The sequence below is a fragment of the Notechis scutatus genome, chromosome 7 (assembly GCF_049901735.1).
Source record: "Notechis scutatus isolate UNSWTSFEM ecotype Mainland chromosome 7, rNotScu1.2, whole genome shotgun sequence".
Classification (NCBI taxonomy): Eukaryota; Metazoa; Chordata; class Lepidosauria; order Squamata; family Elapidae; genus Notechis; species Notechis scutatus.
In genome coordinates, this window is record NC_142015.1 from 19,529,368 (window position 1) to 19,656,496 (window position 127,129).

Below are 127,129 nucleotides of genomic sequence, written 5' to 3' on the forward strand. Positions count from 1 at the left end.
ACAAGTGCAGGGTTTCAAAATTCAAACCACAATCCAAGATTCGGAAGAGAGCCAAGTCCGTAGTCCACAAGCAAAATCCAAGGTTCAGAGCTGAAAAACACAATCAAAGGTTCACGCGGCAGCATCCACAGGAGCCAGGAAGGTACACGCCAAAGCAAACAGATGTTCCCAACAAACGGTCTGGCTAAATCACGTTTCCCCAGGTGTTCCTTGTGAAAAGGGCCAGGGCTGCTTCCTTGCAAACAATCTCGCCGACCTATCTTCGCTGTTTTCCTATCTCCGCTCGGTTTTCCGTGCCCACAAATCGACCTACGGAGGCAGGTGTTCCTTCAGAGATCTGTAGTTTGTCATCACTGTGGCCCTCGGCAGCTCATCCTGTCCTGCAGGCAGTTCCTCATCCAGTCAGCTGCCCCTCCCAATGCCAGACAGGGCACGGACTGCATCACCCTGCAAGGGTCCCATCGGGAGACAAATTCACTTAGGATTAGAGTTAGGTCTCTGTGAATTTGGAGACATCGCCAATGGATTCAGAGTGCATAGATATGCTCAGGAGCAGTGGTTCTTAACCGTTTTGAAAGAATCGCTCCCTTGAGCCATTGAGGACGTTATCATCGCCGCCCCCATCCCCCAACATAACCTCTCAATCACAACACAGGGAAATAATTCTTCAATTTATGCAAACACGTTTTTTGTTTTCTTTAAAACTGTCATCAGGACATACCGATGCAAATAATTTATTTCCAGTCTTTTTCCCATATCTCAACTGTGTGAAAAATTCTGATGCCACCCATCACTTTACTCCCAAACTTCGTGATACAAGTGTTTCATTATTATCTTATTTATTCAAGACGCTTAAATGCAATGACCACTGAAAACAAAATGCAATTGCAAGAAAATGAAATGTCCGGAAAAAACCCAGTAACATTTAATGATTTAATTACAAGCGAAGTTTAAGACGCAAAAAGAAATATAAAAAGGGCATAAGAACAAACCGCAATGCAGGAATTTCAAGACAAAAACTAAATTAAGATTCGAGGAAAATATATATTCATTGCACATTGTAAAAAGGGTTAAAAAGACACAAAGAAAATTTTTGCAGAACATTTTAAAACAGTTCAATCCACTAATAGTGAGTGATCTGATGTTTTTGTACGACAGATATACAGCTGTTCAGTGTACGAAAAGTCTCATGCCTCCAAAATTTCTCGCTCCATTGCCCCTATATCACCCCACTTCAGTTCCTTCGCCCCCATGTCGCCCCTTTTCGTTCCATTGCCTCCATGAAAAATGAAATTGCTCCCCTGGGGGGGCGATATCGCCCAGGTTAAGAACCACTGCTCAGGAGGATGCTGACTTTTCAAGCCTGCCTTATAGCAATAGCAGTAGCACTTATATACCGCTTTAGTGCTTTACAGCCTCTCTAAGCGGTTTTACAGAGTCGGCAAATTGCCCCCAACAATCTGAGTCCTCATTTTACCCACCTCGGAAGGATGGAAGGCTGAGTCAACCTTGAGCCTGTTGGGATTCGAACTGCCAAATTGCAGGCAGCCGATAAGTCAGCAGAAGTGGCCTGCAGTACTGCGCTCTAACCACTGCGCCATCGAGGCTCATCGATGTTTCCTGGTAAACATTGGTTTACTAGTAAAATACATGGGGAAATCCCATTGGGGACAAACCCAATTTGAGTTGGGTTATGCCTCCATGAATTCAGAGAGCAAAATGGAGACATTGCAGGAGATTTGGAGTGCACAAGTATGTTTAGGAGGGCTCTCCATAGACAGCTTTATGTACATTTCCTGGTAAATGTCTTGTGAAAATCACATTGGTGGGTAAATCCACTAAGGATTAGGTCTCTGAATGTGCAGGGGATGTCTCAGTGGTGCAGTAATTTAACTACTGGATCCAAAACAATTCCACATCAATTCCCTCTTGATCAGAGTCATGTTCTACTTTAATAAAACCAGGCCAATCTCCTGGAACTGGGCATGGCTAGTCTAGGGAAGGACCAGGGGAGACAGGATAGCAGTCTTCCAATATTTGAGGGGCTGCCACAGAGAGGAGGAGGGGAGGTCAAGCTATTTTCCAAAGCACCTGAAGGCCAGACAAGGAATAATGAATGGAAACTGAACAAGGAGAGATTCAACCTGGAAATAAGGAGAAATTTTCTGACGGTAAGAGCAATCAACCCATGGAACAGAAGTCGCCTTCGGAAGTTGTGGGAGCTTCATCCCTGGAGGCTTTCAAGAAGAGTCTGGACTGCCATCTATCAGAAATGGTGGGTTTCCTGCTTTGGGGGGGGTAGACTAGAAGACCTCCAAGGTCCCTTCCAACTCTGTTATTCTATTGTATTCTGATTATTTTGTTCTGTTCTATTATCCCTATTTTGTCCTATTGTATTCCTATTCAATTCCATTCTATTATTCTATTCTATCCTCATTCTTCCCTTTCCTGTCCTGTCCTGATTTCTCTATTCTGTTCTGTTCTACTATTATATTCTGTTCTGTTCTATTATTCCTATTCTATCCTATTGCATGCCTATTCCATTCCTGTTCTGTTCTATTCTAGTCACAACTTCCACAACCAGCAAGTCTTGGATAAGCATTGATGATCTCAGATACGCATCGTGCAAAGCCAGCCAGTTTAATCAGCTCGCGGGAGAGAGGGCATGAGTTGCTGGGGCCCAGAAAGCGGATTAATTCTGGACCTCCGTCAAGCGTCCAGGTTGCACCGCCCGAGACTCGTTTTCCGCCCCAAAAGCTCCGTGAAGCAGAGCCGGAGAAAGCTTTAAAGCCCGCGCCTGCGCAGGAGAGACCTGCGCACGCGGAGAGTGTTTCGGGAATTCGGCACGTCGCGCATGCGCGGGTTGTGGTGCGGCCCCTCGCGAGGAGGAGGAGGAAGAGGGGAAGCAAGAGGCGTTTCCGCAGCAGCAGGGAGGCGTCTCCGACTGGAAGGCCTCTGGGACTCGAGCGCGCATGCGCACTCCGCAGCAAGGGGGAGGACGTCTGCGACTGGAAAGCCTCCGGGACTCGAGCGCGCATGCGCCCTCCGTCCCCGTTCCGCTCGTGGACGCCGCCGCCGCCGCCTTTCCCGCGGCGACCTGGAAGCGGAATGCGGGAGGCGGGGCCAGACGGAGGAAGGCCGCGCAGTCGCCGTCGGGCTGCTGAGGTAACCCGGGTCTCAGGAGGAGAGGTGGGATTTGGGGAGGGGTAGATCCGGGTGGGGTGAACTGTGTGGAAGGGGGGGGGCGAAGGTCCCGTCCTCGCCCCCCCCTCTGCTTTTCCCACGTGCAAAAACGATCCCCCTGACTGTCAGCTGAGATTTCTATTCATGATATCATCATCATCTTTATTATTATTACCATTGCTCGGATTGTCCTCTGAGAAGAGGCTGAGTTTCCCTCAGCAATGGGTGAAAAATAATGTACTTAAGTCCCAAAGGTGCTTTTTCAAGAAGCAAATGATGAGGAAACATAATGTAGTTAAGCCATTTTGGGGCGGGGGGTGAGGTGGAGGGTTCCTGCAAGAAGACCCTCTCCTCGCCTTGAGTTTGGCTGGGTTGATCCCGTGGTTGCAACAATAAAAAATAAAGGAGAATTAAAAGAAGATTATAAGAGGAAGAACAACAGCAGGAAGAAGAAGGAGCAGATAGGAAGAAGATGAAGAAAAAGAGAAAAAGTAGAGGAAGAGAAAAAAGCAGGTGAGAAGGAGGAAGAGGAGAAGAAAAGAAAAAGAGAAGAGGAAAACGAGAAAGAGGAAGAAGCATACAGAAGAAGTCAACAAAAACTAGAGAAAAGTAAAAGGTGAGAAGAAGGAAGAGGAGAAGAAAAGAAAAAGGAAAATGAGAAAGAGGAAGAAGATAGGAAGAAGAGGAAGAGAATGATAACAGAAAAACTAGGTGAGAAGGAGGAAGAGGAGTAGAAAAGAAAAAAATGAGAAAGAAGAAAGATTGGAAGAATAGGAAAATGATAACAGACAAGCTAGAGAAAGAGGAAAAAGGTGAGAAGGAGGAAGAGGAGGAAGAAAAGAAAAAGGAAAATGAGAAAAATAGATAGGAAGAAGAGGAAGAAAATGCTAACAGAAAAACTAGAGAAAGGAAAAAGGTGAGAAGGAGGAAGAGAAGGAAGAAGAGAAGAAAAGAAAAAAAGCAGATAAGAAGAAGAGGAAGAAGGTAAGAGGAGAGACCAGAGAAAGAGGAAGATCAGAAGGAGGAGGAGAGAAGAATAAAAATAAAAAAAATGATACAGTCAAAGAATAATCTTTCTTTGAGACTTTAGTGGGGTTTTTCTCATGCAAGATGGCTTATAAAATTGTTCTCGCTGAATTGAGGGAACACTTTTTTTTACAGTATGAATGAAATTACAGAGAGCTTATTTTTAAGCGGCTGATAACTGCTTTTCATAATCAAATGAGTTCTTGTTCTGACAAATGAGTATTTCTGCAAAAATTACATAATTATGTTCATTAGAAATAGAATTGCATGGACACAATTCAGTCAGTGAAGGAAAAAGCTTTAGAGGAGAACATTGCTAATGAATGCTAATTTTATTTTTCCAGCATCAATGTATTTCAGATGGCAGCTATGAGCCTTTTTCTTCCCTATTTAACTAATGTTCGTGGGTTCTAGTGTACACCAAACAAAAACTCCAAGGTAAGAAATCTGTTTTTAACCATTATATGTACGTTTCTGTTTCAAAATAAGCACTGCGGTTATGATATTAAATATATTACATATGCATAAAATTAACCTGTGAGGATATATTCCAATTTAAATAATTATGTTCATATTCTTAATCTTGGATCCGTGGGGTGCTTGGCATTTTGCTGTTTTCTCTCTCGTTTTTCTCCCCTACCAATGGAGGAAAGCAAACACACTGAAACCCCTCAAAGGCATGCTCGCTGTTTGTTTTTTATTCTTATTTAACACATTATTATCTTGTTTATTTGGAAAATCTTATCTCGCAAAACTCAAATGGTCATCTCATCTAAAAAAGAGATAGAGAGATCTGCAAACATTGGGGAGTATCAAGAAAAAGCAAAGAGAGAAGATCAATTCTTTAAGTCCAGAAAGAAATATAGTTTAGGTTAATTTGATTGTCCTTTTCTTGGCTATTAATTTGAGATTCCTGTTTTTTTGGCAGACAAGTGAAGTAAGAATTGTCCCAGTTTTTAAGATATTCTGTCCCAGGGTAAGCGTGAAAAGTAGCTGAACTTTTTTTAGTCTGGAAGGGAAGATACAAGACCATTGTTTTTTCTCTGGCCATATAAAGAACCAGCAGAGCTTTTTCTGTGACGTGAACTTCCTCCTGGGGCTTGGAATAAAGAGTCATAAAGGAAAAGGAATTAATGCTGGAAAAAACTTTGCAAAAGGAGATGGATAATGAATTCAACATATACAATGCACTGCAGCAAGGAATATGCAGCATATCTTTATTCCTGTTTTAGTAAGGTTGAATTGCAAAAATAACTTTCGAATTATAAGGTTTTTTTTGTTCAAGCGGTTCACTGGTGTATGAACGATGGACTCTCTGGATCATATGCTTACTGACCCATTGGAACTGGGGCCCACTGGAGAAGGAAATGGCACCCAAATTATGGAGGATTGCATGCTGGGATCCATACGTATTAGCCTTCCTGAAGATCTTTTGGAAGATGTGAGTAGACATCCAAGTAACAAAACAAAAATATGAACCAAACAGTTATTGTTATCGTCAGAAATATTAAATTAGAGAAGGTAATCATGATATATTCTGTAATTTAGTCAGGAAATAAAACATTTTTTGTATCAATAACTGGAGCAGGATCATTTATTGAATGAGTATCACTTCCTTCCTCTTGTCTCATTCTTCTTAGAATCATTTGCAAATTCAGGGAAATGGAGCAGATATTAGAATAATTGCTTGAGTAAAAAAAAGAGACCAAGTGTCTATTTCCTTTACTATTTGGGTGACACTCTTGGTACCTCTAAAAAATTCAGGTAGGGTACAAATGGAAAGTCATTACCTGTGCATAACATCCAAAATGTAAATACACTGCTGTTGAATTGATCATTCAGAAAAGTAATGTGATGCCTTTTTCTTTTATTATTTTTACAAAATGAATAATTGTGCTTCCAAAGGTTCTTTAGGACAGGGGTCCCCAACCACCGGGCCGCGGACCGGTCCCGGTCCGTGGAGCACTCTGTACCGGGCCGCAAAGAAAAAAAAATTAAAAAAAAATGGCGGCTTTCTTCGCCTTCGGTGAATGCTGCTGGGATCAGGGATCAAGGACACAAATGAAAGAAGGGGAGGGAGGAAGCAACCAAAGCCTGTCCTGCTCTCCGGCTCAGCGGCTTCCGTTTCCTCCCGCCTCGTTCCTCTCTCAGTCGCTCTCTCGCTCCTCCACCAGCCCAGGAAGAAACTGCTTCAAAGAAGCCGGGGTAGCTTTTCCTGTCGCCGCAGCTCCTCCGAGCGCCGTTCACCACCCGCCTGCCGCCGCGTTCAATCCAGTGCTCCGTTCTGCCTGCCTGCCTGCCTGCGTTTCTGGTTGATTCGGAGCAGCTTCGGCTGAGAATAATAACTATTCGCCTCTTTTTATCAGCCGAAGCTGCTCCCAAACAACCAGAAACGCAGGCAGGCAGGCAGGCAGAATGGAGCACTGGATTGAATCCGCGCGGCGGGCGGGTGGGGTGAACGGGCGCTCGGAGGAGCTGCGGCGACAGGAAAAGCCACCCCACCCCGGCTTCTTTGAAGCAGTTTCTTCCTGGGCTGGATGTTAGAGGTCCATCATAGCTCTGAATGATCCCTAAACAAGGACTACAGGAGGGAAAACACACTGACTTTCCTAGGGAAAACACACTGACTAAATGCTCCTCATTCAATTCCTGTTTTCACTAAACAGAGATAAGAGAAACATCTGCATGAAATTTTGTAGCTACACAGCTGGGCAAGACCTAGAACTAGAGAGACTGCAGTCAGGTGTCTTTAATGCTAGTTGTAGGGTAAACATAAAGTTTTGGGAATGGAAAATAGAATCTCTCCCCCCGGTCCTTGAAAAAGTGTTTCTGCTTGAAACTGGTCCCTGGCACAAAAAGGTTGGGGACCACTGCTTTAGGAAAGAACCTTTTAGAAGGGAAGTTGTTTGAATTTGGATTTTGCATACAGTACTATCTGTCTGTCTGCCAAAATTAGAGGCTCAACCTAATGACCAAATCTCCTATCTTACCTTACCTCCTCCTCTTTTGTGTGTCCTGCCACAGATAATGTTGTACATTAAGAACTGATTCTGTTTTCTCCATTGTGGGGTTTGTACCGTGGAACAAACTGTAACTGAAGCAGGCCTCTCCTAACTACTGTTTAGGAATGAGTTCAAAACAGATTTTCCCATGTATTTTACCAGTACTTCTACCACTCCTATTTTAGTTTATATTTGTCATGTTTTAATGAATATTTTATTGTATCTTTGCAAGCTCTCCATAGCTTCTAAGGGTATAAGTAGCATATTTTTTTTTAAATGAGAAAAAAAATCTTCTCTGATCTTTTATTCCATCTGTTCTATTTTCTGCAGCCTGAGATCTTTTTTGAAGTTGTCAGTCTTTCAACCTGGCAGGACGTGCTGGTGGATTCACAGCGAGAACATTTAAAAAAGTTTTTGCCCCGCTTCCCGGAAAACAATCCTGATTTTCAGAATAATCTTATCCTGTCCCTATTTAACGGAGAGAACTTCCGATTTGGAAACCCACTTCATATTGCCCAAAAACTCTTTCGGGGTCAGTGACACTTTAACATATGTTTTTAGAATTCAGCTTTGTGCTTACCTTTAACGGCTTCTCTTGTTTTATACTGCATGTTAAAATTACACTTGCTTATGAACCATTCTTATATGGGACAGCTATACAAATATAGAAGATAAATAAATCTAGCTTCATGTTTGTGGAGTTTCTCAGTCACCCAGATCATGGCTGTTCCAAAGGTGCTCTGAGCTGAAGAAGCTTCTTGGATAAGAAGTGAAACCTCTTCAAAGAAAAACAAGAAAGTCCAGTTGCTTCTTGAAAAAGCACTTTTGGAATAAATCATTACAGATGCAAAATGATGAGTTATTAACTAAGATAGATGAATAACCTTGAATAACCTTTATGAACTGCTGCATAAGGTTGAACATATTGCTTAGTGTTTCAAGGGTTTCCAGGTACTCTATGTCCAGATGATATATGCTGTTCATTATTACACATTTGTGTTTCATCTTTATTCCAAGAGTTCAAGATGGCTTTCCTGAGAACTGTCAATTTTTTTATTTCCATCAGACACACTCTGGGACACACACAAAACCAGTGGGTGTTTTAGTCACATTGTCAGTAGAGCTATTTTGACTTTTTTTTTTTTAATCGTACACTGCAAATACCTTATTTGTCAAGGTTAGCTGAAAAAGTTAGGGACTTAAACTTGGAGCTACGTAGTCCCATATGTTGACTCTTACATTGACAGTGGGCAGTCATGTATATCTCTAAAGTCATTGCAGACATGTAATAATAAAACGTCCAAATTTCAGCAGCAGAATGTTTGACACGTTCCTTGGACATTGGGTAGATTTTTATGATGTGAATAGGAGCATTCCTATCTTTTTCCTCAAAATGACATCTTCCAAATAGACCAGTCCCTTCCAGTAGCATCAGTGCTGATGAATCGGGCTTTTCTACAGGATGGGAGGTCTGATTTGGAGAAACATTAAGTCCCTTTTGTCCTCGCTTTCCACATGCAGAAATTTTGAAGTGTGTTTGGGATCCTTAAAAATTGCCAGTTTTCTTTGTAATAAAACCTTTTCTTCACTGGTTGGTAGGATTAAACAAAATAAAGGAACAACATGAATATTCTTCTTATAGATGGACATTTCAATCCTGAAGTGGTGAAATACAGACAGCTTTGCTTCAAGTCCCAGTATAAGCGCTACCTCAGTTCCCAGCAGCAGTATTTTTATCGATTGCTGAAACAGATTCTTGCTTCCCGGAATGTAAGTATTGGAAGGCACAATTGTGGGGTATAGCGTTGATCAGGGGTATCAAACTCAAGGCCTAGGAGCCAGATCTGGCCTGCACAATACTTAGATCTGGCCCACAGGGCCAGGACCAGCCCACAGTGCCTCTCCCAGTGAAAATGGAGCTCAGGAAGGCTGCTTGCATTTTCGTCTTCGCTGGCAGAGGGTTGCAGGAGGCCATTGGAGCCAAAGATGGAGCTCGCAAGGGCCGCAGACGGAGCTCGAAAGCCCGTTTTCGCTGGCAGAGCGCTTGGGTCACCATAGGTGAACCCAATACCAGTGACATTGAACTGGCCACACCCACCCCGGCCCCCCAAGGTTAAACAGAACCCTGACGTGGCCCTCAATGAAATCCAAGTTTGACACCCCTGGTGTAGATCATAAACTCTGTGTCTGCAGTTAGGCTTGATCCCCCGTTGCCTCATAGAACTGTAGATCTCAAGAACAGTAAAACTAGATCCACAGACTTAATAAGGATGTGGCATCTGAAGTTGCCTTTTCCATGGTGTCTGTTTCAGCATCTGTTGGAACTCGCTAGGAAGGGGGGATCAGATCTGGCTGTGAAAAGGAAATACTCAGCAGCTGCTTATGCTGCTGAAGAACGAGATAGACGGACACATCAGCGATACCTTAAAATCCTCAGGGAAGTTAAAGAAGAATGTGGAGACACCACCCTCTCCTCTGATGAAGAAGGTACCACTAGTATGGATTTGATGGACTAATAATTGAAATCTTCAGGTAGAGAATAAGACAATATTTCTCAACTCGGGCAGCTTTAAGATGGGGGGACTTCAACTCCCAGAATTCCTCAGCTAGCAAGACTAGAGTTGAGTGGTCAACAGCGTTTGATATATTCAGGGCTAAGATAGTTAATTGTTAGGTGTATTTGCTGAAATTGTCTACATGCAGTGTTTTTCACATGTTTAAGGCAGGAAGTGTTTTTTGATCAGGGTTCTTCACATGTTGCTACTCTTCAGTAATGTCCCCTTAAATTTCCTGTTCAGCTTACAAAATAAGCCCAAATCTATTTTCTCTCAACATGTTTTTCGGCCAAAGTTACTTTTATGGAACATTATTTATTTTGAAGACTGTTACTCTTTCTGTTGTTGTAATCAACTTACTAAAATAATATTGTTTCCTTAGAATTAGAGTGAGAAACAGATTTAACATAACATTCCTTGTTTCCTTGTGGGTTTTTTTAGAGCGTTTATACGGTTTTAACTTTTCTGATTAAAGAAGTGAAAGTAGATAGCTGATAGTGTCTGCTGGTTAAAAAAAACAGTTGTGCGTCCAGCATCCCTCTAGAAATCTGACTGTTTTGTATTTCAGATTTGAGTTCCTGGATTCCAACCTCTCCAGCCCACTGTCCAAGTCCTGCTGTTCCTCTCAGAGTGATTCCCACTTTATCCACCCAAGACATGAAAACAGCAGGTGTTGTATTCTTAAACCATCTTGAAAAATTTCTCCACCGTAAAAGTGGGCAAGATAAACCACTTTTATTGGAAAAACGAGCTTTTCTAGTTTTTCTTTCTTTTCTTTTTTTTTTTTAAAAAAGCTGTTTTGCCAAAGCAACCTTTCTTACTCTGTGAAGGACAGCGGACAATTTTAATAGAAATACATAGACAATAATTATGAGCCGTGGCTTTTGAAGAAGAATATTTGAAGAAAATAAATGTATAAAAAATAGTGTAAATAATTGTATGTTTAATAGGAAGGGATGGGATAGATACATTATATGATTCATTGTGGTATAAGTTTATGTAAATATATTCATATTTTAATAATGGGTTTGTTTTCCACCAGATAAATTGGATTTCGGTGAGAATAGCTTGAAGATGATGCTGAAGAAACACCATGAAAAGCGCAAGCGGCAACCAGTAAGTTAAAAGGCAATAATATTTAGTTATTAGCACTATTTAAAGTAGCAAAGAAGGACACTAATAGGCTTTTGACTTCCTTTCTCTTGTGCTAATATGTACTCAAACATCTTAACCGGTTGAATGACACATTTATATATAGAGGGTTCCAGCCTAAATTTGGTTTGAGGACTAAGACTCGGAAGGGCTGTGCTTTTTTCTGTAGACCTGTGATCCTAGGTCTTTGTATGGCCCTTACCTGAGTTGGACATTTGTCTCATCCCATCCAAGGCTGCCAAGGTGCTTCTTCTTGCTGGTTTCTTTTTGCAGTAAACCTGATTTATTGTTTGCTCTCCTCTTCTGCATAGAATCACCCTGATCTGATGACAGGGGACCTGACCCTGAATGACATCATGACACGTGTGAATGCGGGCAGGAAGGGATCTTTGGCAGGTGAGTGAATCAGATGCAGCAAAATTGTGCCTTATCAAGTGATTCAAATGAAGCTTTTTTTGCATAGCTCCAAAAAGATCCATGAGAATTAAAGGCTATAAATCTTCAAGCAAAAAAGCAGAATGCCCAATACATTTGTAACCATGTAGATGTGTACAACCACAGCTGTTGTGTTCAATTAGAGCTGCGTCTTTTTGCATGTTCATTTTGGGATAAGTGCCACTGAACTTAGAATCTGCTTCCTGATAAGTGAAGTCATACAATTAAAGGGATTTTTAATTCTTGATGCATAGTATAATACTTAGGTTTCTAAATTATACATTGTTTTTAAAAACTGTTTTGTAACTTAAGTACATGGTTTTTTCCTCTCTTGTTTTTTAAAAAAGCCTTGTTTGACCTTGCAGTCCTCAAAAAGAAGGTGAAGGAAAAGGAGGAGAAAAAGAAAAAGAAGCTAAAAGTGATTAAATCCGAGGCTGAAGATTTCTCTGAAACTCTTGGCAACTCTGAACTCCCTCCTGTTTCTCAAAACCCCTCCCCCATTCCTCCCCTGTGGGATCCCCCATCCCTTCCATCTGTTAAAGAAGAGTAAGTCTCTTCCAAAGGGAATGGCAATTGTATATGTAACTCCCCAAAATGTAAAATAAGTCAATAGTTGTAATGAAGCCAGTTTTAGCCACATAGAGTTTAATCAATATGGAAAATATTTTGTTCCTGCTAGCAAAGTTTCAAACTTAGTATGCCATACATCAATTCATCTGTTTTAGGTTGCAACCTTGTCAGATAAATATAAATATGACTTACGGATACAGGTTAGGTCAGCTTTCAACACACATTGCAACATTATCTCCAATAACAGGAGAAAATTATTTGTAAATATATGTGTACATTGACTTCAGATGGGGAAGCATAACACCTTTCTTTTGTTTTAAAGCTACAAATTGTGACTGAAAAAGCATCTAAGCATGCTGGGAGAAGTTTGGGATAAGTAAGGGAACGATATTCAGATAATTGGGTCAGTCACAAATTTATTAATAACTTCTTAGTTTTAGTACAGTAGAACCTCTGGTCGTGAACACTTCCATTCATAACCAAATCAGGTGACAACCAAACTTTCTTACCTCTGGTTGCAAACAAATACTCGGGTGGTGACCAAACATAGCCAGAGCAATTTCTCTTTCTGCACCACGCCATTTTTTTTTGACGCACATGCGCTTCCAGTCATGACCAAATCAGGTGACTGCCGAATTCATGGAACGGATTACGGTTGTCACCTGAGGTTCTACTGTAGTTCTCCCAGATTACATTATTGAGATACCATACCTTATATTTGGGTATCTGGAATAACGTGTGTGAAAATGCTTTGAACACAAACTGATATATCTAAGTGTGATTGCTATGGTACTTGATTAATTAAGTTAAAATAAACTTACCTTCTTTCCAAGGCCTCTTGAAGACATCAAGCCTTGTCTTGGAGTGAATGAAATCTCCTCCAGCTTCTTTTCTCTGCTTCTCGAGATCCTGTTGTTGGAAGGTCCTGCTTTTCTCTCAGTGGTAAGAGTTTGTTTTCACATCTCCTCTAGATGCCCATCTAGATTTGGAATGATTCAGGCTGGAATTCTATAAGGTCAGCCTTCCAAATTCAGTGGACTCATTTTGTGTCGGTCCCCTTTCCTCTTTTCCTCGCCCATGAACTGTTTTCAGCATTGGGGTTTCCACTTACCTAGAATCAGGCATTATCAGAAATTGAATGAATGAATAATAAATATTGTCAGGGTTCTGGCAGTTACCTCATTTAAATCATGAGTCTTGAGCCAAACTTCCAAAACTTCAAAAGGATTTATTGGGAGTTAACATGTCTGGCACTGCTTGGGTGTAGCGGACTCTGAGACACATCATTCATTGTCACCCTTGACCCCGGTTTTCCCCCCACCCCCTGGGTGTATCATAATTCATATTCTCCAATGAGACACATTCATAGCCAAGAGTCGCCAATCATGCTCTCCAGTTAGAATTGTACGCGGCAAAAACTTCAGTCACCTAGTTACTATCTTTGAAAAACTATTTATGGAATGCACTTTTGATTTCCAAGCTGCCGCACTGCTCTTTCAAACCCCTCCCCCCCCCCTTTCTGTTGGCAACTCAAATGACCAAGAAATATTTTCTGGGTTGACAAATATTCCTATGTGGAGGTAAGGTTCTTTATTGGTTTGGCAGTTGAGATAGCCATGTATGACTCTGAGCTTCACACTGAATGTCAGGCCATCCACAGTGTTTGTAAGCAGTATAAGTTCTACCTGTCATCTTGTTTCCTTCAGCTGGAAGATAAAGTCATGGACTGGCAGTCTTCTCCTGCTAGCACATTAAACAGCTGGTTCTCCTTTGCCCCCAACTGGTCAGAACTGGTTTTGCCTGCCTTGCAGTATCTCACTGGAGTCAGCAGAGGTGAGAGACGCTGTTTTTGGTTACATCCAAAACAAGTGATTCCATTTACCCTGGAATTCAGCAATTACTTGGTGCTCACTAAAAATTTAAGCTAGCTAAACAAGTGTTTTAAGCTAAACAAGTGATGCTTGTATAATTTGGTTGGAATTTGCTTACATCTAATCTGCCCTTGTTATTTGATTTTTTTTATACAAGCCACTTAATGTCAGGGTAGCAGTTGTCAGAATGAATACCTTGTTGATATCATACTTTTCTTTCTCTCAGATTCATTCAGTTAAAACAATCTTTTGATCTTGAAGAAATCTGCTCAGAAACTTTATTCCACATTATAAAAAATAGAGATCAATATTTTTTAATCTGGGGGTTTCATGTTGTCAAATCTGTGTGGCTTTAGATACTGTAGTAAAGGAAATCTTTCACAAATAAAAAAAAAATTCTTATGCCTGGAAGAGTTGTGTTACATGGTTCCAGTTTTGTGTCGTACTACCATTTTCATGCCAGGCTTCAAATATTTTTCTTGTGGATTGCTTTGCAATGGAAAATACAGATTTCCCAAATGTAGTGATGCATCCAGCTACAGTTCCTACTAGGAAAGAAATCCATAGATTCAATTACAATGTTTTTGGATGGGGCATGCATGACAGTTTATAGAAGAACACTAATGAGCAATGATCGAACTTCACATTTTCCATAGGTTGACCTTTAATCCAGTGCTATAATCTAAATGATTTAAAAATACATTATAGTCATGCCTAAATCTAATAAAAAGTTTTTTTTTACAGATGCTTCTTCCAGTTTTTCTCCTTTTGTTGAATTCAAGGAAAAGACTCAGCAGTGGAAACTAATAGGTAAAGTTGCTAAGCCGCCTTCTGCACTCTTCTTCTTAAATCTTGTCATCCAGGTAGACTTGTATTCATTTACTTTCTTATCTTTCCTCATTTCTTTTGTGGCGGAAATAAATACGAATATTATTTCCACACTTTTCCATTCTTTATAGCAGAAGAATCGAGCAGTGTGGGGGTGGGCTATCCCAGCATCTACAGTGTTGCTGTTGTAGCATATTAGTGGTAGATGATAATCTGTGTGGCTTGTTTTCTTCTCTAGGCTCTTCCCAAGATCATGAGAAGGAGCTAGCAGCTCTCTTTCAACTTTGGTTGGAGACCAAAGACCAAGTTTTCTTCAAGGTGCGACCAATATTTATTTCAACTGGCACAAGTCTAGCTAGTTTATCCATTGTGTTTTATAGTCTTTCTTTCTCTTTGTCAGGACAATGAAGACAGTTCAGATGCTACCACACCAGTTCCCCGAGTGTGAGTATTTATGTATTTCAGAAGTCTTTTTAAAAAGTCAAACTAGACCTAAACCCATAAAATCAATCTTAATAGTCAGTACTAAATACAGTCCAAGAATATTCATGCTTGTACAGTTACTAATGAGTAAATTCTTAGATACATTTTTTGTGCAAAAGTAAAAATAAATTTTAAACAATTCAAAGAACTAGAACAATATTATTAGTGATAATCTTTTCTGTTTGTTGATGAATGATTTTCTAAAATTATGTTAATTTACAACCCAGCATACATGGAGCACAGATGTCTAGTAAACTAAGAATAATTTAGAATGATATCCTTTGCATTTATTAATTAGTCAAGTGTCTAAATAAATGTTTCCCTCTTATCAGAGTGCTTAAAAATGATAGGCTCTCCTGTATTCATAATGCTCAAAATTGGTTTCTGGCTTTCCTACAATTGGCTCACAAATATTTCCAATTATTTTTTCTCTTGACTTTCATCACCCTTTTTGATTCATATTAGTTTTAACAAGGTAGCCAGCACAGCTGCCAAAAAATAATAATCTTATCCTTTCTCATCATTATTAATTGCTGTCACTTGTTCTGAGTTTCTCTGTATAGTTAGTCCTCAACTTATGACTAGTCATTTAAGTGATCATTTGAAGTTAGGATCTAGTTATGACCCAGATGTAAACTTCCAGTGCCTACCCCTGCTCAAGAATCACGTAATTGCATTTTGGGCACTAAGCAACCGTCCCACATTTATGGCTGATTGAGGTGTCTTGCAGTCACGTGACTGTGATTTACATTTTGCGTGTGTGTTACTTCCAGTTTTCTGTTTAAAAAACTCCCAATGCAGACAATGGAGTTGCTTAATGGTCACAGTGTTCACTTAATAATAACCATAGTGGATTCACTTAACGACTGCCACAAACAGGGTTATGAAATTGGGCGTGGTCACGTGGTGGCCCTCTTAACAACCCGCACAACTTACAACTGTAATTCTGGGCTCGGTTAACAGTCGCAAGTTGAAGGCTACCTATTGTCATTCCGATCATTGAATCTCACACTGTTGTCTGTTTCAGAAGGACAGACTATATAGTCCGGCCTAGCACCGGAGAAGAGAAACGGGTTTTTCAGGAACAGGTAAGGATGGCAAGGATTCATCCTTAGGCACGTATAGAAAAAGCTGCAGTTGGCAGGTACCGCTGCAATGGTTCTTAAGTGCTTTCACCCCTTTTCCCAGCCTCCAGTAACATCATTACCCCTATAATAAAACTGGTCTCTGTTGCTATCAAGCATCTTGATAGCAATAGTCCAAAACAGGTCTTTGAGTCACAGACAAGCCATTATAAATTGCTCCGTTATCTCCAGAATATGCCCCAATGACCCCCAGTTTTAAGAACTGCTGCGCCGTTGCTCTGCCTCCATTCCATTTTCCTCTGATTAATGGGTTCAACATTTTGAATGCTTATTGCACATACAGCCTGTGGAAATGCTAAATGCACATATTTAAATCCTGCTGATCACTGTCAGCCAAGTCTTGGGATTTTCGGTGAAAACAAGTGGGATATTTTCATGTCAGCCCTTCAGATAAAATAGATTTTGTCAAGCCAACATTAAACCTGGAAGTGCTTCAGACCCATCCAACAGGGTAGCTTTTGTGGCAGAGAAAGGTTTCTACCTGTATATGCCTGCATTTATATTATTTAAATATGATCAATTATCATATTTACTATTACATAGATAGACAGACAGACAGACAGATATATTTTACACAAAGACCACATTTACAACATTTTGTTGAAGACTGGTGTTTACTTCTAGATAAGATAAAGATATAGAGATAAAGAGAAATAGAGATAAGAGATATAGAAATATAGATACACAGTTAATAGTAAATATAATTGATCATATTTAATATAAGTGTAGGCATATGCAGGTAGAAGCCTTTCTCTGCTACAAAAGTGTGTGTGTGTGTGCATATGTTTTTACCCACATTGCCCTGCTGTCATCTGTGAATCTCTTACTTGGGTGTCCTTTATCCTTTTATGTCTGCAGGAACGTTATCGATACAGCCAACCTCACAAAGCTTTTACCTTCTGTATGCATGGCTTTGAGTCAGTGGTGGGCCCAGTGAAAGGAGTCTTTGATAAGGAAACCTCTCTAAACAAACCCCGGGAACATTCTCTGTTGCGATCAGATAGACCTGCATATGTCACCATATTATCTCTTGGTAAGTTGTGTGTGTGTGTGAGAGAGAGAGAGGAGAAAGTGTTTTCATATGGACCCATTGAATTTTGCAATGGGAGGAAATGAGCGATAACGTAGCAGGGTAGAATTGAATTCGTTTCTAGTTCTAAACTACGTTGTTAAGCCATCTTGAAAATCATCTGTTGAAAGGTAGAACAAAATGATCCTCAATACATTATGTTTCTGAGTTAATTTTTGAAACCAGCAAATCACCATAGAGAGAAGATAGCGAGATGAAAATAGCCAATGCAGAGCAGCCTCATAGCTTTAAGAAAGTTCCAGAGGAAAGCCAGATATTTAATGCTGCTTCATAGAGAGTCAGACTACAGGTAGTCCTTGACTTGTAACGGGATGCTTAGCGATTGTTCACAGATATGGACCTCCTCAGGGATACTTAGTTCTGAAATGTTGATCGCCCCCCTCCATGATCAAATGAACACATTTGGGTTCTTGACAACCAGTTCCCATTTTTGGCCATTTGCAGCAACCTATAATCACAAGTCCACATTTGCAACATTTTTGCTGAAAACTGGTATTTACTTCTAATTATCGGCAAAAGTTGTCCCATAAAAATCAAATGGTTTGCTTAACGGATGCAAAAGTCATAAAATCAGGTCAGTCACACAAGTGAACCCTTCATCACAACCTATGACTATAAAGGACAGGTTCAATTACAGTCATAAATTGTAAATACGCACACCTGTGTTGTATAACTTAGCATTATCTGCTCTACCTGACAGTAGCTCTTTTGTCCCTTAAACAAAGGTCTTTTCCAACATAGCTTTTGGGGACTGAAGGTTTCAGGCATCAAACCTTGCTCTGTGTTGTAGAAAGCATAATCCAGAAATGATCGATCGATTGATTGCTTATTATACTCTATGACTATTATTAAGTGTTGTACCTTATGATTATTGACTCTTGACGAATGTATCTTTTCTTTTATGTACACTAAGAGCATTTGCGCCAAGACAAATTCCTTGTGTGTCCAATCACAATTGGCCAATAAAGAATAAAGAATTCTATCCAGGATTCACTAGCTCCTGAATAACTTAGCAAAAGAAGGACATAAAGAGATTCATCCTTTTGTGTCGTATTAGCATATAGCCTTAGAAGACTTGAAAGTGGGAAATCCCTTCTTAGCCCCCAAATAGGAAGATTTCGATCTTTTTACAGGAAACAGGTCATATATTTGCATTTGAAGGAATGGAGAAGCATGTAGAGAAGGAAGCTATAAGTTGAAATCATAATTGATCATAATAGTGTACAGGATTATTCTTGGAATCTGGATTGTCTGCATAACAAGAGGGCTGCCTGCAAAATTTCTTTAGGGGAAAGGAGAAAAGCTAAGTCCCAAGTGGGGCTGAAGTGGGGAAGCCTTCCAATAAATGGGACAAGAATAGCTCAAGAGTTACTACTTCAGTACTGGATTCTATCAGGACCCTGATTGAGCTTGGTCTTTTTTTGGGTGTCTCAGTTCGGGATGCTGCAGCCCGTCTTCCAAACGGAGAGGGAACTCGTGCTGAGATTTGCGAGCTTCTGAAGGACTCCCAGTTTCTTGCTCCTGATGTCACCAGTGCTCAGGTAAGCTGGAAGTGTTCGAGCCACCTTACTGGTGCCTCAGAATCCCCACAGATACGTGTGTTTCTTCCAACTGAAAATAGCAATGCACTACCACCATTTTTAAAGGCTGTAGTTTAGTAGAATGTGAGTAGAGCTGCAGATTACGGTAGCTAATGGAGTCGTAAAATATGCTTTTATAAATTTTTCATTATTGCACTGCAGACATGCAGATACGTTACGCTACTGCAACTGGGTTTTCTTAGAACTGAAGCATTAGTTTAAAAATGTAAATGTTAACAAGGGACTGTAGATTAACAAGGATATTCTGTAGATCTGAATATCCAGATCTACAGAAAATGTGTCTTTTTCAATCCATCTTGCCTCTTAGTTTCGAATGGTTTGGGTATCCAGTTCCTACTTGTGGGACATATTTCTCATCCCTCAAAAACATTCTTTTCTGCACTTCCATAAGTCATTGATAGCTGGTTTCTACATGAAGTCTTTTGCACCCCTTAATTTCATGGTGATTCCTTTTCTTAGGTTAACACTGTGGTGAGTGGTGCTTTAGATCGTTTACACTATGAGAAAGACCCCTGTGTAAAATACGACATTGGTCGCAAACTATGGATATATTTACACCGAGACAGGAGTGAAGAGGAGTTTGGTAGGTATTGGCTGGAGGGACCTAACAGCGTTTAGTTCATTGTAATGTTGTCAGTTTGTTGCAAACATGAAGTCAGCCCTGCGTCCATCTTCTTTCATAACACACTCATCGCATTATAGAAATAAAAGGGGGAGAAAGCTGGCTGCTGCTCTTTGCCATAAAGTCTTTGGTTCCTCAAATGGACTATTTGTATGTCAGTATATAGTCAATTCATGTACCCCATATACAAACTATATATAGACCAGCAGTTGCCAACCGGTGGGCCGTGAGAAAATTTTGGTGGGCCACAGAAAAATCTCATCCCCAGAGCACCCCCCCCCCCAAAGCAATTAATCCAGGCTGTACAGAAACACAAGGCTGCATCAACCCACATGGTCTGCAGGAACCCTCTCTGTCCACTCATTCCTTACCCGGCAAACTTGCCTGCTAAATTGCTATTTTTCCTTTTTCCAACCATCATCTGTTCTTCTGTGCCGGGAGATTTAAATTAGCTAGGAAGCAGGAAATGGTTGGATTTCTTACTTTCTAGCTAGTCTTTGGATCTTCGGCTCTGCTTTTAAGCACAAAAGAACCTCCCTTAGGACTGAAGGTTCTATTATTCAGTGCAGACTCACGGCAAGCAAATTTAATGCGACAGACTGAGCTAGCCGATAGCAGATAGATAGATCACTGAATGATTCTGTGAGCAACTCAATCTGCCTGCCTGCTTTGCCTGCTTTTGGGTAAAAGTTGCTCTTTTTTATTAAAAAAAATCAGTATTTATATAAATATTTATAATATTTACATGCAAGCCATGCCCAGCCAGTCACATGACCACCAAGCCATACCCACAAATTAGGCCATGCCCACAGAACTGGTTGGTGGTCCCTAGGATTTAAAATTATGAGTTTGGCGGTCCCTGAGGTCCAAAAGGTTGGCGACCCTGATATAAACCATTTATATATAGGGTACCCCATATATAAGCAGTGTATAAAAACCGGATTCCTTCCTTCCTTCCTTCCTTCCTTCCTTCCTTCCTTCCTTCCTTCCTTCCTTCCTTCCTTCCTTCCTTCCTTCCTTCCTTCCTTCCTTCCTTCCTTCCTTCCTTCCTTCTTTTTCTTCCTTCCATGTTTTACTCTGTTTATTGTAAATTTGGCCATTACTGAGAGGATACTCACAATTTTCCTCTTGTTCTCTTTGAATAGCCATTGCTTGCTCATATTCATAATTTAAAGCGAAAGACGTAGAAGCTGCCTATAGGAAGACGATTTCAAAGGATATCAAGAAAGTGCCTTTAGAACAGGGGTGTCAAACTCACGCCGTCAAGGCGGCGTCACATGACATCTCGGGACTTCTTTCCCTCCTCCGCTAAACCGGGTGTGGCCAGCGCGTGACGCTTCTGGCCTGTGGGCCGGGAATTTGACAGCCCTGCTTTAGAACATGAGCAATTTTCATGTATGACTCAACTGTTCAAGGCTGGCAAACTATGTCACTCAGCAGAGTGTGAATTTTTGGAAACGTGTGTATTTTTTTTAAGGCAAGGGCTGCCTAGGTGTGCATGTCTTTCTCACAGCATCTGATTCCTTTCCTTCCAGAGCGGATTCATCAGGCCCAGGCAGCTGCAGCGAAGGCCAAGAAGGCTCTTCAGCAGAAACCGAAGCCTCCTGCAAAGACCGTAAGTTGCCTGGTGTAGTCTTTGGGGGCCAAAATTTTCGGAAGAAGTATTTACCGCGCTACCCTGAAGGCTTGGGTAGAGATTGAGCTTTCTTTGGCCATATCCTGTTCTAATTAAGGCTACAAACAAGTACAGTGGAACCTCGGGTGGCGAACGCTCCTGTTTGCGACCAAATCGGGCGGTGAATAAAAAAAATCCACCCGATTTTTTAACCTCGGGTCACGATTCAAAAATCGGGTGGAGAACAAAATCATCGTGGAAAGATTCCCTTTTGGCACCATTTTCTTTTTTTTTACTGCGCAAATGCACAGTCGGTTGTTCTTCCAAACACGACCTAATCAGGTCGCAATCGGACTCCAGGAATGGATCATGGTCACGACACGAGGCTCCGCTGTAGTTTGTATTCTCAAATGTGTCGGACCAACTCTTAATTTTGGGAAGACAAGTCTGCAGGGAGAGAAGATAATTCCAGTGAGTCTGTGTTGCTTCACAGACTTGATTTGATGCGTAGATAAAGTCATAGAAAAACATCCCCTTCGTCGTTAGTCCCTGGTCCAAGCAGTTACATTTAAATAAAAATAAAAGCAAGACTTTCTGAGTTACTCCTGAGCTACTTAGGACAAAGGGTGGGCATTAAAAACGGGAGCCACAGATTGTCCATTCAGATGTATGGATCAGTGGGGACATAAACGGGATTATTGTATCTTACTTCTCTCATGAACAATGCGGTTGGTTGCAGTCGAATATTTATGTGTAAAACAACCAGTACAAAATCTCCTGTATATGATAAACAATAGGCTAAGGATAGAAAGTTGTGATTCCTTTCAGGAATTGCTGCCTTTTCCACTGCATAGAGGAGTCGCTGCTTGTTTTTTGTTCTTCCTCTCAAACCCTGTGCAAAGGAAGCTCATAAAGACTTGAGTCTGCTCAGTGATTCATCTAGTGAAGCTCTGCCTATAACAGGGGTCTCCAACTTTGGCCATTTTAAGCCTGGCGGACTTCAACTCCCAGAATTCCCCAGACAGCTTCTGGGAGTTGAAGTCCACTATGCTTAAACTGACCAAGGTTGGAGACCCCTGGCCTATAATATATCAGTGGCAGCTTTCTTGGTTTTCTCAATTCCATCTGAAATTTTCTGGGGCTTGCACGGCTAGCATTTTAAATGCAAAGCGTTTGCTGTATCCCTGAAACGCAGATTTGGTTGTTTTTGTTTTTTTTTAGAAAGTCTGGGTTTTATTTCACTCTGTGACCTTGTGCAGATTGTCAGAGATAAATGCAGTGTGTGTGTGTGTTTCAAAGAAGTAAGCTCCTTTCTTGACACTGTAGAAATCCAGCACCAAGGAGAGTTCGGCGAAAGGGGTGACCACCGGCATCTCCGAGCCCAGCCAGCTGAGCATTAGCGATTCCAGCATGCCGCCAACCCCGGTAACTCCAGTGACGCCTGCCGTGCTCCCTTTGCCAGCGATGCCTATTTCACCCCCTCCTGTCTCTGTGGTTAGCAAGAGTTTGTCTTGCGTTGCAACAGAGCCAGCAAAATCCAGCCAGAGGTAACTCCCTCGTACATCTTGATAAAACGTTGGAGCGGGTTGGAAATATCTCCAGGCAAAATAAGGATAAGGCAGGGGTAGGAATTAAGAGGGGGTGCTAGACGGTTTAAATCTGCAAAGAGGAGGGGAAATATAAACCGCAACGGTGCCAGATTTCTTGGTTACAATCTTCTACAAGTGATTCCTCCAGAGCATAGCAGGTGACATAAGAATAGGGACTGTTTGGGAAAACATGGTTGAGTCAAGTGGTCTGGTTTGATGGAAGAATGCAGAAATATTGGCAGGCTCTCTAAGCGATTTGGGGAAATGTCTTTGAAGTAGTGTTTCAAATGATAAACAGTTTTTGGAACTATTGTTTTTTGTTTTGTTTTGTTTTTAAGAAAAGAAGGACCTGTGTTATATCGCTGTATTTTGAGCACTTGATCCAGTTGAAATCCTGTGGTCAAGAAGAAAGGTCATGAGAATATTTTTTTTTTTTTGTTTCATTGTTGCATAGCATCCTTTTGGTATCTTCTCCCACCATGCCCCAGCTTGGGACGTTGCTCTCCACCCCACAAAGCACTCAGGCTCAGCCTGGATCTCAGCTGTCAACCCCACGGACAGCTGGCCACCCCACTTCCTCAGGCCTTCCTCAAGTCCGAGTAGTTGCAGCTCAGACTAGCCTGCCTTCTCTGTCTCAGCCGGCCCAGGTGGTAGCGCAACAGCAGCCATCCCTGGCCTCCATCCCTCAGATCCGGGTTCCTTCCACTTCCACTGTGCAGAGCAAAGTATTCTCTCAGGTGAGTAACAAGTGTGAATGAGCAACAGGAGTTATTAATCTTCCTTCCAGGTGACCTCTCCATCACTACTGAACGTAGATCCACCTCTGTAATTTTACATTGAACAGCAGTTGAACAACAGTATAATTCAAGGCATCGGAACTAAAGTATCTAAATAAATTACTACTCCTTTACTAGTGCCTGCAGAAAAGGGGAGTAGGCGTAGATGCTTCCTGTGTAAAAACTTAAGTCCCTAAATGACATCATAGAGCTGTGATGGCGAACCTATGGCACGCGTGCCACAAGTAGCACGCCAGCAGCAGGCAAACTTAACCTCACTGCGCATGCCCACGCCTCACAGCTGACTTTTTTTTTTTTTTTCGGTTGGTTTGAGGCTTTTTTCGGCCTCCCAGAGGCTTGGAAAAAGCCTCTGCAAGGCTTCTCAAGCCGAATTATAGGCCCGTTTCGTCACTTCCTGTAATACCGCAGAGGCTTTTTTCCAAGCCTCCGGGAGGCCGAAACAGGCCTCAAACCAACCGGGGGGAAAAATCAGCTGTGAGGCGCAGTGCAGGTAAGGGGGTGGGGATTGCGCGCATGCACAGGGGGCATGGGGAACGGGAGCACGCATTGCATTCTGGGTGCTGGCATGCGAGTACGGGAGTGCTGGCTCGCTCGCAGTTTTTGGCACAAGAGCCCCAAAAGGTTAGCCACCTCTGCCATAGAGACTTCCATTTTCACGAAATCTTTGGTGGATCTTCTTGCTGAGAAAAGCAAAATATACTTTCGCTTGGGACTAGCAAGTCCTCTGGAGACAGGAGAGTTCTTAACTTCTGCTGGAAGAAATCCCATCTCATTTTAGCCTTTTTAAACCTATGTTTTTTTCATGGATAGGCTTCTCTTTCCATTTCCAGAGAAATGGGATTCATCCTTCAATCTTGTGGTTTTTGAATGTCTAGACCGGTGATTATCAACCCTGGCAATTTTAAGATGTGTACACTTTAATTCTTAGAATTCCCCCAGCCAGCCAGTAAGACTGACTGGCTGGGGAATTCTGGAAATTGAAGTCCACACATCTGAAAGTTGCTAAGGTTCAGAAACGCTGGTCCGGATCATACATGGGGGAAGATGGGAGATAGATCTTCAGCCTCTGAACAATTTTAATGTTGTCACCAGCAAATAGATTCCCCAAAGTACAAGAACAACTATGAGGAACAACTTCCTTTACAGAATGTGAGCAGTTTGTGTTGTCTGTGCTTCATCATCTGCAGTGCTAAAAGAAAAAAAAAGAAAAAAGAAAATTGAGTATGTGTGGGTCTGTCTGAATTCAATTACATTAGCTGAATTGGGAAAAAATATTAAGGAAGTGAGTCACGGACTCCAGTCATCATTTACATGTGCTATTGGTTTCCTCAAGTAAGTCACGAAACAGAAGAATTGTTCCAAGTGCATATTGGACTAGAAAGGAGTCCTGACAAGAACGTCCATATTTTTGTATTCGGGGTAATAAGAGTGATGGCTACCTTGAAATTTTTGGTCACAAGTGGAGCCATCTAGAGCAGGAAGGAATGGCATCTAGATGGCTATGCAATTGTTATGATAACGGCTTCTTCTCCCCCTCAGGCTGTCATGACTGTGCCAGTGAAAGCTCAGACCAGCTCAGTCCAAGTACAGAGGGCAACTGTTGCTGTAACTGGAGCAGCCAGCGTCACCGGGACAGGGATTCCGGCAACGCCTGCGCCCACCCCCAAGCCAGCAAATAGTTCTCCAAACAGTGCAGTGCCCAACCCTCCCACTACTCCCACGTTGACCTCCTCTGCTTCTTTATCATCTTCCTCCTCATCCACCACTGTCCTCCAGAACGTTGCTGGCCAAAATATCATTAAACAGGTGAGGATCTGCACCCTGCTAAGCTATTTTACTGCTAACTACGTGCCCCTAGGAAAGTCACCAGCCACGCCTGGTTTATTAAGCTCTTGAATTTATTCAAATAAAAACACATAACTCCACACCCTCCTCGCAGACATAGCTTGAAAAGGATGGTAGAATGGAAGAGGAAATTCAGGCTTCTGGCAGCCGTGTTATAAACTAGGAAATAGATCTCAGGAGGCTACTCAGCCTTGAGGGATGGGCCTGTTTGCCCATTAATTTGCCTGGTTTTTAAAGACCTCTGAGCAAAGGTTTTGATCCCTGGAAGTTTGGCCTTCCAGCCCTGTTTAGTTGGCATGGCTACACCCAATATAACCAGTGTTGCAGGCATGGCTACAGACAATACGACCAGTGTTTCTTGAAAGAGAAGTTGAAATCAGTGCCCGTTTTGCTTTGCAGGTGGCTATTACTGGACAGTTAAGCATGAAGAACCAGGCCGGGAGCAGCCTCCCGCTTACCACATCCAACTTCCGTATTCAAGGCAAGGATGTTTTGCGTCTGCCTCCGTCTTCCATCACCACCGATGCCAAGGGGCAGACAGTTCTCCGCATCACTCCAGACATGATGGCCACCTTGGCCAAATCTCAAGTCACTACCGTCAAACTGACCCAAGACCTCTTCGGCACAGCCACCGGCACCGGGAGCAACCCTGCAGGGAAGGGCATCTGCGCCACTTTGCGGGTGACCTCAAGCTCCATCCAGTCCTCGGACTCCCCCGCCAAGACCAGCACGCCCAACACCTCTGCTTCGCCCGTTGCCGCTGGACCAACCGTGGTCAAAGTGACACCGGACCTGAAGACAGTGGAGTCTGCCGGTTCCGCCTTCCGACTGATGCCTGCTCTGGGCATGTCCGTGGCAGACCACAAGGGCAAATCCATGACCACAATCACGTCCTCCGAAGCCAAGCCGGCAGCCACCATAAGGATTGTGCAGGGCATGGGGGTGATGCCTCCCAAACCTGGCCAGACAATTACAGTGGCCACCCATGCCAAGCATATGCCCTCTACTTCTTCAGTCAGCATACCTCGGACTGGCCATACCTCAGCTGTTTCTCTGCCCACCATGACGGCTTCTGTCTCCAAGGCAGTCGCTGTGGTCTCAGGGGCGGCAGGAACACCCATATCTATAGGGCCAGGAACCTCCACTGTGCGACAGGTGCCTGTGAGCACCACAGTGGTTTCCACCTCCCAGCCAGTAAGTAACTCCCTCAGATGGGAAAGTATCCACTTCGTTAACTATTCTGGTTTCTTCCATCATTAGGAATTGTTTACAAGTGTTGCATGGAAAGGTCATATGTATTGGCGATGGTTTCGGGGTTTTGCAGAAAATTTGGGGAAGGGGGCATTCAGGGGGAGAGGGTATCACTTTCCTTTGGATATCTATCTGAAAGGTGCTTTTTTCAAGAGGCAAAATTGGACTTTCTGGTTTTGAAGACGTTTTGCTTCTCACCCAAGAAGCTTCTGAATAAGTTTCTTGGATGAGAAGTGAAATGTCTTCAAGAGAAAAAAACCCAGAAAATCCAGTTTGCCTCTTGAAAAAAAAAAAAAAAAGCACTTTGGGGACAACCGTGATCTCGAAGACTGAGAATCTCAGATAACAGATAATCAGAGTTGCAAGGGACCTTGTAGGTCATCTAGTCCAACCCCCTGCCCAAGCGGGAGACCCAACACCATTTCTGACAAACGGCAGTCCAATTTCTTCTTGAAAGTCACAAGTGATGACGCTCCCACAACTTCAGAGGGCAAGCTATTCCATTGGTTGATTGTTCTCACTGTCAAAAAGTTTCTCCTTATTTCCAGCTTAAATCTCCTTGTTCAATTTCCACCCATTATTCCTTGTCTGGCCTTTAGGTGCTTTGGAAAATAGATTGACCCCCTCCTCTCTGTGGCAGCCCCTCAAATATTGGAAGACCGCTATCATGTCTCTTTACTAGACTAGCCAAGCCCAGTTCCTGTAACCGTTCATATGTTTTAGTCTCCAGCCCCTTAATCATCCTGGTTGCTCTTCCCTGTATTTTTTCTAGAGTCTCAACATTTTTTTTTTATTGTGTGGTGACCAAAACTGGATGCAGTACTCTAGGTGTGGTCTTACTAAGGCTTTATAGAGTGGCATTAGTACCTCCCTTGATCTTGATTGTATCCCTTTGTTGATGCAATTTAGGATTGCATTAGCTTTTTTTTTGGCTGCTGCTGCACACTGCTGGCTCATATTTAGCTGGTTGTCCACTAAGACTCCAAGATCCCCCTCACAGTTACTGCTATTGAGCCTTGTTTCACCCAGTCTATATGTGTACTTTTAGTTTTTTTTGGTCTCCATAGACATGTGGATAATCTATAGGGCAGGAGAAACGGTATGAATAATTTCTGCATCTTATTTATTTCCCAGAGGAAACTGCCTACCCGAATCACCGTGCCCCTCTCGGTCATCAGCCAGCCTGTGAAAGGCAAGAATGTTGTGACTGCTCCCATCATCAAAGGCAACCTTGGGGCCAAGTAAGTAATGCAGAAGGGATTGGGAATCTCTCAGTAACGAATTTCCTAGGGCTGTAATTAGGTCACTGGAAATCCAACAAAAAAGAGGATTGAAAGTTCCGAAAGGTCCTGCTAATTCTTTTAGCCGCTGAAAACATTATAGAGTGAAACCTCTGTCTGTAAAATGGGTTAGGTAGTGTCTTAAAAAAAAGAAATCCCTGAATGATTGTGAATGTTGCACAGCATCTTACTTTATTTGGCTATCCCCATTTTTCCCCCACTCTAAATTGGTCAACTTCTCACCTGCTGCTGTAACTATTGAAAGGTAATCCTTACATAAAACATAAAAAGTTTTCAGAGTGAAAAATCAATTACTGTATTTGGTTTTCCCCCCCATAAGTTCCTTAAAGCACAAAGTGAATTTCCTTTTCACTCCTTCAGCCATATGGCTACTGTGTTTCCCCATAAAACAGTTCCCTTTGTAGGGAAATGTGCAGAATTATTCTTTTTTTTTTTTTTTCCTAGCGTTTTCCCCATAGATGTAAGGTCCACTTTTTTTTAGATCAACTAAATGTTGTTCCATTGGTTGTGACAGGAATTGACTCACCGGCTGTCGCCTGAGCTGTGGGCTAAGAACGATTGGCCCAATGTCACCCAGCCGGCTTTCATGCCAAAGTTTCCTGGTTTTTAGCCTGGAGGCTTAACCCCCTACCAAATCAGCCCTGGTAGTAAAATGTGCAGAATTCGGCTCAGATCCTGGAAACACATACTTTAAGGCACTACTAGAGGGAAAGTGATGTTTCTTCCTAAAGCAGGTGAACACCAACTCTCTCCCTGCTAGAGGTGGTGCTAGTTTGGTAAAACAACAGCTTTCGCTAGGTAAAACTCTGGGAGACCTCCCTGTGAAATTGAACCCTTCTTGATGTTCTTGTAAAGTATTGGGAACCTGGAGGCTACAATAACCAATATGAAAAGCCCAGCCTTGTGCAAGGAGTCTATCGCCTTCTGCCTCCAATCTCCCCCTGACTTCTAGATGGTTTTCTTTCCATAGCATTAGCGGGTTGGGGCGGAATATCATCCTGACCACCATGCCAGCCGGAACAAAACTGATTGCTGGGAACAAACCAGTGAGCTTCCTGACTGCCCAACAGTTGCAACAGCTGCAGCAACAAGGACAGGCTGCCCAGGTAAGGAACCCCAATCACTCTCTTTGTGGCTTGGGTTTGAAATATCACCATCGCCTTGGACGGTTGCAATTAATTTTTGGGTGTGATTTATTTATTCATGCACTTAGAGAGTGCTTTGGTCAGAGGTTGAGGATTTGAGGGACATGGGCGAGGCAAGCTTTCAGTAAGAAATTTGGTTTAACAACAGACTTTCCCCCTAGTACCATGAGCCATGGGTGGTGCAGTGGTTAGAATGCAGTACTGCAGGCTACTTCTGCTGCTGGCAGTTCGAATCTTACCAGGCTCAAGGTTGACTCAGCCTTCCATCCATCTGAGGTCGGTAAAATGAGGACCCAAATTGTTGGGGGCAAGAGGCTGACTCTGTAAACTGCTTAGAGAAGGCTGTAAAGCACTTTAAAGCAGTATATAAGTCTTAAGTGCTACTGCTATTTTCCTTCCTCCTTCCCTCCCTCCCTTCTTTCCTCCTCTCCCTTCCCTTCACAGTGGTTAGAATGCAGTATTGCAGGCTAACTCTGCCCACCACCAGGAGTTCGATCCTGACCAGCTCAAGGTTGACTTAGCCTTCCATCCTTCCAAGGTCGGTAAAATGAGGACCCAGATTATTGGAGGCAATTATGTTGACTATGTGAACCACTTAGAGAGGGCTGTAAAGCACTGTGAAGAGATGTATAAGTCTAAGTGCTTATTGCTAGTATTGATATTTTCTGCAGTGTGGGGGGAGATTTTTAATCTCATTGTCCTGTTCTGTACAGGTGCGGATTCAGACCGTTCCAGCCTCCCATCTCCAGGCAGGAACAGTCTCTGGCTCTACAAAAGCGGTATCCACTGTAGTTGTCACGGCAGCCCCATCTCCAAAACAGACCCAGGATCAGCCGTGAAAGTGTCAGCAGGATTATATATTTTTTTCATCTCTAGATCTCTTGCGCCATTTTCACCTGAGTAGCTCAGGTGGGACTTCGTGATGTGCAGGTTGGTTCCTGATGCAGCTCGAAGCGTCTCTGGTGGTCTCTGGGGTCCTGAATAGGCAGAGCCCCCGATACAAGCCCAGCTAGCGTAGCATGCTAGTGAAATCCACACTGAATTTTTTAATGAGTCGTCGTCTCTCTGAATTATCAGCTCGTGTTGGTGGGAATGTCTGTTTCTAAAATGGATTCTAAACGAGACAAGAAGAAGAATGGGAGCGTTGGCAGTAGTGGACACTGGATTGGGCTTTCTGCCATCTGGATTGTTACTGTTTGTTCCCAATGTTTTTGTCTGTTCTGTGTACGTATATGACTGGGGTTTTTTTGGGGGGGGGAGATCTGAGACCCACTTCGGGTTGATGGTCTTTCTGCGTGCGGATGTTTCTTCCGCCTGCACCAGGTTGCACAAGAAAATCTCATACACAGGTGAGCTAGTTGTGAATAAAGCCGAGAGTTAAATTCTTTTGTTCCCTCTACCCCATTTTGACAAAATGTTGGTGGCCTTAATGGGACAGGAAAATTGGTTCTCAAAATCACAGGTGAAGCCAACTCGCCCAGAGCTTGGTGAACACTTACCTTAGGAGTCTCCAAACTTGGCAACTTTTAAGACTTGTAGACTTCAACGCCCAGAATTCTCCAGCCAGCAGAGCAAGAAGGGTCTCTTATGTCTTGAGTTAGAGTTGGCTGGAGAATTCTGGGCGTTGAAGTCCACAAGTCTTAAAAGTTGCCAAGTTTGGAGACCTCTGACCTTACCTGCTCACTTCAGTGGAGATTAGCCTAACTGTGGATTTTTATTACTTTTTGAATAAAGGTTACCAAACTTTATGAACGAACGTCTGCTATCAGCTCAGCTATATTACCTGAACTGTTTTGTTTTATTGTAAGGGATCATTTTTTAAAAGTGATATTAAGCACTGAAATGAATATCTATTTGGTTTGTATTTTTGCTAAGAGAAAAATGCCAAGTCTATGAACCGCGATAGTTATTGCATACCATGTTCACAGTTTTGCATGGTCTTCTTTTTTTTTTTTTAAAGTCAAGAGAGTTACTAGCTATCATAAAGTCATCTGACATTAAAATCAGATGTTAATCAAGTGTATTGTACTTTATTGCCATAAAATGGGAATCCAAATATAGCTCCTAATTTGGGGTGCAAGAATCAGAAAAGTTGGAAAAACGTAACAAACAATACACTGGGGGTTTGAAAACGGCACTTTGTTTGATTAACTAGTAATGAGATTTGTAGAATGTGGCATTTTCTGTATGTTTATTCAAACAGTATAGTAAAATGCACATAATTCAGAAGAAATATTTTGGATCTTATAGGAGCCCAGAGCAGTTCTGGTAAGCCTGCTTGTCTTCAATCATGTGTCTGCCAGACCCAGGAGGGGGAAAAAAAGATGCCATTGTTTTCATGAATCAATCATTAACATAATTTGCTTGAGGCAGCTCTTAAAAGCATCCTTGCCCTGAAGTCTGAAGAGGTGTGAATGCATTGTTAAAGGGGCAGCTGACAGGTGCTGCATTCATACAAAGAGCCAAAGCACTTCTTTAAAAGAATTTTCAGAAAGATCCCACATAAAGAATGCGCAGGCTTTGAAGTAAAGGGATGAACGGACATTTATTTGCCTTTAATGGACCACCTCATTCCACCGCCTACACTCTATGTAGGTATCTTAAGGTCCCCAAAAGGTAAGCTAATTTGCAGCAGTTGGGATTTCGCTTGGTTGAGATGCAGAAGAGGTATAGGATCTCCTGGTTGAGCACAGGGCTGGACTAGAAGACCTCCAAGGTCCCTTCCAGCAATATTCTAATTCAAATTCTGCCCCGATAGCCATGAAGGTCAACTTCTCGTTACCGTTTCTTCTTTTCAAGCTTTTCTAGGTCAGTCTGGTCGACTGGCTTGCTCTTCTACTCACCAACCAGCATTTCCTTCTTGGCTGGATATTTTTTCTCACTGGATTTTAAACCCTCCAGGTAGCAACATGTTCTTGCGTAATGAATACTTGGGATGATGTAAAGATAGTGTAGGACATCCTGATGGACTCACTAGACAGCTTGCAGTAAATACACCATTCAGTGATTCTGTAAAATTGCTAGGAAACACAATGCTGTGACTAAGTTTTCCATTAATTATGCCACTTGACGCTGAAGTTATTCTTTATACGTTTAATACATCGTGCTTTTCATTCAGGTACTTCACACTATTTCCCCCATAGTCTAGATCAGGGGTGTCCAACCTTGGCAACTTTAAGACTTGTGGACTTCAACTCCCAGAATTCCTCAGCCAGCAAAGCTGGCTGAGGAATTCTGGGATCCACAAGTCTTAAAGTCCACCTGTTGGACACCCCTAATCTAAATGACTTTTTAAACTAAATCCATAGTGAATTTCAGCAATGTGAATTAATATTTTAATTTCATTTTCCTAAGAAACACCTTTCTCTTTCAACTCTCATCTCATCATCTATCTTTATATTTATCTATATCATCTCTATCTTCCATCATCTATCTATCCATCTCTCTCTCTCTCTCTCTCTCTCTCTCTCTCTCTCTCTCTCTCTCTCTCTCTCTCTCTCTCCCTCTCCCTCCCTCCCTCCCTCCCTCCCTCCCTCAGATTGTTTTCTGGGCATCTTTGTGATTTGGCAGAAATTTGTCAGCGTTGCCTGTCTGAATATTTTAAATTACTGGCTATTTTTACTTCATTGCTCTGGCCTTTTAACCTTAGAGGCTGTGCTCAAAGAGGGCAACAGCAGAAATGCTAGGATTGCAACTACTCAAATTCTGGAAAAAAAACAAAAACCAAACCAAGCCTCCCCAGGGTTGAATGGATAGCTTCAAATCTGGAAGCCAATCGTTCCAGAAAGAGCACCGGTTTTCCTGCCCATCCAAACTGTCTTGTCTGAATCAAAGTTCAAGGTTGCAACTGTTTGCTCTACTAGGACCGCTCAGTGCTTAAAGCCACCTATGTTTTCTCCAGCCATGTATTTTCCTGTCAGTTCCCTCTGGAAGCACATTGCATTAGCCTACTCCAATAATAACAGAGATCTCCCTCCCCGGTTTACTACATAAACTACACTTGGCTAGATTCCCACAATATGTCAAGGCAAACAGTAGACCGTATTACCAGTCAGGGTTAGAATTGACCAACGCACAACCCAACCCCATGGTAGCCTGTGCTTTAGATCAGGGGGGTCTCCAAACTTGGCAACTTTGAGACTTGTGGACTTCAACTCCCCGAATTCCTCAGCTAGTCTTGCTGGCTGGGCAATTCTGGGAGTTGAAGTCCACAAGCCTTTAAAGTTGCCAAGTTTGGAGACTCCTGCAAACCACAGCCACCCCAAATAAATCAGCACCCATACCAGACGTGTGTGGTTCCTTCTCCATTCCAACGATGGTTTGTCCACCATCCCATTAGCTTTATTTCTAAAACGACCTTTTCCAAATACCTGCATTCACTTTGTGACTCTGAATCCCACCCTTTGTGGTTTATTCAAACCGTCTCCAAATCACGTGAGACCAGCAGAGGGAAACCCCTCCGGGGAAGTTAAATCAGATTTGTATCGTGGTTAAGGCGCTGGTGTTGCGTTCTAGTCCTGCCTTAGGCCTGAAAAGCCAGCTGAGTGACCTGACAGGGTTGTTGCTGGGAAAAATAGGAGGAGGAAGGAGCATCGGGTCTATTCACGCCCTCGAGTTATTTATAGAAAAAAGGAAGGAAAGATTTGAACAGATCTTTTAAAAAATAGGTTACTTCTTGGGTTGCCCATGGAAGAACGGAAGAGTCAAGGAAGACCCAGGCAACATGGGACAGAGGACCAGGCTAAGGAGTCAGGGGTCTCTTATCAGCTGAACCCACCAAGGAAAGCTCCAGATCCCACAGGGTTCTTCCGCCTGTAAGTGTCCAGTCTGGAGTAGCTCTCCTTGGCAGCCCAGCAAGTCCCTCCTGCCAGGTGCACCTCCTCCCGTACCACCTCTTCCTCCATCCCTTAGAGCAGGGATCCCCAACCTTTTCGGCGCGCGGCCCGGTTCCGGCGCCAGCTGGGCGCCGCGACCGGTTCGGCGTCAGCTGGCGCCGCCATCTTTTTTGACGAAAAATCACTTCCGGTGGCGTCACCGAAGTGATTTGCAAATCAAATGGCGGCGCCAGCGCTCGGTGAGCTTTTTCGGGTAGAAATGGCTTTCTACCCGGAAAAGCTCACGAAGCGCTACGTCGCCATCTTTTTGACGAAAAATTGCTTTTTTACCAAAAAGATGGCGGCGCCCAGCAACCAGCGGCCCGGTAAGGCTTGTTCCGCGGCCGGTACCGGTCCGCGGACCGGCGGTTGGGGACCCCTGCCTTAGAGCTCTCGCCAGAGCTGGTATATTCAGCAGGTTCTGACCAGTTCGGTAGCGGACATTTTGAGTAGTTTGGCGAACCGGCAAATGCCACCTCTGACTGGCCCCGCCAACCCCATCATCTCTTCTCTGCCTCTCGAGTCCCAGCTAATTGGCTGGGTCTTTGGTTGCCCTGCACAGGAGAACAGAGCTGGAAAGCAGGTTAGTGGGGGTGGGGAGGAAATGGGGATTTTGCAGTATCCCATCACTCACCTTCAGCTTCCCCCACCTGGGCAAGGGGAAAGGGCCTCCTTTCAGTGCTACTCATGCGAAGAAGCAACCTAGAACTAAGGAGAAACTTTCTAACAATGGGAACAATTAACCAGTGGAACAGCTTCCCACCAGAAATCGTGGGTGCTCCAATCACTGGAGGTTTTTAAGAAGAGCCTGGACAGTCAGTTGTCTGAAATGGTATAGGGTCTCCTGCTTGAGCAGCAGGCTGGACTAGAAGACCTCCAAGGCCCCTTCCGTTCTATTCTGACTGGTTGAAGGTCTCCTGCTTGATCAGGGGGCTGGACTAGAAGACCTCCAAGGCCCCTTCCATTCTATTCTGACTGGTTGAAGGTGGTCTGCTTGAACAGGGGGCTGGACTAGAAGACCTCCAAGGTCCCTTCCATTCTATTCTGACTGGTTGAAGGTCTCCTGCTTGACCAGGGGGCTGGACTAGAAGACCTCCAAGGTTCCCTTCCAGCTTTATTCCGACGGCTGTTACTCCCCGCCCCCTTCACCTGCCAGCAGGAGAAGCGGGCGGGGCCCCGCGCCGCCAGGTAACTCCCGCGCTGCTCCACCGGCAGCAGCAGCTCCGCCCCGCCGCGGGTCACCTGTGCGCGCAAAGGGCGCTCCAGGAAGGCGAAGGGGAGGCAGAGCGAGGCAGCGCGCCCGCGCGCGACCCAGTTCAAGCAGGGCGGAGAGAAAGAAGGGAGAAGGAAAAGAAAAGAAAAGGAGGACAAAAGAAGAGAAGAAGACAAGGAAACCTTCCTCCTTTGGGGAGCCCCGGATGTGTGTGTGAATCAGCCCCCGGCTGGGTTTTCCCTCTTGGCTTTGTAGAGAGCAAACACAAGTTGCGTCTGGAAGCGAGGCAAAAGTTGGAGAGAACTTTGCGCCCGGCGTCGCCAGTTGGATTTTTTTCCTTTTTGATTTTTTTGATTCCTTTCCTTTCTTTTCCTTTTTTGGGGATTCTTGGCTCTCCCGCCCCGCATCATCTGCTCGTCCCCTATCCACCCACCCACCCACCCACCGACCTCTGCCTCCTCCCTTCCTCCGAAAAGCGATTCATCGATACCTGAAGGAAAGATGAATATTTATCGCCCACCTTCGGGGGCCAAAACAAAAGTCTCGGGCCTGAAATACAGCAGCAAGACCGAGGTGAGCGCTGATTTCTTTCTTTTTTGGGGGGGACGGGGCTAAGGGGGGGGTCTTTGCCCCCCCAAAATCGGTGTTGTGTTTTTTTAAAAAAATATGTTTTAATTGTTTTAACGATCCCCTTGATAGATAGATAGAATTCTTTATTGGCCAAGTGTGGTTGGACACACAAGGAATTTGTCTTTGGTGCAAATGCTCTCAGCGGACATAAAAGAAAAGATAAGAGTTTGGAAACGCGGAATGGATCCCACCTCCCTCTTTGTTGGGCTGGAAGGGCTGCGAAGGGTGGGGGGATTCTCCCGAGATGGGTCATCTGAGCATGTGGGAGAGATCTGGGGGGCGGGGGTCTTCTCAGGCAGGCTTGGCCCTGGTCCGGCTTTGTTGATGGGGCGTTTGGAGAGGGGCTTCTCCTTCCCGAGAGATTTAAGGCTTTGGGTGGAAGAGAAAAGAAGGGGAGAGGGGAAAAAAAAAAAAAAGGAAACGGGATCCGGGAAGCTGAGCTGCTCAGGTAGTTCAGCTGAAAGGTGTGCAAAGGTGAAATATGGCCTAAGAGGAGGAGGAGGAGAAAGGTGGGAGGAAATGGAAAAGACATTGGAAAAAATGAAATTAGACCTCCGGAAACAGAAATAACAAGAAAAATTATGGCATGTGCGGGAATCTGAGAGGTTAACTTTAGAAATAAAAGGCAAAGGAATATTTACAAAACGTGGAATAAATTTTATAAATGGTTGTATAATACTAGTAGTTACGATTAGATGAATTAGCGGTTAACGTTTTAACAAGGAGATTGTACATGATGAAGTAAAATGTATTTATGTGTAAATGAGGATAAGTTGGAGGTGTTGTGTTATATTTGCATAATTAAAATTAAAAATAATTTTTTTAAAAAATGGAAAAGGCGGGAGGATCAAGATCCCTAGTGGGATGGTGGTGCTAGGCCAGCCGAGGAAGAGGAGGAATGAAAAAAAAACAGCTAGCACAGGTAGTCCTCTACTTGCAACAGTTTGTTGAGCGACTGTTCGAAGGGACCACAGGACTGGGGGTAGGAGGAAGGGAAGTGACTTTACAAGGACCGGGGTTTTTTTTCCCACACGTTCGACCGTTGTGGTTTCCGCGTGGTCACATGATCAGGCTTGGCTCTCCTGACTCATGTTTATGGCGGCTACAACGTGTGACCAGCAAAATCAACGAGGAAGCCAAATTCCCTTCATAGCTGCCTTACTAACTGGAAAAAAGCTGCAGCGGTTCGCTTAACGACAACGGTGGCAAGAAAGAGCGTAAAATTGGGACAACATTCACTTCACAACTGTATCTGTTAGCAACAGAAATCTGGGGCTCAATTACGATCATAAGTCGAGAACCACCTGACATGTTAAGAGATAAAAACAAAGATAAAATAGACCAAGTTAAAAAAAACTAGAAATATACAAGAGTCTTTTGCCTTATCCTTAAATGGATTTAGTTGGCCATATATTATTTTTTAAACTTGTGTGTTACTTATCCCTTTATAAATTTTATTTGTGTGTGCATGTCAGAAGTGGTCTTCAGCAGGTTCTGACCGATTCTGGAGAACCGGTAGTGGAAATTTTGAGTAGTTCGGAGAACTGGCAAATACCACCTCTGACTGGAGAATTATAGTATCCTTCCCCTGCCACTCCCACCAAGCCGCGTCTACAAAACCAGTAGTAAAAAAAAATTGAATCCCATCACTGCTGTGTGTGTAGGATACATTTATATACATATACACACGGGACCTCCGGTGGCGTTTCCGTTGAAGACGGATCTGACCGCGATCGTGCGCGGCTTTGATCTGCGCTTGCCCTGCTGGAGGGGTCCCTGAGGGACTGAACCATCTGACCCACCTTGTAGGGGTGGGGGGAAGAGGGGGAGACCGCCATCTGGGTTGAGGGGAGCCGCATCTCCCCTCCCTAGCTTGGTATCTACTCCCCTAGAAGACAGGGAGAAGCGGCAGTTTAATGGCTGCCCTGAAGACGGGAAGCTACCAGGACTTAAGTTTTGTGTGCTGGAGAGTGGAAATGGTGAGCGGTATGTAACTGGATAAAAGACTTTGAATACTTTTTTTTAAAAAATCCCCCAAAAACAGAAAGAAAGTGTCCTCATTTGAAAGAATGGTAGCGGCGAACGGGGAATAAGAGGAAAATATAAGGTAAAGGAAATACCAGAAATAAAAGAATTATATGAAATCAGAGATCAAATTTGGATTAATATATAGAACTGGATATTAATTAGGCAATGGATAAAACACTAGACTTATTTGGAATGGATGAAATTTAATATTAATACTACGGAAAAGAGAATTAAAAATAAAAGAACTTTGAAAAGAAAGTGATATAGAGTACCACCTAATGGTTAAAGATTTTCCTCTTTTATGTTTTATGGAAAATAACTAGTCGTATAAATATTTGAAAGAGAGAAGAAATGGAATACAAGATTGTTAATACAACAAAAACCCCGGAAGTTGTTTTTTTTTTTTAAAGAGGGAACTACAGTAAAATATAAAGGAATACAATATTTTGGGACTCTTGGAGGTTGAGAGAAAGTGAGAGGAGACTTTTGGCAAGGGCTATAATAGAAAAATTTGATCTTTAATAAAAAAATGAATGAAAGAAAGAAATAATTTAAGTCGGAGCTGCAAATTGTGAGAGGTATGTTAAAAGAAAGAATGAAATTGCTGGACACCATGATTAGTAAAGTAATGGCATTGTAGCTTGCAGAAGGACAAAGAAAGCCCAGAGACGACAAATTGAAAGAGGGAAACAACAGCCCAGATGAACATGGAGAACAAGGACTACTGCCAAAGGATATAAAAGGATTTAAAACAGAGACATTGATAATAGAGACAACAAATAAAAGAGACAAGGTTCCCAAGACTAAGAAGAATTATATAAGAAGAAACCCCCAAAAAGAGAACTGGAACGGGTGGGGGAAAACATGGCTGACAGGCAGATGGGAATACAAATAATACCAGAAGGAAAAAAGAAGAAAGACCAGGGAAACTTAGAAAAGGGAAAGCTGGCTAAAATTAAAGGAAATAATGAAGCCAAAAAATTTAGAGATAAGGGTTAGGGATTTTATAAGGGGGATACCACATGGGGAATGTATATTGTTATTTAGTCTAAAACTTGCTGGGAAGTATTTTAGGATTGTATAACTATATATATAACTATATATATATAACTATATGTATATGTGTATATATGAATTGTATACAAATTATGCTGTTATGAACTCTTTTAATGGAGGATTAAAAACGGGAATGGAAATGAATTAAAAATATGATTATTAATGATTATAAGTAAAGTGAAGATAAAATGAGATATATTAAGAAGTTATTTTAGTGATTTACGGGGGGTTACTTTAAAATATATAGAGATTTTTTTGTTTGTGAGTGCAATAGAGATAGATAAAAGACCTAATAGTATGAATAGAAGAGATGACTCCACCAGACTATCAATCATCTGGAAGCCTGCACTCACAAACAAAAAAATCTCTATACCACAATCCAAACAAACACCTGGACACAAACAGAACCCCCCCAATACTTCCAACCGAAACACGCCCCAGCCAGCTACCCAAATAAAACCTAGCTTCCTAATAAACAATTGTCAGCCATTCACAAGAAACCCAGCTGCATTGAAAAACCCCAATACACAAAACACAATGTTGCCAGCTAATCAAGAACACAGCAACTCAGACCAATAAACACAGACCTAGACTCCCAGCCAATCAGGATGAAGAAAAAAACAATTCAAATAAAGCACGAAGCCAACACCAAATTTAAAACAGAAATGGCTGCCAAAGCCTGACACACACGATTAAGAAAAAACCCAGTACACAAGCCTGATGATGGCAGATGAGATTCTGCCGAAACGTTGTTATAATTTTAAAAAGCACAACTATTAAGATGTGGGAAAATACCCGAAGAAACCTAAATACCATACATATAAATACCCGCGAAAACATACATACATACATACATACATACATACATACATACATACAAAACATATATGTATATATATAAAACTATATATATGTTTTCTTAAGTTTTCGTGGGTACTTACATGTATGGCATTCAGCTTTGTTCGGGTATTTTCCCACGTCATAGTAGTGGTGCTTTTAAAATTATAACAACGTTTCGGCAGAATCTCATCTGCCATCATCAGGCTTTTGTTTAAGAAAAAACCCAGTACACAAGCCTGAGGATGGCAGATGAGATTCTGCTGAAACGTTGCTACAACTTTAAAAGCACCACTATTATGACGTGGGAAATACCCGAACAAAGCTGAATGCCATATCTATCTATCTATCTATCTATCTATCTATCTATCTATCTATCTATCTATCTATCTTTGGTTATTCGGGTTTTCTCCCGCGTAAGGTTGGAAGTATCTAGGCAACGTTTTGATGAAGTCTCATTCATCATCTTCAGGCTTGTGTCTTCTGCTCTGTGCTTCTCAGAGTAATGTGAGCTTGTAGCTGCTTCTTCCTTTTAACTGCTAGTGGGGGTGTGACTTGATTGGGTGGGGGTTTGGCTGTGTTCTGATTGGTTGGGGGGTTGGTCGTGTTCTGATTGGCTGGAGGTGTGTTCTGTTCAGGTGGGGGCTTGGTTGTGCTCAGCTTAGTCTTAGTTGCTGGGGGATTTGAGCTGGTGAGCTGTGATCCTGCTGTTTGGCTTCACGTTCGTGGTCGTGCCGCATCTTCATGGTGGGTGTCAGTTCGCTTCATGTATGGCTCGGAGGGGTTTGAAGCAGGTAGTGATGCAGCTGCAGTGCGGCTTCTGGTCCGTGGTCATGTCTCATCTTCTGTGTGGGTGTGAGTCTGCTTTCTACGTGGAAGTGTGGTGGTAGTATCTTGTGTGGCCCTCATGGGTGTGGGTCTGGTGTCATTCTTCATGTTAGGTACTCGTCTGTTCGTGAGGGTGGGTTTCCAAATGGCTGGTAGGCGGGAGGTGTCATCTCGTTTATTCATGCTGTATGGGCATTTTTCTATCTGATTATTCTGTTGTTGAAGTGTTCGGTTTTGGCGATAGTTCTGGTATTTTTAAAGTCAATCTCATGTCCTGTGGCTTTGAGGTGTTGGACCAGGGAAGAGGTCGGTTCTTCTTTTTTGATTGTATATATCTTTTTTGACTGTGTATATAACACACACACACACACACACACAATTTATAAAGGGAAAAATAACATGCACACAAAGATAAAAATAATAATATATGGCCAACTAAATCCATTTAAGGATAAAGCAAAAGACTCTTGACTAACAAATCCAATACTCATTAAGTCTACTTTGAGACCTGGCACATCATTGGACAGATTGACAGCAGATTCTTTGAAAAGAAAGGGAGGAAAATTGAATTGACTGCAATATATGAATGATAGGTTTCTGGAGGCACAGTGGGGGCCTGCATTTGCTGAAGCAGAACTCAGGGGTGGGAATCGCGCTACCAGTGCGTTTCCTGTCTAGAACGAAATGAAAGTATTCACATGGTGACCTAAAATACTCTGAAATTGTGAAAGGATGATGGTGATGATGACAGGTTGGTGGTTAAAGTCTTGGGTACAACTGCAGCAGAAGGCAAAAAAAGTCATCCGTAAACTGAAAATAATGTTGAGCTCTGAAATTTGTTTTGGAAATTACAGTTATATTGCAGTATGGGCAGTGTGAAGGATGCTTACTCCTGGGATATTTCCAGAGTTGTTTCCTTTCAGGGTGGGATCGGTTTGACCTTGAAGAGTTGGAGATTGGCTACAGATCATTTGAACTTCCTGTTAGGGGATGCAGAACCTTTTCCTCCCCACAGTGTAAATGCAATATTTCTAGTAGGTCACCTTCTTATTCCTGTTTTAATCCATCAATGGAGAAAGATTTTAAGACTGTTGTACCTGTTTTAAAACCGAGATAATCCTATGTACTAGGATGGGTAAACCTCAGCTTTGAGTTTCCTCTTCTTTGAGATTTGCCAAAATGTAAATCGATGTGTCTTCTGCTGGGAATGATGTAAGACATTTTCCTTTAAAAAAAGCATGGTTTTTATTGGCCAAGGGTAGGGTAAATTAACTAAGTTATGGATTGCCTTGACTCTTCAGGATGGGGCAGACTAAGTGTCCATGTATATAAAGTTAATGATATTGCAAAGGATTGGGATGCAATTTGGATCTTTCTTCAGCATCTTTGGTGATGTTGCTGTCTGTTCTTCTCTGATCTATTGACTGAATATTATTGGAGTTGAGGTCCTATCTATGTGGCAGGAAGGTTGTCATAAATAGTTTTAAGGATCTGTTTTAATTGGATCAGATTAGTTCTTGAATGAGAAATCATGAGAAGATCTCAAGATTCTGGGTTGGACTGGGAAGTTAAATGTTCTTATATCTTGGTTTCTCTTAGTCATATGATCAACATTCAGTAATCTATCCTAGCAGGAAGATAAGATGAAACTAAATGCTTAGGAAATAAAGCAAGATTTATATTCAAACACGAGGAGTTACCTAACGATTTTTGATTGAAGGCCAAAAATTAGATGTCTTGCAGCATCTTTTCAGACACTGTATTAAGAGGCTTTCGTGATCTACACCTCACTTCATCTGGTGCACAGAGCAGTTCCATGGATAGGGTAAGGGTAGAAGTAATACAGATGCATTTTACATGTGAGACTGATTATTAATACCTTATCAACCGTTGATATGAAAATGAATGGTAAAACATTAAGTGTTTGAGGGGAGCTCTTACTTAGAGCTGGTTGGCATAGGGGAAAAACAATCTGTGTGTTTAGTAACAAGATTTAGCCTAGATTTAATCTTATAGTAGTGAGCCCTTCTCACCAATGCATTCAAACAAAGCAGGTGTCAACTAAAAAGATACTCCTTTGGTCTTTTTAGCTGCCAGAAAAAGGGAGTGGGGAAAAACAGTGCATTCCTTAAGTGCCTAGATAATCACCCTGACAGCCTAAAGTGGTCCGAGAGCAAGGATATTACTGGAGAGCATGATTGATGACTCTTGGGGATGGATGTGTCCCATTGGAGAATACACATCCAGGGCATGGGGGGAAGACCAGGGTCAAGGGGGAAATGAATGATGTATTTTAGTATCGGCTGTATCCAGCCAACACCAACATGGCCACTTCCAATAAATCAATTTTCTTTTCTCTGAGATGCGGCTAGAGACTTATGATTTGAATGGGGGGCGGATTTGTTGGAATCCTGACAGCAGGGGTGTCAAATTCAAGGCCCGAGGGCCGGATGTGGCCTGAGGGGTGCTTACATCTGGCCCGTGGGGCTGCCCTAGAAACAGTGAAGGACTGTCCCGCGGGGCATCTACCAGTGACGCACGCTGCCCCCCAAGCTCCATTTTCTCTGGCAGAGGGCTACCGCAGCCAAAAACTGAGCTCAAGAGCCTGTTTTCGCTAGTAGAGCACTTCAGCCACCACAGGCACCACCAACACAGGTGACGTCATGCTGACCACCCCCACCATGGCCACCCCACCCCACCCCGAGGTCAAACACAACCCTGATGTGGCCCTCAATGAAATCGAGTTTGACACCCCTGAAATAAAAGAGTTGCCTCGTGCTTCCATGGTCAAAACTAGGTTGGCATTGGATGGACATGGAAAGCTTACCTTCTTTTTCCCTATCCTGAAAAAAAAAAAGACCTCCTAAAATTCTTAGTCATTAGCAACTTCTCTGGGCTCTGAAGCTTAACAGGATCTAGTTAGGTTCATGTCTGAATGGGAGGTTACCTTGAAATCCCCAGGCTGTAGGCTGAACGGAGAAGATGAAAGAACATCCTAGAAGAAGCAACAATAACCAGCCATTTCCTTGTTACAAGAAAAACAACATGGATGCACGGTGAAGATACCAGGAGCGAGTTCAGTGTGAAGTAGAGTTGATCTGAGAAGTGCGCTGAATGTAGATCCCAAGATGTGGATTTTCTCTCTCTCTCTCTCTCTGATGTTATTTCTGAAGTTGCTCAAAAAAAAAATGAACCGATTGCCTTTTGTTAAAGAAGGTTCCTTGTTTCATTGTAAGCAGACTTTCCAGTTGGAGTAGTAGAGTGGAAGTTGAACGTTTGCTCCTTGGTGGGCGAGGCTAGCAAAGACTTCCTTTAGAAGAAAAGGGTAGGTTTTCCTTAATTAACATGAATCTAGTTTCAAAATTTTAATACTTCATTAAACAGTGGTTGAGAGATGTAGCATGCAAAACAAATCTCTCCATTGGTGGACTTCAATACCAGGGCTTAAAGAAAGGAAGAGCTGGGTGTAGTTGGGAATGTTCTAGCTCTGTGATGGCGAACCTATGGCACGTGTACCACAGGTGGCATGCAGAGCCATTTGTGCCGGCACGCGAGCTGCAGGCAAACTTACCTCACTGTGCATGCGCGTGCCTCGCAGCTGATTTTCGGCTGGTTTGAAGCCTTTTTCGGCCTCCCAGAGGCTTGAAGAAGGCTTCTGCAGGCTTTGCAGGCCGAAAATTAGCCCCATTTCATCACTTCCTGTTTTTCCGTCAATACCGGAAGTGACGAAACGGGGCTAGTTTTCGACCTGCAAAGCCTACAGAAGCCTTCCTCAAGTCTCTGGGAGGCTGAAAAAGGCCTCAAACCGGCCGAAAATCAGCTGTGAGGCGCAGTGCAGGTAATGGCGGTGGGGGGTGGATTGCGTGTACATCCATAGGGGGTGTGGGGGAGCATGCATTGCCTTCTGGGTGCTGGCATGTGAGTGTGCAAGCACAAACGCGCTCACAATTTTTTGGCACAAGAGCCCCAAAAGGTTAGCCACCACTGTTCTAGCTGTTCATGTTGACCCACATTTTCTTCATACCTTCTTAATTTCATCCGTTGGGAAGAACTTGTTTCTGGGGAACAATGAAGTTTGCTTGGCAGCATAGATAAGTGGTTTATCATTGTCTTCTCCTAAATCTAAGAGACAGGGTAGTGAGTCTTCCTGATGTTCTTTCAGGCAAGAACTAACTGGTTGAACCATGTTTCGTTTCCAAACCCAGTAAAGTTGGTCAGGTATTATCACCTGCTGAGATACACAAAGTCATCTCGGAACTCTTCGATTAGATTGTGGTCCCTATCTGATCTTGTGGGTTCTTCATTCTCCATGTGGACTGAAAATCCTGTGGAAAGTTATCCAAACTCCTCTAGTTTCTGCCCACTTCTCTACATGGCTGCCACGAAATAATGGCAGGTTAAGAAATGCCATGAAATAATAATAGCTGATTTAAAAAAGGTTACTTTGATTCTACAAGTAACAGGAAAAGCAATCACTTTCCCCCCCTAAAATGTTATTTTTGCATAAAAGGTCCATAGCCTCTATACCATTATACATAGTCCCTGTATATAGTCTGTATATAATATACAGTCGTTATACGTAGTCCTTTTTCGTGTAATAACAAGCTCCCATGGACATTTGTTCAAAAGCTGTCTTCCTTCCTTCCTTCCTCCCTCCCTTCCTTTCCCCTCCCCCTCCCTTCGGTCCTTCCTCCCTTTCTTCTCCCTCCCTCCCTTCCTTTTGCTCTTTCTTTCCTCTTTACCAATACAAGAAAGACCTTTCCCTCTAATAATTATGGAATGGCTACCAACAACTTTTGTTTGCTATCCAAATAAACATCAAGAGAATCCTGTTCCTAAAGAAAGCTTGCACTAGTAAATTTAACCGAAGTGATTTGCACCTATGCATGTTTTGCCAGTAGTTCGTCCCATGTTGTATTTGACTGAGACCTAAGAACCCTGTGTAGAACTGGTCTTCTCTCTCTTCTTAAAAGGATATAAAATCTTTCTCTTTAAACAATACTTTCCTTTGTTTCTCTTTCATTCCGACCGCTTTCATCATTTGTTTAGTCTATCTTGGCAAATGCAGAGAGGGAATTAGCTTGTATTTCTGTGCAGCCTGATTTATAGGATGCATGTTTACATGGATGTTTGAGATGTTGCTAAAGCTAGAAAACCATTAATCAATTTACTCTGGTTAGAATGTTCTTAAATGCACTATTTGGGTGGGGGAAAAAGTTTTCAATTCACTTAACTGAATCTGAGAGGGGGCTTGATTTGTGCTGAAAAACAAAACCAACTAAGAACACTTCTTGCTATGATGAGCAAGACGTCTTCCAAAATTTCTCTTATTTTATGAAAGATCAAAGATGATTAATTCATAGCAGTGTCTAACTAATTTCTAACTTGGAAAGGGATGCCAAGCATTTGATATTATTTTTTTTGTTGCAAATTTTCATTCAGAATTCTTAATACAAAACTTTCTGACCGAAACTGTCAAACTAGCCATGGAAATATGAAAATATACCACAATAAAATATCAGTAAATATGAATCGGGTTAGAAAACATCTGCTGGTACTTTGTCAGTGAAGCTCTGCCACTTGCAATTGGCAAAAGTATTTTTCAATTATATCTTCTTAAGATCATGTCTCTGATAGGATTTTGCCTATTTTGCCTCCTAAGCAAAATCATCCCTGGCTGCAATCCAGTGTTCCCTTACCGGATAGATGATTCCCCCTTTTTCTTTTAAAGAAAAAAGGGATCTTACTGATAAAAAGATTCCAACTTAAAAGTAAGGAAGATTCGTGCAGTAAAGAACACCTTACAACATCAAAATGCTAATCAGGAAGAGAGGACAGGAAACACTGACGGAGCTAAAACCAACATAGTATTTACTGAAAATATTGTGAGTCCTTGCACTGGGGTTTTCTCTATGTTGTATCTTCCTATTTTATGGTTTCAAAATTTGTTACTATCGGTTTGGTGTGTGTGGCTTGGTGGGCATGGTTTGGCTTGGTGGATGTACCAGGGGAAGGATACTGCAAAATCCCATTCCCTCCCCACCCCACTAACCTGCTTTCCAGCTCCGTTCTCCTGTGCAGGGCAACCAAAGAAGACCCAGCCGATCAGCTGGGACTCGGGAGGCAGGGAATAGATGGGAGCAGGGCCAGTCAGAAGTGGCATTTGCCGGTTCTCCGAACTACTCAAAATTTATGCTACTGGTTCTCCAGAACTGGTCATAACCTGCTGAATACAATCTCTGAAGAGGAGACCTATATACTGCTGAACAGCAGTTCTGTGCAGCCCCAAACAGCATGGCCAGGAGTGAGAAATCATGAGAGGGAGTTCAAATTCAAATTCTACATCAATCTCCTAGAAATCAGGGCCAGTCTCTCTCTGTCAACCTCTGCAACATTAACTTGCATGGACTTCCACTCCAGAATTCCGGCTGTCTGGGGAATTCTGGGTAAATTCTGGGAGTGGAAGCCGATGCAAATTGAAGTTACTGAAGCTGAGAAACACTGAGTTAGACTGCAAGAGCCCTCTTAGACCATAAGGACAAGAGTGGAACAAAGGTTTGAATCCATGTCTCCCAGATCCAAAATTATAATCCGTCATTGTGTTGGGCTACCTACAGTCATTTTTAAATCTTGCCTCCAGGTAGGAGCAGCATAGCTTATCAAATTGGGAGAGCTGCAGATAGGGGAAACCTGACCTAATTTTTGTTTTTATCTGCCCTATCCAGACAGCTAGAGAGAATGTAGCTCAAATTGAATTGCTCTCTATCAAATGCACACCCAGAATGTAAACAAACAGCTGATAGAACTGACGTGTTTCCCAGCTCTCACCAACGGTGATTTTTTTATGAGCTTGTATGTTTAACTTTAGGTTGTATTGTGATCGCATAGAAAAATTGGGCTTTGCAGGTGGATTTCCAAAAGGAGAGAACCTGTTAGTATTGGTGAAGGATATGAAATTGTTACTCAGACACTGGATGATGCAAAAGCAATTCACTCTTAGCTTAAACCTTCTTTGCAATGTTGTGTGTTTGAATTTTGGAACTATCTAGGGATGAAAAGTCTTTGCAAGTAAATTCTGTCGGTTGCACTCTGGAATAAATAGAATCATTTTAAATGAAGCGATGAGCTTTGAAATAAAGAGGGGTTTCTGGTTTGTAAAATGACATATTAGCAAATCCTTTTTATCTTTCTTGAATCAGGCATTGGAAAAAGAACGTAATGTTTCACTTGAATGTTTCCTGTCCTTTCCCACATTTTTAAAATTCTCCTGGCTTTAGTGTAGTATTCCTAGACTTTCTTTTAAAAGAACTTGCAGTTATATTTCCTTATTTGCTTGGTAATAAAATGCCACTAAAATCTGTGGGATTTCTCTGTGAAGTAAATTGCATTAAGATTAAACAAGAGGATCTGGTGAGGGCTTTGTGTATTTGGTTCCAATGCAGATCTGGAAATTAGGACTTCCTGGCTCCTTTTGCTGGACCAGGATCCTCTGTAAATAAATGAGACATAAGATTTTTGAAGAGCACATTGAACAAAGCGAATGTAACATAGATACACTCATCAGGAAGCAATAAAGAATTTTGATTCATTATTGAAGGACTCTCGGGGATAAATTTAGGACTGTGGCTATCAACTAGTTCTATTATACTTGGCTACTGTAGATGTTTTATATCTGCTGACAATCGCCCAAGTCAATAATACAGTCGTCTGTGTCATATAGTCATTCTGCTGTTCCTTACATACTAAGGAACAGCAGAATAAAAGAGTTGGAAGGGACCTTGGAGGTCTTCTAGTCCAACCCCCCCTGCTCAATCAGGAGACCCTAAACCATTCCAGACTGTCCAGTCTCTTAAAAGCCTCCAGTGATGGAGCACCCACAACTGGGAACAAGTTGTTCCACTGATTATTTGTTCTAACTCTCAGGAAATTTCTCCTTAGTTCTAGGTTGCTTCTCTCCTTGATAAGTTTCCATTCATTCCTTCTTGTCTTGCCTTCTGGTGCTTTGGAAAATATATTGATCCCCCCTATCTTCTTTGTGGCAGCCCCTCAAATATTGGAACACCGCTATCATGTCAGCCCTAGTCCTTTTCGCTAGACTAGACATACCCAGTTCCTGCAACTGTTCTTCATATGTTTCAGCTTCTAGCTCCGTAATCATCTTTGTTGCCCTTCTGCATTCTTTCCAAAACCTCTACATCTCTTTTATAATATAATGACCAAAACTGGATGCAGTATTCTAAGTGTGGTCTTACTATACCTTTAGAGAGCGGTACGTGATCTTGATTCTATCCCTCTGTTAATGCAAACTAAGATTGTAATAGGTTTACAAAAGAATGGAAAGTAATCGGCGGAATTAATACCTGTCTTACCAAATTAGGTAGGAAAACAGTCCTAAAATAACTAAAATGAGGATTTGAGGCACTCTTGTACCTTCTCAGCTAAACCTCGACCATACCAGATAAGCTACCGTTGGTTTATCTACAGTTACAGCCAAAATTTAACAAGGGGATTCATGACAGAAATAAGATTTCCTGGTTTGGATCTCTCTCTCTCATATTTTATCTGTCACTTGACCAGCTCTGGTAAAGATTAATCAGAATCATCATCCAACAGTCTTTTTTTTTTTATGGCAGGTAATTACTTTTCATGATTTGCAGGAAGGGAAAGGCTGAAAGCAAATGACAAAGTCTGCGATGTGACCTTGTGAGATTTGAATTGTGGGTTAGACACATGGGCGCTGGTGTCTTTTTCTGTGGGTGCTTCCCCTATTTTTGACACTGTTAATTTTGGAAAACGTACACCGTGATCAGTTGGTTGGTCTTCAGAGGCCTTCCTGCTACAGGCTTATAACCGCTTCTCTTTTTCCTCTTCCTGCATGGTTAGACACTGATCTTAATTTAGGTTCTCTCCTTTTCTGTAAGTTACTCTGGGAATTTCTATTGAGGGAGGCGTTTAACGTTTCTGCAGTGAGTACATGCCATTGGGATGAGCTCATAGCAATACTCATGGTTGGATGCCCACAGTGGTTGATGACGTACATCAAGCATCACTTCTTCATGATGAATGGACTTCATGATGAATGAAACTGGTTTTCTCCTAAGGTTTGGTTTCCCTTTTGTCTTGGTTGATAGAAATGCAATAGAATCATAGAGTTGGAAGGGACCTTGGAGGTCTTCTAGTCCAACCACCTGCCTAGGCAGGAAACCCTACACCACTTCAGGCAAATGACTGTCCAACATCTTTTTAAAAACTTCCAGTGTTGGAGCATTTACAACTTCTGGAGGCAAGTTGTTCCACTGATTAATTGTTCTCACTGTCAGGAAATTTCTCCTTAGTTCTAGGTTGCTTCTCTCCTTGATTAGTTTCCACCCATTGCTTCTTATCCTGCCCTCAGGTGCATCTTCTGGCTAATTTTCTTCTGTGGTGATAGTTGGAGTAAGTCAAACTAGGAGACTTGATCTTATGCTGACCACCTTCTCACCTGTCATTCAACCTGAAATCTCCTGCATGCCTTTGTTTCTTCCTCCTTCCTCTCCTCTCTAACTGTAGAACACCTGCATCATTGAACAAGAAGTCTCAAGATTGTGTTTTGCAGCATATTATTGTGTTCTACAGCTAGCAGTAGGTTCATTCATTTATTTTATTTATTTATTTTAGGAAATTTATATTGCCGCCCATTTGCATATATGGCGACTCAAGGCAGCTTACAGGAATATAAAAACCATATATATAACAATAAAACTAATAAAGAGTATAATCACATAATAAAATAATAAAATAATATAATAATCCCCCACCCCAGCCACAACACATCACACGAGCCATTGAATGGGCTCCATCCCACTCTGGATTCCCCAGGCCCACTGGCAGAACCAGGTCTTCAGCGCCTTCCGGAAGAGTGTTAGAGTGGCAGCCATTTTAATCTCTGGGGGGATGGTGTTCCAGAGAGAGGGAGCCACCATAGAGAAGGCCCTTCTTCTGGGTCCTTGGGGATGGGACCCACAACATTCCTTGCCTTCCTGCTCTGGTGGGTCGGATAGATGTGACTGGCAAGAGACGGTCCCTCAGTTCACCTGGTCCCAAGCCATGAAGCACCTTGAATTGCACCTGGAAGCAAATCGGCAGGTTGAGGTTGGATCTATTAAGGTTTCCCAGACACTCTTACACTCACTGCATGTGTTTGCCTACAGAGCTTTATATATTGGTCTTAACAGTGTTTAATTCTTTGAGTCTTGTCCCTGGCGTTCAGAGGTGACTTCTCTTTTATTTAACTTACTCTCCATTTCAACATTCACAGTCGTCCAAGTATTTGGAAGTGCAGGAAGCAAACTCGCCTGAAAAGCTTTGTGCAAGGTAGATGTGACCCAAGGTTGACCTTTCCAACTGTGGTTGGTGTTATCTTTGTTGGAGAGCTGAGTGATGCTTGATGTTGAAAACTATATTTTGTTGACACTTCCAAGTGAAAGCAGGAAAGTGCATCACTTAAAAATAAATAATCTCAGAATTTTTGACCAACCTGTAATTGGTGTTCTTTTCCTCCTCTAGAATCTGTTCTTAGTTAAACCCACAAATATGTTCTACCTTTCCATGACTGCCAGTTTCTAGTGAGAATTCTGAAATTATTTTGATACATGTGCATGCATGTGTTTTGTTTTACTTTCTTTAGTTATGCTTTTCATGGATGGACAACTGCATAAATCTAAGGATATAGGTGTCCGTAGAAGAAATGGTGGGGAAGCAAGTGATAAACATGCATTCCAGTTTTGTGTTGTTAAAATGACATGTTGGTATTACTCTGGCCAAAATCCTCTAGTTAAGGGATAATTGCTCATTCCATACATAGTTTTAAAGGTGTGTTGCAATGTTATTTTCTTTCTGCAATATTTTCTCAACCTCAGCAATTCTAAGCTGCTTGGACTTCAGCTTCCAGAATTCCCCAGCTAGCAGCCATTGTGGCTGGGAAATTCTGGGAGCCAAAGTTCAAACAGCTTAAAGTTGTTGAAATTGAAAAACATTGCTCTAGACATTGATCCGATCTCTCATATCCCAATTAGAAACCGTGATTTATCTATTGTTACAGCAGAGTTCAAACCACCTTGTCTATAATTTTAGCCATTCTTGTGTTTCTAGTTAGATATTGGTGGATGGTTGTACCGGTGTATTTTTAAACTTGTGTGGGTGTCTGAAATGGCTCTGAATGTTGTCAGCTATGATCCTTGGCCTCCACATGCAGATGAGTAAAGAGGAATTGGAAAGAGCAATTTCTCACCTTGTTAGTTTTGCTTTGCTGACCAACTAATCCATATATGGTTGAACTTCCCCATGTTTTCACTGTGTTTAAAGCAAGTGGTGAGTCATCAAATGAAGATAGTCCCCAAAGCAAACTGATCAAATGAAACCAGACTTCAGGTTACACAACCGCAATGGGGCAAGACTCACTTGAAGAAGGAAGTGAGCTTCAGTGAAGGTTTACAACAGTTTCCTGAGCAGCTTTGCAAAACTGTTCTCTCGTTGCTGAAACCAATCTTACTAATCTTTTTGGAGGTCAAAAACATATATGCTGAGGTTTTTGTTTTTTTTCATTAGATTTCATTCATCAGAGTTACCTTGAGGTAAGACTGGTAGCCTATACAATTAATATTGTAGGGGTTTGTGAATTCCAATATTTTATAATTTGTAGGAATTTAAACAGGATAAAATGTATTTCTCATATTAATTGAGATTGAGTAATGTACAGTATTAGATTAGTGAGAGCCTTCTGGTTGGATTTCATGCATCCATGCAATAAAGACAGCTGGTTCATTTGAGGTCCAAGATGAAAGTAGGAAATGTGTGTCCCTTCAAGTTTGCTAGAGACTAACATCCTTTTAGGTTTTTTTAAATGAACATAAAAGCTAATTAAACTTCCTATTTACGAAATAAGAGGATCAGTAATATAGGATTTTTTTTTAATGGAAGGGATTAGAGAACTATTTCAGTTTTATTGTCAAGAAAAGTACATGGATATGTTCATGAAGTCACTAAGGGCTCAGCTGGATATGAAGGACTACCTATATCCTGCTTTTTAATTTTTTATAAATACTCAAGTTGGGGAACATAACTCCTTCCTCCTCCTGTTTTCCTTACAATAACAACCCTGAGAGATGGATAGCAGTGGTGGGATTCAAATATTTTTACTACCGATTCTGTGGGCGTACATGGCTTGGTGGGTGTGACAGGAAAAGGATGCTGCAAAATCCCATTCGCTCCCCACCCCACTAACCTGCTTTCCAGCTCCATTCTCCTGTGCAGGGCAACAAAAGAAAACCCAGCCAATCAGCCGGGACTCGGGAGGCAGAGAAGAGATGGGGCTGAGTCAGTCAGAGGTGGTATTTGCCAGTTCTCCAAACTACTCAAAATTTCTGCTACCGGTTCTCCAGAACTGGTCAGAACCTGCTGAATACCATGTCTGGTGGGTAGATCTGAGAGACAGTGATTTATCCAAAGTCACCCAAGTGGCTTTCATGCCTAAGGTGGAACTAGAACTCACCATCTCCTGGTCCTAGGCCCAAAGTCACCTAGCCAGCTTTCATGCTTAAGGTGCACTAGAACTCACACTCTCCTGGTAATTGGCCCAAAGTCACCTAACTGGCTTTCAAGCCTAAGGCAGGACTACAATTCCCAGTCTCCCGGTTTCTAACTTGGTACCTTCACTACTAGCTCAAATTGGTTCACTTTTTAATGGTTTTTAGTAGCTCCCAGTGATGGAGCTACAAGGATTTTTCTAACTTTAGGATTACAAGACAATTATGTATCTTTGATTCTCCCTCGAGCCGCTCGGAGCATCCAGAGACTGGGATGTGCTTCTGAGTCCTCTTCTTGCAGGCTGAGCTTTAGATGAGAACGCTCCGCCCCCTCACGTGGTATCGCGCAGCGTCTCCCCAGTCTTTTGCTCAGCCTCGAAGAGTCAGGCTGTGTTTCAGAGAGCTCCTTGGCTGATCGCACATTTCTTTACTATTACAACCCTCTCGTCTTGATAAGGTTTGCTTTTCCTTCCTCCTCCTGCGCAAAGGGTCTGGACTTAAGGGAAAATTTTTCCCGTCCTTGGGGCAAGGCTGCGGGCTCGCAGCGCGATAGCGCGACCCCCACCCTTATCTGATCGCTTCGCTGCCTCCGCGTTGCCTCGTGGCACGCGTTTTCTTTACTGCTGGATTCCCCCCACCTTAAACACCGATCGGGAGGGTCATCGCCCCTAGGGCCCTAGGCGCTGAGCTGACCAGCGAAGCCCTCCCTTCCGTCCCGAAGGTGTCCCGGCGGTTCAGCTTGCGGCCGCCATTTTGGCTCCGCATCGTGGTCGGGCGCCATTTTGAATTCTTTAGCTGCGGCGAATTGGAGCCCCAGGCCTTGGGTCAAAGCTTAGCTGCCCATTTCTTCCACCTGGCTGGCCCTTGTATTACTTGTTGGCCTCCCGCAGCCCGTTTTTCGGGCGAAGTTGCACCCCCCTCCGGTTTTATTTTTCTTGTCTGAGGCCTGCTGCCAGAGGCTCTTCTTCTACCATAGGCCTCAGGTGTTTATTTGACTAATTGGCCTGTACTGAGATATACGAAGTTCTCACTGTTACGGTTACTGTTTAAAAAAAAAAAAAAAAAAAAAATAATAATAATTATAATAATAACTTTTGTCTTGTACAATAATATTTTTCGTACATATATAAATATATACGGATAACCTGTATATACATTTGGTACAAAAGCATAATAAAGATAAAAATCAATCAAAAGGATAAGGAAGAATTATAATTAGAGTATCTATTTTTCTGTACATACTATATTTCTTAGATACCTTACTGTTATCTCTGTACACAACAAATTCCAAAAGGGGAGAGGGCCAGCTTCACCTTCACCCGGCCTCATCCAGGCCTGATCTGGGCGAGCCAACCGCCTTTGCTAGTAATTGTATCTATCATGGCAGGCGACAATCCTCTAAACGTCCTTCTTTGAAGGCTAAGGCAAAAGTCCCACTACTTGCGCAGGCAGGACAAGGAACCTAAGGGCTCTAGACAGGACAAGGAACCTTCCAAGGCCGCCCAACGTGACGCCTTAAGGCGCCACAAAGCGTTGGAAAAAGAGTTTGACCGGCGTTCAAGGGAGTCCCGCTCGAGCCGTCAATACCTCCTCCTCCAAACCCTTCTACCTCTGCTCAATCTCTCCCCTCAGACCCCTCTTCCCTACCTAGGCGCAGTTCGCTTCAGGGTCTTCCGACCCCGGACCTCCGACCAGACGGACCCCGAAGCCACCTTTACACCCACAGCCGCTGGTCTGCGCCACGATGAACCCTCTACCTCCGAGGTTCCACCTCACATCAGGGCTTGGATGGAATCAGCCATCCGCCAGGCATAGCAGAGGAACTACAACACATGACAAGATCAGGCTTCTCTCCGCGAGCCTCCGAGCACGACTCGATATCTATCAGATCCCTTCCACAACCGGTCCCCCAGTTGATCAGGTACTCTCTCAGAGGGACAGCCCTCCTCCGATTGGGGCCCAGGTGGAGGAGGAAGGGGACTTTGGGGATTTCAGGGAAGAGGAAGAGGATTCCCGGATGGGATCCTCCCGCTACAGTGAACCCCTCTTAGAGGCTGACATCATGGAGGGGAGATGTCGGAGGACGAGGACCCTTCTCCGACCAACCCTCCTTTGGGGGCTGTTTAAACCGCATATGTTCAAGTCCCTCCTCCTTAAGGCCAAGAATGTCTCTGGCCTTCTTTCCCAGTCCGCTGCAGAAACCCCCTGTCCCAGAGGGCCCGGAAGACTCCATTTTCACCCAACCAGTGGTGGAAGCTGAGGTCATCCCATCCCCTCCCATCTTCGTAGATCTGGTAGCGAAGCAACTTACCTCCTCAGGGACCCCTCCCACTCCCTCTAGCCAAGACAAGAGATTCTTTAATCTCGATTCGGCTCTGTCTAACCTCCTGAATATCCCGGAGGTCGATGACCCCATTGTGGGTCCTAGCCTCCTCCTCTACCCCTAGTGAGGCCCTAGAGGCCTTGAAACCTGAGGACAGGCGGGCGGAGCAGGCGCTACGCAGGGCTCACCTATCTGACGCCTGGGCCATTAAGTCAGCTACGGCCGCCTCATTTTTCACGAGGTCCTCTATCCGCTGGCTACGTCAGCTCAAGGACCACATCCCTGCTTCCAATCTCAGAGCTCACCAGGATATAGCGGTTAGTGGCTGCAGCCGAGTTCTCGGCTGACGCCACTTACCAGTCGGTAAAATTTTCTTCCAGGGCCATCACGTCGCATGTCACGGCTAGACGCATGCTATGGCTCAAACACTGGCAGGCGGACGTAAAGAATAAGGTCAAGCTGGCCACTGCCCCCATTACGGAGATAAACTGTTTGGCCCAGCTTTGGAACCACTGCTGGTCGAGGGCCGCAGTAGAGAAAGTATTTGCCCTCCCTTTTTCGAAGATCGGAGGCCAGGGGCTCTCAGCCCTTTCGGAGGAGCTTTCACGCCCCTTCTACCAACCCCCTTCCGCCCAGATACCCTAGACCCCCTTCCTTCCGATCCCAGGACCGCACGGACCGGGCGACAGATCCAGACGCGGTGGCGGCTACAAGAGACCCTTCCGGGATCGGGAGGAAGGCCCTACCGCAGAAGGTAGAGCCTCTTCCTCCCCCGTTGGCGGCCGCCTCAGCCACTTCGCCGCCCAATGGGACATATCCACTTCCGATGCATGGGTTAGGGACACAATCAGGTTTGGCCTCGCCCTGGAGTTCAGGTCCGCTCCCCTGATTGTTTCTTCCCTCCCCCTCCTCAAGGGATCCCTCCAAACGTGCACTAATGGATGCAGCCATCCATCATCTTCTTGACATCCAGGCCATTCAACCTGTCCCTCCGGATCAGAGAGGAAAGGGGTTTTACTCCCATCTCTTTGTGGTGCCCAAACACTCTGGGGGTTGGAGAGCCATCCTGGACTTGAAACGGCTCAACCGTCACCTTATCCAGCGTAGATTCAAAATGCACACTTTGCAATCAATTCTTTTAGGCACCAGGCGGGGAGACTGGTTATCTTCCATAGATCTTTCGGAGGCATACCTCCATATTCCAATCAGGCCTTCCCATTTCAAATTCCTCAGGTTCTGTCACAATAGCCTTCATTATCAATACGTGGCCCTTCCCTTTGGACTGGCCTCGGCCCCGGACCTTCACCAAGGTCCTGGCGGCTCTGGCGGCTCATCTCAGGAGCGTTCCTGTCCGCCTCCACTGCTACTTGGACGATATCCTTATTCTATCCCGTCCAAATCCCAGGCAGTCAGGGATACCAGGGTCACTCTCTCCACCTTACAGGCACACGGGTTCCTAGTCAATTGGCAAAAGAGCCAACTTACCCCTTCCACCCGAATCAACCACTTGGGCGCCATAATTGATTCGGTTTCTCAAAAGTTTTCCTCTCCCAGGAGAGGTTCCTTAGCATTCAGGCCCTGGTCAAACAGATCAGGCGTTCAAGGAGGGTGGCCTTACTGGACCTCTCTAAATTGTTGGGCAAAATGGTGTCATGCATCTCTATTATTCCCTGGGCCCGTCTACACAGCAGATCCCTCCAGTGGTTCCTGCTCCCATTCCAACGATCCGGAAGAAGCAACTCGAAGGCCAGAGTCAGGGTCCCTCCAAGGGTCCTCACGTCTCTTCTATGGTGGACCAATCCCGCCATCAACAGAGGCCACCTCTTGGCGGAACCTCAACGACTCACCGTCACTACGGACGCAAGCCTGTCCGGTTGGGGCGCTCATCTCGACTCGCTCTCGGCTCAGGGCAGATGGTCGCCGTCCGAGCAAAGGTGCAGCATCAATTGGCTAGAGCTTCACGCTGTCCATCTGGCCCTGCGCAGTTTTCCTCAGATCCGCAAACATCACGTCCTCGTTCTCACGGACAACGTCACGGCCAAGGCCCATATCAACAGGCAAGGCGGCACCCAGTCCATCCAGCTAATGAGGGAAGCCGGCGCCTTTGCCGCTGGGCAGAATCCAACCTCCTATCACTAAAGGCCGAACACATCTCCGGAGTAGACAATACTCAGGCGGACTGGCTGAGCAGGGCCACGGTGGACCAGGCAGAATGGCGTCTCCATCCATCCCTGTTCGAGGAGGCGTCCAGAATATTCGGCCTTCCGGTGGTGGATCTCTTCGCCTCCCGTCCAACACTCAGCTTCCACGGTTCTTCTCCCGGTATCCATCTCACGGTCGGAGAATCACAATGCTCTGCGCTGCCCATGGCCCCCAGGGCTCCTATATGCCTTCCCTCCGCTCCCGTTAGTTCCCAGAGTAATACAGAAACTTCTTCAGGAGAGGGCAGACCTTCTCCTGGTGGCTCCCTATTGGCCCAGGCGACCGTGGTTTGCGGATCTCCGCAATTTATCGGTAGCGCCCCATGGAGGATCCCCGGACAGGGTCTCCCTCTCTCAGGGGCCCCTTCTGCATCCGGAGCCTCAATGGCTCCAGTTAGCCGTCTGGAGGTTGAGCGGATCCGTCTGACTAGTGAGAATCTCTCGAGTCAAGTCATCGACACTATTTTGGCCGCTAGGCGACCTTCCACTACTACACAATTTACGATGCCACTTGGAAGGGGTTCTGCAAGTGGTGTAGCGGGTCTCAGATTGATCCCCTCTCTCCCTCAGTGGCTCAGATCCTAGATTTTCTTCAGGAAGGCCTCCGTAAAGGGCTCGCACCTAACACCCTGAGACGACAAGTTTCTGCCCTCTCAACCGTGGTCTCCTGTGATAACTACGGTTCCCTTTCTCATCACCCCCGAATTAGATCTTTCCTTAGGGCGCCACCAACCTGTGCCCTCCCACTGTTCACAGGTTCCCCACATGGGACCTCAACAAGGTCCTCGTTTCTCTCACACGTTCCCGTTCGAACCCTTGAGAGATTCATCCCTTCAGTTTCTCACCTTTAAGGTAGTTTTTCTAGTAGCTATTACTTCTGCTCGTCGAGTTTCGGAAATAGCAGCTTTGTCAGTTAGAGCGATCTATGTGTATTCCACGCTGATCGGGTGGTCCTTCGTCCTGACCCCACATTCCTACCCAAAGTTAACTCTCCCTTCCATAGGTCACAGGAACTGGTTCTACCAAATTTTTGCCCTAGGCCCTCCAGGGGCAGGGAGGTCCTCTGGCACACCCTAGATGTTAGAAGGGCCTTGCGTATATATATTAAGCGCACTCAACCCATGCGAAGGTCGGAATCCCTCTTCCTATCCTTTCAACCCAGGTCACTGGGGCTTAAGGTTTCTCCTTCCACCATCAGTCGCTGGATCAGGGCTACTATTGCGAGGTGCTACCTTTCCCATTCTCTGCCCGCTCCGGGTGGAATAACCGCCCATTCCACCAGAAGTGCAGCCACCTCGGCGGCCTGGGCCACGCAAGCCCCCATCGCTGACATTTGTCGGGCAGCCACCTGGACCTCTCCGTCCCGTTTATCAGACATTATAAAATAGATACGTACGCCTCAGCGGAGGCCTCTTTTGGCCGACGGGTCTTACAGAGGGTCATCAGTGATCCGGAGGGGCCTTCGGGCCAGACGGAGTCCCACCCGTGGGACAGCCCAGCTTTGGTATGTCCCAGTCTCTGGATGCTCCGAGCGGCTCGAGGGAGAATGGGCGTTGGTTCTTACCTGATACGCCCCTTCTCGGCGAGCCGCGAGCATCCAGCCCCACCCTAATTTCTCCGTCTGGTGGGGAATCTTGCTTCAGCCAAGGAGCCAATAGTAGATTAGATAGAATTAATAACCTTTCTTCTCGTTATCGCAAAAAACTGGGGAGACGCTGCGCGATACCACGTGAGGGGGCGGAGCGTTTCCTCATCTAAAGCTCAGCCTGCAAGAAGAGGACTCAGAAGCACATCCCAGTCTCTGGATGCTCCTCGCGGCTCGCCGAGAAGGGGCGTATCAGGTAAGAACCAACGCCCATTTTGGACTGAGGCAAGGAAGTAGAATTATTCCTTGAGCTTGAATTATTGCACAGTAATGGTTAAAATATACGGAGAGTCACTGAGCAATTTTGGGTCAGCCATTCTCTCTCAACTTCGCCAACTTTAAAAGGTGGTTGCTTTGGTTGTTATTGCTTTGGTTGTTATTCACTCCCTTGGAGGAGTCTATGGAAGAAAAGCGAAATTTAATACTAACTAATAAGATGATGAACATCATGATGCTTGAAGGAAGAAAAAAACCAACAATTTTGGCTATACTTTCTCTTTAAATAATTAGTTTTAGCTGCAGTCAGAGATGAAACTCTAGAGAAGCATCTGGGTACAGGTTTTTTTTTTTTCCCCCAACACCAACTTTCTATAGAGCAGCCTTAAATTTAAGGTTGGCTATTTGAGAGCTCCCACATCCTTCTAAAGTATCTAAAAACGAATAGTAACCATGTTCTGACTCTTACAACACTTAAAGTTCAGAATAGAGAGAGGAAAAGGAAGCATTGCAGCCGTCAGAAATGAGGTGGGAAGTTAGAGATCAAAGATTCCCAGGCTTGTGAGAAACATTACGTCAACAAACGGCAGTTGCCTTCCATGACCTCGAAGAAAATAGCAATAGGAGTAGACTTATATACCTCTTCACAGTGCTTTACAGCTCTCCCTAGCCATTTATAGAGTCAGCATATTGCCCTCAACAATCTGGGTCCTCATTTTACCGACCTCGGAAGGATGGAAGGTTGAGTCAACCTTGAGCTGGTCAGGATTGAACTCCTGGCTATGGGCAGAGTCAGCGTGCGATGCTGCATCCTTACCACTGTGCAACCATGGATGGATGGATGGATGGATGGATGGATGGAAAGAAGGAAGGAAGGAAGGGGAAGGGAAAAAGGAAGAGCAAATAGCACTTAGACTTACATACCACCACACTGCTTTAAAGCCCCCTCTAAGCATTTTACAGAGTCAGCCTTTTGCCCCAACAATCTGGGTCCTCATTTTGCTGACCTCGGAAGAACAGAAGTCTGAGTCAACCTTGAGCCAGTGAGATTCGAACTGCCAAATTGCTGGCAGCCGGCAGTCAGCAGAAGTAGCCTGCAGTACTGCATTCTAACCCCTGCGCCACCATGGCCATGGTGACCAAATACCAGTGGGGAAGAGGAGAAATCTAGAATGAAAACCCCAGAAATGAATATATACATGCCTGAATATAGGTACACACTTGTAAGTCCTGCCTTTGCCATGGAAACCAGCTGGGTGACTTTGGGCTAATCGCCAAGAGTTGAGAGTTCTAGTACTGCCTTCACCACGAAAGGTGGCTGGGTGACTTTGGGCCAGTCATTCTTTCCCACCCCAATCCACCTCACAGGATTGTTTGTTGTGGGGAAACTAGGAGTAGGAAGGTGTGATGGATGTGTTCACTGCCTTGAGTTATTTATAAAAAAGAATAAAGGCGGGATACAAGTAAACAAAAATAAATGTAGTTCCTATTGTCTGAAGAAAAAAGCCAAGAGTCTGGAAAGCCATTGTAACCATATGTAGAATGTTTGAAATGGGTTAGCAAAGAACAAAACTTGAAATTTGATAACTGAGCAGAATTTAATGTGCTCAAAAACAGGAAAAAAATGTGTATTTGGAGGAAAATTTCAAGGAACTATGAGCAAATTCATTACACGAATAAATGGAGCGATCTGGCTGTACGCTAGGAGATTTAAACCCTTCCTCATTTACTAGATTATTTCCCTGACAGGTAGGTTTAACAAGGAGTCACGTCTGTCCACCTTTATCAGGTCAAAGAGGGAGAACACAGGCTGAATGTAGCTGGTGAGACAGAATTAGCTCCCATCCAGGTGTGTTTATGTCTGTAAGGTAGCATCCACCTGCCTGAGATGGAAAGTAGTAAGGTACTTTCTGGGATCCATCCTACCTTTCCATGATTGTCATTTCTATTTTCTTTGGAAAGGTAGTTTACTCCCCTTAGAATTTCCATTCTTGAGCAGTTACAGGAAGAAGCAGGTTGTTAGCTCAAGCAGGGCTGGTGCCCTGAGAACAAAAGGAAGAAAACGCCTCTCTTTTGCTTCGCGAGATGCCTTAGAAAGGTTCACAGAGGGGATTCTATTCACCTTGGAGCTCTTGCTGCCAAGAATGTAACACAGGTGTGGCCCAGTCGAGACAACCTGTTTTGGCCGGATCGACTCTCAGGTGCTAGAGAGGTGTTGGGTTGGGCCAGCGAGAAAAAAGTGTTCCTGAAACTCCTCAGTGAGTGTGCAAGCAATACTCAGGTATCCCTGCAGTTTCTGGGAATGAGTGTGCAGGTTCTCCAGCTGTGTATTCAGAGTTTCTGTGTGCTAGAACAGCATTTCCCAACCCACAGGAAGGTAATTGTCACCCGACATATTTTTTATTTATGTATTTATTTTGCCTCCCGCCTATTATTATTATTATTATTATTATTATTATTATTATTATTATTATTATTATTATTATTTTTACAAACAGCTCAATGTGGCAAACATTTCCACCACATCTCCCTTCCCTCCTCCTATTTTCCTCACCACCACCACAACAACCCTGTGAGGTGGATCAGGCTCATCAAGGTCACAGAAGCTGGAAAAGATTTGACAAAAGGATTAAGAATTAAGGAATTTCTCGGTTTTTGATTCTTGGTTAAGCTGTTTGGATTGCAGTCTTTTTTTTTTTCTTTTTTCAGACTGAGAGAGATTGGGGAAGAAACTAGAGTCTCCAGTTCGAATTCTGATACCTGACCTGAATGCAACATGGCTAGCTGTTGTTCTCACCCTGTGCTTTTCGTTTTCAGATACAGTGCTACAGAGCTCTGCTTTTTTTTTTTTTGATGGGAGAACTTTTTGATGGGTTTAGATCTGAAATGCGTAATGGTTTTCCTGCATGAGTATCAATTGCTATTCCAGCAGCTTTTCTTTTTAAGTCTTCCAGTAATCCATGGGCTTTTATTTGGTCCTGCATTTTCATAGCATGTCAATAAGAAGAAGCCGTTGCGCAGTAAAAATTCTGTTTCTCTATAGTCTGTATTGGAATCAAATATTGAGATAACCTTTGCCATATGTATTTTTGCTGAGAGAATGGCTTGGTAGGTCTTGTCATTGAGACGGTTGCTGGCAAGCAGTGAAAACTCTGGGTGGCAGGGCAGGTGGATGGTGTGAGAAGCAGCAGGTGTGCTGCTGCTTCCCTTGAAGAGGAATTAGGAGGGAGGGGTTCTGCTTCCCTTGAGCACTCAAATAAATGTGCAAAAGGATCACATGTTATTCTGTGGGGTGGAGAGAAAGAAACGATGTTGTGTCTATCCATCTGCCTGCCTGCCTGCCTTGCTTTTTACCACCACAAATGTGACTGGTGAGGTGGTTTGCAGTGTGATGCAGAGCAATTTAAATGCAAGTCGATTAATCCCAGGAGCTTAAAGCAAAAAAAAAATTTTTTAATGAGGGAGCAAAATCTAACAGAGCAAAAGCTAATTAGAAGTAAGAGATTGAGGGTAAGGAGGAAAGTAAGAGAGAATAAAATAAAGCATTGAACCTATTGAATCATACTTGGGCTTTTTTTTTTCTTGCTTTGTGAGCCTCAACAATCAGGGCACCTAAATGCTGGACTACATTGGCCTTTTCCAGCATGATGTCCTCCTAGGCCATCGTTTGCACCTGGTGCCTCTACTTGCTGTGACTGATGGAACTTGTGGTACCTTCTGGATACTTTGGATTTCCTTAAGGATGGAAAGGATTGCCTTGTTAGTGCCATCTAGCAAAGCTTTGTAGGCAGGGCCAGTCTAACCCACTGGAAGAAAACATTTGTAGCTAAAGGTCAAACTTGTTTTCAGATTAACTGAGTTGGAAGGGACCTTGTAGGTCACCTAGTCCAACCCCCTGCCCATGCAGGAGAACCTACAACATTTCTGACAGATGGCAGTCCAATCTCTTCTTGGAAGCTTCCAGTGATGAAGCTCCCACAACTTCCGAGGGCAGGCTGTTCCATTGGCTGATTGTTCTCACTGTCAGAAAATCTCTCCTTATTTCCAGGTTGTATCTCTCCTTGTTCAGTTTCCATCCATCCAAAACTGCGCTGTCATCGGTGCTTTCTGAGCTTGGTTGTTTTCTTGCAGACTTTTCATTACCCTGCTAGATAACCTCATCAGTGCTAGCATGACGGAGATACCTAACTGGGTAATGAAACCTCTGCAAGAAAACAGCCAAGCTCAGTGAATTGTCTTGGGCAACAAATTCTGAGGAATCGACTCAGAAGCTGGAGAAAAGAACTGAATAAGATGAGGTTGCTTTGAACTGAGGCCTTGTTCTATGACTAGTCTGAAGAAACATTCAGGTATCAGTTGGAACTGGTGTCACGTCAAGCAGAAACGCATCTTGCAATGTGTGTCAGGGGAGAAGACCCTGCTGAATACATTTGGATGAGAGAACATCCACGGTGTCAACTCATAAAATATTTCTATTTTTTTTTTAAGAGTTGCCAACAGAAAGGGATGGGGGGAAAGGGGTTTGAAAGAGCAGTGTGGTAGCTCGGAAATAGAAAGTGCATTCCATAAATAGTTTTTCAAAGATAGTAACTAGGTGACTGAAGTTTCTGCTGTGCACAATTCTAGCTGGAGAGCATGATTGAAGACTCTGGGCTATGGAGGTGTCTCATTGGAGAATATGAATTATGATACACCCAGGGGGTGGGGGGAAAACCAGGGTCAAGGGTGACAATGAATGATGTGTTTCAGAGTCAGCTATACCCAGGCAGTGCCAACATGTTAACTCCCAATAAATCCTTTTGAAGTTTTGGAAGTTTGGCTCGAGACTCATGTTTTAATTGGGGTAACTGCCGGAATCCTGACATAGGGATTGAGACTTTGGATGTACTAAGATGCAGCCTGATCATCTCTGTCTGTCTTCCTCTAGGACATGAACGGCCTTGAGGAAGGGGTGGAGTTCCTCCCCACCATGAACACCAAGAAGCTTGAGAAGCGTGGTCCAAAGCGTTGGATAGTGGTAGTCATCGTGGTATCCATCTGCCTGGTCCTTTCCCTGTTGGTTGGGCTGCTGGTTTGGCACTTCAAATGTAAGTTGTGTTAAGGTTCAGCTTGCACTCCAAACTAAAAATAGGTTATGAATTATAATACATTAAAAGGAAGAACAACTAATACATTACTTAATAACCTGTGACGGATTCAACCAGCTTTACATCGAAATAAATCCATGCCCTCTGAGATCCGTGGGTTGAATCACCTGTAAAATAGAACTGCTGAGTTTCTAATCCTGGTGAATATATTTAGTTTGCCCAGTAATGGGCTAGATTTGGCAGGTGTCTTCCAGATGAGGTTCAGCTGTAATACTCAAAAAGCAACAAGGAGAAAGGATGGAGGGGTGACATTTTCCAAATAATTGAATGGGTATCTGTTTGTTCTAGACATTCTTGGTTTGTAGCAGAAAGTGCCCTAGTGTTGTGGCCTGTTGGCCCCCGTCCCCTCCAGCAGCTGAATCAGAGGAGGAGGAGGAGGAGGTGGCATGGGAGTGAGGGTCAGAAACAAGGCAACCTGAGAGCTCCGAGGGGGAAGACGGAATGGAGCTATCAGAGAGAGAGAGAGAGAGAGAGAGAGAGAGAGAGAGAGAGAGAGAGAGAGAGAGAGAGAGAGAGAGAGAGAGAGAGAGAGGAGAGAGAGAGAGGCGGGCCTTGGCCATCCATCAGCCCTCAGATGGAGAGTCAAGCAGCCCCCAGGTCTGGAGGGGGCTGATGAGGAAGAGGAGAAACAGCTGGGTCCAGTGCTTGATGGGTGGAACTGCAGAAGGCAGAGGAGAGGAGAGCAGTGGAAATCTATGGGCCAGTCTTTGGGATGGAAGAGCCACCTCTGCTAGTGAAGCCCCAGCCTAGCTCTGGGGATAAAAGGCAGCGGGGTGGAGATGAACAGATGTGGCAGGCAACTATTCATCTTCCGGCTGGCCAGACTTGTTAGCCTGTGGTGAGAGAGAAACTTTTGGCCGGTGCTGCTGGCACTCCTAATAAAGGAATCTTTGAGTTCACTTCAGAGGGTTCGTTGTGTTTGGGGAGCTGGGTCAGAACACCTGTCCAATATTTTTTGCTGATTCTGACCTCCGTCCATTATTTTCTTAGACAGGGCTGTCCTTGTGCAGAAGCCCTACAACGGCCACATGAGACTGACAGGCTTACAGTTCATTGATGCCTATGAGAATTCCAGCTCTCCTGAATTTGCTGCACTGGCAAAGAATGTAAAGAACACGGTAAGAATTGAAAGCTGCATAAGCAACGGCAGCAACGGATTGTCTGCCTTGGATATCATGGGATAGATTAAAGCAGCTTCTCGTCCCCCTGTTGATTCCAGCCATATTGCAGTTATAATTCCCAGAATTCCCTAGCTGCAAGGAATTCTGGGAGTTAAAGTCCCAGCATATTTAAGGAAGGCTGAACTCAGCAATTTGTCCTGCATGGAAGGGTCTTCTGCTAATGTCTATCCAGTATTACAGGTAGTTCTTGCTTACCATCCATAATTGCGTCCTAAAACTCCATCGCTAAGTGGCATGGTTGTAAGGCACAACATCATGTCACTGCCAACCCAGGAAGGCAGTTTCAGCAGTCCCAGTTGTTGCCATTAAGTGAATATTGCATGGTTGCAGCATCTAAGGTCAACGTGATTTCCATTTGCGACTTCCTGCTGGCTGCCCCATTGCCTTTAGTTGTTGGAAGACGGACATTGTCACAAATGGTGATTATGTGATGGCAGGACACTGCAATGTTGTGATTGCAAGCCAGTTTACTGAGGACCTGAAACACGAGTGTGGAGATGCTGCAACGGTCACAACTATGAGGATCTCTCACAAGTCCTGCTTGTACAACGCCATCGTAACTTCAAATGGTCACTGAACAACTTCTTGGACGACTGGTATTGGAATAGTTCTCTAGAGTCTTGAGCAGAGAAAAGCTTTGCTAATGATCTTCTTGTCCAGCATTGTAGCAACCTCTGTTTTCAAATGTTTTCAAATGTTTGTTTAGTTCTGCTTTGATTCTGCATTTTAAGTCTCAGACTTCCTTGATCTTCAGGCACTGCAACAGATGGTAAACCATTATAGTAACCTGATAGGGTTCGTACATGACACAAAACATATAATGTGGTTTATTGGATTTGGGCTTAGCATGCTGACATGGATCCAGCCATCCCAATTTATAAGCCACTTTAGCATTCTGAATGACTGTAGCCCAATCCCAGAGTTTGTTTAGCAAATCCTAGCTACCACAAAGACTGTTAACAAAAGGATTGAAGATCTTGTAATAAAGCAAAGAAGGTAGAACTCCAACAGACGAATAAGTAAGGTGACAAATAATAGTACAGGATGTGAGAAAAATGAGCACCACTGGAATAGGCTGATTTTTAAGCTGAATTAAATAGAAATGTATATACTGGCATATACACATCATATACTTGTTCTCAATGCAGCCATTTTTTAAATCTTTAGCTCTTAAACATCTATGCAAAGAATTTGGATGTTGGCCCATTCCACAAAGAGTCGGTGATACTAGCATTCAGGTACGTAACTCTTGAAACTTCAGAGCAGTTTGGTTTAATGGTTATGACATCTATCTAGAAACTAGGAAACCATGAGTTCTAGTCCCTATTTAGGCATGAAAGGAGGCTGGGTACTTTGGGCCAATCACCAGGAGACTGGGAGTTCTAGTCCCACCTTAAGCATGAAAGATGGCTGAGTGAATTTGGGCCAATCATCAGGAGACTGAGTTCTAGTTTTGCCTTAGGCATGACAGCCCTAACTGGGTGAATTTGGGCCATTCACTAGGAGACTGTGAGTTCTAGTCCTGTCTTAGCCATGAAATCCAACTGGGTGACTTTGGACCAATCAATCCAACCCATCTAGGAGGGTTGTCATTGTGGGGAAAATAGGAAGAAGGCATATTAGATATGTTTTGTTGATCTTAAAGTTGCCAAGTTTGAAAAATACTTTTTTTAGACATTGAAGCCATTGATCATAGTAGAATTTTCTAATGCAGACATCTTGTTTTTTGCAACCCTAATTATTTAGGCTGGGTTCTAACCTATCTCTCTTTTTTCCCTTCCCACACAGTGAGGGCAGTGTGATTGCTTACTTCATGTCCACGTTCAGTGTTCCTAAACACAAGTTGGATGCTCTTGATAACGCCATAGCAAATTTCCGTGGTTTAAATCTAGCTGGGTCAGGAAAACTGCGGAAGCAAGAATTTCAAGTGGAGTCTCTCACTGCTTTTCGTAAGTCTCTCTTTCTTTTTGTTCTCCTCTTCCCACATGAAATTCCCTCATCTGCCTAGCTCGGTGGAGTATTTACACTAGTCACCAGGGAAGGTTGAACTTTGGGATGTGTCAAAGCAAAGAAAAGGTTTTAAAAGACAACATTACTAGAAAATCTAGCAGAATCAATCTGATACTCACAAATGAAGGTGAATATATGTATCCCAGAATAAGGTTGCAGGATCCAATCTGGGTTGGTCACTGGGACAAGAAGTTGTATCTTCTGAGTTGTGCTGGAGCCCATCCTGAGGGAACTTATCTCTACCAGAATGTGGTATCTAATCTAATACTCCCACTTCTAATGTCTCAGCAATCTGGAGAATTGAAACTCAACTATTTTTTAAAAAATTATGCATAAGTATAGTTGGACCTGAGTCAGTGGTGGGATTCAGCCACTTCACACCACTTCAGGAGAATCGGTTGTTAACTTTCTGAGCAGTTTGGTGAACTGGTTGTTGGAAGAAATCATTAGGGCAGAGAAGCAGTTGTTAAATTATTTGAATCCCACCCCTGACCTGAGTGGATGAGGAATGGTCAGAAAATGGTGAAAGAGGTAAATGGTAAAATCTCTTTCATGGTAAAAGAGATTTCTAAGAATCAGTCTGGGGGGCCAACACTATCATGAGGAAGGGAAAGGATTGGGGATTTGGCAATTGGTACCCCGAAGCAAGGGATCAGGGTCATAAGAAGAAATATATATATATAAATTTGTCTTCAGACTTCAAGACATTTTTGACTAGCTCATTTATTAGACTGACGTCATCTATTAAAGACATCAATGTCTGTTAATGGAAAGCAACCTCGGATGATTTTTTTCTAGGAAAGTCCCACAATCCGGATATTGATCGCATTTAGCCCAATCTAAAGTATCCATTTCTATGAAAAGATTTGGCTGGATTCCTCCCAAAACAATTTTTGTGTGGGTGATTTCTTTTCTATGAATTCAGGTCATCTGCGATTGTCCTATGTTGAAGGTATAAAGTTAAACTCCTCGTTATAAAAGTTTTGTCTTTTTAATTTGTAGCTTCTGATGAGGATATCGTTAAAGCAACCCGAGACAGTAAGTAAAATTTGGTTTTTTTGTTTTGTGGTTGTTTTTAATTGCAGTCATAATAAATTATGGGATCTTTGAATAATTGGAGATTGTGTGGGAGTAGAATGGAATATTGCTATCTGGAGGAAAAAAAACATATTGAAGCTGCAATCCTGTCATCTCTTATGTGGGATAAAGGCTCTTGAACTCAGTTGAACATAGAACAACAGAGTTGGCAGGGATGTAGAGGTCATCTAGTCCAACCCCTGCTCCAGTAGGAGACTCTATACCATTTCAAACAAATGGCTGTCCAATCTCTTGAAAGCCTCCAGTGATGGGGCACCCATAACTTCTGGAGGCCCTGATTGATTGTTTTCACCGTTAGGAAATTTCTCCTTAGTTGTAGGTTACTTTTCTCCTTGGTTAATTTCCATCTTAGGCTTACTTAGAATAACTTTATTGTCACTTTAAACGTACAATAATCAGCATACATTAAAAATGAAATTTCGTTGCGTACAGCTCTCTGCTAAATAGACAAACATTCCAAAAGTTATCACAAGATGCGAACAAAAGCATTGTGACTAGAACTAAAACAGATGGAAAAAGGACTGAGATGGAAGAATTACTTAAAATATTTCCTTGAATCTGGACACATTAGAAGCGCTGATAAAGGAGAATATTTGTAGATCAGGGTTGAATTGAGGGCCTCTTGGTGCTCTCTGATCGTGCTTGTCTCAGGACACAGATATTTCTGCTCTCTGCTCTTCCATGAAGAGCGCAATGTTAGTACTGTATCTCAGGAAGGTTTTTTTCCTTTTTTCTTTCATTTTGTGGCCTGGTTCTTAGCAAACAAAATATATATCTCCATGCTGTCAACAGTTTAGAAGAATGTGTACGCCCTTCCCTTTGTGAGATCTCTGCTGCTAAAACTGTTGTCAAGATTTAACAGTCATATTCATTATACATTCATTATACATTGTCATCTCTCCAAGGAATATATAGCTTTTCACCCAACCAGCCAAGGAACATGAAATTTTGTCTAGGCAGGCCTTAAAAAATCACTTCGAGTACATATTCCTTGCTTTGTTTATTTGTTATAACCATTCAGTAATTGCAATACTTGGTATGGTGTACAAATTCATTAAAAGTCATCATTGAAAAGCTGTTTGGCTGTATTAAAAAAATTCAAAATAGATAATGACGCAATTAACAAGGTAAAGTGTTATGATAACAGTAAGGTGATAAATAGAAAATGGTAACAAAGAGGATGATCAAAGAAAATTAGAAGTTCTACAACCATGTGACGCTGGTTATTATTGGTTGTTGTTGTTTTTAAAGAGTGGTAAACTAAAACACTCTTAACTTGGAAGCACAATTTATTCAAAATGTGTTGGAGACGTGGTGGCACAGTGGTTAGAATTCAGTATTGCCGGTTAACTCTGCCCATAGCCAGGAAGTTCTCTCCTAAGTGGCTCAAGGTTGATTCAGGTGGGTAAAATGAGGACCCAGATTGTTGGGGGCAATATGCTACTCTGTAAACCGCTTAGAGAGGGCTGCAAAGCACTATAAAGCGGTATATAGGTCTAAGTGCTATTGCTATTTTCCTTCTTCCCTCCCTCCCTCCCCCCTTCCTTCCTTCCCAGTGTTTAGAATTCAATATTACAGACTAACTCTGCCCACAGCAGCAGTTCGAGTCTCACCAACTCAAGGTTGACTGATCCTTCCGAGGTCGGTAAAATGAGGACCCAGATTATTGGGAGCAATATGCTACTCTGTAAACTGCTTAGAGAGGGCTGTGAAGTGGTATATAAGTCTAAATGCTATTGCCATTTTCCTTCTTCCCTCCCTCCCTCCCTCCCTTCCTTCCCAGTGTTTAGAATTCAGTATTGCTGACTCAACCATTTAGAGAGGGCTGTAAAGCAGTATATAAGTCTAAGTGCTATTGCTAAGTGCTGTCGTCCATCTCTTACATCTTTGGGATCCTTCCAGTGTTAATTTGCCCGTCTGAATTCCTTTACTGAATGAGAGATGCCTTCTTGCTATCCTCTTGGAGAACTTTCTCTTCTGGTGTTGTTTCTCTCACCTGACTAGACAGCTGCAAATATGCGTTGCACGCCAAAGAAGGGAAGGTGACCAGCTTTACCACGCCAGGATTCCCAAACAGCCATTACCCACCCAACATGCGCTGCTTCTGGGCGCTGAGAGCGGATGCCAACATGGTCATTAGCCTAACCTTCACTACGTTTGAAATCGAGCCATGCCACCTAGGAGAGGACTTTGTCAAGGTGTACAACTCATTGAGCCCAGTGGAAGAACGCTCGTTGATGAAGTAAGTCCATTGGCTGCTCTCATGGGAAGAAATATAGATGGGCTGCTGGGGGCATCATTGGCAGGAGCCTGAGGTAGACTTCAGTTTTTGTGCCTTCTTCTGGGTTGCACTGTTACTGATACCTACTCTGATAGGGAAGGAGATTGCCAAATATGCATTGCTTAGTCACTAATCGTCCTTCCTTCTCTTTCTCCCCCAACTTCCTCCTTCACCTTCTTCCTTCCCTTCCTTCCTTCCTTCCTTCCTTCCTTCCTTCCTTCCTTCCTTCCTTCCTTCCTTCCTTCCTTCCTTCCTTCTTCCTTCCTTCCTTCCTTCCTTCCTTCCTTCCTTCCTTCCTTCCTTCCTTCCTTCCTCCTTCCTCCCCCCTCCCTCCCTCCCTCCTCCTTTCCTTCCTTCCTTCCTTCCTCCTTCCTTCCTTCCTTCCTTCCTTCCTTCCTTCCTTCCTTCCTCCCTTCCTTCCTTCCTTCCTTCCTTCCTTCCTTCCTTCCTTCCTTCCTTCCTTCCTTCCTTCCTTCCTTCCTTCCTTCCTTCCTTCCTTCCTTCCTTCCTTCCTTCCTTCCTTCCTTCCTTCCTTTCCTTCCTTCCTTCCTCCCTCCCTCCCTCCCTTCCTTTTCCTTCTTTCCTTCCTAGGCTGTGCGGGAGCTTTGACATTTCATACAACCTGACATTCATCTCCTCTCAAAACGTCCTCCTAGTTATGTTAAGTACAGATGCAAGAGGAAGATTTCCTGGGTTCGAAGCAGAATTTTTCCAGATGCCAAAGATGACATGTAAGAACATCATTCTTTCTATTTTGGGGTGATACTAGGAGATCATGGGTTGGCAGGATGTGGGCCTGACAACAAATTCAGTACTGTTGCTCCTTTTCTTGACAGTTTTCTCCTTAAGAAAGAGGGAAGGAGACCTGAGAAAGATATGAGCCAGAAGCCCAAGAAAAAAAAGATGAATCTTAGCAGCCATTAACACACTATTAAGCCATTCATGCAGAAAAATAGTCTGCTTCTAATTAAGTAAAGGATCCAGTCTAGTAGAAGATAAAGATGAGTGGAAAATGAATAAGCGAGAGAGGGAGAAAATCTCGAGGATAATAAGGCACTAGGGGCACAGTTATTTTTCCCTCACTCAGGAGATGTTGTGATAAATTACACCTTCCCCTTCCCCCCCACACTTCCGGATACTCTTATAACACATCCTAATGAGAACTGGGCTGAAATTGGATGGGGTTAAGCTGATGGACAGGTGTTGTACAGGTAACCATAATTGGTCTCCTGGGTTATAGCCATGCTTTTGAACCAGGCCCTTAGCAATTGACGTCATCTTATTAATGGCCGTTCTGCACAAATGCCTTTCTTCCAGCCACCAATAAGGTTCATAATAATTCTGTTTTCTCTCTCCACACCTGTTCCTCCCCTCCTGCCGCCCCGATTGCAGCTTGCGGTGGAGTTTTGAAGGGCGTATCAGGGAACTTTACCACGCCGTATTATCCAGCCTTCTATCCTCCAAATCTGGACTGCATATGGAATATAGAGGTAAGGATTTCAGAGTACTGATTCTCTTTTACTTTTGGAGCCTTGCAGCATAGACTAAGGGAGAGCATTTGTAACCTGCAGATCCGGCTAACTGTCAAGGTGTTAAATAAGAGTTGAAAGGCCTTTTCTGGGATGTATTCTTAAGTGTCTGAAAACAAAGCAAAAAAAAAAAAAATCATGTCAACTCAACAATGGAGAGTGTGGCGGAGATCCAAACCTTTCTTTCTTTTTTATCACTACTATTTTAATAAGTGCATTTCTAGCCCTCAAACTTGGAGTGGTGCAGTGGCCTAGAGGTAGAGCTCTTGCCTCATGATCAGGGGGCTGTGAGTTCGATCTTAGGTAAGGGTAAATAATTCTCTCCCTTATAATGAGTAATTATCTGCTGCGAACTCTGCATTGGTGACAGGAAGGGCATGTGGCCAGTAAACGCTCTGCTCCTTTCAGTTGCCCTGACTACTCCAATGTAAGGGATTATGGCAGTGATGGCGAACCTTTTTGTTGTGGTGTGCCAAGAGTGTGCGCGCCGGCACCCACAATTCCATGCGCCCCCCTGTGCATGCACACGCAACCCCCGCCCCCTTTCCTGCACCGTGCATACGTGCGCCTCCCAGCTGATTTTCGGCTTGTTTTAGGCCTTTTTCGCCCTCCTGGAGGCTCAAAGGAAGCCTCTGCACCCTCGGGAGGCCGAAAAACAGGCCTTTTGGAAATACAGGAAGTGCCCGTTTTCAGCCTCCAGAGGGCGTCTGGAGCCCAGGGGAGGCTGTTTTCGCCCTCCCGAGGGCTTTAGGGAATCCTCTGGAGCCTCGGAAGGCTGAAAATGGGCCCGTTTCGGCACTTCCGGTATTTCCGAAAGGCCCGTTTTTCGGCCTCCCAAGGCTGCAGAGGCTTCCCTCGAGCCTCCAGGAGGGCGAAAAAGGCCTCAAACAGGCCCAAAATCAGCTGGGAGGCGTGTGCATGCTCCATGCAGGTAAGTTTGGCTGAGGCTCGCGTGCCCGTACAAATGGCTCTGCGAGCCACCTGTGGCACTCGTGCCGTGGGTTCGCCATCATGAGATTATGGGGTCATTAAAAGACACACACACACACACACACAAATTCTAGCCCTCAACTTGATTTTACATGGCTTTTTTAAAAAGAATCCATGATAATAAAGCAAGGGAATCATTGGCAGGGTCCACTCATGATGCACTACTAAACCATAATATGGTTTGTTGGGTTTAGGTTTCATATGCTGTATGAACTGATCTCAACTGGCTTAGTCAACAAACATGGCCAAACTAAACCATGATTTAATGCCGCAGGTAACCCCAACTGAGTTGCGCGTATGTGGATTCACATTCAACATTTTTATTTGTTTACTGCATCTATGCCGCACTCTTCCTTTTGAAATTAATGTAGTTCAGATGATGGTATCTCCTAATTTGTTATCCAGTGTACCTTGAACCAATGTAGGTTTAGAATGACCAGGTCATAGTCATCCAAGGAGCTCTTAGTTGACCATCTTGTCCAGACCCTAAACTATTGTCCTATATTGGCTCTGTAGCATAATGGTTCCAGGAATTGAGTCTTCCTCTTCTCACACGGAAACATCAATGGGCTCAAGTTCTATTTTCAGATTTCACGTAGACACATGGATGTCCTTTATGACAAATAGAGTGATCCAGGGTGATCTAGATCAGGGGTGTCAAACTCAAGGCTTAAGTGCTTAACTCTGGCCCACAGGGCCGGCCTGGAAGTAGTAAAGGACTGGCCCATGGTATCTCTGGCAGCCAAAACGGAATGCACTCAGGTCCTCCCAAGCCCCATATTGGCCGACAAAGTGCTGCAGGAGGCCATCCAGGCCAAAAACGGTGCATAGGGGGGAATGCACACAGCCCCACCATACCCCATTTTGGCCAGCAGAGGTTGCTGCAGTAGGTGCCAGTCCTGTCTCCCCCCCCGCCCCCCAACTGGCCTAAAGAGGAGAACTACAATACTGATCCGGCCCTCGAAAAATCCAGTTTGACACCCCTGATCAAGATTACTAGAATTCTTCTTATGTTCAGTTCGGCAACAGGGTTATTTAAAACATTCCTAGTTGCCCAATGCCATGCATTTATCTTCCTTGGATTAAAAATTGTTCATGGTGACATTTCTACTCCAGGAATCAAAATGCAGGATAACCTCAGGACCATGCTTCCATGGAAAAAAGCAGCAATGTTGATATAAATACACAAAGCAGGTTTGTTAAAGCAATAGTCTTCCCTCTATGGATGTATGAGTGTGAGACTTGGACACTGAGAATGGCTGATTGAAGAAGTAGTGACGTCTTTGAACTGTGGTGCTATTGTAAAGGGTTGCATATACCATGGACAGCCAGAGCAACCAACAGAGAGATGCTGAGTTTTATAAAACTAGACACATCACTAGAAGCCAAAAATCACAAGACTACGTCTGATTTACTTTGGCTATGTCATGTGTGCAAATGCACTGGAGAAGTCAATGAGGCTAGGAACGGTTAGTGGAGCAAGAAGAAGGGGCAAGCCAAGAACACACTGGCTTGATCCCATCAAATCTGATACAATGATGAACACCCAACTAAAGTTGTGATTGACGGGGTAGCATGGAGTCAGTAAGAGTTGGACACAACTGAATGGTTAAATCAACAACAACAGTTGCCGAAGACTTTTTAGAAAATGTTGGAAAAGACATCTAGCTTGGGAGTGGTACCAGTGTTTATTTCCTCTCATCTCTGCCCACCCCTGCCAACTTTAAATCTCATTTTCAGGTGCCTGAGGACAAAAATGTTAAGATACGCTTCAATGAATTCTACCTTGAGGATCCTGGTGATGCCTCCAACTCCTGCCCCAAAGACTATGTGGAAATCAACGGTGTCAAGTAAGAGCCGTTATTCATTTATAAACCTGTATTGCCGGTTCCTGTGTATCTGTTGCGACTGGGCAAGAAGGAAACTTGTCTTAGTCACTGGATGTCTTTAAGACCCTTCCTTGCCATCTTTTAGGATATAAATATCATAAATGAAAGGTCCTTGATTGATTAAAAAAACAAAAACAAATATTTCTCTAGTACTGTCAGATGATCTGATTAGCTTTCCATATTGAAAGGAAAGAATGAGAAGACCTTGTCATTTTATTGCATGTGTTTTGTGTGTATGTGTGTGTGTGTGTGTGAGAGAGAGAGAGAGAGAGAAAGAGAGCTAGAGAGAGAAAGAGACAGAGAGAAAGAGAGAGAGCTAGAGAGAGAAAGAGAAAGAGCGCTAGAGAGAGAGAGAGAGAGAGAGCTAGAGAAGGAGAGAGCTAGAGAGAGAAAGAAAGAGACACAGAGAAAGAGAGAGTTAGAGAAAGAGAGAGAGAGAAAGAGAGAGAGAGAGAAAGAGAGCTAGAGAGAGAAAGAGAAAGAGAGAAAGAGAAAGAGAGAGCTAGAAAGAGAAAGAGCGCTAGAGAGAGAGAGAAAGAGCTAGAGAAAGAGAGAGAGACACAGAGAGAGACAGAGAGAGAGAGCTAGAGAGAGAAAGAAAGAGACAGAGAGAAAGAGAGAGCTAGAGAAAGAGAAAGAGAGAGAGAGCTAGAGAGAGAGAGAAAGAGAGAGAGAGAGAGATCTTATGTATTCATTGATGCATCACATCATGAATGAATGAATGAATGAATGAATGGCCGGCCTCCAGTTGATTTTTTTTTCTTCTTGTGGTCCTTTAGATATTGTCAGCCCAGCAAGGGATTTGTGGTAATGAGTAAAACCAACAGAATTACAGTTCGTTTCCACTCAGATAATTCACATGTGGACAATGGCTTCTCGGCTGAGTATTTGTCCTTTGACTCCAATGACCGTAAGTGGAGATGTCAAATGTGAGATTAATCGGGGAGGGAGATGATAGGACGAGTCACCTTCTCAGTCAGGAAGGGTTGAAACTTTGGAGCTTTTCGATAGAGAAGTCCTCTATGGGAGGACTTGATATGTAGTATCCTATAGAGCAGCGGTTTCTAACCATTTTGGGACCATGGACCAGCAGTGGTGGTGGGGTGAGGTGGGGATGGGATCAAAGGTGGTATTCAGCTGGTTTGGACTGGTTCTGGAGAACCGATAGTGGAAATTTTGTGTAGTTTGGAGAACCGGCAAATCCCACCTCTGACTGGCCCCGCCAACCCCATCTATTCTCTGCCTCCCAAGTCCCAGCTGATTGGGTGGGTCTTCTTTGGTTGCCCTGCATAGGAGAACAGAGCTGGAAAGCAGGTTAGTGGGTGGGGAGGGAATGGAGATTTTGCCGTATTCCTTCCCCTGCCACACCCACCAAGCCATGGTAGTAAACCCACAGAACTGGTAGTAAAAATTTTTTGAATCCCACCACTGGACTCGGGATGGTTGCCTAATCCCATGCATACACAAATAAAACTTCACCATGCTCACCCACCACATGTGTAGCCTGGTTCCCAAGGGGCTGCTGACCTATATCGGTCCGTGGCCCAGGGGTTGGGGACCCCTGCTATAGAGAATGTGGGGAACGGTATTAGAAGAACATTGAGGCTTCCAGTGATAAGTACATTGAGATTTGGAATGACAGTAAGTAAACTGAATTTTAGAATTTTCTGTCTTTTCCCTCTTCTCATATTTAGGCACTCGCTGCCCAACAACTAATTCAAAGTTCAGTGGCGAGGTTTATTATTTGCATAAGATCTCAGTTTCATCCCTGTCCAACTTCTGTCACAGAGACCGTAGGGACTTTTTTCCAAGTTTTAGTAGACGGATGAAATAGACAAGTAACCCATCAGTTATGAATCGGCTCTTGTCACTTCAGCATGATTTGTAGCACCAGGTTCTACATCAGATAAACACTGGATTTATTCCATAATGAAACAGCATCTAGAATCCTTCCGAGGATCTGGAATCGCTCTGAGAAGAAGGAGAGATTGACAATCAAGAACATTAAATTTCTAGATGAACAATCCCCAAACTTGTGCTGAAATGACCAATACTATCAAATAATATACTGACACATTCCTTAATTATTCCTTTGGGGTATGCCCTCTGAAGACATACAGTAGATTAAATTATGTCCATGCTTGTCCTGATATCAGGGTTTTATTCCATGTAGAATAATTTCTGGAGATTAAGAGAGTTTTTTCAAGGGTAAAGGTTCCCCTCGCACATATGTGTTAGTTGTTTCTGACTCTAAGGGGCGGTGCTCATCTCCATTACAAAGCCAAAGAGCCACCGCTGTCCGAAGACATCTCCATGGTCATGTGGCTGGCATGACTGAACTCTGAAGGCTCATGGAACGTTGTGACTTTCCCACCAAAGGGGTCCCTATTTTTCCACTTGCATTTTTACATGCTTTTGAACTGCTTGGTTGGCAGAAGCTGGGACAAGTAACGGGAGCTCACTCCGTTAGGCGGTGCTAGGGATTCGAACCGCTGAACTGCCAACCTTTTTGATTGACTTAAGACTTTCAGGACTAAACGCTATGGCAAAATAAGACTTTCCCCAGAGCAGAATTGCAAATATACCATCCAGAATGGCAACGGAAGACGTTGATGCTTTCACCTATGTAGAATATCGATCTATTTATATGTTTTCTCTCCCTGTCCTCTTTGTTGACTTGTAGCTTGCCCAGGGAAATTCACCTGCAAAAGTGGCCGCTGCATCAAAAAAGAACTGCGCTGTGATGGGTGGTTTGACTGTCCAGATGCCAGTGATGAGAGAAATTGCAGTAAGTTCTCCTTTTTAGCTCTGTTTGGTGGTATGGATGATGTTCTTAAGGCTTGTTTACATTTTTTTCAGTGGGCTGCACCGCCCACAAGTATCCAAAGCTCTGTTGATGGCCTTTCCATATAACTGCACTGTTTGTGGTCTTCTTCTTCAGATTGCACTAAGAATCAATTCCGATGCCATAATAATTGGTGCAAGCCAAAATACTGGCTTTGTGATACGGTGGATGACTGCGGGGACAACAGTGACGAACTGCAGTGCGGTGAGTTGTTTTTATGAGATGGAGAACTCTAGTGCAGGGAGAACCGAGTTCACTCTTTGGACCACTCTTAGTATGAACTAGGAGTTCAAAACTCTTAGTTGTCCAGATGGGGTTTCTTAACTGAACCGTCATTAGAAGTTTTGCACAGTTTTGTATTAAAACATGAACTGGATTTACACAGTTTAAGAAGCTCAAAGCTGGTAAGGGTTGAGGGAAGATGGAAGGGCCTTGAGGGATGGAAGAGCCATTATCATGGCAATGGTATCGCTCCAAGGATAACTGGGCCCCCATGAAAGTGTAAAAATTAGACTTTAAACTTATTTCTCATCTTGGGTGAGTTCCTCCTCATCTTTCAAGCTCAGCTAATGTCTTATCTTGACCTTATCTGAGAAATAAGCTATAAAACAAATTATTTTATTTTATATTTTATTTCTTATTTGTTTATTAAAGTTTTATGTTTTAATTAGTTGTGTTTTATCATTTTTAAAAAATATTTTATGCGTCTTTTAAGTTTTTGATTGAGAACTGCCAGAGTTGGCTGAAAAAATGGATGACTATATAAACGTTTTCAACGGTCAATAATATGGTCAGATAAAAGAAGACTGAGTCCAGGGCAGAAAGATAACCTAAAAAAAAAACATTTCAGACAAGACCCTTCCAAGTTGTCACAAAAAGAAGAGGTGGGAGCGATGATGTGCATTCAGACTTGCCAGCTCAGTGCTACAGCTTTATAGTAATAAAACTGACCGACATGACATTGGATTCCTAGTCTGACCTAACTCAAAAGGTTGACAACAAACTCTGTTTTCTGTTATTATGATGGTCTGGACCCCAATTTTACGCGTGAGGGCCTTTTGATGGAATCTTGCAAAAGTCAGTTCCAGTGTTGAAGCAAAGCTAGCAAGACAGAGAGTGGCGGGTGGGAATGGCTTCTTCTCTAGCGGTGAAAACTTGCAATTTCTCTTCTCCTTCTCAGAATGTCCTCCTGACAGCTTCAAGTGCAGTGACGGAAATTGCATCCCAATGCAGCAGAAATGCGACGGGAAAGCAGACTGCAAAGATGGCAGTGACGAGGGAGAGTGTCGCTCCGGTAAAAGCTCTGGAGTGGTGATAAATGCTGGCCAAGGGGCAGGTGGGGAAGCTGTGGAAATTGTGGTTTGTAAGCAGGGAAGATTTGGGTATGTCTAGTTTGATGAAGCTGGAATTGGGTATGTCTAGCTTGATGAAAAGAAGGACTTAGGGTGACATGAGAGCAGTGTTCCGATATCTCAGGGGCTGCCCCAAAGAAGAGGAAGTCAAGCTATTCTCCAAAGTACCAGAGGGCAGGACAAGAAGCAATGGGTGGAAGGAGACAAGCAACCTAGAACTAAGGAGAAATTGCCTGACAGTGAGAACAATTAACCCGTGGAACAACTTGCCTCCAGAAGTTATGGGTGCTCCATCACTGGAAGTTTTTAAGAAGAGATTGGATAACCATTTGTCTGAAATGGTGTGTGGTGTATGTGTGTATGTGTGTGCACCTGACAAATATACTTTATGTGTGTTTGGTGTGTGTGTATGTGTGTGTGGTGTGTATATGTGTGTGGTGTGTGTGTGTCTTTGTGTGCGTGTGGTGTGTATATGTATGTGGTGTGTGTGTGTCTTTGTGTGTGATGTGTGTGTGTGTGTGTGTGGTGTGTGTGTGTGTGTGTGCCACCTGACAAATATGCTCGTGTGTCTATATATGTGTGTGTTCTGCAGGGTATTGTGTAATTTTTATTTAAAAATTACTCTCATGGAGGTAGACATCCTTTTCCACAAGAGAGAGAAGGCATTCCCCAAAAATGGTGTGTTTTACAGGTAGTCCTTGACTTACAACATTTTGTTTAAGTGACCGTTCAAAGTTACAACGGCACTGACAAAAGGGACTTATGACCGCAGACACAGGATCAAAATTCAGATGCTTGGCAACTGACTCACATTTATGACGCGTCCTGGGGTCACGTGGTCCCCTTTTACTATCTCCCCTTCTGACAAGCCAAGTCAAGTGGGAAGCCAGATCCACTTAAGAACTGTGTTACTCACTTAACAATGGCTGTGATTCACTCAATTGTGGTTGAAATTCGAAGATTATCTAGGCTTCCCAGAAAGGAAGCATCCAGGTTATCCATGGTGTTGCAATGCTGTGGGAAAGATTCAAATAGTTCCAGACTCCATTTTGTGTTCCTAGCCTGGAGAGGGACACCTGCCATCTTCCTTGACTAAACACGGTTGCCCCCACAATCATCTGGGGTCCTCTTCTTCTGACCTTACATTTTTCTCTCTCTCTCTCTCTGCTTTACTCAAAGCGGCCACCGTTTCCTGTCAAGCATATACCTACAAATGCCGCAACAATATGTGTGTGGACAAGAGGAACCCGGAATGTGATGGAACGGCAGACTGCAGCGACAATTCAGATGAAGAGAATTGCAGTGAGTTCTGATTATTCCGAGAAAGTGGTAATCTGAGAAGTGAATAAATTCACAAACGTAGCAATCTTGGACCATTAAGCTAGCTTGCATGAAAGGGTTGGAAACTTTGATGATGATGATCACTATTACTATTATTGTTTGCACTTGGTGGTTTTTGAGTTGAGTAAGTAGGGCAACCAATTGGGTCTAGTTGGCCACGTTTGTTCTTTCTCTCCTACCTGGAGAGCACAGAGTAGGTGCTGTGAATATTATAACATTATTCTCGATCTGTTTTCGGAGCAGTTTGATGGGCAGGATGGTCCTCCTTAGCCAGAGGCACTTATTCCTCCGTTATGTGGAAAACTGACTCCGATTTGGGGAGATTGGGAGTTACTTCCATCCCAACGTCTTCCAAATATTTTCACAACCCTTAATGCAGAAAGGAGTAGGTGGAAATAAGAGTTCAGTTCTTGCCGTGTTGTTAAAGAGTTGACAGAATTTGGGGAAGTACTGACTTGTTGGGGGTTGGGTGGGGCACCAACTTTACACAAAGGATTGTGGGAAACTTGTTGAATGTTCCAAAGATGCTTTTCCAAATGGCAACTGGACTTTCTTCTTCTTGTTGTTTTCCTTGAAAATGTTTCGCTTCTCATCCAAGAAGCTTCTTCGATTTCATGAAGAACTGAACTGAAAAAGCTTGGATGAGAAGCGAAACATTTTCAAGGAAGAAAAAAAAAAAAACATCCAAGAAAGTCCAGTTGCCTTTTGGAAAAACATCTTTGGGACAACCATGGCTGAATGGTCTTGTTGGATGTCTTGCCTATTGACCAAACATCTCTCTGAACTGAGGTGACCAATTGAAGTGAAAGCTTATTTTGGGTTTGTGTCTGAATTTTGTTCCTTTTAGACTGTGGCCTCCGTGAGTTTAGCAAGCAGTCCCGGATTGTGGGTGGAATGGACTCACATTTGGGCGAATGGCCCTGGCAGGTCAGCCTGCATGTCCAGAGCGAGGGTCACGTCTGTGGGGCTTCCTTGATATCCAACAAGTGGCTGATCACAGCTGCCCATTGCTTTGTTACAAAGAACTACATCACGTAGGTAGAGGTTTTTTAATCATGCTTCAGAAGTTAATTGTGTTTTTTTAAATACTTTATTGAATGTTTAAAGTAAAAGATCCAGGAGAGTGAGGGACTCACCTTGTCTGGGATAATGTCAACTGTGCCTCCATTCAAAATCCAAGAAAGAAAACCTTAGACTCCATTAAAATAGAGAAAAGTACTTTTACTGGATTTGAAGTGATAGCAATGAAAGGAAAGCAAGATCTGAGGCAAATAGGCATGGAAATTACACATTGAAAGTTATCCCAAGTCCCCTCCCCAGTAGTTCAAACTGGACATCCAATCTGAGGCGTGTATATTATCATGTGGGGTACATCTTCAGGTGGCATTTCACACATCTGGTATGTCAAGACAGTTGACCTTGGCCTAGAAAAGATAAGTGGATGCAGTTGCACAGAAAGCAGGAAAACATCCCATCTTTTTCAGTTCACACAACTTCGTCCTCCAACATCAAATTATCCCTCCTCCAGTTTCCATGGCAGCTGGCAAGAGTCAAGCAGTAAAAGATGTTAGGAAAAATTCTTGGAGGCTGACGGATAATTTCAGAGATCCTAGTAATAGATCCATTGCAAGCAAGAAATCCGAGGCAGGTGGATTCTTCAAAGAATAGCTTTATTGGAATATCATATTGGCATATATCTGGTGAGAACCGACTCTGAGAGGCCCCTTGCTTTTCACCTAAGTAAAAATAAAAGTTTTTTTCCATCAATCCCAAACAATCCGTCCCATGGCCCAATCAAGGCAGTGTCCACTGGTCTGGTGACATCACTCCTCCTTCCTCCAGCCAGGTGTAAGAACGTCCTTGGTTCCCAAGAGAAAATATTTTGTTTTGACTACACAACCCCAGCTATCTCTTAATTTCCCCCTCCCTATCCCTCGCTGCAGTGTGGCACCACTGAAGCTCCAAGATGGCTCTAGCCAGATCCACTTCAGGGTTGACAGGGGTAAGATGTTCCTTAGGGTGGGGATAGTAGCTGAGAAGGCCCTTCCCAAGATCCCACCATGCTAGCTTGGGGAATTCTGGGAGTTGAAGCCCACAAGTCTTAAAGGTGCCAAGATTGGAGACCCTCAAAAGACCAATGCGATATATAGCATGCCCTCCTTACTTGACTAGTTGGGAATGGGTCAATGTAATTGGGATGGGAGGGTTCTTCAAGTATCCTGACCCTATGCCATGTATCCCATTTTGGTATGAGAAAGTGGAAAACAAGGCCGGCCTTCTTATCAGAGTCAGACACTGAGGTAGATAAGCAGTAATCATCCAACCCTTGCTCAATTTCTCATGGTCCCAAGATCCATGTACAGTAGAACCTCTGGTCACGAACGCTTCTGACCATGGCCAACTCGGGTTCTGACCAAAAAAATTCACAATTTTGTTTTCCACAGCCAATTTTCCCCTTCCGCACCATTCTTTTTTAGTAAGCGCCAAATTTCCAAAATTAGGTTCGGGTCACAACCAAAGTTATGGGTCAAATTATGGTCGTGACCAGAGGTTCTACTGTACTATCCAAACTCCAAGCTTTCAAACCTTATGCAAGTTGTCCTCAGCTTAGGACCTACAACTGAGCCCAACATTTCCATAGCTAAGGCTGTTACGCGACGATCTCCCCCTATCGATTTTTCTTGCCACCGTTGTTAAGTGAATCACTGCAATAGTTATGTTTGTAACACGGTTGTTAAGTGAATCTGGCTTCCCCATTGACGTTGCTTGTCAGAAGGCCACAAAAGGGGATCCAGTGACCCCGGGATCCTACAACTGTCATACATACATGTCAGTTGCCAAGTATCCATAGTTTGATCACGTGACAATGGGGATGCTGCAACTATCCTGAGTGTGAAAATAGGTCATAAGTTCTTCAGTGCTGTTGTAACTTGAAATGGTCACTAAATGGTTGTTGTAAGTCAAGGATTACCTGTATACAATTTGCCTCATGGTGTAACCGGAACAATCTGGAACTGAACACACTCAAAACCGTAGAAATGGTGGTAGACTTTAGGAGAAACCCTCCCATGCTACCACCTCTTACAATACTAGACAACACAGTATCAACAGTAGAGACCTTCAAATTTCTAGGTTCTATGATATCACGAGACCTAATATGGACACCTAACATCAAAAACATCATCAAAAAAGCACAACAAAGGATGTTCTTTTTGTTCCATCTCAGAAAGTTCAAATTGCCCAAGGAGCTGCTGATCCAGTTCTACAGAGGAATGATTGAGTCTGTCATCTGCACCTCTATAACTGTCTGGTTTGCTTCTGCAACCCAACAGGATAGACACAGACTTTAGAGAGTAATTAGGACTGCAGAAAAAACAATTACTACCATCCTGCCTTCAATCAAGGACCTGTATACTGCACAAGTCAAAAAGAGGGCTGTGAAAATATCTACAGACCCCTCACATCGCAGACATAAACTGTTTCCACTCCTACCCTCAAAACGATGCTACAGAGCACTGCACACCAGAACAACTAGAGACGAGGAAAGTTTTTTCCTGAACGCCATCATTCTGCTAAACAAATAATTCCCTCAACACTATCCAACTATTTACAAAGTCTGCATTACTATTATTATTATTATCTTCTCATCACTCCTTATCACCCATCCCATCCCACTTGCGACCGTATGACTGAAACTTTGTCGCTTGTATACTTACGATTTATATTGACTGTTTCCTAGTATGATTTGATTGCTTATTGTCCACCATGACTATCATTAAGTGTTGTATCTGATGATTCTCAACTCTTGAAGAATGTATCTTTTTTTTTATGTACACCGAGAACATATGCACCAAGACAAATTCCTTGTGTGTCCAATCACACTTGGCCAATAAAGAATTCTATTCTATTCTATTCTAAAATGTTCTTGCTAGTTCTCGCCCTTGCTAACCAACATGCACTGCTCTGCCTGCAGATATAGCGAACCCTCCCTGTGGACTGCCTACATGGGCCTTCTGGATCAACAGAACAGGTCGAATAGCCTCGTTCAGAAAAGGACGATCAAGAGAATCATCAGCCACCCGTACTTCAATGACTTCACGTATGACTTTGACATTGCTGTGATGGAGCTGGCCAGCCCTGTCACTTTTTCCAAAGAGGTCAGAGCTATCTGTTTGCCTGATGCCACCCACGAATTCCCTGTAGGAAAAACCATCTGGGTGACCGGATGGGGAAGGACTAAAGAAACAGGTGAGTGAAGGAATGGGAAGAAGAGAGGGTTTCCTTGGGGAAAGGATTAGAGGACTCGGCACCAACCTGCAGCTCATTTTGGACAAACATCCAATTCTGGTCGCCACGATGTAAAAAAGATGTTGAGACTCTAGGAAGATTCTAGAAAAGAAGAGCAACAAAGATGGTTAGGAGCCTGGAGGCTAAAACATATAAAGAACAGTTGCAGGAATTGGGCTTGGCTAGTCTAATGAAAAGAAAGACTAGGGTGACATGATAGAAGTCTTCTGATATCTCAGGGGCTCCCCCAAAGAAGAGGGAGTCAAGCTATCCTCCAAAGCACCTGATGGCAGGACAAGAAGCAATGAGTGGAAACTAATCAAGGAGAGAAGCAACCTAGAACTAAGGAAGAATTCCTGACAGTTAGAACAATTAATCAGTGGAACAACTTGCCTCCAGAAGTTTTGAATGCTCCAACACTGGAACTTTTTAAAGAAGATGTTGGAAAACCATTTGTCTGAAGTGGTGTAGGGTTTCCTGCCTAAGCAGGGGGTTGGACTAGAAGACCTCCAAGATCCCTTCCAACTCTGTTATTCTATTCTAAATGTAAATGAGTAAGTGACTCCATCTGAAAATTTTCCTAGGTGGCAAAATGCCGGAAGGTAAACATGCTTACGAGATTGCAAAACATTGTCTGCCTCTCTCTTGATTCATGAACGTAGAACATAGAATAATAAAGTTGGAAGGGACCTTGGAGGTCTTCTAGACCAACCCCTTGCTTGAGCAGGAGACACTATACCATTTCAGACCAATAGCAATAGCACTTAGACTTATATACCATTTTATAGTGCTTTCCAGCCCTCTCTAATCGGTTTACCGAGTCAGCTTATTGCCCCGAACAATTTGGGTCCTCATTTCACCCACCTCGGAAGGACGGAAGGTTGAGTCAACCCTGAGCCTGGTGGGATTCGATCTGCCAAATTGTAGGCAGCTGGCTGCAGAAGTTAGCTTGCAATACTGCACTCTAACCACTGCGCCACAGAGGCTCCGTAAATGGTTGCCCCGTCTCATTTTGAAAGGCTCCAGTGATGGAGCACCCACAACTTCTTCTTTTTTTAAAAAAATATTTTTATCATACATTTTTCGTTATTATTCATCACATTTACAATTTTACAACAGCAGCGTACTGGCTATTACCAAGTCCTTTTTAAATATACATCATAGTATACACCCTGGTTATAACTATTATTCTTGTAGTCATACAGTATAGTCTCTTTTAAATACATAGTTTTGTACGTCATAATTATAACTATTATTTTCATAGTTGTACCATAGCACTCTATTACATTTATCACTCTATACCCTTTAAACTATATTCATGTACAGTCCGATAGTGATATTGCTTACATTGTGTGTTCTTACATATTTCTATATATCTGTATTTATTTCTGTTTTCTTAATCTTCTTTTCATTGTTAAGTGCTGATCTCTGCACCTATTATTTAACCATTTATACAATACATCCCATGTTACGTAGTATTCTTTAAGTTCCATTGTTAACCTGTCCAATTCAGCACATTCTAATAATTTTTTTATTACGTTCTCATCTGTGGGTATAGTTTTATTTTTCCAATTTTGTGCATATGTGATTCCAGCTGCTGTTATTATATGTAATATTAAGTATGTGAGTCTTTTATTATATTTCCCGGGTATTACCGCAGAGCATCCACAACTTCTGAAGGCAAGGACAACTTCTGTTCCATTGATTGATTGTTCTCACCATTAGGAAATTTCTGCTTACTTTTAGGTGGCTTCTCTCCTTGGTTAGTTTCCAATCTGTCGCAATGCAAGCCAGTCATAAAGAGCAGAGGCCAAAGATGTATCAATGGAGGCTACAGAAATAAATCAACATTCTAAAACTTTTTGAAAACCCTGTTTGTTTTCACACATAACATTGTTTCTCCAAATGCCCAGAGTCCTTGGCACAGATGGTCCTCAATTTACAATCATAGTTAGGATTTGGAATGTCCATGGCTATGCAGTGCAATCATTAAATGAACCGTGGCCAATTTTATGACCTTGTTTGTATGGTTATTAAGCGAATTTGGCTTTCCCCATTGATTTTGCTTGTCAAATGGTGATCCTCTAATTCCAGGATACTGCAACTGTTGCAACTACATCCTGGTTGCCAGTTTGGATTATGTGACTTCCCTAAATCTCACACAAACCTTTCTGATTTTGGGGGGACAGGTCCTGGTGCCAGAATTTTGCAGAAGGCAGAAATCCGGGTGATCAATCAGACCATGTGTGAGTCCCTGTTGCCCAATCAACTCACTGCACAAATGATGTGTGTAGGAGTCCTGACGGGAGGAATTGATGCTTGCCAGGTGAGAAGCTTTGCAATTTCTTTTGGAAATGTTCAAGCCCCTTACATGTTCTTCTGGAGACATTCAAGCCCTTTAGATGGTCTTCTGCACATGTTCAAGCTCTTTAGATGGTCTTCTGGACATGTTCAAGCTCTTTAGATGTTCTGGAGATGTTCATGCCCTTTAGATGTTCTTCTGGAGATGTTCACACCCTGAAGAACTTCAAGTCCTTTAGATGTTGGTCAATGGCAATTAAGAGGCTGCTGCAGCCACTCCATCCAGAAGACAGAGAGTTATTCAGCAGCATTGGGAGGTCTATCTGCTCCTTCACCATCCTTGTAGGCACTTGGCAACAAAGCAGCCACTGAATGTAGAGCACAGGCTGTGTTCATCCCACCTCACTCTGCTCCTCTTCTTCTATTGTTTATCTCCCTCTAGAATAGGGGCGTCCAACCTTGGCAACTTTAAGACCTGTGGACTTCAGCTTTCAGAATTCTCCAGTCAGCCATGCTGACTAGAGGATTCTGGGAGTTGAAGTCCACAAGACTTAAGGTTGCCAAGTTTGGACACTCCTGCTCTGGAAGGTCCAAGCTATAAAAGGATCCATCCAACAAACCCGGGCAACTCCTTAGAAAAACTTCCTTGAAGTAGGAAATGAGGGAAGGGAGCACCAGGGATTCTGTTCCTTGATTAACCGCTGCCTTATTTCCTTTCAGGGAGATTCTGGAGGGCCGCTTGCCAGTATAGAAGTTAACAATAGGATGTTCCTGGCTGGTATAATCAGCTGGGGAGACGGTTGCGCTCGCCGGAACAAGCCCGGCGTCTACACCCGGGTCACTAAGCTACGAACGTGGATCAAACAGAAAACAGGGTTGTAGGTGGTTCCTGCCACTAGGATTGTTCACACCTCTTGATTCCTCGTGCAGGTCGGTCAGCCTGGCCATTGAAGAAGACTTTCCCACATGATGTGAAGGGAACCCTGTCTCATATGTTCAACCCTTCTCTCCTTTGGTTCTCACCCTTCTGGGTCTTCCAGGTGGGGAAGGTTGGTTTGAGAACAAATGACCCACCTGGATTTAATTGTACATGGACCGTTTCCACCTGGGAGAACTTCTTTCCTTCTGTCTCCTGAGATCACCTCCATGTCTTCATTTAAACCCGAAACTGAGTTTTTGACCGGCCTGGAGCCTCCGTCACAGATCCGACTTTTGCACAGGTGTGCAAGGGAAGGTTGGAACCAATTTGAGATGGGATTATACTGACTCCTCTTCTTCCCAAGTCGCCAAACAGATGACAGTGGGAAGAAAAGAAGACTACCCTGCCTGTTTAGAAAACAGATTGCAGATCTTTGGGCTTGAAGCCCTGTTCTTTTCCTTGTTGTGTCCAACACAGTGCCGTCTGTGATTAATCCTACATCCTATGACTTTTATCTTAAAATTCCTCACTAAGAGTAAGGTTGCTATCTTTGGTATCTTGGTGTGCAACTCACCGGAACTCTTGCGGGAAGGGAATTATGACAATTTCCAGATTTGCTATGATGTGGATTGATTTAGGGCAGGGTTCCCCAAACTTGCCAACTTTAAGACTTGTGGACTTCAACTCCCAGAATTCTGGAAGTTGAAGTCCACAAGCCTTAAAGTTGCCAAGTTTGGAGACCTCTGATTTAGAGCTATAATATTGCTGCAAAATTTGGTGGACCACTAGATGGGAGCAGAGAGATTCCGAACGCTGTCTTTTGCTCACAGCCAGTCATATTCTGGATATTTGCAGCAGAAATAAGGACCAGCTTCTTTGATTAAATTATGTTTCCCCCTCCCTATCCCCCCTGAGTGAATTTCACAATATCAGTGTGCAATGGCCTATAAAATACAACTTTGTTATGCCAACAAAGTAAGCACTGAAAATCATACTCAGTCTGCAATGTTAGAAGCAATCATACCAGATCTTGCTGTTTTTTAAGGAAATATTTCCCATCTTCAACTTCACCTCCTTTTTATAATATGCTGATCAGAGATGCAAAAACCTAGGGAAAAAACAGGAAGGGAAGGGGATGGACAGCCGGTATATTTTACACCACCACCACCCCCCCCCTGAATTTTTCCTTTCCCATCCTCATTTGTTTCCCTGTCTTTACACCATATCCGCCAGCATAATTCAGATTGAGATCCCTTCCTGATATTTTTTTGAACTACATTTCTATCCATTTTAGTCCCAGGGATAAAAAGTTCTGACTTTAGCTTTCTTTGTAGATGGAATCAAATTCTGCTGTCGATTATCAATAGGTTGCCTGCAAATCTCCAAAACGCCTTTGAGGATTAAAAAAAAAAAAAAAACGACAATCAAGGAATAATAGCCTTTTGCTTTTCTGTGTAAAAGTCCAATTGAAATATTTGGGACTTGCAATACACTTGCCTCTTCCTTTCATAAAAAGAAAAAAGAAAACCCAGTTGATTCTGGACTTCTCCAACAGTGAAAGATCATGGTTCTTTCCATCAAGGGTGGAATATGCTTGTTTGAGGTTTGAAAAGCTCGTGCCTTGCATCTTAGTGGGACTTCATCTCCTGAGCCATCCCATCAACAACGAGACCTACTCTCTTGGAAGCACCTCTTGGCTCTTGTGAAATGCTGCATGTTTCCGATGTTCTTGAGACTTGGTCTCCTTAGTCTTCTGGGGAGATGTTCTGTGATTATTTGCCATCTTATCCAAGAGGTTTTAGTAGCCCTTTTCTCACTCAGTCCCCCTCAGATATCTTGGACACCAAAATAAGCTGGCTGGGAATTGCAATGCCTAGTCCTCAAATGTCCATGAGAAAGGCCACCTTGGAACAACGTTGATGAGGAGCAGAGCTCTCTGAGACGCTGCACTTTTAATCCAGTCCCTCTGCACCAGTTTTACCTCATTAGAATCAGATAGATGTAGAGAGATCTAGAGAATATAATTGTGTGTGTATGTTCACAGTGAATGTGTGTGTGTTTGTATGGGTGGATTGTTTCCTTTTTCTGCCCCGTTTTGGGGTGGATTGGCATTACCACAATGTGCCTTATTGTACAGCCTTGTTTAATCTACAAGCATTTCTTTCTTCTTCGGTTTAAGGTTCTTTATAGGTTGATGGCTAAAGCTAATGCTGAGTCTCCAATCTGGGTTCTTGTGTCGTTAGCATTCCTCTTCTTCCTAGCTATTGGCCAAGCTGGTTAGGTGTTCTGGGAGTTGTAGTCCAGTCTTTTTTTAGGGAGCGCTTCTATCCTGTACCAAATGCTGATTTGCTTCAGTGTTTGCTGGCTGCATCAATTTGAATTTGAGCCTTCTTTGAGTAGAATAAGTACCTTTGTCTTTGAGTGGAAGAAAGGATGACCGTGAGATTATTTAGGGAGCAAACACTGTTAAGTAGAGCTAGATAGAGCTAAAATGTTTCTGCAAGCCAATGGACAAGATTGTTGTATCTCACTGTGTGATGTGCCTTATTTTTTTTACAACTGTTGCTTTTACAACTGATGGACAAGTTATGGTTCTTTACTGTAAAACTTAATGTTGTTCTGCACCTCTATTGGTCCAAAGTGTAGACTGGAGAAAATTACACATGTTCTTGAAGAAGTTGTTCCTCGGACATAGGACAAAAATGGGAAGAAGTCTCTTTTTTCTAGGATATTTAACAATCTGGGAAATGCTTCACTGTGTCCTGTTCTTTATTTAAAGCACAAAGCTACAGAAAGGGATCGATGCAGACTTAACTGTTTTATTTCACATTAAAAGAAAGCTTTTCAAAATGGATTGAAACTAATCAGCTCAATTTTACTTCTTACTGTGTTTGTATGTATATAAAGATTGTATTTTTTTAAATGCTGTAAATAGCTTAAATGTGAGAAAACTATTCCAAACATAATTCCTACCCATATTTCTGCACCCCCTTTTTAAATTTTTCATTGGAAAACTGAATGAAGTGGAAATGTCTGATGATTCTTAATCTGTTATTAAACTTGTTTTTTTTTAAATGGATGATTCATTTTAATTCATTATGTTCTTTGGGGTTGAAATATTTTCTTTTAGATCAAGGGTCTTCAAACTTGGCAAGTTTTAAGACTTGTGGACTTCAACTCCCAGAATTCCTGAGCTAACATGACTGGAGGAGGAATTCTGGGAGTTGAAGTCCACAAGTCTTAAAGCTGTCAAGTTTGAAGACCCCTGTTTTAGATGAAAAGCTGGCCTGAGTAAGATCCTATAAACAACGAGAACCTCAAAACAGAAGAATAGTGTCAAGATTACAAGAATTGATGCAGGAAGTCCCCGATTTATGGCCACAACTGAGCCCAAAATTTCCACTGTTAAGTGAGACAATTGTTCAGTGAATTTTGCTCCTTTTATGATATTTCTTGCCACAGTTGCTAAGTGAATCAATAAAGCTGTTAAGTTAATAACATGACTGTTAAGTGAATCATTGACATTGCTTGTCAGAAGGTCATAAAAGGGGATCACGTGGCCCCCGGGACACTGCAACCGTCATAAATACGAATCAGTTGCCAAGCGTCACATGACCACGGGGATGCTGCAACGGTCATAAGTGTGGAAAATGGTCATACTTTTTTCAGTACTGTTGTAACTTCGGTCATTAAATGAACTATTGTAAATCAAGGACTATCTATAATATCACTTTATACAGTACGAGTGAAGTCACATGAAATATTGCATATGATTTTGGTCACTACGACCCAAAAAACGATGCTCGGAGCCTAGAAAGTGTGCAGAGAAGAGCAACAAGAATGATAAAGGGTGTGGAGCAACAGATGCTTTCACTGTATGTATGAGTCCAAAAGGGACAGTGGCTCAGTGGCTAAGACGCTGAGCTTGTCGATCAGAAAGGCCAGCAGTTCGAATCCCTAGTGCTGCCTAATGGAGTGAGCTCCCATTCCTTGTCTCAGCTTCTGCCAACCTAGCAGTTCAAAAGCATGTAAAAATCAAGTAGAAAAATAGGGACCACTTTGGTGGGAAGGTAACAGTGTTCCGTGCGCCTTCGGCACCTTCCACATGACCACAGAGATGTCTTCGGACAGCGCTGGCTCTTTGGCTTTGTAATGGAGATGAACACTAGAGCCGGAAACAACTAGCACGTATGTGCGAGGGGAACCTTTACCTGTACTTTATGAGTCCAACTCTTCTGAAGCTAATATTTCCTCCATAACCATCCCAAGGAATGGATTATATATCTTTCCCATGCATTTGGCGACTTCTAGATCTACTTTCAGAATTACAAGAGCATTCCTGAAATTCTACAGTTCCATAGTCTGACATGCCCTGGGATGCATAAATGAAGGTACATTTTTTAAACAGTACCTCCACTGAGATACAACTTGTTTAATCTTTGTTCAGTTCATTTGGTGGATTCTTTAGATCACAATGCATATTGAAAGCTCAAATACCATGGGTGCATTGGTAAGTATGGAGGATGGAGGGATGGAAGGAAAATTGAGGGATGGATATAAATTGGATGGATGGATGGATAGATAGAAATGGAATGGATGGAAATAAAATAGATGGACAGTTGGTAGATGATAGATATTGATATAGACAGATTTAGACAGATAATGAATGGCTAGCAATAGCAGTTATACTGAACTACTGCTTTACAGTGCTTTTACAGCTCTCTCTAAGCGGTTTACAGAGTCAGCATCTTGTGCACAACAATCTGGGTCCTCATTTTACCCACCTCAGAAGGATGGAAGGCTGAGTCAATCCTGAACCCATAAGAATTGAACTGCCAAACTGCTGGCAGCCGGCAGTCAGCAGAAGTAGCTTGCAGTACTGCATTCTAACCACTGCACCACCATGGCTCATAGAAAATGGATGGATAAATAGAAAATGGATGGATGGATAGAAAGAAGAAAGATAGATAGATAGATGATAGATAGATAGATAGATAGATAGATAGATAGATAGATAGATAGATAGATAGATAAGAGAGAGATAAATGATAGACAAATGATAGATAAAGATGTCTGGATGCATGGTTAGATAGATATTCTGTCCCATTTTTAACAGATTGGCATGACTATAAGATACCTACAGAAATCTCTCTTAAGTTGTAGACAAAAAAACCCTCAAAATGTATATCTCCTGTAGTCCACAATGTGCACTGCTGTGTTCTTGCACTTGGGGCACTGGGATAAATAACACAAGTGTTTCAATTTTGTTCAAAACCCTGGCAGGGTCAGAGAACTGAAGCTAGGGCTGTATATATTTTCAGTGGCTTGCTTTTTAATGAGTACTTCCACACTAATCATGTTTGCCTTCTTCCAGCTTTTGCTGTGCATATATATCACTAATGAAGGCTAGTTTTGCGGTGCCACAAAGCTGGCCGGGCAAAGCTATAAATTGCTAGTGCAGAAATGTTCAATGTGTTCATTTTACACTCGGCTTCCTCTCCTGCTGAGCTGCAGAATAAGAGAGCTGCTGGGCCGAGGAAGTAGCCATGCAGAGACCTCGCACTGATTGAAAAACCACAGATGCTCACTCTCTTGGTTAAAGTTAGACGAGGAAAAGAACTGTCCAGCAACAGATTATTCAAGTGTAAAATAGGCCACCGTTGGTGTGTTTGAAACGAGAAGAAAAACGTTCCAGGTTGTGAGATGAATTTTCCTGCAGAAAGATTCACCGATGAATTGACCTGAATTATTGATGAATTGATGAATTACTATTACTATTATTCTTCTCATCACTCCTTATGACCCATCCCCTCCCACTTGTGACTGTATGACTGCAAATTTGTCACTTGTATCCTTAGGATTTATATTTACTGTTTCCTAATATGATTTGACTGCTTATTGTTCCCTATGACTATTATTCTTGACAAATGTATCTTTTCTTTTTATGTACACTGAGAGCATTTGCACCAAGACAAATAACTTGTATGTCTAATCATACTTGGCCAATAAAGAATTCATTCATTCATTCATTCATTCATTCATCTTGTTTTCTTTCGGGATGTTTCCTGTCTTCTGGCCTACAGCTCTTGGGTGTTTCTGATGTTTTGTTTCATCCAAATACAAACCAAGAAGAACCCAGTCCAGATTCTCTTTGGATCCCAACCTAGGTGTTACTGCTTGCTCAGCAGGGCCCACAACATGACTTTGTAAAAGGAAGTGGTGGCTGAGGCTAAAATGACTCTCTCAGATAATGCTCAGACCAAAAGGATGACATGTTTTGACTTCAGTTGGAGACCGGAGATTCCATTTCATGCTAGACTTTTCAGTCCCTTGAATGAGTACTCACAATCGCTGTACAGACCCCTAATCATCTTGGTTGCTCTTCTCTGCACTCTTTCTAGAGCCTCAACATCTTTTTTATAGTGTGGTGACCAAAATTGGATGCAGTACTCTAGGCGTTGTCTTACTAAGGCTTTATAGAGTGGTAGTAGTACCTACCTTGATCTTGATTATATCCCTCTGTTAATGCAATTTAGGATTGCATTAGCTTTTTTGGCTGCCACCGCACACTGCTGGCTCATATTTAGCTGGTTGTCCACTAAGACTCCAAGATCCCTCTCATAGTTACTGCTATTAAGCCTGGTTTCACCCAGTCTATATGTGTGCTTTTGGTTTTTCTTGCCTCAGTGTAAAACTTTACTTTTCTCTACAATTAATTTCATTTAGTTAAATAGGGCCCAAGTCTGTCAAGATCCTTCTGGATCTTGAGCCTATCATCCAGCGTGTTGGCTATTCCTACCAGTTTAGTATCATCCACAAATTTGGTAAGTTCCTCTTCTATTCCCTCATTTGGGTTTTTTCCCCCAGAATCCTGTGCACTGTCTGCATATCCATGGGAAATGTGTTGCCTGTGCTCAGACAACTAAGCCGTGCGATAAGACTGAAAGGAATAAACCTTGGGTGGGTAGTGGAGGGGAGAAATATACTGCTTTGGATTGAGGCCATGAAGGAAATCTGGATTCTCTGGTGACAAAAGCTGAAAATCCAGTTCTTTTGCCTATGCTACAGATGAAATCCCTCCCTCTGCATCTCCCTCTCCCTCATTGATCGGCCTGCTGGCACCGATGCAAACTTGCTGGGGAACAGAGAGAGAGAGGGAGGGAGAGGGAGGGAGAGGCTCACAGTGCCAAGGGTGGAATTAAAGATTACATCGAAAGATTAATGGTGCCTCGGGAGGGCCAGGAGATTATAGGGAGAGCTCTGTGCCTGGGGTGTCGGTCAAACGGGCCAGGTCTGGGCATTATCTTCACGTGCTGCGCTGCTGCAAATCATTCTGTAAGGGACATTGTTCCCCATTCCTCTTTTGCAGATAAAGCCAGAAAGTGGGGGGAGGGATAATAAACCACAGTCTTTAACCGGGAATGTCTGGTTTAATGAAGAAAGGAGTAGGGGTAACATGCAGAGGTGGTATTCAGCCGGTTCGGACCGGTTCTGGCATACTGGTAGTGGAAATTTGGAGTAGTTCGGAGAACCGGCAAATACCGCCTCTGGATGGCCCCACCCATCCGCCGTTACTTCTCCTATATTCCCTTGGTTGTTGTTTTTTTAGCACAGCTGATTTGCATGGCAGAATGGGTTGACGGGCCTCAAAAACAGCTCAGCTCACCGGCGTTGACAGAGGTCGGTCTTTTGAGCCCTGCGTGCACGCGCGAAGCATGCGTGTGCATGCAAAGCCTGTACGCCGCATAGAACCAGTAGGAACAAATTTGGAAACCCACCACTGGTGACAGGATAGCAGTCTTCCAATATTTGAGGGGCTGTCAGAGAGAGGAGGCGGGGGGTTTCAATCTATTCTCCAAAGCACCTGAAGGCAGGGTTAGAAATCACAGGTGGAAGGTCATTAAAAGAGAGAGCCAACTTAGAAGTAAGGAGACATTTCCTAACAGTGAGAACAGTTTAATCAATAGAACGGCTTGCCCCTAGAGGTTGTGGGCGCTCTTATCACTGGAGGTTTTTCAAGAAGGGACTGGACAACCCTTTCTCTGGAATGGTGTAAGGCAGGGGTGTCAAACTCGAGGGCCACATCTGCATTGAGTTTGTCATGCCCCTGGTGGAGACTGACTGTGAGGAAGAGGAGGAACAGCCAACAGGGAGTGGGAGTGTGTCTCCAGAGGTGGTGGAGGAGGCTGGGGAAGGCCAGAGGCCGGCTGAGCAATCAGAAGAGGATCCAGGCCCATCCCCTATCCATCCTAGATCACGCAAGGAGGAGAGGATCAGGGAAAAGTGAGGTCTACTCAGGAGGAGATTACAATGATCCTCCTCATGGCTTGCAGCTGGGAGATATGTATATAAGTTTGTAACTGCGCAGTCAGAATTGCTGGAGTCAAAGTTTAGTGTTTACTTTGAAAGAGGTTTATCTTTGCTGGTGTTCTTCCCATGGACTCTCCTCGGTTATTTTCCTGGAGTTTATGATTAGTTATCTTGGCTTGTCTCGGAACTCTCGTCAATGCGGTTTATTTTGGTTTTCTTTTTGCCTCATTATTTACTTTTGTGACTTTAAACTGTGCCTAATAAAACAGTGAAGTTAAGTTGAAGGCTTTACCGGACTTTAATGTATGTTTTGGGTTATTTTGAGAGACTACAGGTCATCACAGTGTTTGACCTCATGGGGGTGTGGCTGGGGTGGGCGTGGCTGGGGTGGGTGTGGCCAGCTCACCATCACTTATCGAGGCCCCATTTTAGGCTGTGATGGCCTCCTGCAGCCCTTTGCAAGTGAAAACAGAGCTCCTCCTCCAGCTCCGTTTTCCCTGGCAGAAGCACCGCAGGGTCAGTCCTTCGTTGTTTCCAGGGCAGTCCTGCAGGCCATATCTAAGCACTCCATGAGCCAGATCTGGTCCCCGGGCCTTCAGTTTGACACCCCTGGTATTCTTCAGCAGGGGGTTGGACTAGAAGATCTCTAAAGTCCCTTTCAGCTCTGTTGTTCTGTATTCTAAGTGCCTGATATCCATCTGCTCACCTGTTTTCTTTCTTTCTTTTTCATTTTTTTTTTCGCTTTTCCCTTTCCTGGGTTAATACTTAGGTGAGCTTCAGATTTATTTTTTTCCTCCTCGTTCACCCATTGCAAACCCAGCCCAAAACTATTTTTATTCCTTTTAGCTCCCCAAGGGATAATTGATGGCTGTATACAGCTAAGATTTATAACCAAGCAACCAAAAGAAAGCAATGTCTGAAGATGGATTTGGGACACTAAGAATATAAAAGAGAGATAATTGTGTTTTTCATTTTTGACAGAGCTTGCTTGGTTTTTGCCTTAGCCTGTTATGCAATCCAGACAATGTCGGTTTATTCAATAAGTCATCGTTTATGTAATCCACCATTTCACACAGGGCGTGAACTAAGATGTTGCTTGGGTCAGGTTAAATGTGACTCAATTTCCTTTTATGGGCTTGAAGAAGTTCTATCTAGAGCTTTCTTCCTTTAAACATACCATCATAACAATGTTGCCCTTTCTCTTGGTTCAGAGGAACAAAGATGAAGAAAGACTCTAGATAAATAAACACTTCTTCCGAACAAGTTCAAACCACTTCTTTCTCCTCTGAGGAGTTCCAATAAAAGTTAGGAAATCTACGCAACCCTGCGGTGGATTATCAAACTTTTGCATTTTATATAAATCTAATCATCGGCCGTATGAAATCTTCTCCCACTTCCTATCACTTTACTGAATTAAATTCCCACATTCGGGTTTTTGTGGGGTGGGTGTTGTTCTTCACTAGGCTTCAACAGAATCTAATGACAGTTCTCTGTTGATACTATGCACAAGAAGATATGTACCAACCGACACACTGTACAATGGAAAGATGGTCTTATGTTTTGTGTTTATGTTTGTATTTGTTTGTGTTTGTTGTTAAAAAATAAAAATCTTTTTTTTCTTAAAAAAAAAAAAGAATCTAATGACAGTTCTTTCCACCCACTAGGTGTCACTCTTTTATAGGTTATCACACAAGTTTTGGCCTTCTGCCTGCCAGATGCTAAACATCTGGAGCTCAAGAGTTGGCTCATGTTGGGCGCCGTTTAAGTTGTACTAGACTCCAGCTCCCGTCAGTTCCAAGCAGCATGGGCATCCTTATCTTCATCTTGGTGCACCAACAAGTACCTCTCATGAAGAGGAAAATCAGAACAGATCTTACAGTCCCTTTGGCATTCAAAATTTTGAAGGAGGGTCTTGAACTCTGAGAAACACACAACTGAATAGAGAGAGGCCAAGTAGGTAGGAAGATTTGTTGGCTGAAACAGTCCAGCTTAGTTCCATGTAGCTGTCATTTAAATATTACCGTTAAATAGCATTCAAGACAAAGAAAGAACAGTCCTGTAAAAAGTGCTGGCTTGGATGGATTTAATTGGTTGTCTTAGCTTCTGATGCTGCATGGCAGCCCTGAGCAATAAGGAACTGGCTGGAGAAGGTTCTTCATTCTCTAGAAATGGAACTGAAATGCAAAGTCATTCAGCCAAGGGAAGGATAAATCTAGAGCAAGCTTCAAAGCCACTCTATATGCCATGCTCAACTCATGCTGAGAATGGCTTCAGTTCATTGGTTGACCTTTTCAGTTCAATTGGTTGACCTTTTCAGATCCATTGTTCTGGAAAGATTGTGATTGGAAGACACTTCACTGCTACCAAAACTTTTGGAATCAGAGAAAAGAGGCAGTGCTGAAACCATCTTTAGTACCTCCTGATAGCAAGTTGGTAAGACATCCTGACGTTCTACCAAGCCCTCCTAAACTGTATGATGTACACAAAGGTAAAGGAACACTTGTGTTCAGTGGAAAATACCGCAATAAAAGGTCTACTTAGAAGTTAATTCCTTATCCTGTGGGGTTTTAACATAGACTATGGAATGGATGATCTAAAGTAGAATCTGAGGATGAAGTATAAAAAATACTCCATAGAACAGGGGTCCCCAACTCCCAGTCTGTGGACCGGTACCAGGCCACAGCATGCCAGAAACTGGTCCAGGTAAACAAGTGAAGCTCCATCCGTGGGATGCAGACAGCATGTGAAACCACACTCCCTCTGGCCCATGGAAAAACCTCTCTCCACACAATTGGTCCCTGGTACCAAAAGGTTGGGGCCATTGCTGTAGAAGATAGGAAGATGCTGAAGAAGTGGGAAAAAGGGAATTTACAAGTACCGTAGGAATTATAAATCTTCCTGTATATAATTCATTGATTATACACAACTGAATATATTATGTCTTCCTAGGAACCTGAAAAATCATTATGGGACTCTGAGGAATTGAATCCTAAAACGAGATAGTAAACTACTATAAATTCTACGCATACTTGTAGTGGTACAGGTAGAATTTATTATAGTTTACTATACAGTATTTCCTTTTATGCTTCAAGTCCTCAGAGTTCCACAATGATTTTCAGGTTCTTAAGAAGATATAGTACTTCTTCGAAGACTTATAATTTAAGAAATCTTAAGACTCTGTGTAAACTAACTTTTGCATGCAATATGAATCCATGTCTTAAACTGTAATCTAAAAATGGTTCATCCTGTCAATTAACTTTCTGTTTCCTCTAAGAGATACAAGGTTATTCTAGATATTGGACCATATTCCCACAACTTGTTTAGGAATCATTCCATAGAAGAAATCAAACATCCTTTCCAATAATTTATTATCAAGCCGATATGGAATTACATCTGCTTTCTAGGCCCTCGGGACTCAGTAGATGTTAAACATCTACTGAAATGAGAGGAGTGGACAGCTAAAAACTGTAACCTTTTGTTTCTGGTTTGTGGTCTTTGAAACTAAAACAAAAAAATGAAAAAAAAACAAAACAGAACCCCAAATGGAGCTGAAGAAATTAAGAGGCTTTCGAAAGCAAAAGCTTTTGTGGCATTTATTACTTGGCGGCAATGATCAGCACATTTATTATGATGGAAAATTTATGGGCATGATTAGCCTGTTTTATCAAAAGTTCATCTCTACATTTTCCAAAGCAGGGAGTGGAATTCTAGGCAACTGGATTCTGAGTTCATCTAGGAAACAGAAAATCCAAGATTCCAAGTTCCTGTCTATTTTAGCTTAGTGCCAAGTCCACCTCTGAATTCTGTGAAAATCGTTTCCAAATGTTCAGATAGAAATGTGGTAGTTCATTTCTACTTGGTTTGCTGTATGCTAAAGCTGCAGAAATCTTCCCCTCCCCCGTCTCTCTCTCTCTCCTCTCTCTCTCAGTGACTGTGTGTGGGATGATATTTTTTTCTCAAGAACATAGAATAATAGTTGGAAGGGACTTCAGAGGTCTTTGTCCAACTCCCTTCTCGATTGAGCAGGAGACCCTATACCATTTTAGACAAATGGCTGTCCAGTCTCTTTTTGAAAGTCTTCAGTGTTGGAGCATTTACAACTTCTGAAGGCAACTTGTTCCATTGGTTAATTGCTCTCACCACCAAGAAGTTTCTCCTTAGTTCTTGGTTACTTTTCTTCTGGGTTGGTTTCCAACCATTGCTTCTTGTTTTGCCTTTTGGTGCTTTGGAAAATAATCTGACCCCCTCATCTTTGTAGGAGCCCCTCAAATATTGGAACACTGCTATCATGTCCCCACTAGTCTTTCTTTTCATTAGACTAGCCATGCCCAGTTGCTGTAACCGTTCTTCATATGTTTCAGCCTCCAGCCCCCTAACCATCTTGGTTGCTCTTCTCTGCACTCTTTCTGGAGTCTCAGCATCTTTTTTGTATTCTGGTGACCAGAACTGGATGCAATATTCCAAGTGCAGTCTTACTAAGGCTTTGTAAGGTGGCACTAGAACTTGTATTGGTTTAGTTTAAGAAACTTTAAGAAGGTGAACATGTTCCTCTGAACTTCATGATGTGCCTGGATTCTGAAATATTGTCTCCCCCAACAACTTTGTTCATGGTGTCGGGGACAAAGGCATCAAGTTAAAGGCTAACTCCCAAATTCTAGAGTAATAATAAACATGCAACTAAAGTGCCCTGAAAATAGGTTGTCCACGCTGAGTTAAAAATACACTCCCATACAATGGGTCTTATAATATATCAACTGTCCAAAATAAATCTGAGCAGCTGCACTGCACAAAAGGCATCCTTGATTTTGGGTTGGGTTTGGGGCAAGGTAACATTCATCAAATCAAAGAACAAATGGTCATATCATGAAAAAAAAATAGAAACCGCCACATGACTTCCTTAAGCATCAACAACAATAGACTCTCTGGATAAATTTTAAAAAACAAAGTTCAAAAAAATGGGTTTTACCCCTTGGTACAGATCAAAAGTGTCTGTGTGGGATGCAATTCTGCAGAGAACATTTCATAGTTCGAGAATAACCCAAGAGAAATTTCAATTCTGAATTCTCAGCAAGGATTTGTTATTGAGGTACCTTTTTTGATATTGTGGAGTCAGCGTGACTGTGTTAGACTAGAACTGGTGTGTTGGACTAGAACTTTGGTGCCCATCATGTTGCTTTCAAGTGCCGGGGAAATCAGGAAATCCAGGCAGTTCAAATGAATTTAAAGCTTTATTGCAAATTTAAGGTCTCTAGAAGAATCTGAACTACTAACGGTCAAAACAAATTGGCGGTAGATAACAGTCAATGGAATTCAAGGTGGGTGGGACTTAGATCTTTTATGGACTTGAGATTGATGATGTATTTGACCCCTCTCTCTGGTCATCAGCCTGGTCATCTCCTACAGTTGCTTGGGAATGAAAGACAGATTAAAGGTTGTATTGGACAAGTAAAGGCCATTGTCTAAATGTTTTTTTCCACAAAAATCTTTCCATAGTCATGATTTCTGAAGATTTCCGAAGGTCCAGTTGCCTCTTGAAAAGCACCTTTGGGACAGACTTTACCAGTCTAATTTTTCTCCCCTTCTGTTTGACCTTGACTAGATATTTCCTGGTAAGCCTCACTCCTAAAGATAACTTTGGTCATGGGGCATAGTCAAAGTTTCAACAGAGAATTTCCAGAGAAAGTTGCAATTATTTGTACAGGCTTCTTTTCAGGAGCCAGTGAGTAGTTTGTACTACCAAAGTTGGCCAGAGGGTTATTGTTAATGCTCAAGATGGTAGGGGAAGAGAGACTAAAATATGTGCCATTAGTAAGGAAGAGGAATACTTCATCATAAGCATAGAATTTCTCCCTCTGGAAAAGGAAAAGCTATCAAGCACATCAAGATAGGCTCAAAAGTCCACAGTGTGTAAAGCACTGGCAGATGACATAGTCCCCAAATGGAAGCAGCTTCTGCCAACTTTGTGATTACAACCGGGAAAATTATGCTATCAAACATCCCTGAAGGGGAGTTTGAGAGCTTGACTCATTTTGGTTTTGTGGAAATGGAGACGCTTATTTTAAGGAAGAGTTGCATTAGGTTCGGCTTTCTACGAGAAGGAACGCAGGCCAGAAGGAAAAGTTTAATTCTCTTTCTCCATTCCTGATAACGGATGGGAGGAGACGCTTTGTTCCTGTATATTAGCTGCTCCATTCTTCTTCTTCTTTTAATCTCAGTGGAACAACCTGGTATATTAAAAGATCTCAAGTGATTTGCCCATACATTCTTTCCTGGCATAGTCTAAATGAGGGCAGGAAAGGTTCAACAGCCCAAATGTTCCTCTATGCCAAGTGTACTCTTTAGCAGAGGTGGTATTCAGCCGGTTCTGACCAGTTCTCGAGAACCAGTAGTGGAAATTTTGAGTAGTTTGGAGAACCGGCAAATACCACCTCGGACTGGCCCCGCCCCCATCTATTCTCGGCCTCCCCTTGAGTCCCAGCTGATCGACTGGGTCTTCTTTGGTTGCCCTACACAGGAGAACGGAGCTGGAAAGCAGGTTAGTGGGATGGGGAGGGAATGGGGATTTTGCAGTAACATTCCCATGCCACGCCCCACCAAGCCACACCCACAGAACCAGTAGTCAATTTTTTTGAATCCCACCACTGTCCTGAACGTAAATAGGCTTCACTATTCAGAGCTGAAAAAGCTTCTTGGGTGAGAAGTGAAATGTCTTCAAAGAAAAACCAGAAAGTCCAGTTGCCTCTTGAGAAAATAAAAAAGCACCTTTGGGACAACCAGGACCTGGAGGACTGAGAATCTCCATGGACACTTAGCTTCACGATTCAGTGTAAAAGTCTATGGTGATTCTCAGTCATCCAGGTCCTGGCTGTTCCAAAGGTATTTTTTTCAAAAGGCAACCAGGCTTCCTTAATTTTTCCTTGAAGACGTTTCGCTTCTCATCCAAGAAGCTTCATCAGTTCTGGCTAGAACCGATGAAGCTTCTTGGACAAGAAACAAAACATCCTCAAGGAAAAACAGAGAAAGTCCAGTTACCTTTTGAAAAAAAAGCATTAGTGCTGCTTTACAAAACCCTAGTAAGATCACACCTGTCATACCGCAACCAGTTTTGGTCACCATACTACAGAAAAGATGTTGAGACTTTGGAAAAAGTTCAGAGAAGAGTGACAAATGATCAAAGGTCTGGAAACTAAAAGATATGAAGGTTTTGGGTCTGGCTAGTCTAAAGAAAAGAAGAATTGAGGGTGACATGATAGCAATATTCCAGTATTTGAGGGGCTGCCACAGAGAAGAGTGGGGTCAAATTATTCTCCAAAGCATCAAAGGGAAGGACAAGAAACAATGGATGGAAACTGATCAAAGAGTGAAGCAACCTGGAATCAAGGAGAAACTTTCTAACACTTTCTAAAACTTTCTAACACACTGACACCAGAAATCATGGGTGCTCCATCTCTGGAGCTTTTAAGAAGAGACTTAACTTTTAAGACAGTCATTTATCTGCAATGGTGTAGGTTCTCCTGCTTGGACTAGAAGATCTCCCTTCCAGGTCTATTCTATTCTAAGGGATTATTCAGTGTAGTTCCTACTTATTGCAGGCTGTGTAGTTAATGTGCAGGGATACCGGGTTGTATACAAGTAGTTCTCAACTTAGACCATCACTGAGCCCAGAATTACGCTCAGTGGCATAATTGCCATTGTCAAGCAGGACACTGTGATCATGCCCAATATCACAACCTTTTTTTGCAGTGGTCATTAAGAAAATACAGCCATCGTAAAACAAATGCCATAGCTTTTAAGTGAAGCCACAGTTGCTAAGCAAATCCATTGTCCTCTAAAGGTATTTTTTTGGCTTGAAACAGGAAGTAAATCCTGATTTCTGGCAAGTAACATCACAAATTATGGCCATGTGACTGGGGCCCTGCGAATGGACATAAATTGGGGCTGGTTGCCCAGAGCCCCAAATTCAGTCAAGGTGGGCAGCCATCAGAACTTCGAATCCAGGTCATAAGTAGTCCCGGGAAGGTCCACTGTGACTTCAACTCTGGGGTGTAAGTTGAGGGTTGCCTGCAGATGGTTAGGAAGTAACAGGGTTTCTTCAACGATGCTCACATCTTAAGCGCATCAGCAATTTGTGAATGGAGCAGAGTTAACACAGAGTGTTGTGAGGTTTCTTTTGCTGCAGGAGTTCCAGGGAAACCCAACCATCTCTTAGGAATATTCAGTTGGGCGGGTGGGAAGGGTTCTTCCATCACAGGATTCAAAGTTTAAGCAAGCCGTGAAAGAGAGTTAGGAAGTCTGTAGACATTGTCAGTCATCCAGGTCATCGTTGTCCCAAAGGTGCTTTTTCAGGAGGCAACTGGAGTTTCTTGTCTTTTTCTTTTGAAGATGTTTCACTCAGTGGTGGGATTCAAATTTTTTTTTACTACTGGTTCTGTGGGCGTGGCTTGGTGGATGTGGCAGGGGAAGGATACTGCAAAATCCCCATTCCCTCCCCACCCTACTAACCTGCTTTCCAGCTCCATTCTCTTGTGCAGGGCAACCAAAGAAGACCCAGCTGATCAGCTGGGACTCGATGGGAGACAGAGAATAGATGGGGGCAGGGCCAGTCCGAGGTGGCGTTTGCTGGTTCTCTGAACTACTCAAAATTTCCGTTACTGGTTCTCCAGAACTGATCAGAACCTGCTGAGTACCACCTCTGGTTTCACTTCTCATTCAATAAGCTTCTTCAGCTCTTGAGCTGAAGAATATTGAACTGAAGAAGTGAAATGTCTTCAAAAGAAAAAAAAACAAGAAAGTCCAGTTGCCTCCTGAAAAAGCACCTTTGGAACAACCGTGACCTGGATGATTGAGAACCCCTACAGACTTTTTGCTATACAATTTGGGATGAACACCCTTGGAATGATGTAGGGGTGTGGCAGTAAGAATGGATTTCCAGAGGAAAAGCTGCAGACAACAGGAACCAGGAGCACCACTCAGGTGGCCCTGAGGACATGGATAAACCTCCAGGTAGCTTTAAGGACCTTCTAAAAAGGATGCAAATGACCAGCGGTCTGCAAGGGATATAAATCCTTCCATTCCCCACCATCCAGTCAGAGCTGAAGAAGCCTCTTGGATGAGATAAGAAGGGAAACATCTTCAAAGAAAAAACAAGAAAAGGCCAGTTGCCTCCTAAAATAGCACCTTTGGGGAGTTAGGAAGCTTCATTAACTTCAACTTAGGGGCGTGCATAAAGCGCACCAACGTGCCTACCGTCCCTGTCCCATTGTTTCTCTTATTCTTTTATTTTTCTTATATGTACCCATTTCATGTATTCACAACTATGTATACATTTATACTTATTATCTTGTAAACAATTGGCAAATCAAATAAATAAATAAATAAACTCTGAAGAAGCAACTATTTGCTTATCTGAATAGGTTAAGTTGGCAGGGTGAGATAGATTGAAGCTTAACTGCATTTGGGGGGAAGGGGCTGCACTTGAGATGCTATATTGTTTTTCTGGATCACTTTTAAACAAAAATGGGAGGTACAAGCTATCATTGTACCCCACTCATATATCTTCATGCTGTAGAGATACTTTAAAAACAGAACATTCTAGAAGTGTATGAGTTGCTGTGAGTTGGCTGTTCCACAGGGAAATTCTGACTGTGTGTGGAAACTGCCTTTCGAAGGAAAAGGTAAAAGCTTTGGGGTATAATTAAATTAATCTTGGATGAGATACAGGAAAATCCAAAAGGAAGGAAGAAATCTGTGGCGTGGGAGGAGGGTGCACACTTTAACAACACACAACCTTGGCCCTTTCCCATCTCCATGGCCTTTTCCAGCTTGGATTTCCGTGACATTAGGATTTGCTCTGCACAAGATCAATAACAGGGCTTATAAAATGATAAACAGCAGATGCTTTGGGATGGATAAAAGGCAGCTGTAAAAATCAGGAATCTAAATAATTTTTTTTTTAAAAAAATGCAATTTCGTAATCCTGATCAATACAGCAGGATGAGGAACCCAAATGCTGTGCAAGGTTGATTGAGGGATGAGATGGAAAACAGCTGTAAACTTGCTGTGAAATTTAGGGAGGAACCCAACTAATGAATTCACACATTCTGGAAAATAATAATAACAACAACAACAATAAAAAAAATCTCAGAAACTGGTTATCTACAACATCATGATTGAGTTGCCAAAAACATACATTGGAAGCTCTGTCAGAAGTTTGGGCTCGAATGCACCAAAAATTACTGGGAACACCATCTTGACGAAGTTCCTGAAAATAAACAGGTCAGGATTTTGTGGGATTTTCAAATCCAAACAGACAAACATGCCTGATATGTAGAAAAGGGGGAAAAAGGCTGGTTCATTGATTGGTGCATAAAGCGCACCAACGTGCCTACCGTCCCTGTCCTATTGTTTCTTTTATTTTTCTTATATGTGCCCATTTCATGTATTCATAACTATGTATATACTTATGCCTATTATCTTGTAAGCGACTGACAAATCAAAATAAATAAATAAAAAATAAAAAAAATATTGCAATACCAGGTGATGCAGGAATTGAATAGAAACAGCTAGAAAAAACAACAACAAAACATCACAATTGACAAATTGAAGTTGATCGATCGTGGAGGGAGAAATCAATGTTCTACCAATAATAATAGGAGTCTCTTCAAGTAAAAAAACAAAGTAAATCAAATTGCCTTTTGGAAAAGCACCTCTGGGACAACCTAGAGAATGGTTTAATTAAAGCCATTTCTGGAATTGACATTGGAAAGTTGCAACTTTCCACCTGTTCAATTCTCCTCCAGGCCATCACTGGCATCATATAATAAGTAAAAAGACAATATTATGGATTTATTCCACCTTTGCTGGTTTCTAATACCCCTCCAAAGACAACTGATTGAACCTCAGAGTGAATAATTAATGCTTTCATACATTAATATTAATACATTAATACAAGCATGTCCCTCTTTTTGGAATAGATATGTATCTGCTTCACTGTAGTGATAAAATAGGGGAAACAAGTAGATGAATTGTTGGCTTAAAACCTTGACCAAACATTTGCAGTCCTCCCTGGGAGACTGTCCTTTCGTAAAGTGCATGGATACTTGTGAAATAACATCACTTTTGGCTTTGAGCAAATGTGCTTAGCCAGAGCTTGTTAAATTCTTTGCGTGCCTTCGCCTTTCTCCCACCATCTTTCATTAATAAACAATAAGTGATTTCTTAAGGATCATCTAGCATGGCTGTAGTCAACACTAGTCTGATAATTGTAATTTATTGTGGGGTATGAGTAGTTGGGAGCGCAATCTGGTTGTTGCATTTGTCACTGCCTAGGTCGGTGGTGACTAACCTTTTTGGGCTCCTGTGCCAAAAATTGGGTGCGCGCGCACTTGCACGCTCACACATGCATGCCAGCACCCAGAAGGCAATGAGCCCCTCCCATGCCCCCTATGCATGCGCGTGCAATCCCCACCCACCCACCCTCCACCGCCCCCTTACCTGCACTGTGCCTCACAGCTGATTTTCAGCTGGTTTGAGGCCTTTTTTGGCCTCTCAAAGGCTTGAGGAAGCCTTCTGCAGGCGTCTGTAGGTCGAAAACTAGCCCGGTTTCATCACTTCTGGTATTTTCGGAAAAACAGGAAGTGACGAAACGGGGCTAATTTTCGGCCTGCAGAAGCCAGCAGAAGCCTTCCTCAAGCCTTTGGGAGGCTGAAAAAGGCCTCAAACCCACCAAAAATCAGCTGTAAGGTGCGCAGTAAGGTAAGTTTGCCTGCAGCTCACGTGCCGGCACAAATGGCTCTGCGTGTCACCTGTGGCACGCATGCCATAGATTCGCCATCACGGGCCTAGGTGGATTTGGCTGATGTGGCTGGCTAGATTATCTCTCCTTGCTCCCTCATCATTCCATGCGCATCCTTCTATGAAGAAGGCTCCTTTTAAGAAGAGGCTGGATAGACACTTGTCTGGAATGGTATAGGATCTCCCAACTGGTCATACCTCAGTGGGTATGATCTAGAAGAGCTCTAAGGTCCTTTCCAACTCTTGTTATTCTGAAAGCTTGATGCTTGGAAGAAGAGGACAACCCTCCCAATAAGACATGTATACTCTTTTTGGTCAAAAGTACACAATAGTTGTGTACTCCTGCTAGAATCTCCAAACAAGTTCTTCTAGAGTCACTTTTCTTGTGACAAAATCATACATTTCATTTTCTTTCCCAAAGTTTTCTTAGATTTAATGCCCCATTTCTCTCTATTTCCATCTTTCATCCTGGAGTTACTCTTTACCTATTGTTAAAATTATGTGTGTCTGCATGCTGGCGTCAACAATGCTAGCAGAGGTGGTACTCAGCAGATTCTGACCGGTTCTGAAGAACCGGTAGTGGAAATTTTGAGTAGTTCGGAGAACCGGAAAATACCACCTCTGACTGGCCCAGCCACCATCTATTCTCGGCCTCCCAAGCCTAAGCTGATTGGCTGGGTCTTCTTTGGTTGCCCTGCACAGGAGAACGGAGGTGGAAAGCAGGTTAGTGGGGTGGGAAGGGAATGGGGATTTTGCAGTAACCTTCCCCTGACACGCCCACCAAGCCACACCCACCAAGCTACACCCACCAAGCCACGCCCACAGAACCGGTACTCATTTTTTTTGAATCCCACCACTGGTCCTGTCCCCATCTCTTCTCTGCCTCCTGAGTCCCAGCTGATCGGTTGGGTCTTCTTTTGTTGCCCTGCACAGGAGAACAGAGATAGAAAGCAGGTTAGTGGGGTGGGGAAGGAATGAGGGTTTTGCAGTAACCTTCCTCTGGAGTGGAGTGGAATGGAGATTTTACAATATCCTTCCCCTGCCACGCCCACCAAGCAATGCCCACAGAACCGGTAGTAAATTTTTTTGAATCCCACCACTGAATGTTAGATAAATGCAACCCCAGGCTCCATTTAATGGAGGGATAGAAACAAGTTCATGAGAAGTGTTAGTACCGCTTTTAAGGCCTTTCCAAAACCACCCTTGGAATATTGCATCTGGTTTTGGTCACCAGGATATATAAAAAAGATGTTCAGACTCTAGAAAGAGTGCAGAGAAGAGCAACAAAAATTATTAGGGGGCTGGAGGCTAAAACACAGGAAGAAGATTTGCAAGAATTGGGTATGTCTGGTTCAATGAAAAGGAGGACTAGAGGTGACATTTACACCAAGACAAATTCCTTGTGTGTCCAATCACACTTGGCCAATAAAGCATTCGACATGATAGTAATCTTCTAATATTTGAGGGGCTGCCACAAACAAACGGGACTTGACCTATTCACCAAAGCACCAGAAGGCAGAACAAGAAGCAACAGATGGAATAATCCAGGAGAGAAGGAACCTAGGAGAATTCCTGACAGTGAGAATAATTAACCATCTTGCCTTCAGAGGCTGTGGGTGCTCCATCATTGGAGGTTTTTAAGAAGAGATTGGACAATGCTTTGTCTGAAATGGAATAGGGAGGTTGGATTAGAAGCCCCCCAAGGTTGTTTCCAACTGTGTTATTATTCTGAGTTCTAAATATGGCAAGAGAGCTTCTGTAAAACTTTACTTCTCTTAGCCCACTGATTTCCTTTCCCCGATTCATGCTGTCAAGTCAGGTCAAACCTTGATGATCTGGTTTGCATTCTGTTTGCCTTCACGTGCGCTTGCTTTTCATCTATAACCATCTTCTGATGGAGACCTTAGTTTTCACCTTTACCAGTGAATTAACCTGATCTGAACAAACTCTTTTTATACAATTCCACAAACTTTAAGGCCAACTTTTGGGCTAAGCTCCCTCACAGCACTGATTCCTAATCACTGAAATATGCATTGGCTTCCTACAGATTGGTGTCCTATATCCTGTTTCCACGCCCCCCTTCTTCTTCATAATCTTGGAAGTAGCTTGAGACTACTGAGGACTTCTGAGTTTTTGTTGTCTATTGGCAACATTTTCTTAATTCATGGCTGTAACTTCTGACCCAATGTCTGGGAAGCAAACGCAGCTGGTTCTCCCTATTGTTTGGCTGTTCTTTGCAGCTGCTATTATCACCAAATTTTTGGATGCATGTTGCAGAGCTTTTAATGATGTAACTAAAGAATTTGCTGCAAACATGTGGATGTCAAAATTCACATTGTACTAGTTAAGCTGAGAACTCGTGCCAACTCTGTCTCTGGTGCTGTTTCCTTGATTCATTTTTAGATGCCTCCAGTTAGGGTTTTCTCGAAGAAGAAAATGTAAAGGCAAAAACATACGGAGAACGTATAAAAGACTGAAGGCTAAAACATAGGAAGAATGGTTGCAGGAATTGGGTATGTCAAGTTTAATGAAAAGAAGGACTAGAGTTGACCTGATAGCAGTCTTCCAATATTTAAGGGGCTGCTACAAAGAAGAGGGGATCAACCTATTCTCTAAAATATCTGAAAGCAGGACAAAAAACAGTGGATGGAAACCAATCAAGGGGAGAAGCAATGTAGAATTAAGGAGAAATGTCCTGACAGTGAGAATAATTAATCAGTGGAATGTGATTGGCCTTCAGAAGTTATGGGTGCTCCAACACTGGATGTTTTTAAGAAAAGACTGGACAGCTTTTTGTCTGGAATGGTATAAGATCTCCTGCTTGAGAAGACCCCCCAACTCTGTTATTTTGTTTCTACCATTGCTCCCTTGCTTACCTAAAACCAGAGTTAGATCTCTGTAGGTTAGGAGTTAGCCTATCATCTTCAATTGGACGTATTTAATGGCTGTCTTGAATTCCATTGATTTCACAAGGTCTAAGCAAGACTAAATCAACATGTAGCCAACCCACCCAAGCTCTTCTAGAAATATAGCAGGCAAAGAAAGGGGTCTACTATGACTATAATATTTGCCTTTTTTCTTTTCTTTTGAGAATAGAGTGGTTCTCTTCTGTTGTGGCACACATCCTTTGGAATATAACCTCTGGCCTTCCGTGAGGTCTTAATGACATGGTTCTACCACCAAAACCTGGGAGTGTTCTGACCCACACCCTTTCCCAACAAATCAAACACAATCCAAATAGAACGGAAACCTTGTAATGCTTTTGCAAAAACTGTGATAAGCACAAGCCTTTCCAAACTGTGCGAGACTTGCCAAAAGATAACAGACAAGAAATAATTTGCAATACAAGAATCTTCAAATACAAACTCAGGATACTGGAATGTCCATGAGGTTGGGGTTTCAAAACGTCTTTGCCTTCTGCAAAGTACGTTTGTTTCACAGCTGGCTTTTATCTTCTTGAAGGAGGGGCCATTACTTTGCAACCTTATTCCCGAGTTGCCAATGCTGCTGCAGCTACTCTTTCCAGCGAGCAATCCTGTGTGCACCGCACTTGGCTCAGGCTCCTCGGGAACCTCCTCATCACTGCTGTCAGCCCCCACAATCTCTGAAGGCAGCAGTCCACTCCCTGATGGTCCTAGCCCCTCATCTGAGTCCTCACTCTCCTCAGCCATCCCCACCTGCTGCCAGCTAATCACGACACTGATTTCAGAGGTGTGACAGAGCCCATGCAATGATTGTGCTGTTTTGCTTGCTGGTTGTTTTTTTTTAAATTTTTAGGTTAGCTACTGATTATGTATGTATTATTTTAACAGAAAAGAAAAGTTGGAAGGGACCTTGGAAGTTTTCTAGTCCACCACCCTGCTCAAGCAGGAAATCCTATATCATTTCAGGCAGATGATTGTCCTTCCAGTGTCCCACAACTTTTGGAGACACATCGTTCCACTGATTGTTTAGTTGATGGTTTGTGTTGTTGTATGGCATTTTTAACTACTGCCCAGAGTCATGAATTTGAGATAGACAGCCCTGTGACTTGAACTAAATAAATAATAAAAACTCTCAGCATCTTGAGTGCATTACCATTTGGGAATGAACAGGAGGCAACTACTAAAACATCACTGAAATAGTAATTGCATTTTCCAAAGGCGCTTCCAAATGGACATCTCTTTAGCAATTATGGTCAAAAAACCAGACCCAGCAGTGGTTGGAGAGGAATCAAAATGAAAGGACTTGTAATTCTGGAAGGGCCTAAGTTGTTTCGGTTCTATGCCATCTCCCCAAAGCAAAGTTTAGTTCTGAGTAGTAATAAGGATGAAGATTTATATGTTCTAACTCCCAGTAGATTTGAGGAATGACTAAGTTGACTGGGGCAAAATCACCTATAGGATGCCAGGTTACCTCCCCAATCCAAAATTACATAAGTTCATCGCTGGATGCATCTCTTAAAATGTCATATGTGAGTGTGTGGAACTGATAAGTAAATACACAACTGCCACATCTATCTTTCTCCTTCTATCCTGGCCCCTTTTCACAGAGGCACGATTGAGAGTGTTTTGACAAACCGCACCATTGGTTTGATGGCAGCAGATAGAAAGTCCATACAGAGTGGTGAGGACAGTGGAGATGATTATAGGAAGCTCACTTCCCATTATTCAGGATGCTGCTAATAGGCGCTGTGTGTTTAAAGCTCGAAGCATTGTTAGAGACCCCACACACCCACTCCACGGTCTGTTTCTGTTGCTCCCCTCTGGGAGGAGTGCACATTCAAAGTGACAATAAAGTTATTCTAAGTAAATCTATCTAGAGCAGCAAAACTTGATCGTTGATCTTTAGTATGGGCCATCAAGAGGGTTGCGAGATTAATGTTTAATTTCCATCCAGACCAGTCTTCTTTTAATGGAGCCTGAACTGAACTTATGTACCGTGATCATTTAAAATAATTTCTTTTAAGGCTTTAAAGTAATATTTTAGCACTTTGGAAGAGCTCTGAATTTTTGTTGGAGTAGGTGCGTCACTTCATATGCTTTTAATTTTACAGAACCTGGTTCGCTTTATTTTGTCTCCTTCACTTAATTGTTTCTGGTAGAATTACTTGCCCTTGGGCTTTCTATTTGAGTTTTTGTGATGTCCTCATGTGAAAGGTTATTCCACACTTTTATGCCATATATATAAGACCATGGAAGAGTTTGGTTTGTATGTACATGAATTAGCCAACTGATTTTGTCTGGGAGGAAAAAGAAAACAATCCTCTTTTCTGGAATTATCAATAAAACATAGCTAATAAGACCAGGCAAAGACAAATTTTGAGCCTTACAACATAAAAATGGTTTAAAGTGATGGACTTCTAAGAAAGCAAATTTAATTGGGGGAAACATCCTTCTCAGTCTATTTGCCTAATTTATCTGGATCGTCCATATTGTGATTGACAACAGGTTTTGGGGGATTTTTTTTTAAAAAAACACCCATTTTCAAGGTCCTTCCAATCCATCAGATATGTGATCCTTTTAGCAGGAAATATCACCAGGGACCTTAGAAGAGTTCCAAAATATTGTCTGTATCAATTTAGTTTATATTGGTTTCTTCATTGTATGGCTATACTTTTCCTTCCAGAATAGCTGAGAGCGATTTACAAGAAAGGAAGCAAAAAAGGAGAAAATCTTCTTCCAAACTCTTTGATTAAAAAGGGTCTTCATTGCTTTCATTCTATCAGATGATATGTGGAAGGGTTATTTATCTGGTGAAAATTTCTTGCTTTTGAGTGTTTATTTACATGAATTGGTTCATGTTAGGTAAATTTGGACAGCAAAGTTGATAGTCCTGAAGGTGTTTTTTCAAAAGACAGCTGTACTTTCTGATCCAGTTGCCTCTTGAAAAGGACAACCATGACCTGGATGACTGAGAATCTCCATAGACATTCAGCAAAGTTGATAGCTTTACAGAAGGTAAACTGACTACTGCTGGTGAATTTGGCAATAGCAATAGCACTTAGACTTATATACCACTTCACAATGCTTTACAGCCCTCTCTCTAAGTGGTTTACAGAGTCAGCCTCTTGCCCCCAACAATCTGGGCCTTCATCTTACCCACCTCGGAAGGATGGAAAGCTGAGTCAACCTTGAGCCTGGTAAGACTCGACCTGCCAAATTGCAGTCAGCCGGCAGTCAGCAGAAGTAGCCTTCAGTACTGCACTTCTAACCACTGCACCACTGTGGCTCATTTAGATCAATCCTTCCCAATCTGTACTGAAATTAACTTCCTTTCTGGTTGGGAATTCTGGAATGTAGTATTTGATACATTGGGGTAAGCACCAACTTAGAAAAAACTCCATTAAATGCTTTACATCTTGGCCAGAATGGCATTATTGCTTATACTGTAGTGAAAGAAACAAGAAAGGGTGCTTTCTTTTATTTTTTGTAGAAAGAATTTAACAAAATTGTACATTTTCAAGGGACTTTATGAAGTAGAAAGGGGTGGCATATGTGTATGTATGTATGTATGTATGTATGTATGTATGTATGTATGTATGTATGTATGTATGTATGTATGTATGTATATCTCAAGTTACAAATCAGATGTTCTGTTGGCTTTGAGCATGGAGACATTATTTTGCCAAGAGAAATAAAGACAAGTGTGTTCACTGGAACAGATCTAGAAAAACAAGTATTAAATTGCTTTGAGTATCACACTGAAGAAGTGGGGACTGAAAGGGTGTTACTTGAGACACAGGGAAATGGGGTGATTTGAAAGGTGGCCATTTTCTAACCCCTGAAGTTCTAAAGATCTGCCTTTCTTAATTGCAATTGATTCTTGGTTTTGTGCTGCTGCGTTCTCTTACTTTTTTCTTTTTTTTTGACTGCATTCCAAGGTTGATTTCCTTTACGTTTTAATCCCACCAGTTTGACACAGCCTGCCCTGGCGATGAAATCATCAAGTTGGCATGTCTCCTGCCAGAAGAAAGAAAAAGAAAGAGAGAGAGAGAGAAGAAAAGAAAAGAAAAGAAAAAAGAGAAAGACAGAGAGAGAGGAAAGAAAGAGAGAGAAAAAGAAAAGAGAGAAAGAAAGAAAAAGAGAGAAAAGAGAAAGAGAAAGGAAGAGAAAGAAAGAAAGAAAGAAAGAAAGAAAGAAAGAAAGAAAGAAAGAAAGAAAGAAAGAAAGAAAGAAACAGAGAGAGAGGAAAGAAAGAAAGAAAAGAAAAAAGATAAAGAGAAAAAGATAAAGAAAGAAAATAGTTTTTGGGTTCAATATGCAGAAGACATTAATTCTCATTAATTTTCAAACCCATGTGGACTCTGGCAAGTTCTTCTGGCTTTGTGCCTGAGGAAGCTGATAGCGGCTGTTTCATTTTTCACATTTTGAATCCATTTTAGTTGCTAGGATTTTTTTTTAACACTTAAAAAATGATGGGGGTGAAATGGGAGAACAAAACCAGCCCTTCCCTGTCATGAACTTGAAGCTGGAAGCAGGCGATCGGTTGCTCACACTCAGGGAAAGGCCAAACACACAGTAACAGAAAAGCGGAAGATGTGTGGTGTTTTGGGAGTGTGTAGACAACAGCGGAGTCGGAGGACTGCTGAAAGAATGGCTGGCCTTGAGGAAAGGAGCGCCCCAGAATTGTGCTAACACTTCCCATCATCCCCAGCTAGGGTGGCCTAAAATTATCATGTCTGGAAAGCATCTGGATTGTACTAATGTGTGTGTGTCTTAGACATCCAATCTTGGCATCTTTAAGACTTGTGGACTTCAACTCCCAGAATTCCCCAGCTCTAGAGCTAGGTGCTAACAATTCATGGGTGTCAAACTCACCACATCAGGTTTTGGTCATGTGACATTTCATGTCGTCTTTCCCATTCGCAGAGCTGGTGTGGGCATGGCCTGCATGTGACGCATCCGGTCAGTGGTGGGATTCAAACATTTTTACTACCGGTTCTGTGGGCGTGGCTTGGCTTGGCCTGGTTTGGCTTGGCTTGGTGGGCGTTTGCAGGGGAAGGATACTGTAAAATCTCCATTCCCTCCCCACTCCTGGCGGAAGGTTACTACAAAATCCCCAATCCCCATCCTAATGTATTTAGGACAGTTGCAATATCTCAGGGTGAAATGATTGACATTTGCAACCTTCCCAGCTGGTTTCGGGCAAGCAAACTGAAGGGAAGAAGCCAAATTCGCTGAAAAACCACAAGGCCCATTTAACAACTCCAGCAGTGGTGGGATTCAAAATTTTGTTACTACCGGTTCTGTGGACATGGCTTGGTAGACGTGGCATGGCGTGCTGGGCATGGCTTGGTGGGCGTGGCAGGGGAAGGATACCACAAAATCCCCATTCCCTTCCCACCCCACTAACCCGCTTCCCAGCTCTGTTCTCCTGTGCAGGGCAACCAAAGAAGACCCAGCAGATCAGCTGGGATTCAGGAGGCAGAGAATAGATGGGGGCGGGGCCAGTCCGAGGTGGTATTTGCCAGTTCTCCGAACTACTCAAAATTTCCACTATCAGTTCTCCAGAACTGGTCAGAACCTGCTGAATCCAGTCCATGTGTTACCAGTTTGATACCCCTGTGTTGATCAGTGCTAACTGATGATGTTATCTCATTTGGATAATGAAAAGTCTGCAAAAAAAACCAAAAAACCCAGTAAGCTCAGACAGCAGCAGAGAGGAAACAATCCATTATCCCAACTGCCTTTCTTCCCTAAGGGCAGCCATTTGCTGGACGGGCAACCTACTCCAGCATCCATTTTGGAGCAGGTTCTCAAGAGGGCCAGACATCTGAAAAGGTCAGGAAGACCTGCTTAGAAGCTAGCCATTGTTGTCACTGACGGTGAGGTTTGCCAGATGGTCTCTCCGGTGGCCCTCTCAGCTTGAAACCCAAAACCTACTATGGTTGTGATGTAATGGTTTAAAATGTGGGAAACAGACGGAACTGATGGATTGCCGGGTGAGAGGGATTTGCATTACAGCTTTCTATCGCTTTGCGTAAAGAGAAAAGAAAAGGGGGAAAGTAATATTTTAATCCCCTTAGCTTGCTTTGAGACACAAGAATATTGTAATTGGACTGTTTGAGTGAGGGGTCATTTTCTGGGCATGTAGACTAATAGACCGCTGCATTTCACTTCAGATCATGGTTTTCCTTGCTTGGCATGGTGCCTTGCAGATCCCTCACAAATCTTTGTTATTGTTGCTGCGTTGTTGTTGTTTAGAAAAAGAAGTTTCATTCAGCATGGGAGACTTCAGGTCACATATCCCTCTGGACCACACGCTACTGCCTGTTGTTTATTGTGAGGAAGGACCTGCAAAACGGAATCACAACTTCATGACAGTTGGCTCCATGTCCAAGAAAGTCCAGTTGCGTCCTGAAAAAGCACCTTTGGGGACAACCATAACCTGGTTGACTGAAAATCTTTATAGACTTTCATGACAAAAAGCAACATTTAAATGCTTACACCGAAAAAGCCTCAGCCTGTTCTCAGTCTAGTGGTGGTTTTGACAGAGGACACTAGTCCACTGCAAGGGGTGTGGAAAAGAAGAGAGATCCTTGTGTGCTCCTTGGGACAGGTCACCTCACGGCCAGCCCTGCTGTTGGGCAGCTGACTTCCAGCAAGAATAAACCACCAAATGGCAGCCAATGGTCAGATGTTGTCTCTGGACACTTGTTCACAGGAATGCTGGCAAATGCGAACCCAAGCTGTATAAAGCCTAAATGATCCTCATAATCACAATTTGAAGGATAGTGGGAACGGCTGCTGGGCTGGAAGTTGGATGGGAGACTGTGGACAACTTGGTGATGGATTCCAACCTTTCCTTCCCCTGGCGACCTCCCGATGTCTGGGAGATTGCCACACGTGATCCCTAGCCAGCAAAGCCAATAGGGAATCAGTTTGCAAGCACAATCATTCTAAGATCTGCAAAATCAAAGAAACAAACTTCATTCTTTTCCTCTCTGACAATAATAGAATAGAAAAACACAATTTGTGGAGGTAACTTGTTCCACTGATTAATTGTTCTAACTGTCAGGAAATTTCTCTCTTGCTAACTACCCTTTCCTCCTGTCAAAGACCACTGAAAACAAGAGTTACTATGCTGTGTCCAATAGCATATTCTTGATTCGTGGGTTTTTAGCCAAGCCTTTCTACTTTGAGTGATTTGGGGGAGTGAACGTGGAGACACTTGAAGGCAATATCATCACAGTTAAAACAACTGAATTCTTCACCGTTGGCAGATTTGACTTCTGCTTCTGCAGCTATTTAGAACTGTCTTCTCAGTTAACTTTCCTAGATAAGATTACATTTTCTGCTGTCACCCATCCCTTAGTTGTTCAGCTTTTCCACTCTCACTCAATATTCTGTGTTTTTTAATTGTTACAAATTTAGTAATTTCTGTTTGCTTTTCTATCCCACCTCTCTCCCCCAGGTAGTGCAGTGGCTAGACTGCAGGACTACCAGTACAATTTCAGCACTTATTAAATAATAGGAAAACTGCATATGATTTGTCAATATAGTGACTCAGCCTTCCATCCTTCCGAGGTGGGTAAAATGAGGACCGGGATTGTTGGGGGCAACATGCTGACTCTGTAAACCGCTTAAAGATGACTGGAAAACACTGTGAGGCGGTATATAAGCGCTATTGCTATTATTCAGCATACATGCTAAAGCAGTGGTGGCTAACCTTTTTGGGCTCCTGTGCCAAAAATTGTGCATGCGCTTGCACTCTCACACTCGTGTGCCAGCACCCAGAAGGCAATGCGCCCCTCCACGCCCCCTACGCATGCACGTGCAATCCCCACCCACTCATCCCGCCTCCCCCTTACCTGCACTGCACCTCACAGCTGATTTTGGTGGGTTTGAGGGCTTTTCGCCTCCCAAAGGCTTGAGGAAGGCTTCTACAGGCCGCAAACTAGCCCAGTTTCGTCACTTCTGGTATTTTCGGAAAAACAGGAAGTGACGAAACGGGGCTAATTTTCGGCCTGCAGAAGCCTGCAGAAGCCTTCCTCAAGCCTTTGGGAGGCCGAAAAAGCCCTCAAACCCACCAAAAATTAGCTGTGAGGCATGCAGTGAGGTAAGTTTGCATGCACCTCACATGTCGGCACAAATGGCTCTGTGTGCCACCTGTGGCATGCATGCCGTAGGTTTGCCATCACAGTGCTAAAGCTTTCTTTTCTACATGAGTTATTTTATGAAAAAGGGTAATCTGGAGTAATTATTAAAAGAGGACTTTTTTTAAAAAGCAATTTAGCAATTTCAGTGAACGTGACTTATATTGCACAAGAGGACAAATCTATGATCCAAAGCTGACCATGGATTTGGATCTGTACAGTGGAATAAGTATGACTTATGAGCAATATTGCAATTAGACTTCCATGCTCTGCAGCGGGATTTTTAACCTTTTTACATCAACATCTCCTCTGGGAATTTGGTGAGGCACACAGACCCCGTCACAGAAAAAAGTATTTAAATGCATAAAATAAAACACACAAATGCAGATTGTGTTACAAAGGAAATTATTTATGTTCAAGTACAGTTAACATTAAACATAACCAAAATGTAATATAATATCCATTATGTTTTATCCATTAGCATTTTTAGAATGTTAAGGTTAGCAGCTTGCATGGATATTTAGGTACAAAACAACCTCTAAAATGCAAACTGGGTTGACCATTATTGATTACACGTTTGGAGGAAAAACAGTCCTGTGCAAAACCAAATATATTCTGGTTTTTCTGTTTTGGGGTATGTTATCAGCGGGATTTACTGTACTTAACATTTTTGGAATCTGGAGGTCATAAATTATTTGGTGGCATACCTTCATTAGTGAATGAAAAGCTAATTTTCAGTTGGAGATTAGGGAAATGGTAGTTGTTTCCATCCAAATTCATGGACTCCATGAAACTTATCTATAGATCTATACCATAGATCAGTGATTGTGAACCTTTTTGTTGTGGTGTGCCGAAAGCGCGCACACACATGATAGTGCACGTGCCTGCTGGCACCCACAATGCAATGTGCCCTGCCTCCCCTATGCAGAGGCTTCCCTCGAGCCCCCAGGAGGGCGAAAATGGCTTCCCCTGGGCTCCAGAGGCTCTCTGGAGGCTGAAAATGGGCACTTCCGGTAGTTCTGGAAGGCCCGTTTTTTTTGGCCTCCTGAGGCTGCAGAGGCTTCCCTCGAGCCTCTGGGAGGCCGAAAACTGCCTCAAACAGGCCGAAAATCAGCTCGGAGGTGCATGCATGCGCAGTGCAAGTAAGTTTAGCTGGGGCTCGCGTGCCCGCACAGATGGCTCTGCGTGCCACCTGTGGTTTGCCATCACGGCCATAGATCTTAGATTAATCTGGAGGTTGCTTTAGATCCTTCTAGTTAGCATCCAGTGGCTTAATCCAGTGAGGATTGAGTTGTTAGGCACCTCAGCTGTTCAAGCTTGCATTCAAGCCAAGAGATTCAGGAAAACTGGTAGGCTTCTGCCAAAATACTTGTTGGAAACAAAGCTGCAGAGGAAAATAGGAAGAGAGAACTCAGCCTCTCTGGTACATTCTCCATTTTTCTCTCGTTCTTGCTAGAGCCATTTTCCACCTTTGTGCATTGTGGATCAGACTTGTTCTTCATCCCTTTCTTTTTTTTTCCTTGGGCAGCGGCTGCAATCAGCAAGTGTCTCACCCGTCCAGAAGATTTCTGGAGATTTTAACAAACCGTGAGAGGATAGAACATCTGGAATGAGCAGATGGTTTTAATAGCCACGGGGAGGGTGTTTTGGCACACGGCTGCCACTGAGCATCTGCTGACAAGAAAGCAGAACCCCAAAAAAATCCCAGACAAAGCAGCCCACCCTGTAATTTGAGAGAAGGGAGTGGTGGGGGCCAAAACTGGGGAGAGATCATAATAACAAGGGGGCAGGTGGGTGTCCAGACTGTGTTTGTGTGTTCAGTGGAGGTGACAAACCTAGGACATTTTTCCGTAAGTGTTTCATTCATTCACCTTGCATTGATATTTCTCCCCCTACTATTACCGTCTTCCCCCTCTCCCTCCTGTCCCTCCACCCACATAAAACGTACAGAAGTTCCTTCAAAAATACAGCCAACAATTTTTTTTTTGTTGGTTTAAGATGCAGGCAGGTGGAGATAGTGCATCGGAAGAGTCCTAATGAGCCAAACATTAGACCTAAATCAGAAATTTATAGTTGGTTTTAGTTAGGAACAGTCTTACCCAAGGTGGATATTTTTCGGTATCTGGGATTCCACCTCCAAGACAATGTCAATGTCAATGGTGAGGTGAGAACAAAGGTGAATGGATTGGAAAGTTGGATGCACTGGCAAGAACTCACTGGTGTGTTATGTGACAGACGAATGCCAACCCGTCTTAAATCTAAGATTGACAAGACAACCATCTGCCCTATTGCACTGTATGGCACTGAATGCTGGGCAGCAACAACAGGGACCAAAAACTATCTCCATGCCATGGAAATGCAAATGCTCCATTGGATATTGGGCATCTCCCTTCTTGACCACATCATGAATGACAACATTTGACAGCATTTTGGGGTGGCACCAATTATAGAGAAGATGAGAGAAGGCCAACTCCGCTGGTATGGACGTGTCCTGAGAGCAGCACCTTCTACCGTTGCAAAGACTGCCTACCAATGAGAAGTCAATGGTTGGCGACCTTGCAGGTGCCCAAAACAGAGATGGCAAGACACTATCAACAAAGATATGCAAGCCATGGCCTCTACCTTGGAGATGCAGCTGACTGTGCAAAGTGGCGTTCAATGATTTGAAAAGCGGACCCTATACCTGCGGGAATACGCTAGGAAGAAGAAGAAGAGTATTACCCAAATCAGGTGTTTTGAGATTACCATCACTGGACTGTGCTGAAATGAGTAAAGTGACATTTGAAATTAGAGAACAAGAAGACAAGCAATTTTATATGATATGGGATTTGTTTTATCAATGGTTGGATAAAAAGGCATGGTAATGTAATAGACTAGATAATTTTGTGATAGAAATTTAATAGATTGATATAAAACATAATATAGATATATATAACCACTGGTTGAAAGTATAACACAAATTTTAAGACAAAACTTGGAACATCTTGTATAAAACGATGTAATAAATAGTTTAGTCATGGATGATTAATAACTGATAAATACTGTATATAAGCATATGTTAGTTTGACAATGTGAAGATTGATATAAATTGTGAGTAAATGACTCACCAAAGGATAGCACAAAAGATACGTAACCAACTGACACACTGTATGTACAGTATATAAAATGGAAGGTGGTTTTATATTTTTATGTTTTGTATGTGTATATTTGTTTATATATATATATATATATATATATATATATATATATATATATATAGATATATATATGATATAGATATAGATATAGATATAGATATAGATATAGATATAGAATATAGATATAGATATAGATATATAGATATAGATATAGATATAGATATAGATATAGATATAGATATAGATATAGATAGATAGATCGATAGATTTGGTTATTCTTTGGGTTTTCTCCCACGTAAAATTGGAAGTATCTAGGCAACGTTTCGATGAAGTCTCATTCATCATCTTCAGGCTTGTGTCTTCGGCTCTGTGCTTCTCAGAGTAATTACACAGAGCCGAAGACACAAGCCTGAAGATGATGAATGAGACTTCATCGAAACGATGCCTAGATACTTCCAATTCTTCTAGTTCAACCCTCTTTTCCTTTTTTTTTTTTTAAAAAAAAACCTTTATTGAGATTAAAATATTAAAATACAAATGTGTCTATAAAGAAAATAAGTTTGTACAATTCACCATCATTCTTTGACAGTACACAATCTTAGCTATATTCATACATTTCATGTATTCATACATTTCAACAATTTCTAATTAATCATCTACATATACAAATTTTATATCTTATTTCTAACCTATAGGTTTCATATTCCTACTATCTGTCCATTGATACCAGTTATCCCAAACTGAATAATATTCCGAGTCTTCTTTATTGTTTAATTCTGTAGCGAGTTTATCCATTTCTGCACACTCAAAAATTTTACGGATTATTAAACAATCTGTCGGTATAATGGCCATTTTCCAAGCTTGTGCTAGTGCAATTCTCGCTGCCGTGATAATATGTATAATCAAGGTCTTTGGGGGGTATTTTCCCTTAATGATCCCCAGGAAAAACAATTCAGGCTTCAATTCTATTCGACAGTAGGTGATTTCATTTAACCATTTTTGTATTTTGATCCAGTATTTTTTAATTTCCGGGCATAGCCACCAGACATGGAAAAAGGTACCTTGCGCTTGTTTACATTTTCAGCAATTTGGGTTTAAGTTGTCAACCCTCTTTTCCAAGCAGGAAACCCGATACCATTCCAGACAAATTGTTGTCCAGTCTCTTCTTAAAAACCTCCAGTGTTGGAGCACTCACAACTTCTGAAGCAAGCCATTCCACTGATGAATTATTCCCATCATCAGGAAATTTCTCCTTAGTTGCCCTCAGGTGCTTTGAAGAATAGATTGTCCCCTCTTCTTTGTGACAGACTCTCCAATGTCTGTTTAGAGTCTCAGCCATCCAGTTGTCCCAAAAGTGCTTTTTCAAAAGGCACCTGGATGTTGTTTTTCCTTCAAGATGTTTTGCTTCTCATCCAAGAAGCTCAAACAGTTCAGAATGGAAGAAACATCTTTGGTGAGAAGCGAAATGCCTTCAAGGAAAAATTAAAAATCCAGTTGCCTTTGGGAAAAGCATATTTGGGACAGAATCGCAAATTTTTTTTTTTTTGTCAATTGTTTACAAAGGACATGGACTGAAAGGCAAAGAGAAACAGGGGCCGTGGCCGGCGCTCACGCCCCTACAACCTCTTAAGGGTAAACAGAAGGTTGGAAGACTGCTTTCATGTCACTCCGGGTCCTTCTCTTTGTTACTTGAATCTTACTTTAACCCTTCTCAGCATCTTCAGCTGAGAAGCACCTTCTTTTTAGAGATGCAAGGCAGAGTACTTGGAAGTTCAAGGGAAAACAGGGAAGGGACCTGAACAGTTTCTTCTCCTGTTCCTTCCCCATCACAGAGCACCTGCAATTTGGCAGATCAAACCTCACTAGGCTCAAGGTTGACTCAGCCTTCTATCCTTCTGAGATGGGTAAAATGAGGAGCCAGATTGTTGGGAGCAAGAGGCTGACTCTAAACCGCTTAGAGAGGGCTGGAAAGCACTGTGAAGTGATATATAAGTCTAAGTGCTATAGCTAGCTTCCTTCCTTCCTTCCTTCCTTCCTTCCTTCCTTCCTTCCTTCCTTCCTTCCTTCCTTCCTTCCCTTCCTTCCTTCCCTTCTTCCTTCCTCCCTCCCTCCCTCCCTCCCTCCCTCCCGTTCCCGCTATCCATCGATCAATCCATCCATCCATCCATCCATACCAGCTCAAGGTTGACTCAGCCTTCCATCCTTCCAAGGTGGGTAAAATGAGGACCCAGATTGTTGAGGGCAAGAGGCTGACTCTGTAAACCACTTAGAGAGGGCTGTAAAGCCTTGTGAAGTGGTATATAAGTCTAAGTGCTATTGCTATCTCCTTGAGGGAAGTGCACCATTCTCCCTAGTGGCAGAGCTGGCTCTACCCAGGAATAGCACAGCAGCCTGAAGCAGTAACATGGGAGTTGGGATTTGAGTAGCACCATAATTTAGTTGCTAAATGAAATAAAAACACTAATAGACCTTGGCTGACATGGCCACAGCTCTGAGGTCAGTGTGTATGTTTGTGACATGTCAGCACTTCTGGACATATATATATATATATATTTAACCCAGAACAGGCTAAAAGGTTGAACACTCTGCTCAGCATCTCTTGTGCTGATGTTTACTGTCTTTATCATGGCCAAGAGCAGATCTGGCTGGGAGATTTAGGACCATCGTGTTCAAGGACTATCTCTCCTGCCTAGTTGCAGCCAGAAAATGTCTTCCAGGTTTTCTCTTTAAATCTTCTGCTGTTATAGGAATAAACCAGGCCAGCTGTTTTTCCACGGACAGCAATAATAAATCGAGAAGCTCCTCTCTCTCTTCTCTCTCTCTCTCTCTCTCTCTCTTGTGTGTGTGTGTGTGTGTGTGTGTGTGTGGGAGAGAGAGAGAGAGAGAGAGAGAGAGAGAGAGAGAGAGAGAGAGAGAGAGAGAGAGAGAGAGAGAGAGAGAGAACAGGTCTGAGAATGTGTGCAAGTCGGAAAGCTGTGCGTGCGCGTGCCACTGTGAGGATGTTCAGCCATGAGCCTATCTTTGCAACTGCTCGCAATTCTGCACTCATTTTGGCATTGCCCGTTAGCATGATTGCTGGCTTTATAAACAATGGCAGTTATTCGTCCAACTCAAACCCTTGGCATAAGGTGAAGTGGCCTTGCAAAGAGAGATCAGCTCTCCACTTGGCACTCTTATAGGAAATGTAGGATGGTTGCCATTGCCTTCAGTGATCCTTCAAGTGAGCCAACGGCCTCTAAATCAGCTCCTGGGGTCTAAGTGCAAATTTCCCAGATGAAGTAAACATCTTATCCCAGTTCCACCCCCCATCTCCCCAGTATTGTTTCTCCATTGGTGCTTGGTCTTTCTAAGCTGTCTTGGAGATAAGCCTGAGCAAGATCCGTGTTCCTTAATGCTTAGGCCAAGGCTCCAAACTGGGAGGCAGTGAACCTATCGCTTGGATTTTTGAATCCCACTCCTGAACATCTCATAATTAAAAATAAGTTTCCCAATATCTGGTCTCAAAAAAAAAGGCCATGCTAGCCAATTCTTGGCTACGCTATAGGGACAGTGAATGGAAAGAGAAGGCAAGGCCTGGCACAGCTGTTATAGCAGACTTCTGGATAAGATCCTTAGACTTTCAGGAAGATTTCTAGCTCAACTGATTCTTTTACATCTTTACTGAAGGTGAAGGCCTGTAAAATATTTATAAATACGCAGGTGGCAGCACTTAACTTTCTGAATCTGCCGCCTAGGTTTCTCCTTCCACGTCTAATCATGAACCAGGAATGTGTGTTTGTGTGGGTGCTGCATCATGCCGTTCTATGGATGCAGGCAAATTAAGCTCAGGAGGCAAGCATGTTTTCCAGGTCGACTCTTCTCAACTGCGAATAGCTGAGATAAGGAGAAGGAATCAGTTGGACGGTGATCAAATCCTGCATTCTGGGATAGGAGGAGAAAGCAAGGAGAGAGAGAGGGAGAGACATGAAGAGTCTCCTCCAAGACTATAAAAGGCAAACGTTTAGATGAAGGTGATGCTGAGGAAGGTTTGCCAAGTTATTGGAAGGTGTGTGTGTGTGCGTGTGTGTAATTAAAAGCCCTTTGTGGCCAGGCTTGGCATGTGCTTTTGTGCTTGTCTAAATC

At 43.0% G+C, this 127,129-nt stretch overlaps 2 protein-coding genes across 9 annotated transcripts; both read left to right on the forward strand.

The window, feature by feature from the left end:
- Positions 1–2,874: 2,874 nt before the first annotated feature.
- On the forward strand, positions 2,875–31,124 carry NFRKB (nuclear factor related to kappaB binding protein). Of its 6 annotated transcripts, none has more exons than XM_026678608.2 (27): positions 2,875–3,165; positions 4,554–4,647; positions 5,495–5,650; positions 7,542–7,743; positions 8,854–8,981; positions 9,524–9,698; positions 10,335–10,436; positions 10,809–10,882; positions 11,230–11,314; positions 11,701–11,899; positions 12,757–12,865; positions 13,630–13,756; positions 14,539–14,604; positions 14,861–14,940; positions 15,023–15,066; positions 16,133–16,193; positions 17,109–17,283; positions 18,775–18,881; positions 19,401–19,524; positions 21,099–21,178; positions 22,505–22,725; positions 23,222–23,504; positions 25,104–25,370; positions 25,809–26,603; positions 27,795–27,901; positions 28,932–29,067; positions 29,820–31,124. In XM_026678608.2, exons 3-27 carry the CDS (start codon positions 5,516–5,518, stop codon positions 29,943–29,945), a joined length of 4,008 nt encoding a protein of 1,335 aa, XP_026534393.1. In that variant the 5' UTR covers positions 2,875–3,165; positions 4,554–4,647; positions 5,495–5,515; the 3' UTR covers positions 29,946–31,124. The 6 variants fall into 6 exon arrangements, with proteins under 6 accessions (XP_026534393.1, XP_026534397.1, XP_026534399.1 ...); XM_026678612.2 differs by having other exon boundaries at positions 3,069–3,165; positions 16,136–16,193; XM_026678614.2 differs by having other exon boundaries at positions 3,069–3,165; positions 11,719–11,899.
- A 4,055-nt stretch (positions 31,125–35,179) lies between these two features.
- On the forward strand, positions 35,180–90,218 carry ST14 (ST14 transmembrane serine protease matriptase). Of its 3 annotated transcripts, none has more exons than XM_087970084.1 (19): positions 35,180–35,766; positions 64,448–64,607; positions 65,658–65,785; positions 67,016–67,086; positions 67,637–67,797; positions 68,861–68,896; positions 70,961–71,198; positions 71,829–71,968; positions 72,630–72,727; positions 75,497–75,606; positions 76,425–76,555; positions 78,329–78,433; positions 78,587–78,694; positions 79,671–79,826; positions 81,022–81,144; positions 82,031–82,217; positions 85,157–85,431; positions 87,660–87,796; positions 88,492–90,218. In XM_087970084.1, exons 1-19 carry the CDS (start codon positions 35,695–35,697, stop codon positions 88,651–88,653), a joined length of 2,598 nt encoding a protein of 865 aa, XP_087826210.1. In that variant the 5' UTR covers positions 35,180–35,694; the 3' UTR covers positions 88,654–90,218. The 3 variants fall into 3 exon arrangements, with proteins under 3 accessions (XP_087826210.1, XP_026534392.1, XP_087826211.1); XM_026678607.2 differs by having other exon boundaries at positions 79,671–79,784; XM_087970085.1 differs by lacking the exon at positions 35,180–35,766 and adding an exon at positions 37,514–37,802 and having other exon boundaries at positions 79,671–79,784.
- Positions 90,219–127,129: the final 36,911 nt, after the last annotated feature.

Excerpts from the sequence above, each read along its gene's own strand:
- ST14 (XM_087970084.1), top strand. The coding sequence starts at position 35,695 with ATGAATATTTATCGCCCACCTTCGGGGGCCAAAACAAAAGTCTCGGGC. Across the intron at positions 67,087-67,636 it reads TCGGTGATACTAGCATTCAG|TGAGGGCAGTGTGATTGCTT; the intron begins GTACGTAACTCT and ends CTTCCCACACAG. Across the intron at positions 68,897-70,960 it reads CGTTAAAGCAACCCGAGACA|ACAGCTGCAAATATGCGTTG; the intron begins GTAAGTAAAATT and ends TCACCTGACTAG.
- NFRKB (XM_026678608.2), top strand. The coding sequence starts at position 5,516 with ATGGACTCTCTGGATCATATGCTTACTGACCCATTGGAACTGGGGCCC. Across the intron at positions 13,757-14,538 it reads TCTCACTGGAGTCAGCAGAG|ATGCTTCTTCCAGTTTTTCT; the intron begins GTGAGAGACGCT and ends TTTTTTTTACAG. Across the intron at positions 18,882-19,400 it reads CTGATGTCACCAGTGCTCAG|GTTAACACTGTGGTGAGTGG; the intron begins GTAAGCTGGAAG and ends TCCTTTTCTTAG.